Source organism: Camelus ferus, chromosome 7 (genome assembly GCF_009834535.1).
Source record: "Camelus ferus isolate YT-003-E chromosome 7, BCGSAC_Cfer_1.0, whole genome shotgun sequence".
Lineage (NCBI taxonomy): Eukaryota > Metazoa > Chordata > Mammalia > Artiodactyla > Camelidae > Camelus > Camelus ferus.
The window spans coordinates 16,658,217-16,802,395 of NC_045702.1; the positions used below are offsets into that span (position 1 = coordinate 16,658,217).

Below are 144,179 nucleotides of genomic sequence, written 5' to 3' on the forward strand. Positions count from 1 at the left end.
CAAGAGGCAGAGTATTTCATTCTGTGTGTGTCCACGATGACGTGAAAGCACCACACACACGATTTGGTGGTTACAAATAAATTTTGGTGTGTAGGCACATTTGCAGACACAGAATCTGTGCATAACAAGGATCAACTGTGAGTTTGCCTTCCTCTGGGCCATCACACTCCCGCAACCAGCATCCATCCCGCACTGGCTAAGGCCTGCAGGGGAGTGGGGGCGGGGTGGAAGTGGAGCCCCAGGCCCTTCTGACTCTCTGCATCTGCACATGGGCAAAGCTTGCAGATGGACACATAGATAGAGTCAAGGAACCAAGGCATCTGGGTGGAGCAGACAGTGTCCACGGTGCGCTCTACAGTTTGGATCACGAGAACATCACTGACAAGCAGAGAGATTCCCCACGGAGGAAGAGGAAATCTGCACCGCTGACCAGGCTTAACACCAGGCCCAGGACAGCATGTGACCCCTGACCAGGCGGCATTACTGTCCCCATGACTAGCACGTTGTTTGTTTCCTTGGCTATGACCCCTGTTCTGATAGAAGCAGCCCTGTCTTTTTCCCATTGAACAAGGGCCCCAGGGCTCAGCCAGTACCTAATATTCATTAAATATTAGAGGAAGGGATAAAGATAGCAAACATTCCCCATAATCACACCACCCAGATGGAACTGCATTCATCCCTGGGGATTTGCTCTGGATACCTGTGGTGCGAGAAGCCCTGCCCCCGCACTTCATCTGGCCCAGGTAAAGGGGCCATCTCAAGGATGATAAGCAGGCCAATGACCCTGTAAACAGCCCCATTTCTAATGCACTGGCCACCACTACTGTGGTCAGGGGACTCTCAGCAGACAATGTGGTAGGAAGAAAAATGTTTCTTCTTTTTTTAAACAGGGATTACAAGCTTTACTCTCTGAGGGTTATTGTTTATGTGTAACTGGATCCAGTACTGTTGTGGGTTGAGTCGTGTCCCCCCCAAATGTACATGTTGAAATCCTAACTCCCCCATACATCAGAATATAATCATATTTTGGAGATACGGTCTTTAAAGATAGGGTCTTTAAGTAAATTAAAATGAGTTCATAAGGCTAGACCTAAATCCAGTATGACTGGTGAGTTTATAAGAAGAGGAGATTTGGACAGACACATACAGAGGGAAGATGATGCGACGAGACGTGGGGACAAGACAGCCATCTACAAGTCAAGGAGAGCGGCCTGGAAGAGATCCTTCCTTCCTGGCCCTCAGAAGGAACCAATCCGCCAATACCTTAATCTCGGACTTCGAGCCTCAAGAACTCTGAGAAAATACAGCTCTTTTGTGTGAGCCAGTCTGCAGTACTTGGTTACAGCAGCCCTAGCAAACTCATACAAGTAGTTAGGCCCCAAACCAATGAGAATAGGCACTCCTTCACCTCCTATTGGCAAGAAAATCTCCGAGGCAGACAGTCTTTGGAGTGTTGCAGTCCTCCCCAGCCTCCCAAGTTCACCTTCATGCCCTCCGCCCCCTCCCTCGACATTATGATTCTTGACTGAATAAAACAGACTTTGGGGAAATCCCTGCTGGTGGTTATTGCAGACTGCTGAAGGCTGTATCCTGGGGTGAAATCAGTTTTTTTTTTTTTTTTTTTTTTAGGAAGAGTTGGTTTTCTTAAGAGGTGGTATGGAAATTTCTAAGAGTAGAGGATGTATGTTGGAGAGTTTCTGTTTATCCCTACAGGTCTCCTCCACCCTGCTGTGTGCTCCTGGATACTGACCTCTACAGACATGGTCAGGGGGCTTCCTGACTGTCCAGCTTCCGGCAGGCCCTACCCATGAGGGAGGCCCTGGCAGGAGGTGGGAGAGAGTCTAGGGTACTCGCCTACACCCCCAGCTCTCCTCCTGAGTGGTCAGCTGTATTCTTGTGCCAGAGGCCACCGCTCCCATGGGAGGCCCTCTCCACCGGGTTCTTCCTCTGTGTTCCAGTAACTCCCCCCCCCGCTCCATCCTTCAGGACTAGTGATGGCTCCTGCCTTCTGAAGTAGCCCCTGTAGACCTCACCGTCTGTCCATGCTTTCCCTCGTCCCTGCATGCTCATTTGTAAACGGTCCTCTTATTAAACTTCCCAGTGACACAGTTTGAGGGTACTATCAGCAACTTCCAGGGAACCCCAACAGAGAACTGATTAAAGAGATCTCCCTTTTAGGAAAAGTGGAAAAAGAGGGTCTTAAAATAGATACAAGGCCAGGGAGTGAGGTGTCCCAGAAAATGGTTCATTTTCCCTCAGGCTGTAAGGGATAACCATATTTAATGGACAAATGAGAAGTTTTCTCCCAGTTCCTTTCAACTACCCACATCCTTTGGTGTGTGTTAGTATGCTTGTCTCCACGGGGGGTCCTGTGGGAAGCCAAGGGAAGGACTGTAAAGGACAGAGCGGTCCCTCCCATCTCACTTCCCTGTCTGCTGAGCAGCACCAGCTGGTGGGACTATTTACAGAGCAGAGCAGATCCTGGAGATCCAGGTAGAGAGCGGATGTAAAGCATGCGGTGACCCACGGGAGAAACAGGAAGCAGCAGCCGAGGGGCAAACCAAGTAGCAGACAAGAGGCAGACGTTTTTACTTCAGCTCAAACACAGCCCAGGGAAGAAGATGGAATCTACAGTGACAAATATTAAAAGTAGCACAACCTTAGTCAGTGATTGGCACGGTGCACAGATGTGGAAGGTCCAAAAGTCATGTTTGGTTCCTGTCCTCAAGGTTATTCTGATATAATAAGAGATTAACAGACTTGGGGAACAAAAGAATAACAACCATTACTACTACCACCATTTACTCAGCACCTCTGTGCCAGGGACAATGCCCAGTGGTTTACATGGATTATCTCATCTACTGTTCATAATAAGCAAATGAAGTAGAAGCTACTATTAAACCCATTTCAGAGCTGAAAAAATTGAGACTCAATTGAGAGGGATTAAGTAACTTGTCACAAGGTCACCCAGACATTAGGTGGCTTAGTTCTTGCGGCCTCCAAAGCCCAGGCTTTAGACCACTCAAGAATAAAGAAATTATAGAATAAAGTGATTATAGGTTCACCCTTCCTCCCCTTTGCTGGCTGGAAGACCTAAGCAGCCACCTTGGATCGTGAAGTGGGAACCATACACTAAAAACGGCAGGAATAGAATGGATCTGAGCCCCTGACAACTTTGTGAAGTAGACCCCTGTCCCAAATGCCTCTCTCCAGCCTTCTATCTTGTGTAAGCCATTTGTGGTTTGGGTTTTCTCTCCCTTACAGCTGAATGTACATCTGACTGGTATACCACATTAAGGATTTTGGTCTTGACCCTAAGAGCTCCAGTGAGAGCTGAGGAGGTTGGTGGTGGCAATCGTGAGCAGGTGGACTAAAGGCCCATTAGGATGAATTGACAGTCCGTGGTGAACCATTGTTTGGGTGGGGACAGGGACAATTCGCAAAAAGCACCCAGGAATCTGAATTGGGTAACGGAAGATGATTGAGGCTGTTCACCAAAGAGCACATTTGGGACAGAATGTGGGGGTTTGGGTCTGGGATACAGAAGTGTAAGGTGTCTCCACCAGGTGGAGTTGATCTGGAGTTGAGGAACCAAGCCTGAAACTCGTGTTCTGCTCACCCTGCTTTTGGCCAGGCTCCGCTCCCTGACCTGGAATCTTCCAGGCCAGAGACTCTACCTGTTCAGCATACTTACATCCTCATCCACGACCGGCCAGCTAGGGGTTGTCTTCCATGGTGAGCCCGGCTGAAGCCCTGGGCAACTCCCTCCCTAAGCATCACCCTGCCAGGAATTAAAGCAGAGCAAGCAGTGCCCAAGGAGGATCCTGCCTCAAATCTCTGAAAATACTGCTCTGGGGACTCCAGTAACTCCTTCAGGAAGCACCTTTTCCTTTCCTTTCGGTAGGAAGAAAAAACCATTTCATATCCTAATTAGTCTATTTTGTAGTTCTGTAACCGAGCAGGATTATGGGGCCTTTGCAGGACAGACCCACCCGTATCCTTCGCCTGCCTCTTGTTTGTAGAAAAACTTTAGCCTCCTAGGCTTTCCCTCAGTTCCAAAGAATACATTTAATCAGAGAAGTGAGAAAATGCAAACGCAAAGGAAAACAGTCAAGCAAGACAAAATAATAACTGTTAAGCCATTAAACAAACTGAAGTACCTTTAGTTCCTCCCCAAGGGCTATAGATAATATTCTGAGCCATATCCTTTGAGCTATTTGCAGAAACTGAAACCCCTACCAGGTGGAAGAAGTTAACTGAACACTGCCCACAAGCAGGCAGATCCCAGACTGATTCCAACCAGAAGAAGGATGATGTTGACTCTTAATTACCTCACCACCAACCAATCAGAAGAATGTCCACGAGCTGATCATGCACCCCACAGCTCTCTCCCTCACCCTGTCTTTAAAAAACCTTACCCTGAAAGTCATCAAGGAGTTCAGGTCTTTTAAGCACCAGCTACCTGGACTCTGCTCAGCGCCCTGCAAGAGACACTGCACGTTCCTCCACCACAACTTGGTGTCAGCAGATTGGCTTTACTGTGCATGGGCAAGCAGACCCAAGTTTGATTCTGTAACAGTTTTACACATTAACAACGACTATATTCTGTATTTTCAAAGCAAGTCACATCTATGTATATATAGTAAAGTCAGCAAAGCATTAGAGTAAAATTTTAAGGTTTAGGTTCTAAGGGAGGGAGGGAAGCATGCTAATGAGGACTATCCATGTTTGTTCATGTGTTTACTCACTGTACTTTTAGTGAGATTTGTGCCAAATTCTGGAAGGTGCTGATGACAGGGGAATGCAGGCTAGTAGTTCAGACAGATAAGGGACAGGCACACAGCAGAGTGAGAGGTGTAGCAACGGGAAGCACAGATGAGCAGAGAGCAGGGGAGAAGAGAGGGTTTCACAGCAAGAACCCCGGGTGGCCTGCTCTGTGTCCCATTCAGGGTCCCTGACCCACCCCAGCCCTGCGAGGCTGCCAGCTCAGCACTGCGGGAGCAGAAGGGCCTGGTTTTGATGGGTGTGAATAGGAAGGACCATGTAATTAGTGTCCCTAGGGCAGCTAACCCATACCCCCTGGTAGAACACGTCCATCTTTGTAAATTACAAAATCGGCACGTTATTTGAGTTAGGGGAAAAAAAAGAAAAAAAATCATAAAACCAAAATGCGTGCAAGTTCCCAGCCTCAGTGATCTCCTGTCCCTACTCCCCTTCTCCAGAGGTCACCAGCCACTGCTAACTTGGTCTGCATTATTCCAGAAACTGAAATATATCAAGTTCCCTCAGTAGGGCAGCTTCTACAGTAAATGCTTAGGAGAAGGTCAAATACTATTTCTTTACTGCTGTTGAGAATCTTTTGTCCCAGGTTATAGTTGCCTTTAAAGAGAACTTAAGAAATATACACGTATTACTTTCTACTTTTAGGGCCTTCATCCCCCCCCCCCCCCACGACTCTAGCATAGAAGGAATGTGAATTTACAGAATTTCGAACTGGCACTTCAAAACGTTTAAAGGGTACTGCTGGGACGGAGGGTGGGAAGCGCCCAGGCAAGGAAGGGGGAGGGCGGGGCGCAGGATGAAGGCGCGGAGGGGCGCGGGTGGGAGAGGAACGCCCCCCGGCAGCCAGAGCCGGTGCAGCAGAGGCGGGTCTTCTGGGCCACCTCCCTCACCTGGAGGACCCACTCCCCGAGCTGAGGGCCAGGAAGGGCTGGTGGGAGGGGCGCGCGCGTGGGGCGGGCAGTGGCAGAAGCAGCCTGGTGGCCGCGGGGACCTTCCAGGCCAGTGGACAGTGCACAGGCGCCGCCCCGACTCAGACCCCAGGGTCTGCCGGTGTGGGAAGTCGTGCTGGGTTCACGTACTGTGACACTATCACTGACCCTTGTGTACAGCCTGTTCTTCATCAGAAGGTGGGGTCCTAGAAGATAATAGCGTTCTGTCATGTGCGCCCAGCCTCTGGGAAAGTAGACTTCACACTTCAGTTGCGTGACAGAAAGCTTCTGTAAGAAAATATATTTTTGATCCAAAATGTTCCTACAAAGAAATTTTTAGAACAAAACTATCCCTAAAGAGCATCTATTCCTTTTTAATAGTTGAAAGTAGATAACAATTAAAAATAATTCGAGAAATAACATGGCCGTTAGAGTTGGGCCTTGATTACAATCCCAGGTCGGCTCGTCAGCAGTGTGAACGGGGACACGTTATTTACCCTCTCTGGCCCAGGTTCCACTTGTAGGATGGGGAGTATAGACCCTTGCTTATTGGGTTATTCTGAGGAAGAAATGAAAATATGCTTTGTACACAGGAAGTACTCAAATGGAATGAAGATAATGAGGGTTTCTACTCAAAACCCTGGAGGGAGGGCATAGCTCAGTGGTAGAGCTCATGCTTAGCATGTACAATGTCCGGGGTTCAATCCCCAGTACCTCTATTAAAATAAAAATAAATTTAAAAATGTAATTACCCACCCCACCCCCCAAAACAAAGCCTAAAAAAAAAAAAAAAACCCACCTGCCATGTAGGACTTGTTTCCTGTTCCTCCCCACTCCACCACCAAGGGGCGGGTAACACCCCAGTGCCCACAGTGGTGTATCGCAGTCTCACTGCTTGATGGAAACACAGAAATCAGGCTCAGTCTCAGGTGAGTAGGTCCTCACAGTCAATTTTCTAACAGATGAGCTTGATGAAGGGTAAGCAGCCCACAGGCTTACAGAGGAGGTGGATTTTTACAATAGAACAGATTTGTTGAGCTCTAGGTTTCAATCTGTTGGATGAAAGCAGGCAGTAAGTAGAAAGAGGAAGTGTGAACGTGCCTTGGGTGACACTCCTGGAGCGGCTGCAGAGGTGCGCAGAGCTCTGTGCCCTCTGGACGACCTACTCTCTTGCAGATGTTGAGCAGGGGAAGAGCAGAGGCCTCTGGCCCGTCTGTTGCCTTAGTTTCATGAACCTGCACTTGGGTTCCTCCTCCACAGTGACTCTGCCCGCTTCCTGCCCCCTTCCCAGGCCCCTCTTCTACCCAGAGGCGCTCCTCCCTGAGTCTTCTCTCACTCGCCCACGCAAGGCCTCACCACACTCAGATCACCAAGAGCACGGTGTCCAGGACGGAACTCGTCTTCCTCAGTGAACTTGCACTTCCATGCTCACCTTAACTAGGCAACTGGCCAGGTGCCGTTCACTGCCCTGCACCTGGTACAGGAGGCACCCGTGTCCAGGGCCACAGCACGGCCTCTTCTTGCCCATCATCCCTTTGTGTTCCTCCCTCTCTTTAAGCAACTGCTTCCCCAGCAATACGTCCAATAAAGCGCTAAGACACGTTACTTTTCACATGGAAATCTTCAGAATAGTGAGAAGCATAGGTTTGACACAGTCTTTCACATTCTCAAACAATTCTCCCAAGCCTCAAAAAGCAGAAAAAGGGAGCAGAAAGTCAGAATTGGATATAGAATTCAGATTTTTTTCTTTCAAAGACACATTTTATACAACTTTCAACATTTATACTTTCAAACAAAATGAGCAAAAAATACACCGAGTGCTAAAAAAAAAATCAAAAACAGAAGTAATACAACTTTAATTTCAATATTTTAAAATACAGAACTTGGAAAGTAGGAATACCAAATACAACTTTAAACAAGTCACTTGTCCTCCCCTATAATAACCAATGTAAGCTACTTAAAAACTTACAAATTTAAAACAGAAACAAAATAAATACTGTACACTTTCCCTGCCTGCAGGCAAAAGATGGGAAATACTGTTATGAATCGAAAAAAAAAAAATGCTCTTAAAGCTTCAGCATCCCATTTCCCAGCCACACCCCACTCCGTTGTCACAGTGTGCTTCTGTATTCAAAGGACACACATGTGCACACACGGCGACTGCCTATACACACAGACAAGACACTACTCCGCAGACACCCTGAACAGGAAAGGCTAACAGTCACCTGGGACCACGGGCATGAAAATCAGCTCAGGAAAAGTCAGTCAGGCTAGCAAAACGTTACTACAAAACTAGTAAATACCATAGCCAACAACTGTCCCTTTTCAAATTTCACAGATTTAAAACCCCTAAAACCAGTACTATCCATCCCTGACACCACCCTCTACCCTCCCTCCCCCACAGGAAAAAAAAAAAAAAAACCCAAACAAACCTGCTGAAGCACTGGCAAAGTTAGACATTTCACAGTAAATGTGAAAATTCATATTATATAATCTCTTAAAATGAACCTTTTCACCCTCTTTCCACAGCATGAAACTGTTATGGCTTAATTTATATTAAAAGTAGAAAAGTCTTTTCGGAAGGAAATGCAGTCTGCCAAGATGCACACGCATTTCCTGATCAGTGCTATTTCATACCTAACAACTGCGTGACTTGCTTTGCAGTCAGAAGCTGTTTTTGGAAAAACTGAGGTTATAGCTTTTGATTCAGTCTAACCATAAATGTAAGGCCCTTAGTTTGGTTTAGGTTTATTTTGTAAGAGAAAATAACCTTGGGGTTCACTTAGCAAGTTACACCTCAGGTCCCTGACTATAATGTAGAAGTTATATGTAGGCTTTGTAAAAATAAACGATGAATCCTCTGAATCTTAGAGGGAAGAAATGATTCTAGGCAAGGAATCAACTCTTCATTATATATTACATTTAATGCTGGTAACTGTTACCAACCAAAATCCACCAAAGAAATATGAGTATTCCTGCAAAATATTATATATTCCAGCACTTATGATCATTGTTTTGGTGAAAAATCTTGGGGGAAGATTGCTGACATTATGAAAAGGAAATGGCCAAAATAAAACTGGGTGGAGGAAAGGTTTATCTTTATGATTAAGTTCCATTAAGGACTGCTTTGTGAAATAAAGAAAAGTGAGTTCAGACTGTCACAGGTCTTGCATAGGTAAACTACTTGGAGGTCACGGGCTACGTGGTAGCCAGGGTTTATTAGCGAAATAGTGCAGAGCAGATAAATGTGTTGGAAGAATCACTGAATACAGTTTCAAAAAGGCTTTAACAAAAAAATTTAATGTTGCACTTGTTAAGACAAAGCTTTAGGACACTAGAAAGGACACGAAGGGTGAGAGGGAGACTAGGGGTAGAATGCAGGTAAAAGTATTCTTTTCCCCTCCTCATTTAAGAGGAAAAAATGACTATAACAGAATAAAACCACAGTCAGTCACGATAAGCTAATTGCTTTGGAAATAGGCATTTAACTTCTTAATGTCCTGAACTGAAAAAGTTTTTATGTAAGGGATATCAAGTATTTGACTTACAGCATGACGTTCACTGAAAAACAAATCAAAAATTTTAAGGGACGGGTTTTTAGTAAGGCTACAGTATTAAAATTACATTATGTTCAACAGCAATGCAGTGAGTGTACTACCTCTTCCCTTTTCTTTCCACCTGGCTTCTAGCGAGCATGTCAACACCAGCCACCACAGGATGAGCGGAGGCTGCACAGTGTCACGGAGCGGGGACTGTTTACCAGAGGTCGAGGAGCCACCGTGACCCCCGGCAAGTCACTGCCCTTGCTGGATTTCATTGGTCTCTTTTCCTAAGCTAAAGACCTGATGCTCAACCTTCTCAAAACTGCTTTCGATGAAGGTCTAGGGCATCAGAAAATGACTGGTGATCTTGAGCTTCCCTTTTTTGGAGGGAGAAATTGGGCTAATATTTAATGAGGAAAATGAAGTTTTGGGGAAAATTTCAAATTTACACGAAAACCTTGTCTCTTCATATGAAATCATAAAATGCTTATATACTGCAACAGTTACTTCTGGCAGTAGTTTACTGGGCCATGTAAGCATTCATCAGCTCTTTGGAGAGTAGTCTTACCACTGCAGAGAGCATCTCTTGAAAACAGCAGTAAGTCTCTTTCTTAAAGTTGAAGCCATCGAGTCGAATCTCCCTTCCTCCACCACTACAGTGCTTTCTCTCTCTACCCAACAAGCTGCTGCTGACCAACTCAGAGCTGTCTTTGCTGAGCCCCAGCCTTTAATCACCTCATTTTTCTGCCCTAGTACCATGGGTAGTTGCTAAATCATTGTAATTCCATGATCTACTTTACCTTATTCTAGTGCCTGAAGAGTACGCAGAATCTGTAGAGCGGTACTCTTTGAGAAAAACCTATCTTTTAATTACCTTATATCATCTTAATGATTACTTGAGGATACATTCTCATTCTTACTCAAACTACCTCATTCCTTTTTCTTTCACTTCACGCACTGATTCTGAGTTTAATTCAGCACCTTGTTAGAGATTCTTCAGATTTTTTAGGTAGCATGCTCTGGGCATATATTTTGATATATGAAGCAAAATTTAGGAGTAATAGCAATTTTCATTTAAAAATGCATATAAATATGCATTCATTGTCAGTTGTAACTTAAATAATGACAAGTTCCCTGCAAGTATGAATCTATTTCTAATAGATTAAGAAATGCTTTTCTACATTTTTCTTAACTGCATTTTGATCCAAATTTACACATGAGAAAACTAAGGAAGAGTAAGTGACTGACTCAGGGTCACACAGCTGAAACAGAAAGGGCAGAACTGGGACAAACACCCAAGTCGCCTGCTCCCTTTCATGCTATACCATGCCCCTATGATTTCCGACATTAAATTATTAACTTTTGAAATCTTTTTAAAATTTTGAAAATTAAAAAAAAATTCAACTTCCACTTCTACAGTTATATAGTATATCTCCACTGCAACTGATAAAAGTTCTGCTTTGTTTTGGTTTTTTATGAATGGGCCCTCTTTTGCTTAAGCCTTCTTAGAAATGAAAATAATACTGCTTATTTCCTAGAGAAGATACCTTCAAGAGCAGAGACCACAACTTCAACGTTATATCCCCACAAAGTACTAAGTAGTGCTGGGCACATAGTAAATGTTTGATAAATACCTGTTGATCTCATATGAATAAATACAGTAGAGTTCACTAAAAAGGCAATAATTAGGATTATTAAAAAATAGAGCAGTATTCAATGCTAAGTATTTAAGTAGTGATAAAGATGGGCTTATCTTCTGAGTTTATAAGATGGTTTTGGTCAGAATTTTCAATTTTGTATGCAGTAAAAATTAACTGATGCTTATGAAGTTCAAAGTATTTCTAAGATACTGAGCTATTATAAACAGCTTTTTACAGTTTGCATCATCAATCAATACTAAAAAGCATAATATTATGTGACATTATGAATTACAGTACAGTGGATCTCAGGTTAACAGAAGTCTCTTATCTGAATCAATACAGGAAAATCATTACTTACTACTACAATGAAAACTGTATATGTTAAATCATAATTGTTTTACATATTTGTATTTGCTTATAACTAGCTAACTGCCACCACTGCCGCCTCCCTACCTCAGCTGCAGTGTCTGTATGGTAGTATTGTTTATAAAGGAGACTGAGGGAAAGGTGAAGGGTTGTCTATTACAGTTGAGTCCAGATACTGGCTGCAGTTACCTCAAAGCTCAGCCATTTCCATGAGATAAAGGGATACGTCACAGCCAGTGATTTTACCAGAGGTTAGACTGGGAAAGTCACTGAATCAGTGGCTGAATTTTTACCAATTCACAGAAAATTACGCGTATTTTGTTTTAGTGGTTATATAACCTTACTGAAAGTCTTTTGAACTTAGCCAGTTAATGGTCTAACATTTGCCAAAAATGAATCCACAGTACCTTCACTTAAAAATTCCACATACTGGCTGTTTACCAGCCTAAGTATACAGGGTGGATACTGGCCACAATTTTAATTCATAAAAGTAAATTATTTTATTTTCACTTTTATAGCTAAAGAAAAAAAAAAGTCAGGTAATTAAAAATATTTAGAGCTGTGAAAAATGTAAAGACAACAAAAGAACCCAGATCATAATAGAGCTGGAAAAAGAAATTATTAATTCTTATTTCTTAAAGCAAAGCAAAAACACGTGTACTGTAACACTAAAATGGTGACTACAGAAAACCAACATATCACAGTAGTATATCGTGTGGGGAAGGTGGGAGAATTGGGCAAACACACATCTTTGACATCTGGAGATCTGGTGACCAATCAAATGACTGACCGTACCTATCTCTTACCTAGTTTTGGCATGGTGTAGCTAGAATTTAAGTAGGTCTATTAAAGACATTTAGTACTTCCATAAAAATTCTTCCTGACACCCAGAAAAGATCCAGACAGTGGTCCAGTCACCTGGACCAAAAAAGGCTAATTCACCAGACATTTCATATATATTCAATGAAATATTAAAATGGAGACAGTAAGAAATATTTCTTTGAAAATAATGCATTTGAATGCAACCATGAAAGATAATGGTATATAGACTTTTTTTTCCCTTAACTCTTCAAGTGATATATAATACAGAAGGGAAAGTCCTGCTACTTTGCTGAGTGGAAAAAGACAAATCCATAATATGGTCATATTTCTTCTCCATAAAAATAAATTTTATCCACTTTGCCTTTATTTTCTTTGTAGGAACCTGTAAAATGCTCTACTGTCAGAATTGAGAGTATCTCCAATCCAAGAAATCACTTGTTTATATGCCTTGGGGTTGGAGGGGCAGGGAATACAAGCTATTATGAGCAACTGAAAACTGGCATTTAGTAAAAATTGTGCACAAAGGAAATAAATGATTCCTTAAAGCCCAATCAGATACTTAACCTCACTACGCACTGGTTAAGTTAGGACAGATGGAAGAAACTGCAAAAAGCACCCATTTTACTCCAAATCTGTATCTTAAATAATTCTTTAGAAGGTTAAGAAATAAAAAAACTACACACACACACACACATACACACACACACACAAATCATCTACTCCAACATGCTTGCTTCTGTACAACTTAATATAGCATAGTCCTATTATATTACGGCTTATTATGCAGATTTGAATATACTAAGTCAAACCACATTTCATATTTTCCAACAAATTAGGTATACAGAATAAAAGCGTCATAAAATATAACCTCTGTGGCAGGTGCTGGTCCTGCCCTCCAACATCAGCAGTATGAAGAAGGCCCTCTGTAGTTACAAATGTATTTGAAAAGCTACAAATATGACAATTTAACCAAACTAATACTACTTTTTCCACAAGTAGGAAAAAGATATTAAAGCTGTACTCTTTGGGACCCAGATATTATCAGCAAAAAATGAAAAATGCAAGAAGCCTATTTTTCTATTTAGAAGAAAATCGCAATGTCAAATGATAAGAGAAAATGTGGGATCTTTTATGTAGTTCTTACCCATTGGCTATGAAGGTGTTTCCCTGCAAAGAGAAGAGTCTTGTTTTGTCGACACAAAATGATGGGGAGTGCAGAGGGAAGGTGGGATATAGGTAATCGACCTGGATAACAGTATGCACCTTGGATGTTAGCAAAAGCGAAGCTAATAGCTTATAAAAAACACATGAAATATATAAAATAAAACGATTTTCATATACATCTTAATTTAAAATAATTAATGCATCAAATCCCTGTTTAAGACTTTAACCTGAATATCAAATTTAAGAGTCCAGACCAGTTACTGTTACCGTGGCTTTTCCCCACATGTAACACACACACTATCAAAAATAATTTAAAAACCTTCACATTCTTAAATCTAAATTAGTGAGATAGTTCTCCAGAAATCTTCCAAATAAATAGCTTTAAAAAAGAAAATTTAAAAGCTGTTAACTTTAAAAAAAAAAATCTATTAAATAAATTATTGATAATTCTTTACCCTACCACTGAAAATAAATCAAGACACTACCAACAACAAAATGAAATTCAAGCCCTGACAAGAGACCCTTTGCAGTTCAAGGTCTCTTTTTAAGGTTCTACCCTCTTTCTTCCTCTCCCCACCAGGTCCAAAATGGTTATTGCTGAGTGGGTGTGACACAGTGAAAATGCAGCATCTGGTTCATTTTGTTCTCCGGGCAGTGTTCTCTACTGTACATGCAAACTGCTTCAGCAGGGGCGCGGCGGAAGCGCCAGGCTCCCGCGCCCCGAGACTGGTCTCCAAAAGGAAGGGCGGCCACAACCACGGCTCCGTCACACAAAGAAACGTGCGTGGCCATTTCTGTTCAACTTAAGGATCTTCCCAAGGCGTTGTTTGGCTGTTGCCATTCCTTTTTTTGGACGTTTACCTACAAAACACAGAACACCAACAACAGTGTAAATGACAATGAAAATCACACTTGACAGCAACTGTAAGACATAAAAGAAAGCTGAACGGGAGGCCGAGGCTTTCAGGCGTTCCGAGTAGGCACAGTCACGCTGCTGGAATTGCGCTGTTTAAAGCTCTTCCATCTCAGCACTTGCAGTGGAGGCAGCCAACCTCCTTTACAAGACTTAAAGCCCCCCCCCCCCACAGTCTGACCCCGGCCTAGCTCTTCAGCACGAGCTCTTACCCTACCTGGCCTCAAACTGGTTTCACCAACAAACTGACTGCCAGTTCAGATATAACCCAGTGCTGTTTCTCACCTCTGTCCTGTGGGTCACACTGTCTCCTTTGCCGTCAGTGCTGTCTCCCAGTCCCTTCTACCAGCTCAGCTTGACTAACCTATTAGCACCATTTCCATCATCCACCCTTCCTCCAGAAAGCCCCTCCTGTCCTCAGGGTTGACTTAGGTGTCCTTCTTCTCTGTCCCCATAGTAACCTGTGCACAGTGCTGTCACCGTGTGTCCATAATGCAGCAGCTGTGAGCAACATGGGTGCGGAGATGATGTCTAGCTAAACTGCCACACTCACCAACATATACAGTGAGAAACATACTCAACCAGCACACGTGCAGAAGTTACCTTTTGTTGCCTGGTTGCTGATCGGTGGTGGATTTGATGCAGGTCTCTTGGTGGGGTGAAGGGGCACTGAAAAGGAAGTTTCACCAACAGGCCTTTCTGGGCTTACACTGCCATTACTGATCTGGCACGCCCCCGACATCAAGCTTGAACTCTGCACACACTTTCCATTCTGCGGGCCTGAGCCACTGCTGTCCACAGAATTCTTACTTTGTACCTTCTGACTGATTTCTGATGAAACTTCCTTTTTGGTGCATTTCTGACCTCTACCTAGATCCTAAAAAAGAAGAAAGGGAATAGGGTTGAATTTTAGGGTTCCTTTAAGGTAAGTAAGGTATTTTAAGCTCTCTATGCATTAACAAGTCAAGAGAGAGAAGAAACAGATGACTGCACACGTAGCAGCCACAGAAGACCAGCCCTTCCTGATGGTTATCTCATTCCAAACCTAACAGCTCTGAAGGACTCAAGTCTTGAAGATGCCGCATAACTTAGGTCGAGAAGAAAACATCATAGATGGATAGAGGGAATGACCCACTTCAGCCACCCGGAACTCAGCCTGTGCGGGGCGGTGAGGAACTCGTGGACTGTGGTGGGAGATGTATGCTCAGCACATCACAGTTCCCTTATCTCTCATGGGGGTACTGTACTATTTTTCTCAGAACCTAACTTCTGTAAAGTTCATCTCCACTGTATTTAAGTTGTTTGCTGAAAACCCCCAGATCCTGATCTCCAAGTCTGGTTTTTCTCTGAAAATTCTTCCTTCAGTCTCAAGACAATTGAGCAAACCGTCAGGAAACAAACAAACAATGCTAGGATTGTGGGTCTTGAAATTAAAACAGAGACAGTCATGACCAGAATTAAAAAGAGAAAAGAAGGGATAAACTTGAAAAGAGCATACACTGCAGCTGTGATGCTTCATAAAACTGGTTTTAAGTGTGTGTTTGGGTGTGTGTGTACTAAAGTGAATATCTGAATTACAAAAAAAACAACAGATTTCATAATAGCTGACTTTTAATACTAAATCCAATAATGCTAATGAGTTATAAATTTTATGATCAGTGAGGCACTATGGAATCATACAATGAATTAGTGAATTCTTCAGTCGAGGGATTCCTACCTGACCTTTGATTCTGGAGCAAATCCTTCCACTAGAAGAACTTGTATTCATAAAACTTTACCTTAAAAAATAACTTGGCTCTTTTTCTTATTGTAAAATTAATTGATGTTAAGTATTTAAATAAGACAAGTGAAGAAAATAAAAACCACCCATCACTCTGCTACTCAGAGTATGTTTGAGGTTGGGGAGGCTTCGAGACTCCATTCTGCCACGTGAGAATTTAGGTTCTTTCTTTGGCTGTCATTTTCCAAGGTTTGCAGCAAAACGTCATATTGCCTTCCCTGTGTGGTGAAACTGGTAAAAGTTTCGGTTTTATGAAAAGGTATTTTGGGTTCATTTTGTATGGTAGAAGCATTCATACAGTGGGCTCCCAAGACATCAAGTGTCTTATCTTAGAGCAGGGCTCTTAATCTGGAGTCAGTGAATGGTCTAGGGTGAGGGTGGGCACAAACCATGAGAAAACGCCAGCAAAAGTCATATTTATGATGAACATTTTTCTGGAAAGAGACTCCATAACTGTCATCAAATTCTCAAAGAAATTTAGTATCTAAAAATGTTCAACAAACAATGTCAGAGATTAAAAGGGATCTTCATGGTACTTTTTTCCCCCTTTCACATTTCAGTTTAGCTAGACATAACCTAAAGGTGTTAGCAGCCAGGGGTCTTTAACTGCTTACTTAAATAAATTGTTCTTTTCCAGATCATGTTCTATCCATAAACCTCATATAAGTCATTATATCAGAATCCCTAAAAACAGACAGCTGTTCAAATGTGCATTTAATTGTAATTTTTTAGCTTTCCAGATCTGGTGGTTGACTAGTAGTTGGAGTTTTTAAAAAGAAAGAAGAAAGAGTTAATGACACTCTTATTTTAATGTTTCAAACCTTGAATATACCTGAAGATTAAATCTGGAAGTTGTATCAAGTTGTTTACTCCAGAAAGAACTCCTCAAGTCTTGATCTTCAGTCTTGACATGATAGCCTAAAGAGAAGTTTTAATTAAATTATCTCTGCATAAGGAACAAAGGTAGCCAAATGCTTAAAATTCAAAGCAAATTTATGTTTACATTTTATTAAAAAATGAATATGTAACTGTTTAAATATTTATTCATATTACTTTCACCATCCTTTTCCCTCTCAAAAACAAAACAGTCACCAGCTCACAGTCGAACACGTTAATTCTTTCAATTCTCCCAAAGACTCTCCTTATACAACAGGTGTTTGCACCAGATGCTGGAAGACCTAGAGTCAAATTCTATGGCCATCTGCTGTAGATGTAAAAATCAAGTGCAACACACTTTCCCTAAAAATGGTATATTTTCCCACACAGAATGAAGGCATATATTTGCCTGAATTTTGCAGTATTTCCATAGAAAGCTTTCTTCTCATGGGACCAAAGAGATTAAAGGGAGACAGAACAGAGAGTGGAAAGACAAACTCAGATTTGAATTTAAGTTCTTCTATTACCAATGCATCTTCAGGCAAGCTACTTAACCTCTTTAAACCTCACTTTCTTGTTCTACAATAAGCAAAGATTTTGAGATCAGATGGTCTGGTCCTGGGTTCAAATTCCAACACCACTGAATAGCTATATAAGTATCAGCAAGTTAAAATAACTCCACTAAGTCTTTCTTCCTTTACTTGTTAAAGTTATATTATATACACCAAAACGTTTCAAGAATTAAGGGAAATGAAAGTCAAGCCCCTGGTACTTAGCTGACGCAGCCAGGTGGGAATGAACACAGCTTCCACAACAGGCTTCAGTTTTAATGGATTACCATCTTCTCACCAGTCCCGCTGACTTTTAGGGAAACAAAAATTTCCCCTAAAGGCAGTGAGAAGAAAACACTATGTGGCATCACTGATTTTGCCAGAGTCTTCTCTCTCTCCTAATACTTCCTTTCAAGAGAGAGAGAGAGAGAGAGAGAGAGAGAGAGAGAGAACATCCTCAGGCAGAAATAGTTCAAAACTTGGCTTCCTTCCCATAAGAGGAAGAAGAATATATTGTTCAAGCCTTAGTACACTCTGATCAACTTCTAAAAGGGAAATAATACTGCCCTGCAACAGCAATGGTAGAATTGTGCCAGTGCATACAACTCTCAATCTGTTCATTTGCACTTTAAGTTCTTATATTTGCATCTTATTTGTCAACATTACGTATTTTGTTTGCAAATACGCAAATCCCATTTCCAACTAAAGATGTGCAATAAACAGTTCTTATTAATAACCTCTAAAACCTCAACTATGATTACAGAGCTATTAACTTGGGGGTCATATATTATTTTTCAGAGACTGATAATTTACGTTTCTTACCACATTCCACTGGCTTGTCATAGCGATACAACTGCCTGACCTCATGGTTACTACTGTGGCAGCTGCTGGGATCCTGGAGAGAGTGTCTTTCACCATCGCAGTCTGTGCTTTGTATCTGCCTTTGTAAACATGTGGAATAGTGCAACCCTGCCATAGACAGCATGCCCTGAATAGCTTCTTCCTCTGTGCTCGTCGAGGTAGGACATTCCCTAAAGGGCAGGTCAGCAAAAAAGACAAGAGCCTTTTTATTCTAGTGAAAGTTTTGGTAAAATTTAAAACCAAAACCAAAACCCAAACGTTTTCCTACCATTTATATCACAACGTAATAAGACCCCTACCACCAGTGTGCCTACCTTTTAATTGGAATTTCACTTCTAGATGGCTTCTGGCTCTTTTGAAGGAAGTTCCTCATCACATTAGAGTCCTCCTTAAAGTTTGATGTTATTTCTTGTTTCTTTTCGTCACCTGAACTTTCAGATTCTTCAGTGGTAAAATTATTTTTCTGAGATAATTAAATGGAAGTAAATCTATATAAGAAATCTGCACAAGTCTGTAAAAACTAACCAAAAACACTTTATCCATCTAGGGAAAGTGAGAATCTTAATTATCATGGAACTATTTCTGTTTTTCATATGACAAAGTGAAAAACTCTAGTAACTACAGTAACATAATTCCTTAGTAAAAAACACACAGTACAGGTTTTCTTTAAGGCAAAATGAAATATAACCAACGAGAAACACAAGAAACATGAGACCAGTATCTCCCTCCACCCTTTCCAAAATCAGACAAAAGCTATGTTTATCAGATGCAAACAGTCACATGATGGGGTGTGTGTGTATAATTACCACCACAGAGAAGGCCCTGTGCCACGAAGGGCAGAGAGACAGGCTTTGGGAAAGCTGTCACTCATTTTAATAGTAGCGGGTGTTCACCTTTCACCACATCATCAAATAATCAAACTGTACATCATCAAATAATGTGTAAGTCACAGAGTTTCAGGCGTACCAGTGCAGTGCAATCAGGTCCAGAGTCTTCTGAATCAGAAATATCAGAATATTCTGATGATCGATTCCTGAGTTCTGATTTCACGCTTGTTAAAAACCCTGAGAAAGAAAATGATGAGAGGGAAAAAAAAATCATCAGAACTTTATGCATCCGAAGCCTGTCCAACATCGTGAGGCATCTCAATCACACCTGCTCTATCCTTTCTGCCTGCTTTCATCATCTTCACTCCTTTCTTCCCACAAGGAATTTCTCCCTAACTGATCAAGATACAGACTGAAGTGTATTCTTAAAACATCTGTAGTATTTACTGAATATGGTTATATATTCCTTATTTGAGTGGGTTGACTATTTTACATTTCCTTCCAGAAAAAAACCTCTAACACTAAAATTAGCTATAAGATGCTTTGTTCTTTCCCTAATGAATTATTCGTCAACAGAAAGTAAAACAAAATAAACTCTCCTAAACCTAAGACGCATTCAAGTGGACTGTGAATTCAACAAGCTTGTAAACCAGGCTTCAGCATGCCTCTCTCTTCCCCGCAGCCTGATCAGTCCCATTGATTTGCTGCCTCTCCTCTGGCATGTGAACAAATGCAGAATCACCAACCACAGCAATAATAAACTTATCTGGAATTTGCAGGAATTGAAGTAGTCAACATGCATTAAGCAAATGTTGCAGATAATGAACATTATTTATCAAGTACTAAAATATTTAACTACTTTTAAGACAGAAAGGTATATGGAGACCCTGCAAAATGCTGAGAAAATTAAGACTTCATTCAAAGAAGAAAAATCTCAAGAAGAGGGGGTGTTACTATTCATCACACTGATGAGAACCAGTTAATAACCAAGTAGAGGCCTTCTTGTCAGGCAATTAGGCAGTCAAATACTACAGTACTTGGATTACTAACAGCTTCAGATCTACCAGTTATATATGTCTCCTAATTCTGAAAACCATATGCATGTCAGCTAAAATTATCTTTGAAACTGCATTAAACTTGCAAATGCTTTATTATTTGGAGTAGAGGCCCATAAAATGCACGAGCTTTCATGTGACTCTTGTAAAAACTGTCACTGGACGAGGGTGTCACTGACTGGCGACATCCCTGTCATTAGTGACACCTGCCCCGGATGCCACACGTCACCTGGCAGTCACATTCAGCATTTCCCTGATGAAGATACTGCTCAGAAATACTTCAGACTTCTCAAAAGACTATTAGTGACACACAAATTTTAACCCTACTACAAGTTTAAGAACTTCAACATTAGCAAGCTACTTCACGTATTATTAGCGCACTAGTCATGAACAGACATTTAAAATGACCATTAAAACAAACATACTGTTCAGTGGTTTTTGAGACGCTTCACTCTCCACACCTTCTATTCCTGAACTCTCTTCTATCTTCACTTTTGCCTTTTTTGTCCTTCTTTTATCCTCTTCATTTTCACTGTCTACTGTATAAAGACTTTGATCTGCGAAGGGCTGTCTCTCATCTCTGTGTATAGAGGGAAAAGTAATCAAGTCAGAAAACAGCAACTATATAGCCAAACAGTATTAAGCCCCCTTAATTTACAGAGAGAACTGAGACCCTTTCCCCATATTTCAGGCAGGTGTGCAATGGTCTGGACTAGGGATTAAATGAACAGAGGGAATCCACTGAAACAAACGGGTGCGATACTCTCATCTAATTCACCTACTTAATTATCCTTCCATTTGTCAGCAGTAATCGTAAATCGTTATCTTTCGCTCTCCATTCAGGTACCGTGGAAGATGGCTGGAGATGTTTGTTGAATTTTCCATTCAGTTTAGAGCTCAAGATGTCCTTGAAGAATAAAAACAGAACTTAACCTCCACCCTCAAAATACACCTGCCTGACGAGTAAAGAACACAGTGTACCACCAGCTCCCCCCGCAACCCTGCACCCTGAAGAGCACCGGGCGGCACCCGGCGAGGGCATCCGCCGCGGCATGGCACTAAAACTGAACGGCTCCTAAAACCAAAGCACAAATATGGCTCATCTTCCTGTACAGCCAGTAACAATAAAACACATTCTATAAAGCCAAATATAACGTTTGTATAAAGTGACTTCAAAGACATTTATTTCACTCTTGCAGAAAGCTGAAAAGCTGCAAAGCTGGAGAAGGACTGCCTTCATGGATTTTAATTCCCTTTCCCTCATTTCCTCTGGCTGAAGTCCTAGCCACTGGGTCCTTTCCAGTCACCCTACCCTTGACCCAATCTCTAATCTCCGCACCAGGCACTGTCAGCAACTTACAGGTCACCACCCTGCTATTACCAGGAACAAAGGCCACTGTGTGACATAAAGGCCCAACAGTCGCTGGTTTTTAATACATAAAGAATCTTTCCTTTTGGTGGTAGTATTTTTCTTTAACAATAAACAGAGCCTTTCATAATTAGGTAAATCTTCTCCCAGATGGCTATGAGTTTAAGGAGGTTTAGAACAAGAGCTTGTTAAAACAGTAAAAAAATAATTACACAAAATTTCAAACATTTAAGGAAGTTTTAATTCTATGTAACTTCTTTATGTTAATTCAGAGAAACCAGTACCTTATTCATTTTAAATTATCTTCTACTTATGATGTGAAACTTCGGATGATACTGATCTCCCCACACGCTCATCAGCACGCTTCACAAAGGCCCCACATCCAGCTCATCACCGCCCCACCCTTCTCCCCTCTGCCCATCAGGCCAGCGTTTCTCACAACTTCAGTGGGTTTATTCTAATAGCCTCCCAGTCTAACAGCCATCCAAGCGGATGCTGCTGGGTCCGAGAAAGGCTTTCTGCACTTGCTCCTCCCTCCACCTGCAGTGCTTGTCCTCACATCTGTGGATCCATCTGACTAGTTAAGTGTAGTCCAAACGCCCCCACCTGAGAGGCTCTCCGACCGCCTTAGCTAAAGCAGCAGCCACCCCAGCCCCTTTCTTCTCTTGCTATATTGTTCTGGCTTCCTTCATAACATTTGTTATCAAACTATATTACTGCAATTTATGTCTCTGACTTCCATCCCTCCAACTTGAGCTAGGATGGAAGCTACACGAGGGTGGGGACTCAAGTTTTGCTCACTCTGGTATCTTCTCCAGAGCCTAGAAGAGCACATGGCACTTGGTAAACACTCAATAAACATGTCAGCAAATAGACACGACCTGTCCGCTTCTACATTGATGCCCAGCAGGCTGAAGCACATCCCCAGCAGAGGAGAAGCACTGCTGACCCCCACAACGCTAAGCAGATATGAGATGACAAGAATGGCCAGATGGTTCTCTTTTTATCGTCCTTCTAAAGATCTTTCAGAAACGACCAAGTCTATTGTGTAACCATGAGATGTAAGCTTGCCTCTTCCCACGGACACATCTCCAGTCTCCGGAGGACCTCCCTCGTGTGGAGTTCCAGGATGTCTAGGTTGGAAGGAGTTCGGACATGATGATCCCGAAGTTTCCTCATCCTTCGTCGGGAGTGGTATGGGGAAGTCGCTTCATTTGAGGATCGTGAAACTGGACATACAGTAGGAATTCCCTGAGATTTAACTGGTTTGCCTGTTTTCCTCCTTTAAGAATTAAATTCAGAGTTTTTTTATGACCAAGCCACATACATACCTGACTAACTAATCAGTCATAAAAATATTTTAGAAAACAGAAAACATTCAGTTTAATTGTATAAGCAAAAAAGACCAAATCTTAAAACTTGAGCTTTGCCAAGACCTTTTCCCCTCCTCTCCCCCACATAATATACTGTGAACATATTTCCTTGATTTTCATATCATTTTGAAGGCTGCTTAGTATTCCACTATACAGATATAGATACTTTATTGATCTAATACTCAGTGGTAGTTATTTAGGCTGCCTTCAGTTCTTACCTATGATGAACCTTCTTTCATATACAGATTTGCATAAATCAATAAGTACTTTTTAAACTAAAGTCACACAGCTGTGTAGTTTTAAAAGTTAAAATTCTATAAGCATATTATGAAAAGTGCAGTCTACTCTTCCCCATCTGATTCTCTTTCCTCAGAGATAACAACTTGCAAGTTTTTAGAAATTGTAGTAACATATACATAATTTTGTACCACATAATATGTGGTAACAATTATGTAATTTACCATTTTAAAGCATACAGTTCAGTGGCATTAAGTACATTTCACATTGTTGTCTAACCATCACCACAATCCATCTCCACTTCTGAATCTTCTCAAATGTAAACTGTTAAACAGTAACTCCCATCCCTTCTCAGCCCCAGCCCCAGGCAACCACCATTCTATCTTCTCTAGGGATCTGACCATTCCAGGAACTACATGTAAGTGGAATCATATAACATTTGTCCCCTTGTTTCTAGCATATTTCACTTAGCATAATATTTTCTAGGCTCACTCATTTTGTAGTGTGTATCAAAATTTTATTCCTTTTTATTGTTGAAATAATATTCTATTGATGTATGGACCACACTTTGTTTATCCATTCCTCTATGATGGACACTTGGGTTGCTTCTACCATTTGGCTGCTGTGAATATAGCTGCTGTGAAAGTGTGTGTGTATCTATCTGTTCAAGTTCTTGTCTTCAGTTCTTTTGTGTGTATACCACCCAGCACTGCCAACTCTAGTAGCTCGGGTTTTTTTGTTGTTGTTTCAGTTATTTGCCTCTAAATTTCTAAAGAACATGTTTAAACTGTTATTTCCTGGCTTTTCAGTTCAGGTATTACTGAATTCCTCCTCTGTGGGATGACGTCTTAATCCTTGCATATTTCACCTAAAAGCACACACACTCTCTCCCTTCAATATTCAATATTTATACTGGACTCAATGAAAATTATTTCTAACCCGCTGCCACATAACATACTATTATTACGCCTTTCTTTTCCATCCTTTGACTTTCCCTTGAGTTTTGAGTTGCCTCATCTCCATCTGCTTTGTTTTCTGTGTATTTAGCATTAATTGATCCCAAAATTCCCCACTAGAAGAATGCAAATATTCAAACACATTAAATAATCTATCAATTTTTGTATCTTTCTTTGGAGACAGACGTCCTAGACAGGAATGCCAGATAAAATACTAGATGTCTAGTTAAATCTGAATTTCAAATGAACAACCAGTGTGGAGCCTTTCACTCTCCTGATCCGACCTGGACTAGCTGCTCTCCGGGCCGTGCATGTCATCAAAGACCTTTCCCGACCTGTCCCCAGTCCACCACATGGAACTGCAACGCCCACCACCATCTCTGGCTGTCACTCCCTATCCTTTTCCCCTTCTTTATTTTTATTCATGGCACTTGTCGATTCCTGAGATAAGATTTTTATGGCCAGCCTCTTCTTACTAAGCCCGAAGGGCAGGGCCTTTGTTTTGTTCAGTGCTCTAAGCCCATTCCTGACGGCACACAGTAGTATTCAGTAACTGTTAGAAGAATGAATTGCAGGGCTCCTCACAGTTAGTTGATTCCCTCTCAGTACACCCTCTAATAAAAGTTTCCTGATAAAGACAACATGGGAGGTAAATTTTTTGAGATCTTGCCTCTCTGACCAATTTTTACTTTACTACATATTTGATTCAGAGCTTGGCTGAAACACAGACTTGTAGGCTGGCATCCTCCTGCCACTCAGAATGTTAAAGAGTTTGCTTCATCGCCTTCTAGTTCGCAATGTTATTGCTGAGAAATCTGGTATTATTCTGAGTCCCAATTCTTTGTTTTTGACCCATACTTCCTTCTTTAATGCTTTTTAAGGATAAACTTTGTTACATGGCTTCTAAATGTGACCAAATGTGCCTTGGAATAGGTCTTTTTTCACCCACTGTACTAGGCATTCTGTAGAGCTCTCAATTTGGGAAGATGTGTCCTTGAATTCTAAAACACTTTCTTTGATTATTCTTCTGATAACCTTGTTTCCTCTGTTATCTCTTTCTGGAGCTCTTATTATTTTGATAGTGACTGTGTAAAATCTAATTTTTCTGTTCTATTTCTGTCTTTTGTTTTTAACTTCAGGGAAGATATTTCCAACTTTATCTTCCAACCATTCCACTACATTTTTTTAATATTATATTTCTTACTTCCAAGAGCCCCTTTTCTTCTTTGAATGTTCCTCTGGCATAGCCTCCTGTTCTTTTTTCATGGAGGCATTATTTACTTTTTTTTCTCTGGAGGATCTTTTATGATCCGTACATTTCACTGCAGGTAAAGAGGAAAAAGCTAATTGGGGGCTCTGAGTGAGTGGGGCTTTGTCAGCTGATAGGCTTCACTACAGGACTCTGGGTTGTTGTAATTAAAAGTTTCAAATTGTCAGTATCAGTGGATCTTGCTCTTGGCCTGGGAAGTATAAGCCAGACTGCCTGTGTCTGGGGAGCTAAGTGGAAGAAGAATCATTCACTTAATCCTCTTGTTTTCAGTATAGTATCCATCTTTCTCAGCTGGGTTCAGTGTCCCAAAGTCCAGTTTCGAGTTCAAACTCTCAAAAAAATTAAACCTCTAGGTTTCGACATGGGTCAAGGCAGGGCTTTGGAAATCAATTTATTTCTTAAATAGACCTTTAACTAATTCTGTTTTCAACCCCACCTCCACTCTCATATCCAGAGGGTCCTAGTGTCCCTGACTGCTGACTTTTTGAAGGTTCTGCTATACTGGGACGATCTGCTTCTGGTCTTCTCCCATTGCCCACACAGGTTTCAGCTCCCTCTGGTCTGCAGAATCAGTTACCACCTGTATGTTTGTTTTCAGCTTCCAAAATTTTGTTGGCGTCTTCATCTCTGTTATTCTCTTTGTCTCTGGGGGTGTCATCTTTATTCTTTTACTCTCATTTTGGTTCCAAGAGGTGACAGTGGTAATAGGTATGGTCAATCTAAAGTTTAACTGGAATCCTCTTATTTACTTTATTAAAGTAATGCTAGATCATGGGATATGCCGGTTAGAAAGCATAAACTATTCTATACTTCCTATCAAAACAGCAAAAATATGGAATTTTATTTTCGCCAATTTGATAAATGATCATTTAAAATCATAAATTACTTAGCAAAATGTGGCTGAATATTTTTTCACATACTGAGAATATTTTTCATATTTTTACTGGATTGGCCATTTCTATCTCTTGTTTAGTGAAATACTTGTTTCTATTTTCTTTGTACATTTTTCTACTGCCATTTTTCCTGCCTTCTGTACTCTCTATCCCCCAGATATAAAAAAAAAAAGTTTATTGGCTATTTTTGTCCAATTACTTTTCCACATATATTTTACCATTTTCAATTTGTAATACTAATTTGGAATTGACACATTTCAGAAATGACACTCTCATTTATTCAATTATAGTTTTATTTCTCTTAGTAAAGACTTATAGTTTTTTTCATACAGACCTACACCGTTCTTGCTGAGTTTATTCTTTGCTTTGGTTGTTACTGTGTATTTATATATTCATACATTTACATATATATTTAAGATTAAACATGTGACTTTTGATTTTAAAAACCCATTTATACGCAATTCTTGAAAAACAGAAAATAACTTCCTACCATAACTGAACATACTGAAAATTATATGAAATATTCTATTCAAGGATATTAAGCTCAACAATTTACTATCTTTTAGATGTATACCTCTTTCTGTTCCCCAAACACAGCCATAATCTAGATTAGATTAAGCTGCTAAATTATCAGTTAGCCTCCATTCTTACACTTAATTTCTTTTCTGTTCAAGATAGATACTAACAGAACTACCTCCCTGAAGAACTCCTTTAAAAACCCCCTTTCGTTAGTACCTAGAACAGACCTAACACATACATTAAAACACCTAATCTCAGGCTTTTATCAAAGGGCATTTACGTAACCGAGTTGCTGTAATACTTTCAGCCAAGAGGACCTCCTTGCTGCACCTCACTTACGTCAGTCCCTCTTTTCAATCCAGCTTCCCCCAGCTCTTACTCACCTTCCATTTTCTCTTTCTCTAATTTCTAAAATGTATTCATCTCTGCATTGCAGAAATGAATGGGATCTGAAAGCTTTGTTTATTCTGTATTTATGACTGAGGTAACCTGAAGAATCTGAAGGAGCCTGGTAGCTGCTTCCTTTTTACCTCATAATGACACAATACTCTGGATATCTCTGTAGGACTTTGGAAGCCTGAAAACCTGAGACTCCTTCCAAGACACAGCTCATTCTATTTCTTCTAAGAGTATAAGGGCTTTTAAATGCTTGTAGTATGATGGGAAGTCCAACGGCTTCTCAAGCAGACAGTAACCAAGCACCTAGATGATAGTTTCTACTCTTACCTCTATTGCTCGAATTACTTTAGAAAGTTCTTTAATAAGATGTCCAGGTCTAACGTTGTCTGGAATTTCAAAGGCATGTTCAGATACAAGCTGTATTTGGATTAACAAAGAGAAGACAACAAAAGTTATTTACATTTTAATATGTAAAAACTAATTTACTAAATCAATTTTGGATTCTCTAGATTTCACAGACAAAGCTAAATACCAACAAGCCAGGTCTTAGCAGCTCATGTGGTTGGCTTAATATCTTCTAACGAGATCCTTATTAATTTATATAATCTTCTTACACAGAGTTAAAGATGAATTTGTCTGACTATGAATTTTGCTCTATACAGAGTAGTAACCTTGTACTCTACACCTCAAAGCTTACTGTAATTCTAAATACTACTGTAATTAGTAAGGTAACTAACTAAGCCTTACAATTAATTCCTAATATGTAAGGATTTGTAAGGGGGAATATAGGCACTAAAATAACACTAGTTTCTCAACAGAAGTCTAATTTGTGAAGGTTTTTTTTGTTTTGTTTTAATATCAAAAGCAAAATAGGGAAAAGATTCCATCAATAGGAAAGAGAAATTGGTGAGTTATCGTATTTATTGAACTGCCAATTGCTGTCATTATTTATTATGTCTATTTCCAAATATTAATCTCTATATCTAAGAACATTTTGATTTTTTAGACACAATATACTAGTTGTTCATTTTTGCTTTACATCCTCTCCTTGGTTCTAGCATAATTTTTTAAAACCAACTAAGAACAACAGTTACATTAAGTGGTAACTCTGTGCTAGGCAAGACACAGCTGAGTACTTTACCAGTGTTAACTCACAAATCCTTTCAACAGCACTATGACCGAGATATCACTATTATTCTCATGTTATAATCGAGGGAATATAAGCACAGATGTCAGCGGTTTATTGGGAGTGTAGCTAAGACTTGAATCGAAGCATCTGACTCCAGAGTCCATGCCCTTAACCACAATGCTGAGCTGCCTCTCATCTCAGAGCAAGGTTAAACGCAACAGTTAAAATGCAAACGTCATGCTTTTAAAAGCGCACTTCAAATGTAATGAATTAACAGCATCTATTGTTGGTGAAGTTTACTGTGCATCAAAATCACCAACAAAGTTAAAGACAGAAGTTCAGATCCTACCCCAACTCTATTAAATCAGAATCTCTCGGGAAAGATGCAAGAAGTTTATCTTTAAAAAGCTCTAAATACAATTCTGATAAACACACAAAGTTGAAAACGCCTTCAGTAGGAAAGGAATTACACAATTTTTGCAACAGTCTTTATTCTGTTTTCACCTTGTTACTTTCTATATATACTTTGGTAATCTGTTTCTGCCTTTACTCGTCATTTAGATGATGACATCTTCAACACTGAAAGACATGATTTTGCTTTTCCTGAATGCTTACACAGTGGTATGCAGCAATGATGAGTAAGTGAAAGGGAGCATAAAATTATTGGGTGCGTAACCTATTAATTACTGTCTTCCAATATCTCTTAAGAGAAGGATTTTTATTTCAAGTGGACATTCAAGAAATTAGTATGGAAATGTATTTTCATCAGCTCAAGTATTTATCCCTTATTAAAGCATTGTGTGTAAAGTTCCAGGAAGGAAATAAAGAAGAGAGAGTCCCTGTTCTTCAAGAGCGGATAAACCTAGGGAAGAGGACATGGACACTTTACTTTTTGTCCACTGGCATAAGAAACACGCTATAGAAGCACAAGCAAAGGACACACTAATTCCAAACGGAGATCTGGGATGACCTGTTAGAGGCAGTGGGATTCAAATACAGACCAGATCACATTTAGTGAAAATGGAAAGCTCCTTCTTGAACCGTGGCCTCTCTTTTCATTATTACCTAAGTCTAGCAGAGGGAAAAGGGCATAGGCTTTGCAAACAGAGACCTAGCTTTAAGGCCTAGCTCCACCAGTTATCTTGGGCAAGTACTTGAAACTCTTGAACCTCAGCTTCTTTGTAGGTTAAATGAGAATAACAACAGCACCCCCACCTTGTATAGTTGCTTTGAAGATTATGTGGTTTAAGGATTATGCACAGTGGTTAGCACGCTCTGAGAGCTCAAAGTTAGTTACTATTATTCTATACCTACATGTTCATTTCTTAGTCAGTATCCTAGATATACTCGAATTTACTTTCTTTCTGAGATGAAATGCCTAGGTACTTCATTCTCATCAACACACGCCAGCACATCTGTACACAGTGTCTAATCAAATGCAGGCTGTGCTTGAAGTATGATTTCCCTTCCTTCTACTACTCCCACTCACAAGTGCTGCCACAACAGCATATGGACTCTGTTTTCCTAACCTTGCCATGTAAAAATTAGCAATTATTTCACCAAAGAAAACTACTTACTTCTTTTTTCATCCATAACTTCAAAGCAGTATGCAGTGCTTTCACGCCCTGTACTAAGTAAGTTTGAGGCTGGAAACCGTCTTCTCTCAGTTCTGTGGGAGTGAAGTGGAAAGAAAGGGGTCAGCGTTCTGCAGTGAAGGGACTAACTTTAGGTACTGAGTAACCACCAAACATCAAATCGTGGAACTTCCAGGGTAACAGAAAGGAAAAAAAAAAAAAAAAAAAGGGGAAAAAAACCCCAATCAGTTGAAAAGGCCAGAAAGAAACAGAATTACATTAAATGTAGTGGTACCAAACGCTCCAGTTAAAGGAAAGCTCACAAACATAACTCTGAGTAAAAGATAGGTCATAAAAGTGTCAACAGGAACCTACCCATATGAAGTCTAAAAATGGACAAACTGAACTATTTTAGTTAGCGACATGGTGATAAAACTGAAGAAGAGGATTTTCACGGAAGTCAGGATAATGGTTCTCTCTCTAGCAGGGAAGCAGAAGGGTGCAATGGGGAAAATAACTGAGCCTCTCTGTCTCTAAGGGACCTTGCCAGTTTTGCTTTACCTTCGGTAGAGCTGACATGACTGACAGCCTTGTAATTCTTTAAACTGTATGAGAGTGTGTGTGTATGCAGTGTGTGATCCATACAACTGGCTACAGGCATGACATATTACATTATTATAAAGGCAAATACACATACACACACAAATGTCTTTTCTGGGTTTTAAAATCAGACTGATTGTCTAAAACTCACACAAAATATATTCGATGTGGTCTAAAATTCAGGTAAGCTGAAGCTAAAGCAAAAAAATTAACTTCTGCCGAGTGGTTAATTTACTTACATAAATCCAGAATTGATTCACTGTTTTAATAATACTGACACTTAACACAGTTAAGTTTTATATAATCCACACTCATTTAACCCATCATATAAGCCTTGCAACAGTCTGACATGGCAAATAACAGGCCACGGTAGAAAATTAAAAGGTCAGGGATAAAAGAATAATACAATATGGGGAAACAAGACCACCATTCCTGCTCCAGGATGAATCCGAGGATGATAGGAACTGGTATAATGGTCATGTGGCTCTAGCCAAACGGACTGGATTAACTTACTAGTACTGCCCGGTATCCTGTACTGACCTGGCTGATGAGAACATTTTAAAATCTGATCTACAAATATCCTTTTACAGCAATCTTTTTTTTTTTAGGTTTTTAATGTACGGGTCATGTTTTCAATCAGACCTCAATATTTCTGAACTCTCAATGGCCCAAAACAAAGGCTAAATCGTGAAGGTAAGACTAAACAATTTGCTGCTTGTGGCTGCAAAAGGAACACTAAGATTTCGTCTTTCAGATAAATTCTTAATTTGCTCTAAAAAGTTGACTGATGAGCCCCTCTTAGACATTAGGGAAAAAGCATTACCCTAGGTGTGTGTATGCGTGTGTGTGTATGTATGTGTGTGTGAGAAAGAGAAGAGAAAGATGGAAAAGGTGCTCTGAACTTTGAGTACTGAATTGCCAATCTCTTATCTGGTGGATTCAGTAATTGGGTTTTATTTCCAGAAAACAAGGACATTTATGTGTTTTTCTAAGTTTTCCTATTTTCCTAGGCTTTTATCTGAAGAGGAGATGATGAACTTTACTGTCCAGTATTCTACTGAAAACCATATATGGCGACTCTGTGGGTCCACTGAGACATTCCCGCGGCCAAGAAAAATACATGAAAACACTGAACAAGTCAGGGATTTAGGATAAGGATGCATTTCTGGAGCAGAGACTGGTCTTGCGCAGAAGACCTGCTCCTCTTCACCCATGGGATCTGACCTCCCTCTTGTACAGCCGTCACTGCCAAGACATCTACCTCTGCACAGTGCTCCCAGGTGTGGGATGGGGTTCTACTGCTTTTTCCTTCCAAAGAGAGTGATCTCCCCCTACCTTTTTAAGGAAAGAAACCACAAATGAGTTTTACCATTTAATTCTGTGCATGCTATCCTGGGAAATTAGTTATTGGTTGTTTCTTTTCATTTTACCTTTTCTTCTTATGTAACTTTTAAATGGGAAAAAACCCAAATGTTTTAGAACAGACTTTACTGTTTAATCTGTTTATATCTGTTCTTCTGGGAGTTAACTATAATAGCAGCACTACTAGCAAACTGACTAGAAAAGTCAGACAACACAAAAACCACACGGACTGCATTTTCATGGGCACAAGTACATGGAAAGCAAAAAACAGATAAAATAGAAGTGACAGTCTCCAACTTGACTGATCAAAGACTATTAAACCAAAAGACAAAACACTAAAATCTGAAAATTCCACATTAAAAAAGGTAGCTTTCATGTTTAAAGGGAAATAACCCCCCAAAAAACCATTTTTCTTCAACAGACACCGAGGCTGACATCAGTTGGTTTGTGCCCCTGCTGCCTCATACTGGCCGCATAATGATCGCAATGGTAACGGCACAGGCACTACCTGATTCTCTCAGGATGTGAAAATTACTCCCTCGACTTCTGAAAGCAAATGTTTAGGAACACATTTTAGGTAACAGTCCCTTGGCTTCAACTGCATTTTTGCCAGTGAGGCGCTTCGACGTGCCTGACAGTGCAGGCTACCAGAGGCCCGGGGGAAATGAACATTTTTCACTATTACCTGTGTTGTTCCGACACAGCTCCTCATATATCTGATTTTTAAGACTATGAACTAGAGATTTGCTAATTTGCTAAACAGGTTCTTGACAGGAGGGAAATTACACATTTAAAAAAATAAAATAGGGACAACAGCTGCACCATATTAAAAAAACAGCCTCTCTTTGTATCAGTGGCTTTGAGTGAATTTACAAATATGCACCGTATGAAACAATAAAATGTACGGATTATTAATTACCTTTCAGGGTTTCCAGCAAGTTTTTGGCTACAAACCAACATATGGCTTCAAAGAAAGGGAATTTGAAAAGATCTGGTGTTTTTAGCCTTTTTTCCATCTCGTAACACCTAAATAAATAAAATTTGAAGAAATGTAATATTAATATTAGCATTTCAAACTTAAATGGAGGCAACCAACTTAAGGCAAATAAAATCAGCCATGACAGATAAGACCCATCAAGTCTACATATTGCCTAACACCACCACATTTGGATAAGGCTGAACTATGAACTCATTCGGGTCTGATCTTAACAAACTGGACAGTAAACTGAAGAACTTACACTGGCCTTCAAAAAGATCACACCTTGGGATCTTATCCCAGAAGGAATTTTACAAGGGTTCCACTACAATCAACGTGACGACATGTCTGGAAACCAGCTCTTCATAGGCACGTGGCTTCCGGGGCTGCTCATGGGCATGCCAAGTGACAAGAGTCACATTCAGGAAAGCCCAAAGATATGGCTTCCTACTAGGTATTTCCAGTTCTCCCAGCCCTGAGGCAGTTTATCAATCAGGAAACACTCTACCATAAGCAATGTTGCCTCGTTACATTCTTCTCTCAATTAAGCTACCAGGGAAACAGTTATGACTCAAAAGTCAAATTCTCATGCAGAAGGGGAAAGAACTGTTAATCCTTTACCCACAGCAAAATTAAAGCAGGTGCTTTGACAACAGTCGCTTTGACAGCAGTCTTACTTAGGGGTACTCTTCCCCACCACCCGACACCCACTGTAAAAACGGCCATAGGGGAGCCTATTCACTTTTACAAAATGCTGAGCTGTGAGGTGGTATCGAATCTCAAATTGAGTAAATTATTCTTTTTCTTTTAGATCAGAAAAGCATCAAGGTGTTCTCCTGTCAAAATTTTAAGACAATACTTTCGTTAAAAGTTCCTAATAATTTCTCAGGGCCTGTCTCCATGAGATCTCAATTAAATATGTTGTTGATTTTTTTTTAACTTTTAGATAAAGTCCTATTTTAAAAAGGACAAAAGATCCTTTACATACTGATGACACAAACCTGAGCTGCATGCCAATGTTAAGGTTGTGCAGGAAGTTCCCCCCAAAAGCCATACAGTCCTGAGAAGTGAGCACAGCATGAATCCACCCTGAAATGGTCCAAAGTATATAAATCAGTGATTTTCCAATATTTAAACCACACAAATGTGATATCTACCTGTTTTAAGAAACACAAGATATCAAAATCAGTTTATGTCATACTTCAGTGCTGGAGAAGTTAATGTCTATTATGATCTTGAGATTCACTGACTGAAAAATTTATTAAATGAGTATTATATGCCAGGCTCTGTGCTGAGTTTAAGGAAACAAATGCACTGACCCAATCAGGCAAAATCACGGTACCAGATAGGTGAAGGTTTCTGCGGCTGTTGCTGCTTTAGTTTTTTAGTTTAAAAACACAATCTAACTTTTTATTAAAGATTTTACTCTGAGACAAGTCAAATCTGGTTAGAATGAGGTAAGGGTATTTTCATTCAATGAATATTGGGATTGGATGAGTGCTTGGCCTCCCTAGTGTCATCCTGAATCAAGTGCCCTTATGGACCAAGCAGAGGAGGATCAGTGGAACTCAAGTGGGGACTTGCCTCTAAAAAAGAAAAGGTAGGTCACTCAAATTTCATTATGCAAGGTTATGGCCCTATAAACATAAATGTTGGCAGTAAAAATCATATTCTCCCATAAAAATGTTTTCAAAATGAGGCTCATTTCTAAGAGAGGATGCCTAATTTTTGAAAGAAAGGTTTATAGACTGAGCAGAAAGACTTTATATTAATAAAAAGAAATATATACGTATACTTCTGCATGTAAAAATTAGCTTTAAAATAGATCCCATTTTCATATTTTATTTTTAATTTTTTTCATACTTTGATCCCTCATTGTGCTCTGACACAGTATCAGAAAACTCCCCACAAGACTGGCTTTCTAGTGGTGCCCATTTCTGTGCTCAAAGGCAGTCTTGAGCTTGACTCTGAAATCAAAAATTTGAAGTCTATGTCGGCTGCAAATTCTGTAGATCAGTGGTTCTCAAAAGAGGCAGTACTGCCTGTAGAGTGTGATTTGGCATGTTTGGGGGCCTTTTTTGTACAATGATCAGGAGGCATTTTGTGAGCAGGAGCCAGGGACACACCATGCAGGACAGTTCCTTATAGTAAAAAATTGCCCTGCATTAGTCAGGACTTTCAATTTCTGCATTCATTTAAGTACAAAATCTGTCATTTACTGTCTGAGCGTACAAGCTATAACTCCATTAATACATAAACAAATTACTTTCACATGATTTTGGCACAATTTTCGAGGAATACAACTGGGTAGCCTGTAAACTGAAGGAAATTTATCAGTTACCAACTACCTGGGGGGGGAAAATCACAGTATCTCTAGCAGTGGTTCCTCAAAAATAGTCTCCAGACCAGCAGCTACAGCCTCAGCTGGGAACTTGTCAGAAATGCCCATTCTCTCTTGCGGAGTGATGGAAATGTTAGCTATCTTTATTGTGGTGGTGGTTTCACAGGTGTGCACATCTATCAAAATTCATCAAATTGTACATCTGAAATACGTGTAGTTTATTGTACAGGAATTACATCACAATAAAGGTGTTTAAAAAAGGAAATGCAAATTCTCAGGCCCACCCCAGATCTACTAAATCAGAACCACTGGGGTGTTTTAATAAGCCCTCCACGTGATTCTGATTGTCAATGAAGTTTGAGAACCATTAATCTGCACCAATGCTATAGACTTCATTTTGTCTTCTAATGCTGCTATGCCCAAGCAGGCACACTTTAAAATAAAATTGTATTACAAATTACTTTTAATTGCTTCTTTATAATCTAATTAGGTCATTACATCAATTTGGGGGGGAATAATTGGTGTAAGAAATTATATTATCGATGAATGTGAAGCGGGCATAACAAAATATCTGTTATGAATGGGAGCATCGGGGAAAGGTTTTTAAGGGAGGAGGTTGGCCCATTCACAATGAAAATATTGATGTGTACCTAGATTTATAAATTTTGGTAGTTCTATGCATTTATTCATTCATTATTCAATGCATACTTATTATTGTATACTCCAGAGGCAAGGTAAGAAAGCAAGGCCTGTGACAGAACCCTGTGAACTCTGCAGCCACTAAGGTCACCCAAATCAGAAAAATGCAGTTCTCAAAACCACTGGCCAGGGGAGTCCATACCCTGCATTCAGTCACGTCTCAAAATGACACACCTGATACCTATACCTGAGGCTATAGCTAACGCTGGTAGGCAGTTCCTTCCTAGGGTCCCTCAAAACATACTGTTGCCTCCTAACTGTCCCAGGACAGCAGCCTAGATTCTTATAGCAGGCTTTGCCTTTGACATCAATGTAGAGCTGACCAGTTAAAACTGAAGAGAATTTCATTCAAAATTTAAACATTTTGTGCAAAGGATATTATCAAGAAAGTGAAAAGACAACCCATAGAATGTGAGAAAATATTTGCAAATCATATATCTGGATACAGGTCTAGTATACAGAATATATAGAGAATGTTTACAACTCAGCAATAAAAAGACAACCCAACTTAAAAATGGGCAAAGGATTTAAACAGACATTTCTCCAAAGAAGATATACCATATGACCCAGCAATTCCACTACTAGGTATATAACCAAGGGAAATTAAAACAAACCTCCACCCAAAAACTTTTACACAAATATTCAAAGCAGCACTATTTATAAAAACCCAAAATTGGAAACAACCCAAATGTCCATCAACCAATGAAGGGACAAATGAAATGTGGTATATCTGTAAAACAAATTATTTGGTCATGAAAAGTAATGAAGTACTGATAAGTGCTACACATGAATGAGCCTAGTAAACATGATGCAAACTAAAAGAAGCTAGGTATGAAAAGCCACATATTCCACGTGTTATATATGAAATGCCTGAAAGAGGCAAATCCACAGACACCGAAAGTACGCTAGTGGTTGCTTAGGGGCTCAGAGGAGGGGAAGTGGGGTGTGACTGCTAATTGGTATGGGGTTTCTCTTTGAGGTGATGAAATGTTCTGGAATTAGAGAGGGGTATGGTTGTACAGCCCTGTTAATCTACTAAAAAATCACTGAATTGTACACTTTGAAAGGGTAAGCATTATGGTATGTGAATTTTTGTGAATAAAAATTAAAATGAAGGCAAATGATATCAAACACAATACTGAAACAAGTCCTAACTACAAGAGAAGTTCCTCTAAGGAGCACAGAAATGGAAAGTCCAAGATCAGAATAATCTCTCAGGCTATATAAAGCTACTTTCCAAACATGTTAAAGTCAGGGTTCTAATTAAAAGTTGACTCCATGTGATGAGTATCCACTATGCGGAGCGGGGATGGGATTAAAACCTTACCTGTAGGAACAAATAAGGTATGTCCCTGCTTTACCACACATTTGTAGCATTTATCCACCTTATCTCCAAAGAACACCTCACTCTGGGTCACAGATGAACTCCAAGATTCATAGAGTGCCAAATTGTCATCTGTTGGCTTTATCAAATAAAAAATCTTCTCGCCCTAGAAGGAAGTAATCACGCTATTTTTGAAAAAAGAAATGCCATTCTTAGGATGGCCTATATTGGTGCAATTTCCCAATACAGTGATCTAAATTAAATTAGATAACGATCAGTTTTTTTAGGCTCAAAAAGACATATTTCACATACCTGATCAATAGCTATTGCCCTTAATAAGAATCTTTGCAGCAGCTAAAGCGCCCCCTCTGAAATACGGCAAGGAGTCAATAAAGTAGTGATGGAGAGATAGTTACAAGAGAGGAGGGTAAAGAATCACAAACATCCTATTGATCTCATTTTCAACGTATAGAAGTAAATACATGTTCATAGGCCCCAGGTTTCAGAGAGTCATCTCTGCAAACTTTGCCCTTTCTCCTAAGACTTATAAGATTATAATTATTTTTAAAGGCCTGTAAGTAAACTTCAATGAACTAACCCTTTGCTTTCTCAAGGAGAAAAAGAAGAGGAGCTCAAGGGCACAGCATCAAATACAGTCCAGAGCATCGCTGATGCACAGGCGTTTGATACAGACGAAGATATGATTCTAGATCAGCACTGTCCGAAAGAACTTTCTGTGATGATGGAAATGTTTTATGTCTGTGCTATCCAATATAGTAGTTATAAGCCCTATATGGTTACTGAGCACTTGAAATGTGAGTATTGCAAATGAATTTTAAATTACATTTAATTATTTAAATTTAGCCACAGGTGCTTAGTGGCTACTGTACAGAATTGCACAGTCCCAGATGAAGCAAGGTGACTATAAGCTGCCTAGGAGAATTAGTATTTTTATGGGCATTCCTGACTTATTCAACTAGCTGTCTTAGCCTGAACTTTAGGTCAGAAATAATTATTACTGTAATTTTGCTCCTTCTCAGGTATTTGAATCAGGGATTAATTAATGTGACTGGGGGGAAGACAAAACAAAAAGAGACAAAGAGCTAAAAGAGATTAATTTGTAACATGGGGGGCAAAAAAAGAGAATTTAAATATAAATTAAGAACTCATGGCTCTTCCATCACTCGGAATTTTTTAAAAAATCATAATGCTTCTTTAAGCATTTAAAATGATAGATCCTACTGGAAAAGTACTAAAGCTTTCCTCTTTGCAAATGAATGCACTCATGGAAAAATAAGACTCTATGTTTCTGTCAATAAGAGAACAAAGAAATACCCCAAGCTTACCCAGAGAACATGGTACCAAACTGAAGTTCCACCAAAGTCAATGTGGAAATCTGTGTAGCTGTCTTGCACTCCCATTAAGCAGTATTTCTGAACAAATGGCTTGGGAAAGACTGAATCATCTGGCCAATAATTTTCCACCCAGGAAAGTTTTCTGGCTATATCGGGAACCTCCACCAATTCAGACATCCTTCAAAAAAACAAACACACGTATACACACACACCCATATCATGCAAATTAAAACTTCTTAAAATTGCATCTCCTGTCTCAACCCAAACCACGAAATTAAGTGGAACTCAAGGCTAACAGCAATACTTAAAGTTTGAGTGTGCCAAAGCAAAATTTACAACGTAGCTATATCACTGGACCACTTTGAAAGTCACAATTGTGTTTCGTACTAACATAAATTCATCATTTAACTACATATAGCTAACTGAGAAGACTAAACCAAAACATCCAGAACTACTCACTTTGTATCTGAAAATTCAAGGCTGATCACATTTAGCACTTTTGGTCTGTTAGGGTTCATGAAGTAGTTAACATAATTGTGAAGTGTCATTTTGCTGTCTGCCTGCCTTGCCACATCAATGACATCTATCACTTTGTCACCACCTGCAGAGAAAAATTATAGTCTTATTATTGGGCTGAAGCGTTTCATCAATAGACGCCCTGAACAAAACTATTTTAAAGACCGTATTTACTTCATATGGTAATTAAGCCATCCATAAAACTACACAGCTCAGACAAAGATTCTTCCTATATCCTTACTTTTTAAGTCAAACTGTAACTTTTGAACAAAGGGACAATTTTTGAAGGAAAGAGTTAATGCAATTAAGACAGAGCTGAATAATTAGCACTAAGTGTAAAACCTTGTATGTTTACAAAGCTTTCTATATACTAATGATTTCTTGTGCAGAGCGTGACAAAAATGCATTATATTGGTAGGTGGAAACCGCACCATAAGCTCTGGGTCTTAGGTCCTCGTGCACAAAATAAGGAGACTGAATTCCCTTTCACTTCTTTAACACTTAAGCTTCTAAGCCCATCATTTTGAAGAACCAATCTGTCACTGGGGAATCAGTGAACAAATTAACCAGAGCAAACAATTTCTTCTTGCCTAGTAGTGTCTTCTCCTCTAACATTCTGCTTCAAGAAAAAACGAGTGGTTAGGAAGCAAACTTCAGTTCATATCAGTGTCTGTGAAAGGAGTTCTGAAATGGGATTGATCTACAACCTTCCCATAAAACCATGAGGTATTGCTTTCACTACAGTGCGTCACTCTAAAAAGCATAATCGGTTTTACAACGTCCTATAGGATAAGGTGAAATTCAAAATATGGCAATACTTAATCAATCTGCAACAGAAAACAAATACATGTCATTTTCTTACTTTAATGTAATTTTATGTAAGTTAAGAAAGAATTGCCAAATAGACTTTTATACTTTGGAGGCAAAATAATTGTTAACTGAAGTGCTTTGCAGTACTAAAAAGTTAGCTATCAAGTAGTTTGAACATTTTTCCTACACTTATATTAAACTAGCTATTTATTTTACAGTGCTATCTATGCAAACAGGTTTAGGGTAAACCTCATCCTCATCCTCTAATTTATCAAATAATTCAAAACCAGCTGAATGTGAAGTCACGACATTTAATTGGACTTCCTCAGTGAAAGGATTATCAATGTCAACCAAAGGATCAATAAAGGGACATGTTCTCAGACATTCCATGGTCAGGAGATAACGTATTGTAAAGGATATACAATTTGAGTCAAGATAGATTTGAGATCTAATCCTCAAATAGTCTCTACCTATTGCTAACAAGGAATGAGACCTACATAGAGTCAGCTTTATCTCTAAATACCCTGATGAGAATCAGAAGTGACTGAAAATGTCAACAATATTGCCACAAGCATTTTCCACCTTGTTTCTCATGCCTTTATGGACTTCGATATATCAAATTAAGTCCAGACATCATTAAATGGCAATATCTCCAACTCATTAATATAAAAACAGGTTTGAAAATGAACTTCTCTTTTTCCTGGCTTTTCTCTAGGAAGTAGGAGGTCACTAAAGCAGGATCTAGAAATCCTGCACCTGAACGCTGTTGCAGAGGCCTAGAACCAATCCAGTTTTCCAACATTTTCTTCCTCATATTTCTAGCTACCCCTCAGTAATAGTTTTTCCTAAGCAAGTGTCAGAAATTTTGATGACAACAAAAAAAGCAATAGGATGAGGCCAAGTAAATAAAAACACACAAAATGTTACTTTCCGGTTTTCTGAATGTCGGTCTGCTGAGAAAAAAATAGTTTTTGATGTAGGTGATATTGAATTTCACTTTTTCTGACCTAGAAACTGAACTAAATTAAAATCTCTTCATTCAACTTTTAATATTTTTTAGGATAATATCAATTTTACTTTTACCATGTTTTCCCAAGTACTTAAATGAATCAAGTTCGTACCTACATAACGTTCCACATCCATAACAGAAAAAGTAGGTGGAGGGAGCCTGAGTCCTAGATCATCTAATTTGGGGACCATAATAGGGACTTCAAATCCATGTTTCTCCAGGTATCTCTGTGTCAGCTGGCTGCCATGCATCTTTACAATGACTTCATCGGCACTAAGGAGAGCATAAGAGTAAAATGTCATCTTTGTCGATAAGTTCAGTCAAAAAAAATAACAAACACTCTGGTAATGGGTTAATTCACATACTATATTATATCTATATCAGTGGTTCTCAACCTATCATACCTAATTCTCCTTTTTATAACAAATGTCTTATAAAACCCCTTTAATCCGAAAGTAAAAATCATAGATAATTACTTCAATATATATACTTGGAAAAAATATATATGTATTACATAAAACGCCTTAACTATAACAAGAGGAAAAAAACAGATTAGTTTATAGCAAAATATGTATTTTAATACATAAATGTTCAGGTAAACTACACTTGAAAAGACAATAGAAAAACAAGGTGCTTACAATTAGTTGTAGAGAATGACTGGATTTAAAAGAAGTAACAAGATCAGAAGCCACTCAACACAAGCTGTGTAGGGTATAAAATTCTACACAAATGTTTGTTAGACATTACAAAGTCTCACGGAACACAGAACAATTCATGTTGTCCTGCACACTGGAGGATGACTAGCATTCGTGGTCCCTGAGAATAAGAACTCCTGATTTAAACAATCTGTTATAACCAGTATTTTTAATAAGTATTAGTAAGTTGACACCTTAAGCCACTAAAAAGGGTTGCTGAACCTCCAGCTGCCCTCTGATGATTAACACATTACAAGCATTACACTTATGTGTGGTTTGTCCCTTTTCGCTGTCCTGTATCTAACTGTAAATCAAAGATCTCTTTAAATGCGGATGTTCTAGATTTTATCCCCCAATTGCTCACAGAACGCAGCTCTGTACATTCAAAGTTTTTTTTTTACATTTTTTATTGAGTAATAGTCATTTTACAATGTTGTGTCAAATTCTAGTGTAGAGTACAATTTTACAGTTATACATGAACATATATATATTCATTGTCACATTTTTTTTCGTTATATCACAAGATCTTGTATATATTTCCCTGTGCTATACAGTATAATCTTGTTTATCTATTCTGCATTTTAAAATCCCAGTCTATCCCTTCCTACCACCCACCCCCTTGGCAACCACAAGTTTGTATTCTATGTCTATGAGTCTGTTTCTGTTTTATATTTGTTTTGGTTTTTTTTTTAGATTCCTCATAGGAGCGATCTCATATGGTATTTTTCTTTCTCTTTGTACATTCAAAGTTAAGTGCAACACTTGTGTCACAGGTTAAAACACAACCGTTTCCATTTATACAATCATGTTAACTGTCTCGATGCCATCTGTAGCCTAGGTATCAAGGAGAAGACAGGAGAAACTGGGCCTCTGAATTACTGAGCTCTGATCTTCCCATCTTCTAAATAAGGGAAGGTCAGTTTGAGGCCTAAAAAAATCAAGACAGACTTTTCTTGGATAGTCTTGTAAGTGGAGGGCTTAGAATCTCCTGTGTGTGACTGAGTTCTGTACTGCCTTTTAATTTCCTCATAAGCATCCACAAGCGTTCCTTCCCCAACCTCTGAACATTTAACAATTCCTTAAACTCCTTTCTAAGGGAGAATCCTAGATCATTTGTACTCTGTCATCTAAAATGTTTGGTGTTTTACTTCCCCTGTTGATCAAAAATATATACGTACAAGTGCTAAAAATACAGGTACATCATTACTTATAAGAAAAAAACTGGACACAAACTAAACATACACCATAGTGAGATGGTTATGGTGTATATATATATATACACAGTGCAAACTGCACAGCAGTTAAGGAGTGAGGTAAATTTGTGTAACATATGGAAGTATATCTATTAAATATAACTGTAAAAAAAAAGTACAACAAATACGTAACAAAACCCCATTTTATTTTTTAAAAATTTGATGCATATATACATCCATACACCTATATACATAAATGTTTTAAAAGTTATCATTTATGTAAAAAAGGGTCTCAAAAGACTTTGTTTTAAAATTCATTTTATTTTATACACTTCTATGTTAATCCCATTAAGCACATGTAATTTAGTTCATTATTGTCACTCTACCATGTTTTTAAATAATGTGGAGGTTTATGGAGTTAAAACCAAAGACCTGTAATTAACGGTACGCAGAGTGCGGACATTTGTGACCATCTCTGTAACCTGCTCTCGTTTGTGTTTTGTACTTTTGGCAGAGGATCCACAGGAATCACTGGGCCAGGATTTTTAATACTTCTCTTCTGGGTTACAAACTTATTTGAAAAAAATGAAAGCTATGACTCCTCTCACTGAAAAATTCACATTCCCACATCAACACTAAATTGTTTATACAGTTTTGGGAAACTCATAAGCCTCTCTGAGGCCAGCCCACAGACCCTGGCTGAGAACTCTGGCCCTAGGCTTCAAGTCAATCAATGAAAACAAATGGAGATGTATCTCCTATGACTTTGAAACTGATAAAGGAGACTATCTGAGAATAGGGCCTTTAGTATCACAAAACTCACACAGAAACCACTGTGTTTCATACACGTTTTTTCCCCTCAGTACATGAGGGAGCCAACAGAAGCTGCTTATAATTCATGCTTCTGTTTAAGGGAGGGGAACAGCCAGGAATCCTAGAGACTGAAGAAGTAGCAAGGATTTTACAGTTACAGGACCTGAAATAATTCCGTAACAGGCTGTGAGGTTGTTTTTAATTGGCTCCTCTTTATAGTTTCTGTCTCCTTCGTATAGTATCCTCTGTCTCTGTTCATAGTCTCTCTCATTTCCTTCAGTGCTTTTATCACCCCCTTTTTGAAGTCATGATCTAGTAGACTTCAAGGTCTCATTGATCGTTCTTGCAGGGGACTTCTCTTGTTCTCTTAGTTGGGAGTGGTTCCTCTGCTTCTTCATTTTACTTATATTTCTCTGGCTCTGTGGATTTGGGAGTAACCATTATCTACTGTGGTTGAAGGGCTGTTTTTTGTTTGTTTGTTGTTATTTAAAGGAGGAGCGTTCCTACGTAGAAGCGTGCGTCTAGCAGTTTCGTTGTGAGGGCTATTCTCACTGTGGATGGCTGCCACGTTTCTTCCGTGTGTGTTGGCTGTTGCCTCCTTGCAGGTGTGGTTGGTGTTGTGGTGATCAGAGCCTGCCCTGATTGTTGTTGTTGTTGTTCGGGGCCTCCTTTCTCATTCTGCAGTTGTCACAGTCTTGACAGGGTCCGGGTCTGTTCTCCTGTTGCGGGGATAGAGGCTTCTAGACCCATTTCTGAGCTGTGGTGTGTGGCAGGCATGGCTGGAGCACTTCAGTTGGGAAGAAGGGTCACAGGAGATGTCCACTGGGATGTGCCCTCCGTGGTGTTGTCTGTCATTTGTTATACAGGCTTACAAAGTACTGTTTGTTGAAGCTGCTTTGTCCCCACCTTAGCTGCGGGAATGTCAGCCACCCGCTCTGGTGTCTCCCAGGTTCTGGGCCCCCGGAACTACCAGCGCAGATCAGTCAATGTCAGGCACTAGGACCCGCCACAGCGAGCGTGCAGTCACACGGGTGAACCTGTGGTGCACCACAGGGTCACTGCAGACCCCGGCCCCGCCTTCGCAGGTGAATACTGGCCTGTTATAAATACCTGTACTCGCCCCTGCTGTGTGCCACAACTCCCAATCACCGCCTGCTTGTCCCAGAGGTACAGGTTCACAAAGGCACCAGCAGAGCAAATCCACTCTCTCTGCCTGGGGCTGTAAACAAATCTCAGTCCCGTCTATGAGGTTGCAGGGCCCCTGGGTATGGACTCAGCTTTCAGCCCTGCCTCTGGGAGGTGGCGATGGCTATGACCCAGCCCCACCTCTCTCCTCATGAGAATGCACCAGCAATGGAGCCAAATGGAGACAGCGGTTATGGCCTGGCTGCACTGCGCCCCTCCCCGCCAACACACACCAGCAGTGGTGCTCTTTTATGGGGGGATCCCAGGCTGTTCTGTTCTGCACACACCCCCGGCCAGGGCTTACATCCTCCTCCAGTCCCCTGAGGCTGCCTCTGTGCAATGGGCCCCAGTCCTCTCCCCGGGCTCATCAACAATTTCCAGCAGCCAGTCCCAGCTTGTCTCTGCTGGCTTGCGTCTAGGGCTGGGGATCACAGGGACCCTCCATGCCAGCTTCTCTTAGTTTTGTTTGCCAGGCTGCTGCCACTTTCTTCTCTGAGCCTCAGAAACTCTGCTTCCATCCCTGCTAACCTCCCAGCTAAGAGGGGGCATCCCAGCACGAGGGTGACTTTCTTCCTACGCTGCTCCCTCCCTTCGGGATAGGTCCTGCACTGATTTTTTTTTTCTTTTTTCTTTTTTCTTTTTTTCCTTACTGGATTTTGTGAGAATCCTGTATTTCGAAGCGAGAGACACTCTGCCAGTTCAGTAGGAGTTCTGTGCAATTCAGGGGCTTGTAGATGTCATTCTTGGTATTTGTGGGAGAGGGTTAGCTGTGAGTCTGTCTACGCCATCTTGGCACCTCCCCCTAGACTGTGATATTGTGATTGAAATTTAAATTGTGCTTCCTCTTTTTAATAAGCCTGGATATGATCGTGTGTAAGAAGCCTATTAAGCATTATCACTTTAAATGGATGTCAGGCAGTGAGTAGGAAATGATCTAAGTTAGCATGATTAAATGCTGTGTAATGCTTCTGACACTCTTTGAGCCACAGATAACTCAAATACTTTCCCTTATTTAAAAAAAAAAAATCAAAAAGCCCAGTCTTGCTGCCACCAGAGGGTGAGCAATGGTCGAGGGTACTTCTGGTAGACTGAGGGTGAAGACAGGAAAACAACATAAGGAAGAAATACAGCATGAAAGTAGAGTAGGTGAGGTGACAGAGAAAGAGAAGCAGCAGCTGCGTAACGTAAGGAACCAAGTGCTGGGAGACACTGCCTCAGATTAGTGTGTTTCAGACTTTTTGGACTGAGACCCACAGTTCAGAAATACATTTTTACACAGTGATCCAGTACACACACATATAACAAAAGTTCCATTAAACTATGCTTGCTTACCCCTATTACTTGCAATGTACCAATATTTTCTATTTCATTTTCAAAAAAGTAAACAGCTGGCTGAGACAACAATGGCTTGCATCCTGAAGACTGAAAACGCTGCTTTAGATACCGTCGCTTTATTAGGTAACATTCTTAAATTTTCTTTGGTCAGAACAGGTTTCCATACCTTGGGAAGACTCGAGAACGTAATTCCTTCACAAAAGTTCTAGTTCCAGCCTGCACTGGTTTGGAACCATCATCAATTTCTGTGTAGTCATGCCTGTGCCAGTTCCTCCTCTTTTTCACTAGATTTTTGGAAGATTAAAAAAAGAAAACATTTTTATAACTAGTGGTACTATGCACTTTCTAATCATTGTTGTCTATATAATCAGAAATAACAACTGTCAAGAACAATAATACATTTTTAAACGCACTTCTAAGGCTGAAGAAGTAAAATTTACCTTATGTAATGCTGCAATTAAAGGCAATTAACTGTGGGTTTCTTTAAATCTTTGTATTTCAAAAATGATTTTAAAATTAAATCAAGGAATTCAAATTAGCAGGCTGAACCTGATATAATATCCACATTTACACATACTATAAAATCTCACAATTATTTAAAACCATGGTTTTCCCTAGAATATTAGGTTATAATATGATTTTCATGGACCATCCAAATCATCCTCTCAGGATAAGGCCTTTGATCCCACATCGAAAATCTACTTTAACAACACAGTTCCCTTCTTGTTTATGTCAAGATTTATTCCCAAAATGAGCATGGTTAGACTGACACAAGGAATAGCAGGTGACTGCAGCATAATGAAAGGAAGGCAAGGGAGATGACAAAATAAATAACTTATGGCTGATTCTAAAGCAAGGGTCCTGTGATGCTGCAGCTCTAGGAGGCTACAATCTTGAACAGGCACAGCAGCCAAAGTCAGGAGACTCGGTTTTGACTCTTAGTTTAGCCGTAACTTACTCTGCAACCTTGGGCAAATCACTTAGCGTGTCAGGGTCCAGTTTCCTCAATGTGGAAGTGAAGGGGATGAGTGCTGTTTTTCAGACTGTGCTGAGGAACCTTCAATAAAAGGGAAGATGGAGAAAAGGCCGAAGTAGGGCCTCTGGGTCTCATTCCTCTTTCCACTAGAGTGGCACCACCTACATACCTTTTGTGTGGTATCAGCGAAAGATTTCAGTTTTAAATCTTTTTTAAGTTTGAAAAATCACTTTTAAGCCTAAAACCTCTATGATTCTGGGAAATGTATTGATGTCTATATGAATCTAAGTTATTTCAACCCTTCACCTTACAAAGATAATAAAAATAAAATAATGCTGGATCCTGTCAATGAAAATTATTGTCCGTCATATCAGTAAACAAAAGGGCACTGCAGCCATCAGCCACTGCCCCCATGGTGAGCGGAGTGAACTCAGGATGCAGATAAGCAGGAAGCCCGGCCGCTACCACCATCCCCAAAGCTGTACCCAAAGGAGACTCAGGATGAGAAAGAACAGGATACTGGCCCTAGATAGCAGATACATACCAAAGGATTGATTTCAATGAGCCCAGACTTTTGCACCTTCTCATACATAGAAAAGCACTAAATTCCTTAACTTGTGATAACTCATTTTCCTTAGTTAATAGTAATCTTTTGATGTTCGAACTACCTGGTCTTTGTTGTAAAGAAAACTTCTGTATATTCTGGCCACCCCCCTAAGTCTTTGGAGCTGTCTCTCAGAGCTACCTGAGAGGCTGCATCCCCAGCTTAGGTCCTCAGAAATGTCTGCCAATAAAACGTAAGTCTCAACTTTCAGGTTGTGCATTTTTTTTTCAGTCAACAATCCTCATAAGAATAAGAAGAAGTTACACTAAATAATCAATTGGAGTGGAAATCAGGCTTATTCATATCTAAGAGCCTACAACAAGATTCCCAAGTAAATTATGGCAGTCAGACCCTCAATATGGAAGAGAATAAATCTCATTTAAAAAAAAAAAAAAGAAACTCATGGAAAAAACTGACAATCATTAAGCAACCTTCCTAGAAAATACCACTAAGTTATCCTTCAGTGCATTATTTCTCACTTAAAAATCACTTTTAAAATTCAAAGGTTAGCAGGGAGGATATGGCTCAGTGGTAGAGCACGTGCTTAGCATGCATGAGGTCCTGGTCTAAATCCCTGGTACCTCCACTAAAAAAATTAGAAAAATAAAAATTCAAGGGTATGACCAGGCTTTTACTCTACATATATACAGATACATAACTCCATTTTATTTTCAACTGGAATCATAATGTTTATCTTACTTGCCTTTCTTATCATTGGCATTTTCTCCTTATTAAATATTAAAAAACAATTTAAAGGCAGCCTAGAATTTTAAGACATAAATGTAGATGCATTATGTTATAATCCTTTTTTGATTCTTAAGCACTTAGTTCATTCTGAACCTTTCATCAAACGAAGTTGAGATTAATATTTATATACTTAAATCTGCTTCCCCCGTTAATTCCTCAGGGTAATTTTTACAATACTTGCTACATATTGCAAAACCGTCTCCAGGAAAGTGGTAGGTAACTCATACTCTTATATATTAGTAGCCTATATGAAAGCCTGAGGCCTACAGTAAACATCATCATGGAAGGAAGGGGGGGGAAGGGGGGGAAGTGGGAGGGAGGGAAGCAGGGAGGAGATGGGGACAGAGAGAGAGAAAAAGACAAAGAGAAAAAACAAACTGCCCATTTGATAAGTAAACTATGTTACATTGTTTTAATTTCATTTTGGCAGAAAAGATTAGAATTAAAATAGATTTGGGATTGGACAGCTACGAGTTCAAATTCCAGCTTTGCCGAACAGCTGCATGAAAGGGCTAGTAAGATAATTTTTCTCACATCAAGGTGTTACAGATATCAAAGGAGATAACACAAGTCTAGTACCTCTTAGCACAGTGCCTGGGGCAACCAATAAGCTGTCAGTCACTTTTCTTTCCTTTTAAATGTGCTGACTTGCAGGATGTTAACAGAAAAATTGTCCTGTTGGGCCAACATGCTTAACACGTAAAATCAGCTACTGCAAGAGATGACCGAATTTCTTAAAGGAAGGAGGTCAGTGAAAGAATATGTCAATAGTGGTCAGAGGGAAAGGAGAGGAAACTGAGTTCGGACTGCTTGTGCCTGAGGGCCACTGAGAACACGTGTTTAAGTATTGGGCAAGTTCTGATACTGGCCCTCTATTAGAGTTCTTAATTCCCAATAAAACGCTAAAGTCTAAATTCACCATATTAATGGACATTATACTATCTCAATGTTATCTGTAGTAAAGGATTCCTGGGGAACTCAACAAAATGGGAAACCCTTGGTGGCAAGCAAGAGAGGCTTAAGAGCAGAGAGAAAGGGATCAAAAGGGATTACCCAATTAAGGGTGAGGGGTGGGGCAGCTGAGCCTTAAATAAACTGACTATACTTCAATAAAAATATATTAAAAGAAAAAAAAAGATGAAACGGATTACTGGATCCTGGGCATTTTCCTTATGGGTACTTAGAAAGTTGGACTTTTGCCCAGAAGACAGCCATGCCTGATTTGCTGTTATTTAAGGATGAGAAGCACATGAAGGGGCAGGTAATAGTCAAGCTTCTCTCTGAAGCATTGTTATTCAAAGTGCAGGTCAAGATCCATTATGGATTGTGATATCAATTTAGTGAGCACAACAAGCTTTTAAAAAAATTAAATCATATAGGAAAAAAGGAAATAGAGTGCATTACATGTAGTAGTGTTTTAAACACTACATTATTCTGCCTCATAGCAACCCATTTAACATTTCACAGAAATTATAGTCCAATTACTTCATTTTGGGGTTATTTACTTAAATTCTAAATTAAAACTTACATTTTAGTTCCATTTCCCTTCTTGACATAAAACCCAGTATTATTTATTTCCTCCAAGAATTACACTTGGTCAGTAATTACTTCAAGTTATATTTTATATACTTCAGTACCACACAAAATAAGAACTTTTAAGACATTTATGACAGTAAATAGTCTACTACACATGTAACAATTCTACCAATTTGCTAACCTCAAACTTTATACTGCAGAACTAACAAAAAGGATAATCTCTATTTTATAAGGAAATATTTTAATGTATTCATATAGCTTAAATTGTTAAATCTCTCACAAAGAAATGAGGTAAATTATTAATATTTCTAGTAAAACAGATAAGCAGTCAGTTGCTGCTGTCTCTTTTGAAAAATTACTTGCCCATAACCTCAGAACAAAATTTCCATTTTAAAAAACTACTAAGAAAAAAGCTGCATTCAAAATAAAGAGGTTGAATAGGTTACCCTCATCTGACCCAAGTGTGTATCAAGGTATATTCGTCAGAAAAAGGTTCCTTTCAACCTACTGTAAAGTACAAGGAACTATATTCAATTTCTTGTAATAAGCTACAATGAAAAAGAATCTGAAAAAATATATATGTATATGTATAACTGAATCACTTTGCTGTACACCTGAAACTAACACTATAAATCAACTATACTTCAATAAAAAATAAAATTAAAAAAAAGAAAAAGGTTCCTTTCAGTTCTAAAGTGACTAAGTCTACAGTCTTTCTCTAGTTTTATGAACACAAAAACAATAGCATACAGTCTAAATTTTTAAGAAAAGAAATACTTATAATCCAAAGCCCTTAAAATTTTTTCTATACTCTCATATTTATGCAACAACAATTAATATTCCAATCTATTCTTCTGAAGCCTTTGTAAAAGGCTAACAATAAAAATCATTCATATGTGTTGCTGGTGCAGAGGACGCAAGAGCTCCCCTGCTTGTGCCCTTGCCCCTCAAGAAGAGTGCGGACAGAGACTCGGTCTGGCCTCTGTCTTCTTGGGAAGAAGACTGTAGGGAGGTTGTTTCAATCACAGAGGATTGCTGGGCAGGACTCTGGACCATACTCAACATTATGACCAAATTCGGAGAACTGAAGTAGCACTTTAGCATATCAATGCCCTAATTTTCTACTAAAAATATAATGCATGTGGGTGCCGTAGCCTTAACCTATACAATGTCCTAAATGTTACTGAAAGATTTTTTTCTTCTTCTTCCAATTTTATCAATAAAATTAACATACAGCACTGTATACGTTTAAGTCGTAGAGCATAAATCTGACTTATTTATTACATCATGATGATTACCACAATAAGTTTAGAGAATATCCATCTTCTCATGTAGATACAAAATAAAATAGAAAAAAAAAAATTTTCCTGTGATTAGAACTCTTAGGATCCACTTTCTTAACAACTTTCATATATAACATACAGCAGTGTTAATTATATTTATCATGTTGTACATCCTTAGTACCTATTTATCTTATAACTGGAAGTCTGTACCTTTTGACTTCATCAAATTTCCTCTCACTCCACCCCCTGCCTCTGGTAACCACATATCTCTTCTCTTTTTCTATGAATTTGTCTGTCTTTGAAGCATAATTGACCAACAACACTATGTTAGTCCCTAGTACACAACACAGTAATGCGATACTTCTCTACATTTACTAACGATCACCATGATAAGTCTAGTTATCATTCTTTTCTTTAATGTATAAAGAGATAAAAACAGATGAAATCAGTTTTCAAAATCAGAAAAATTTTACTTTATTGCACTTAAATTGAAAGCTTTGAAAATACATATTTGAGTTTGCAGGCTTTGCACTGGCAATTAAGAATGATAGTATTTTTTTTTCACTTAAAGTTATTTAATAATTCAAACAATACTTGTCTTCTCAACATCTTCTGAAAAACTCTTCCTTATAGTTCTTGGTAGGTGTAATATAACTAGTCAGAATATCATTAAAGTATTGTCCATATACATACTAAGTTTGAAACATCAATTTTTATTTATGCTTCTAGTACTTACTCAAGGAGGAGCCATGTAGAACTGCACAGTTGGGACAGTGATACAGGTCAATGTCAACAGCATGATGTTCTTCTACCCCAACACAGCTAAAATAAAAAAAAAATTAAGCCAATATGTATATAAGGTGAAAATCTTTAATTAACTAACTGCTGAGAAATGTACAACCACCTCACCAACACATTTTGTAGAGTATAGAAGCATATGCAAGAACAAATTTTACTCTCTTCCCTACATACTTGCTGAATAACTGCAGGGGAGAATACACCCAAATACATGGAAAGTAATTCACTATTAGCAGCAGTAGAGACATTGGAAGTAACATAATTATAAACCGTAGGACCCTCAACCATTAAGTAAATGCCACCTGTTATGGGCTCAATGTTTGTGTCCCTCCAAAATTCATATGCTGAAACTGTAACCTCCAGTGTGAATGTATTTGGAAATAGGGCCTCTACGGAAATAATTAAGGTTAAATGAGGTTACAAGGGCGGGGGCCTTAATCCAATAGGATTAGTGTCCCTTTAAGAGAAGACACCAGAGAGCTAGCTCACAGACACTCTCTCTCTATCTCCTGTCTCTTCTCTCCTCCACTCTTTCTTCCCTCCCTGAGCAGAATAAAACACCACCTAACTGTAAAATATGGCTGCCATCAGCTAGAGGTGATTAGTAAGTTTGGGTAATGTCACAGACATGGTGAGAGCACTGAGTCCTAACAGTTCTGCTTTAGGTCTCATATCCCTAATTAACCACTTAAATTAGTTCGAGGCACTGTATCTGAAATAGTACTCCATTTCATGGAGTATGCAGCAATGGAACTTAAATAAAAATAAAGCTTAAGGGAACCAACTAAGGACTGAAAAAACTATATAGTGACATCTTGAAAGTACAAGACAACTACAAGAACAGAAACATAGAGCATAGCTCCCAAATTCCAGGCAGATTCCCCTGCCACTAGTGTGATTTTTTTAAAAAAGGGAGAAAACAGAGGAAAAGAGACAGAATGACCAAAATAAGATGGGAGTATAAATTCAAATATATCAGTAATTGCAATGCAATGCAAATGCACTAAATGTTCAAGTTAAGAGGCAGAGTATATGGCTGGACTGAAACAATACAATTTGCTGGTTATAGGAGACACATAAAACAAGGACACAGAAAGACTGAAAGTAACAGATGAGCAAACAAACACCACAACAATAGTAATCAAAAGAAAGGACAGCTATATTGAGCAACATAGAATCTAAAGCAAAAAATGTAACGAGAAAAACATGTTCACCTTATAATAATAAAAATTTAAATTCATTAGAAGGACATAAGAGTAGTGAGATTTTGACAATTCAGTATCTGATAGAATAAGCAGGCAAAACAAAGATCTGTGAAATACACGAGATTCGAATTGCAGGATTAAAAAACATGGCCTAATGAACACTTAAATCCAACACCCAGCATCCACAGAACACAAATTTCCTTTCAAGCACACACGAACCATTCACAGCAAGCGACCATACACTGGGCCACAGCCAAATCTGAAGATCTGAAATTAGAAATTCTCTGGCCACAGTTCAATTAAGATAGAAACCAATGACAAAAAGTTAAACAGAAAATCTTCACGTGTTTAGAAATTAAGAAATAAACTTCTAAATAACCCTAGTCAAAAGATAAATCATAATAAAACTCTAAAAATTATTTTGAGCTGGACACTAATGAAAATACTACATAACTCAACCTGCCAGATGTAGAACTTATAAACAGAAATGTATAGCTTGACATGTATGTACTGGGAAAAAAAAGAGGTTAAAATTAATAAGCCAATAAGCTCTACCTCAAGAAGTTACAAAAAGAATCTATCCCAAGAAGTTACAAAAAGAATAGCAAAATAAACCTTAAAAATACAGGCAGAAGGCAAACTAAAAGAGCAGAATTGATGACACAGAAAATGAAGATACAACAGAGAACTGAAGCCAAAAATTGATTCTTTGAAAAGACTTACAAAATTGGCACACCTCTAGGAAGCTTTAGTAAAATGAGATAAAACTTAAATAACCAATATTAGGAATGAAAAGAGGGAGAAAATTTTAAGTTCTATAGACATTAAATATAAAAGAGGGTATTATGAACAATTTTATGCTAAACAATTTGAAATCATAGATAAAACAGGCAAACCTGAATCAAAGACAATAGGATATTTGAATAATCCTGTAACTGTTACTTACAATTTTAAAAATTGTCCCCCTACAAAAAAATCCCAGGCCCAAATGACCTCACAGGAAACTTCTATAAAATATTCAAGAAAGAAATAATTCCAACATTATATAAAATTTGCACCAGAGAGTAGGAAAAAAAAGAAAACATTTACTTCCTAACTCACTTTATGATAGCATAAGCTTGCTATTCAAACTTGGAAAGGATGATACAAGGAAAGAAAATTACAAGACATTCATTTATGAGCAAAGATGCAAACACCAAGTTTGGTCTATCTCAGGAATCCAAGGTGGTTTTAACAGTAAAAAATTTAATTTGTGAAATTTGCCACATTAATAGATTAAAAGAAAAAAATGATCATTTAAAAAGAAGCAGGACAAGTATCTGATAAAATTCAAAATTTGCTTATGATTAAAAAAGCAAACAAAACCCCCTAGAAAATTAAAAGTGCACGGATACCTTCAAAATCTGATAACGAGTACTTCTAAAAACTTCTATGCAAATAACATGAAAGCGGTCTCTTTGAGATAAGAGCAAGACAAGAATGCCTGATGTTACCATTTCTAGAAAATGTTATCCTGGAAAGTCAAGCTGGTGCAGTAAAATAAGAAAAAGAATTAAAAGGTATACGGATTGGGAAAGAAAAAACAAAGATGTCATTGCAAATATTACGGTTATCAGGCAAAAAATGCAAAACAATCTATAGGTAAATTACAAGAATCAATCAAAAGAAAAGTTGCTAGATACAATATCAGCACATAAAAAGTAATATTTCCATATACCAACATAAACCTAAAAAGTGAAATAAAACACCATGCACAACTGCAGAAAAAAAAAATGTCAAGTATGCTGAAATTTAACAAAAACTACTCAAGACCACATTAAGGAAAAATATAACATTATTAAGAGACTTTAAAGACCTTATTATATAAATGGAGATATAAATCATTCATCGATTTGAAGTTCAATATGTAAAGATACTAATTTTCCTCAAAGTGATTTATAGATTAAATTTAACCAATATCTGTGGAACCTGACAAGCTGATTCTAAAAACTGATATGAAAATGTAAAGGGCCAAGAATATGCAAGGCATTCCTGGGGAAGGAAGCAAATGCTCTACCAGGTATCAAGACATATTTTAGGTACATCCATATGTCTCAGAGAAACTCATGCACATGAGCACAAGGACACTACAGGAAAGACTAGAATCGTTATTTCTAATAGCCTATCACAGTAAAATGCATAAACTGCAGTATCGCTCACAATGGAATTCTATACAATAAAAATGAAAGAACTATAGACTCATGCGATAACTGAATGAATTCTATGCATGTCAACATTATGTTAAAAAAAAAAAGACAAGAATATACACAGTGTGTTCAATTCATTCATAAAGTTCAAAACCAGGCAAAGCTGAAGTACAGTGTTTAGGGATTAAACTATAAAGAAAAGCAGGGAAGAGATGGCTCATAACAGTAGGAACGTGGTTTCCTCTAGGGAGTTGTGATCTGGAGAGGACTGAGGGGAGGCATCCTGGGTTGTTATTACAAGGGTGTACGTTTTATAATTACTCGTGAAATTATACGTTTATGTTTTAGACACTTTCCCATGTTATTTCACAATTAAAATACTTTAAAGGATAAAATTCTATCTACCATTATATAAAAAGATTAAGCAAACAAAAACCTTGTAATGTATTCATCTAGCAACTACAACAAAATACCGAAAGCAATGAATCTTAGAGATTGTGGATACCCCCAAAAAACCTACTCGCATCTGAGAACTCCAGTACAACTGCTTCCATAAGGGTCTTTGAGTCTGAATAGAGTTTGATGCAATAAAAGACCAAAAAAAGTCAAAACCAGTTGTCAAAAATAATATATTACCATTTGAATATTCAATCATGTATGTAACTGAATCAAGTATTTGCAATTTACTTTTAGTAGAACTGAAATTTCTTTGGTTTTATTTCTCCAACTTAGATATACTTCATTTATTTCCACAGAAAGCAAAGGTGAATATGCTAATTGTTTAAAAAGTATATTTTATCTGAAAAACTATCAATTTCCAATCCAACAAAATAAACCTTATGCAAAACTTTCTACATATTTATGTACAACATACTGGGTCCACAGTTTTCTATAAGATATCCAGCAGGGCTTCTGTAACCTAAAGAAAGTTAAGAATCAATGGATAGAGAAGTCAGACTTCCCAATTTCAAAACTTTCTTACAAAGTGACAATAATCAAGACAGTGTGGTACTGACATACAGACCAGTGGAACAGAATTGAGAGTCCAGAAATAAACCCTACCATTTAGGAACAACTGATTTTCCACAAGAAGGCCATGACCATCCAATGGGGAAAGAATAGTCTTTTCACCAAATGGTACTGAGACAAATACATGCAAAAGAATGCAGTTGGATATCCACCACACACAATATAGAAAAATTAACTCAAATGGGTCATATACCTAGTACATACACCATAGTAAGAACATATACCATATACCATAGTAAGAACTAAAATGATAAAACTCCTCGAATAAAGTATAGGAATAAATCTTCATAGCCTTGAATCAGAAAGTGATCTCTTAGACCCAGGACCAAAAGCACGAGGGACCCCCAAAAAATAGATAAACTGGACATCACACTATAGTCTGAAGGCTCAGCTTAGGTTGGTGTGAGATAATCAGTGAGTCTGGGAAGTAGCAGAGTAGTGTGAGGAAGGAAAGTACAAAACAGCTGATCTGAAAAATGAAAGACCAGAAAACAGTAACATAGCTAGGCAGTGCTGAGACTCCACTTGAGGTCTATGACAACGAATTCCGAGTGAAACCATCTCGGCACAGTTGTGTGACTGTTTCTTCAGCAATGCTCGTCCATGTGGTGCAGGCCCAGAGGAAGAAGCTGGGTCTATCCAGAGTTGGGGTTTTGTAAGCAAAGACTAGAAAGGGAGTGAGGATATTTTCAAGGGAGATAATATAATAATGAATCGTGAAATCTAAGCTGGACAAAAGGGATGTGAAGACGGAAGAAGGTAGTGAGAGACAGTGAGATGGTCTGAGGGGTCTGTGTGCTCTGAGCACTGACTCAGTGAAGGGCCTTGAACAAGTGACCTGTAACAGGAGAGATTATGCTCTAAGAGTGGAATGTTCAGGATCTGAGGTTTCTGAAGTAGGACCGTCCATTACAGTGACAAGGAAAAGAGTGTACTAACAGCAGGCGGCTGAAATGAAGCAAGGAAAACAGTCATGGCACCTATGTGAGAAGACGAGTGCGAGGTACCTCCACACTCAATGAAACAGAATTCAAAACCAGACTTCCCGGATGCTGAAAGTGAGGCTCATTCATCGTCAGTAACAGGTGCTGCACTGCGACCAGAAAAGAAACTCAGACCCCAGAAGCCGACTTGACACTTCCAGAAACTTAGTTTGTCTTGTTGTACCTTGACTGTGGCCATATTCTTTCTTCTTAAAAAAGTGATGCTTACACCAAAAGAAGTAAGTGAGAAAAAGCTGTTAGATATGTCCTGGAAAACCTAAACCAGCATGTATCATAAACGTGTCTATTTATATCTACAATACTTATGTAAGGGTGATTCCCATAAAGCTTAGGGAAGAAAAGAGATGGTAGGGACATTCCAAGTAATTAAGGACACTTTAGGCAAAACTTGACTAATGATCCTCAAAGATCCACGGTTCCTCTTTCCAGCGTCTACTCTTCACTGCCACACTCACCCTATATATTCTCTTTTACTAAAATGTCAGTGATATCTTCAGGCTGTGACCAATTCTAGCCAACTGGCAAAACATTTATAGCTTTTATTTATTTAAAAAATTTCAGAACTTAATAATAAATATGGTAAATTAGTAAAAACAGTAACTCTGATAAATCAGTGGATCTGAACAATAATCTTTTATATTAATCACATAAAATGTAATTTAAAAATCAAATTAAACATAAAAATTAAATGTCCCTAAACCTAGAAGGTTACTTCAGTTTCTCTCTCAGAGGGAGGGATAATTTCCTCCACCCCTCACCTCCATTAAAAGAATTCTAACACACTAGAGCGTTAACAGATACATTAAGAGCAAATGCAGTAGGACACATAAAACGCAGAACTCTGAAAGCAAATTTTCTAAGAATCACTTTCAACCCTCCTTTAGGCTCTCACTCTATTTCTCTTATAACACTTGCCTTCATATACAAATCGCTCCGTGTTTTCCTAATGGCAAAGTATTCAACGTTTATTAGACCACTGTGTGTGGGGGGGGTTGTTTTCTTATAGGGGTGACAATCTGCCCTTTGCTGAATAGCTTCCATCTATAGAACAGCCTCATTGCCATTTGGTGAGTGGGACAGTGACAACTTTAGCACTTTCTATTGTCTTAATCTTCTGAAATTGTTGCTTAGCTGGCATTTTTTTTTGACACTTGACGAGAACAGAATTGAATTAATGACTAACCAGAATTCCCTGGAATCTGCCAAACATTCTCTTTTTTCCTCTTGGATAATGCTCCCATTTATATTCTCTACTCTCGGTGTTAGAGGAGTGGGTGGCCACATTCTTTAAGACCTTCCTGCCAGTGGACTTCATTAGATATTCCTCTTGCTTCAAATGCTCTCTCCATTCCTCACCAAGCAATCTTATTACATTATCTAGTCTTCAAGAACCAACTCAAATTCCTCCTCCTTGGTGAAACTTCACCAGCTCACCTCACGGAAAGTCCTTCAACATTTTACTGACACACATTTTCCCTCATTTCTGTCTAATACTGGGCTTTTTTATACACCCTATTTCCTGAGTTGAGCTCAAGACTTCTCTCAGTACCAAATATAGTGCCCTCTCAACAGGATGATCCCAGTAAATTTCCCTTATTAACTGTGCTGAAAGCTTATTTGAAAACTGATACGTTATGGTAAAATTACAAGCAGCTTTTTTTTTTAAAAAAAGTCTGTTGTGCTTGAATTTTTTAAGAATTTGGTATAAGAACTAAAGACAAGAGAGTTGGTAAAAAGGGAAAGATCTTTGAATGTATGAATTAGTAGATTTTTTACCTTTCCTTAGATGGTAGAAAAATGTAGTAATGAAATTCTAAATTTTGCTTCAGTGCAAGTTTTCACCTGTGTTGCAAAAGTTCACCTTCTTATCCAAAGGTGATTTTTACGGCTTCTTTGTAGAGGACTGAGTTACCCATTGTGCAACCCTCAACGCCCCACACAAATATCAGCAAGGGGGAGGGGCAGTGGCCTTTGAGGTGAATTAACACCTGGAATATAGAGGATAATTTATAACCAGCTCTTCATATGTCCTTTCATATCATAACCCTCAGGTCAGCTGAGGCCTTGGGACAGCTATAAGCCAGCAAGGCCTATCCAGTCTAGTTCCATGCCACCAGAAAAAACAGATGTCTACTGGCTTCAGTGGTATGCATAGATTTTGGAATTAGAAAAGCCTGGTTTGATTTCTAGCTCCACTAGTTTTGACTTTGAGCAAATTTCTTAATCCCTCTGAGCAGGAATTCCCCTAGGATTAAATAGGACACTGTATGTAAGCATGCAAAGCACATGGCTTAGCATACAGTAAGCAACAGGACAGTGAACATACTCAGTACTAAATAGTAGCCATTAATACTACTATGTTTCTCTTAGGTACCAGTCACAGCTCATACGGCTCTGGGCTTATTACCTGTAAGGTCTGAGTCTAAGCAGGAAACTTGGCTTTACGATTAGGCTTACTATTTTTTTCTTCAGTGATGTCTCCTCAGACCACACATTAGACACTCACACGGCCATTCTTTAAGAGAAGAAGAGGATAATTCGTTTTCAATTTTTAATTACTTTTTGATGGTTGAGTTCTCTGGAGTCAGTCTGCCTATGTCAGTGGGCTACTCCACTTAGTAGCTGTGTGACTTTGCATAACTTTCATTGTCTGTCTGTATTTTTTTGTCTCATCTGTAAAAATGGAGATAAAGACAGTATTTCCCTCAAAAGAGTTAAGAAAATTACTTGTTAATAAACATACAATGCTTAAAATGAAACTGTAGAACAATGGTTTTGCTGGTCCAAAAATCTTACTCTCCTAACCAGTACTGGCTTAACAGGTTGACATTCATACTAAAAGTACTAGAATGTCAATAGGCATTTTCACTGTTAAATTACGTTGTATGCAGTTTTAACCCTAAGATACTTTATTATCAGATATTAGCTAAAGTAAAAATTTATAATTTGCACATGTGAAATATTATCAGTGGAACTCAAACTAGTAATTTATAATTAGATCTGTGGTTCAGAATAACCCAACTTCTGTTATTTTCTTGCTGACATACAACACTACTTTCATAAAATTAAGTGCTTTTCTTTACAAGTTGAGTATGGCATATTTCAAGATTGTATTTTTGACACATTAAAGCTATTTACTGGCATATTATGTGCTTAACTATATTTAACAAGAATTTTGAATGAAGGGTATACTGTGGACTAAATTCCTTCAGTTCATAATAATCTCAGAAAATTAGACAATTTTCCTACTTCTAAGAGCTAGCTTATGTTTCCAACTGTCCTAGGGCTTCCTGAGTTATTTCTAACCAGCTGCCTAAGAACATCTATGTTAATAAGGATGAGGGAGGTAGACAATATAAAAAGGAACTGAACGAAGAACATAAAAGGAAAAATAAGAGGGACTGAAGAACCAATAGGTGAGCTCACTGATACAAAATACATGCCTTAAAAAGCTGAAAATTGTTGACTAGCTTCTAATAAAATCTGTTCCAAGATTAATTGTGAAATATACACATCAAATATAATTTACATGCTGATACATTACTTCTAGAGCACAGAAAACATGCTTGTTCTGCTTGTCACTGTCTATGTGACACCTGCGTACAGAGTAAGCAATGTAAACGGTAAACGGATTAAAACTCTTTACACATAAGCATAAATAAACTGTTATCTCAGAAAGGCAGTAATTTCTATTAGAATGCCTTGAAGAAATAAAAGGCGTTTTAAACTTCTGAAATATTCAAAAAGCTAAATATATTTGCTTTCACCATCCTGTGGTCATTTCACTAGCCATTCAGTCTCTCAAGCTAATACTTTTTTACTTCTCTTTAGCAATTTACTTTCTGCCTGTCCGGCGTTGTATGGAGTATGCCTACAGAAACAAAGGAAAGCTATATTGCAAATAGTGCCCAATGGATCTGCCATTTCAGGGAGACAGACTATACTTACAAATTACTTACAACCAGTGAAAAAGCAAATACATTCTCAAGTAATATTCATTTGTGGATGGCATTTAATAAGAACTCTGTAAATCATCTTGGGGGAAAAAACTTGCCATGATGATAAAGGATAAACAGTAAGAATTACACAAAGGTTTGCTTGGCAATGTCCTTAAATTAATAAAGGAAGTAATTAAAAACTATGCCATGACTATGTACACCACTGCCTTCATATATTTCGACTGATGAATTCTACCTAATAACTATAGCAAAAGAAAAGCATGCAAAAATTTGTCCTAAAGCAACTTGAATCAAGAAGTACATGAAATATTTGCCGAGTCCAGTTCCTTGCTGAGAAACACAAGACAAGGAATTAACATTCCAAGAAAAGCTTTTCTAAACCCATTTAACAGTCTATCTGTGGCTCCAAACCTGGCCATGCACTAGAATCTCCTGTAGTGCTTTTACAAGCTGTGCAAGGCAGCCTTTCATAACAATGAGGCAGCTCTTCAAGAAGGGATATCAAAAGATATTCAAGAGATGCTGTAAAGCAACAAAAGCCAGGTGCAGAACAGCATGCCCCACCCCCCCATACATATGTGTTTGTAAATACAGAGTATATGTCCAGAACAATACACAAAAAACTTGTAAGAGTGATTGCCTCTGGAAAGGAAAACTGAATGGATGCAGAATGGAGGAGAGAGAATTTCTTTCACCATATAACTTTCTACATCTTTTTCCCATGCATTGTTTATTTTTTAAAAGAAAAAAATACATGTTCTTGAGCTTCATGTTAGATCTACAGGGAAAAGTTAATGGGTGGGGCTCAATAATCTTCATTTTTAACAGGTTCCCCAGGTAACTCTTTTGCAGACAGCCCAGCAGACAAGCAGCATTTGGGCAAGCGCCATACCTCATTCACCGCTGCCTCCTATGGAAACCCTGCTACTCCAATTAGACTTTAAAGACATGAGTAAAATTTAATAATTCAGAATTTCCTCTCCCCCACAGATCTACCTGATGCTGACTACAAAGCAGATGCTCACAAAACATCTACGGACTGACACAAAGCAGAAGTTCCAAGCACCCTGGGGAGGCATTAGTTTGGGCTTCCATCCTGGAACCAGTTTAAGTACGAATTTTGCAAATATAAGGGGCAGAAAATGGATGCGAGGGGGGAAAAATAAATAACTGATGAATTTTTCTTTCATGATCTTATCTTTGAAATGTCCATATTTTTTGTCAATGAAAAATATAATAATCTTATTGTACAGAAAGAATCTCTGCTCATTACAGATTTATATATAATGCCCATTTATTTTGTTCTCCTTTCTTATAGCTTCTAAGTGCCCCTATCTTAACTTGATTTTCCAAGTAGGGTATCTATTAAAAGAATACATAGATTAAATAGATTATAAATAGAAACAGATTTTTTAAAGATGAACCAAAAGCCATCATGTATTTTCATTTCAACCCAGCTGACAGTTTTATTTCTCATTGTGAGCATGGGAAGGAAAGCTGTATTTTCTAGGTCTAATGACACCTACAGAAGATTTAATATATGCAGAGCTAAGAGATCACACCCTGGGATAAAAAATAACAGCAAGTCATAAACTTCTACATTGAGGACACTTAGTGGTGAGTCAGCTATAAAGGACAGGAGTCAACTCAAGCAGATCTAGTTCCCTAATAACCCTTCTCCTCCTGTGAACACTCTTCAGTGCCCAAATCTAAGGAAGACACCACATTCCAAGCAAAGTCAAGAGAAAGAATTCATTTTAGAGACCTTTCTGTTGGGACAGAAACTAAGGTTTCTAAAGGGGACTACTTAACATTCTTAGCAGGCTTCCTCACTCTCCATGAAGGATGAGTTAGAGTAGAGGTTTAGATCATGAAACTCTTGACATAATAACAAATCTCTCTACATGAAAATTTCAAAGAACTTCAATAGAAATACAAACCAGAAGAACCCACAAAAGCAAAATGGGTAGTGCTGAGCTGTCCAGAAAGGGTCAACAGCAAACACTGTACCACCCCGTTTCAAAACATACAGTAAGGGCAATATGTAAAGTGTGTAATATGTAGGACTTTTTACCTATTTATATGTTAGAGTCATTCAAAAGATAATTTATCATTAAAAGTTCTTCAAAGTTTATTTTGTAATTCTTCTCTTTCCACTAGAGGTCAGATGATAGACTGTTGGCAAATACAAGAAAAATACAGGCAGTTCACACTTTCCGGGGTTAGTGTGGGACCATAAAAATAATCATCCAAGTTGAAATCATGCAAAACTATCTTGGAATCAAGGGGAAAAGTTACAATTGTTCCCTAACCTTCAGAAGTGTTTGTTAAAACATTAAAAAATCTCTTACTATTAATTATAATGTACGGAGAAACAAAAAATTAGTAAAACATTTATTTAGTGTGCTGTAATTTAAAACATTATGCTGTTAAATTTGCCTTCACTAAACCCTTCTGAGTGCTAACAAGAGTCTCTCAAATGGCAGCAGTGTCAACATTCCTACCATCAGTTATTAATTCTATTATTTCATTTATGCTCAATTTAAATTTCACTTCCGGAAACTCACTATTTGTTTCTTTGCTGGACTTTTATCTTTATTACCACTTCCCTCTTTCGATTACCAGCTTCATAATATGTCATGACTATGACTGGGAAACAGGGAAGCAGCACAACACCCTCTCCTGTCTGTGTGAACTGAAGAACTGATGTGCACCTGTCATTCACACACTGACTCGTGACCTGCATATTGAAGAGCTAGCAGCAAAATCTATACTTTATTTGCATATTTAATATATTATGGTGACTAAAATTTGAATCATGTTATTGGGGGACTAGTATTATTTAACTAAACCATGGTTATACTGTGATAGAGTCAGAAATACATATATTTGGTCTTCATCCCTGATTCCTGGTTCAAGAGCACCCTTCTAAGTTCCCGAGTAGTACAGGCAAAAAGAATGTCTTTTGTTATTCATAACAAGTTCCTTTCAACCACACCTGAGTTTATGCTAATGAGGTGACTCTGGGTGGGCCCCTGGATAAGCTTCAGGATGGGGTCAGGTTGCCAGAGGAACCAACCATGTGATTAGAGGATTACAACTTTCAGCTCCATCCCCCCAAGCTCCAAGGAGGGGAGAAAAGCTGGGAATCGAGTTAATCACCAATGGTCAATGATTTATCAATCATGACTGCATAGTGGGGCCTCCGTAAAACCCTAACCAAAGGGGTTTGGAAGGCTTTGGGGTTGGTGAATGCATTCACATGCCAGAGGGTGGCACATCCCAAACTCCAAAGGGATAGAAGCATGTGGGACCCTTCAGGACCTTGCCCTATGTATCTCTTCATTTGTAACCTTTATAACACCCTTTATAATAAAATGGTAATAGCAAGTAAAGTGCTTCCTTGGGTTCTGTGAGCCGTTAGAGCAAATGATCAAACCTAAAGAGGGGGTCATGGATACCCCCGATTTGTAGCCCAGTCGGACAGAAATTTATGTAACCCAGGCCACTATCTGCAATTGGTGTAACCCAGGAATCCACTATTTGCAAACAGTGGGGGAGATTTGTTGGAATGAGCCCTTGCTAGGATCAAATCACTTCAGTTACCAGCAAGACTTCCTGGAGAATTCAAGTCGATGTGCACTTTGCATTTCCCAGATGGGGATCTAGATGGGGCTACTATTTTCTACCTTAGGAATGTGTTTTAGAAGTTAATTATCAGACTCACCAGCTGTGAAGAATTTACGATAAATTTAATGTTTTTATAATTACAAGTGTTACAATTTTACGATTTAATCTACAATTTTTTTAATTTACAATTTTACAATTGGTACAAAGCACCAGTATATTAAGCATTTTGTGAAACCACTCCCTTAACAACAGAAGATACCAAATTAGTGATAGCATTACTAAGCATTTACAGCACACATTACTGGAGAGCAAATGAGCACACACATAAAACTGAGTAGGTGATAATACATTAAAACTTTTTAAAACTACCTTTTTAACCTTAAGAGAAATTTATCAAGATGTTTGTCTCAGATTTCCCTTATCACAATATAATTTCTTTTATCATAAATAAACTTTCTAGGCTGAAGCCTAAAGACTGAGTACCCTTTCCCTAAAGAGCTGACAATTTTGTCAAAATACAAAATCTCCAGAAGCAAGATACATCAGCAAGATACATCATATCTCTACGCCAGCCATCTCATTTTCTTCTGGGCAAAATTACCTATGAGCCAGGACTACCCTTACCTGCAGAGCTTCTGTCCTAGGGTGAGAATTCAAACGTATTATCTAGCATTATGAGCTGCCTTCAAAAATTATAACTTGCCTGTCAAACCCACTTAAACGATATTTGCCAAATCCCTTCTGCATAGCTCGACTCCACTCTTGCCTAGGCCCATCCTTCTGTCACCAATGTATCATAATGACAGAGTGGGCAATTTAAGAAGCCCTCTTATCTGATTACCCATCAAAATCTTGTTTTCCTCTAGTTAAGAAAACACAGAAAATTAGAAGCAGCAGTGGGGGCTGGTCAAAGTAAATAAGAGCCAGCAGGAGAAAGATACAGAAAGGAAGGAGATGAAACCCTATCAATAAATGCCCACTGGTCTGAGGCAATTTAGTGCACAAACGGTCCAACACATGCCAACAGCTCACACAGCATGGAGAATAATTAAGGTCCATGATGTTTCGTCATTAAAATTAAGTAGTGCAGTATTCTAATCAAGAAGAACATAGCATATTGTTAAAAATCCTTCTAAAAATAGTTGACATATAAAGAATTTCTTATCTCATGATTAACTTTTCTGAGGATATTCAGCCACATTTCACGTGTAGAAATTCACATTTCAGTTATAGGAAAATCTCATTCATATAGACTATATCATTCCCCAAAAACAGCAATGTGGTTGCTAGATTTTTACATGTTAATTAATCTGTAAAATGTTGACACTTCATTGCAATTATTCCCAGGCTAAAGGTTACTTACTACTATGGGTTGTTTCTAGCATTTTGAAAAGAAAAGATTCAAAAGGAATAAAGGGGTGGGGCGAGTGTAGCTCAGTGGTAGAGTACATGACTAGTACCCACGAGGTCCTGTGTTCGATTCCCCAGGACCCCTATTAAAAATAATAATAATAATAAAACTCTAGAAAAAAAAGAGAAAGGAATAAAGGAGGGGAGAAATAAAATAGCTTCAAAGTAAAATTATATCACACATAAATTCCAAGTCAAGGCATCTTTTCAAGGAAGCAGGACCAGAAAACTATTCAAAGAAATAAGTTAGCAGCTTTCATATTCAACTTTGATAGTCATGGTCCCAATGAACCTGCACACAAATATGAGTAAATGAAAACACATTTATCATACAGGCATTAATACATGAACACGACCATCATGTAAAATCCCTCTGCTATTTGATAAATGAAATCCAAATTCTACTTCCAAATCCAATTATCTCTCATGACCATTCACTTAGGACCAGTCTTCACATTAACAGCTTTCTACTGGTTTAGGCTGGAGTGTCCCAGAGACAGATCCTGACCATGAGTTGAGGGGAGTGTTTGTATGGCAAAAGACCCCTGGAAGCACTGGTAGGAGAGAGGAAAGGGGGGAAAGGGAAGGGGAGAAGGCATACAGGGTAACTTAATGAACATTTACCCCTTTGGGGATATCTGGAAGATGACAGAGGAGCCTCAGTGCGGTCCCACCCAATGGAAGAGGACGTAGGTGTTTATCCACAGTCTCCCAATCAGTAGTGGTCGAGGGCTACCCAGAGGTATTCACTCCCCAGTATTTCCTGCCAGTTTCAAGTGTAAGCTGCTGAGGGCCTGTAGCTGGAAAAAGCCCTCAGGCCGAGTCTCAAGTGCGTTCATTGTGAAGAACTGCAGAGACAGAGGCAGAAATGGAAACACAGAAAGCCAGGGGAGATGGTGGGGCTTCTCAGAGCCTGCTGCGTATGTAAAATTCAAGTCCAGCCAAACTAATATGCATACATACTCAACTAGTTCATTCTTTGTAAACATATGCTCATCTTAACACTCAGTGTGTTCTTCCTACTATTCCTCCATCCTCTCTGTGATGAATAATGAATACACATAAAATACATAAATAAATAAAGTTATTACAGGTAAATAGGTATAGGTTAAGTAAATACTAATAATATTCCTAACTAATAAGTAATATTTAATACTTTAATTCCTAAACAAAGATTAAAGACAAAATTGTCCAACCTGATGAGGAAGTCCGCAATTGATTTATGTATGTAAGAAATGATCACTGGAACTCAGCAACTCTTTGGTGGGAGAAATAATCATTCCTAGCAACTTACTATGTATCAGTTCAGGAGATAGACATAAAACTGATGGGTTTTAAAAATAAATTTTGCCCCACCTCTGAGAGCAGCCTCAGTTCTGGGCTCAGCTATCACGAATTTCTTGTGAGGCTGGACCACTGTGTAGAAGAATGAAACGTGGAGCAGATAGAGGGCAACAGTCTCTTAGACAAAAAAGATTAAAATATTCTAGCTGTTTTAAGAGAAGTTTCACTGTGAAAGTAGCACTTCAGGAACTTTTTTTTTCAGGAACTATTTTTAATGAAGAAAGAAATCATGGTGATGACCAGGGAATTTCCAGAGAAATTTTTTTTTCTGCTCAAGAGGAAAGTGTGACGCTAAATTATATTTATGTTTTTGTGGTGGGGAGGGGATCTTGGGGGGATTAGTGGGAGAGTAAACTTTGAGAACGGAGGGTGACCGAGAATGAGGGAGGAAAACAAGAGAGGCTAGGATTAGACAGAAGAGATTAGGTAACAAAGAGACAGCTAGAAGCCAACGTAAAACATGGGAGTTAAAAGCGGGGGAAAGGAATATTAGCAGGTGGAAGGTGCAGGCCATAAACTCCAGTTTTTTAGTTTAGTATGCCACAATACTGTACATGGGTAAAATACGTACTTGACATTACCTGCTTTCCTTCAACAAGAGATGAACATCACACTGTAAAATGAACCCAAAATGCCTTCCAAGGCTCAACCATTCACTCATTCAAAGCACTGTCAGGACACTGGAAGCACAGCGATGATAAAATCAACAAATCAAGTGTCTATACTTTTTTAAAAATTAACTTAAAGGTCTTTTATTTTATTTTTTTACTGAAGTATAGTCAGTTTACAATGTGTCAATTTCTGGTCCACAGCATAATGTTTCAGTCATACGTACACATACATTCCTTTTCATTATAGATTACTATAAGACGCTGAATATAGTTCCCTGTGCTTTATAAAAGAAACTCGTTGTTTAAGTGTCTACACTCTTGAAGCTTACATTTTATTTGAGGGAGACAGACAGAAAGGAGGCTAGTGCAGCCCAAAGGAGCAGTGGCAGGGGACGATGCCAGACAGTGTGGGGACCATCTGCAGGGTCTTAGAGGCCATAGGAAGGCTTCTGCTCCAAGTGAGATCTTTTACAGGGTTTCAAGCAGAAGGGTCACATGATGTGATCTGCATCTTAAAAGCACCACTCTGGTTTCTGTCCCAGCAGAAGGAGGAGGTCTAGTTGGGAAGTTAATAACCTCAGTTTATACAGGAGAGGGATGGTGAAAGTGATGAGAAGTGGTGAAATTCTGAAGATAAGCCAACAGGATTTGCTGAAGAATTTAATGCAGATTATGAGAGAAGCAGCAAGGAAGGATGACTCCAATGATTCTGGCCTGAAGGAGTAGCCATTGACCGAGATGGAGAGAGTACGGAGGAGTGGCTGCCCGGGGAAGGGACGAGATGGAGAGAGTACGGAGGAGTGGCTGCCCGGGGAAGGGACGAGATGGAGAGAGTACGGAGGAGTGGCTGCCCGGGGAAGGGACGGGATGCCTGCTCTTCCTCCAAGTGGAGACATTAAGTTGGCAATTACATACTTATGACTAGAACTCAAAGGAGATAAAAATTTAGGGGCCATCCACATACAGATGAAGGCTGAAGTAGTGAGACCAGATAAATGCTAGAAAACGAGAACTACTGAGGAACAAACCCCGGGGTACTCCAGTGATAAAAGACCAGGGAGATAAGAGGGAACTGCAAGAAGGACAGAGGAGGGGGAAGGAAGAATGAAGCAGGAGGAATATCAGCAACAGGCATTTCCTAGAAGCCAGGTAAAGTGAAACAGGGTAACTCTGATAAGAACTATTCCAATGGAGTGTAGAGACAAAAGCCCCCCTGGACTGGGTTTAGACAAAACGGAACCTCAATTTGATAGAAGGGAAGAAAAACAACAACTGAAGGCAGCAAATATGGACAATTCTTCTGATGAATTTTGCTAGAAAGGGAGAAAAAAAAAGGGGGTTGCAGCTGAAGGAGGAATGCCAGGTCAAGGAAGCTGTTTTGTTTTGTTTTGTTTTGTTTTTTTAAATGAAGGTTATACACTATCTTCACACTAATGAGAAAAAATGGTATTGTAGGGGAAGGGTTAAGTGTTGAAGTCATGTCCTTGGAGAGGGAAAAGGGGATGGGATCTGATACATCTAATACATTTAAAGATAATTTCCAGTGACTTAGCAGTTTCCTTTTCTTTCTGAAATTACATTTCCAGAAATTTCCTACTTCTGAAAATAGATCTCTCCATACTAAAGCAAACTTTGGCTCACAAACAAATGGTTGAATACAAGAGTGTAACACTGACATTTCAAAAACAATGACCAGAATAAATAATGTCTAAGGGGAAAAATGTCATTTATTTGAAGAATATATGCTATTTTGACAAAATAGGTAAGCTACACTTCATCATTCAAGGATCCCTTCTTCCTGTGGGGGTGTAGAAACCTTCTAGTTACTTTTTATTGATCTAGCTCAAGGTCTACCGAAGCAGAGAGTTATGCATACCTGGAGGAATAGACTTGCTAGGAAGATGGCACATCTGGAAGCTGATCTACAAGTCACTCAACCTTGCCATCAATATTGAGGAATGTGCTGAGGTTGAGAGTAGTTACTCACACCTGGTGGCCAGGCAAGGTCACCATTAAAAGAGGGAGGAACCCAGAGGACCCCAACACCATCAACACTGTGAGAATGGCTGAACCTGATGGGATCCAGTTCCCAGATGGCATCATCACTGGCAACGGGGCATCTATATGAGCACTGAAGGCGAGGGGAGCTTGTCCTGCCAATGGGACAAATTCTTTGGGGCCTCCTGTTTTATAGAGCCATTCTCGTTTGGTTAAGTTCTTCAATCCTTTCCCTCCTTTAAAGAAACCTGTATCCTTTCCCTGTATCTGTTTTTATCCTGTCATTAATTGCCATCACCCTTCTAACAGTCTTACACATATATGTTTCAGATGATAAAGAGTATTTATCTCAAAAAATATATCTTTCTTCACAAATATTAAAATATGTAGTGAGTATCACAAACATATGATTTAACAGATACCACTGTTTGGGACAAAATTAAATTTAAAATACCAAAATCCATTTAAAGTTGTTTTAAAGAAAAATATTAAATAAATACTACAAGTGTTAACACAGATACGGCAGAAACCATGATGGTGGTCCATGAAACCTCGAAATGTGAGTGGTAATGAAACTAGAAATCACAGACGTGGTGAAGAGGGAAGAGAAGTCACGCATATCTTAACATCTCTTGATCTTAAAGTCCTAAGAAGTCTGCACCACCATCTTCCTCTGTCCTGTCCAAAGAAATGAAAGAACCTCTCAAGAGTGTCAGAACTGGTCAATGAATCATGCAGCAGCCCTGGGGCCAGAACAAGGCTAAAAACAACCCTGCAATTGGCAGGGGGCAGGTGGACAGATTCCTGGGTAACACTCCTGTAGGGAGGGGCAGCCCCAACGAGGTGGTCTTAAGGGAAAGAGGTGTGTGAAAGCCCTTGGATCTTTCAGAGGATAATCATTTCCAGCAAGGGGTTCAAGGAAAGAGAAAAAAAGATCACATCAGTGTATGTGATCTCCCTTCCCATAAAGAGAGGGGCAAGAATAGGAAAATAAGGGAGGCTGAGTCCAGCGCTGACTAGTTGGCATTTAGATGGTTGGAAGAGCAGGCTTGAGGAAAGAAGTCTCTGAATTAAACAGAAGGGCCTCTGCTCTCCCAGTAACCATGGCATCTAAGGAAATGTTGATGCTCTAATATATGGAAAATAAAGACAAGCCAGCAAAAAAAGGAAAGTGACTTCAAGAACCAGGCACACAGAAAGACAGCCTTAAAATAGGAAGAATGTAAGAGAGGACTATGAGTCACACCTGTGACAAATTAAGTAAAAAGACTATAATTCCTCTAATCTGCAGTTTATATCCCAAGGTTCCTTCATAGAGTAGTGAAGTAAAAAAAAAAAAAAAAAAAAAAAAAGACTGACCACATGTCTGCAGTGTAGCGTGTGTGACAAGTGAGGCACTGCAGTAGGTCACAGAGAAGAGGAAACCCCCAGGAACCCACAAACCCAGGGCCTGGGAGAGAACGCCCCCACACTTGGGGTCACCACGGAAACTTTCTTTAGTCATTGATGGGAAGTGGCCAGAAAGCCTCTGCTTCGAGGGTGCCTTTTGCCCCATACTTTGTCACTTACTGGATCAGTCAGGATGCTATCCAGACTGCTTCACTGTTCTGACTCGTGTTCATGTGTTTTTTTTTTTTTTTTTTAATAGTCTGTGGGGTTCCTGGGCAGTGTGAATTTCTCCAGGACTTCCAGACAGATGTCCAGGACCATTTTATCTTCTTTTATATATATTAATATTAAAGTATCAATAGAACACTATATAAATCAAAAGGACTACAGTGGACCACATTCCAATATCTTTGTCAAATAGAACCACTCATCTGACAATAGCTTTTGTGCATAAGAAACACCAAATTATCTACAATGCTATAATTCCCTCCGCTTTTGCAGTTTCATAATTTACTACACATGATGTCAGACTGTTATGATTACTAACTGATAAATAGGAGTCAATATTATGTTTGAAATCCTGTGTTTTGTGCTCAAGGAAAACACTTTCAAATTACAAAGGATGTTTAGCACTTCTCCAGAAAGCATTCTGAAAGAGTTTTATCCCCACCTCCCCATAATAAAATACTAATTGGATATGTCATTGTATTTTCTCTAACATTGATCTCCTGATGTATTAGAATTATCAGATGAATGGAACTTACAGCCCTGGTAAAGAAGTATCTTAAATTCGCATAGTTAGTATGTTTAAGCTCATCAAATTTGTATTTCAGTATTAGTGTTCTGCACACTTCCTTTCTTTGATCAACAATCCCTTTAGAATATAAATGTTAAATAGGACTACGGCTAAAAAACAATTTCAAAATGTATTAACGCTAGAAACTTACCTGAAAAATACCTAAATGCTCATCAAGAAAAAAGATAAACACACAAATATATGTACAGTGCAGCGCTATTAAGTACTGAGAGAGAAAGAGAGAGAAACCAGCTGAAGAATTCAACTACAGAGAACCAGGTAAATTATGGTAAATCCACAGAGTGGAATTCTACACAGACATTAAAATGAATGAGATATCTGTATATGCTGATGTGAAAAGCTCTCCTCAACCTCCAGAATATTTTAATAAATGAAAAAGAGCAAGGTACAAAACCACGTACACTGTATGACCCCTTCCATCTGGATGGAAATTCAAAACTGTTAATGGTGTTTACCACTGGGGAAAGGGAAAAGTAGGAAGGAGAATGAGAGCCTTTCACTTTTCATTTTTTTAATCTTTCTATATTGCTTGAATTTCTCACCAGATTTTGGGGTTTTATTTTTGTTTTTCAGTTACAAATTATGTGGTCAAAGGAGACATGGATCTTTTTAAAAGTCATCATTTTACTTTTTATTGCTTAAAGCTAACAAATATTATACATTAAAATTTACCTTTAACTAATAACCAACAGAGGATGTTAATGAGCCAATTAACTTCAAAACTAGTGACTAAGAGAAAGAATCAAGCATTTAACTCTGCCTCTCCTATACAAACTGTACCATACATAACCAAAGGAGTAGATGAAGGGAACTTTTCTCCTTATAGAAGTATTCCAGCTAATAAATGAAGAAGAAAGTTTATAACTAAAATGCCATTTTGCAACTGCTAATGAATGGATACTGGCATTGAAAATGTCAGGAAACATGAAAAAAAGAAAAACCACTAGACATTTTATGCCTCCCTGTAGAAGACTATACCACCCACTTATAAAATATTCCTGGGGAAGGGGGAGGGTATAGCTCAGTGGTAAATTATGTGCTTAGCACACATAAGGTCCTAGGTTCAATCCTCAGTACCTCCATTAAAAATAGATAGACAGATAAACCGAATTACCTCTCTTTCCACTCACCCCCAAGTTTTTTTAATTAAAAAAAAATTCCTGGGAGGAAAATCCTGAATCTGACCAATCTTGTCTAGCTCTAACAACTAATATACAGGAAAGAGAAGAACATATTGAAAGATACTGGAGGGATGTAATAAGCAAAATCCAGGAAGTGGAAAACTTTATAGGATAAACCACCACTTTCTGCAACAAATAAATTGCAAAGTTAAAAAGAGAGACATAAGGAAAACCTGTGGATCTGGGTTTTCCAACAGCAGCACTACTGAAATTTAGGATTGGATAATTCTTTCTTGTAGGGGCTACTTGGTGCAGGATGTTGAGCAGCATCCCTGCCCTCTACCTTCTACATGCCAGGAGCAACACCACCCGCAGCTTCCTGCCAAAATAAAAAATGTCTCTAGACACTGCCAAGAGTTTCCTGGGGGACAAAACCTCATCCAGTTAAGAACCACTGCTACAGATTAAGACATACGTCAACTAATCACCATGTGTGGACCGTACTTGGACCTTGATTCAAACTACAGTACCAAAATTTACTGTATTTACCATTTACTATAGTACCAAAATAATAAACAATGTTAGGACATTTATGAGATAATTGAAAATTTGAAGACTGACTATTGATATTAAAGAATTTTTAATTATTTTCAGTTATTTAAGAGGTGTTGTAGTTTTCCTTAAAAGAGGCCTTATCTTAATAGACATACATGCTAAAATATTCATAGATATAATGACACATCACAAATTTGCTTCAGAGTAATACCAAGTGCAAGGGAAATGGGGGCAGGGTTAAATGAAGCAAAATTGGTCATGAAATGACTGATAATCACTGGAAGTGGAGTGATGGTTTTCTGGGAGCCTATTATACTATTCTGTTTACTTCTGTGTATGTTTGAAATTTTCTCAAAAAAAAAAAAAAAGACAAAAAATAAAATTAAAGTCAAGACCATCATGGTGGTTAGCAACACTCAGGTGAATGATAAGCAAATGCAGTAAGTGAATCCTAAGAACATTCACTGGTTCCCCATGTAACCAGCTTGCTCAAACACACTCACAGGCTCTCAAACTAATCCATTTTAAAAGGAAAATGATCACTTTAAAGGACAACTTAAAAGAAGTAAACTCCCAAGATACCTTAAACCTCTGGAGTTCACAAAACACAGGTTAGAAAATGCTGCTTTAGAGAAATTCCTGGGTCATTAATGCTTTAGAGATTCCTATTATATTTACTTACTTGCTCAGTGTTTACTTTCCCTCTATGTCACTTGTATTTGTCAACTTTGTTTTTACTAAAAACTACCAAAGGCAGTGGTATCTTTTAAATTCAGATACAGAATATTGTTTTAAAATTTAGGTACAAAGCATCACCAGAATGCAACTTTATCTAATAGTGAACCACATAGTGAAGAATATTCTTCCATGAGGCTGCTCTTCAGCAGCTAATGATTAGGTATACTTAAAAGTATGTTAGAGGCCTATTCATCTACAAAACAGAAACAGACTTGCAGGCATAGTAAACAATCTTATGGTTACCAGCAGAAAGTTGGTGGGAAAGGACAAATTTGGAAGTCTGAGATTTGCAAATGTTAGCTACTATATAAAAATTGATTTAAAAAAAAGTTTCTTCTGTATAGCACAGAGAACTATATTCAGTATCTTGTAATACCTTAATGAAAAAGAACATGAAAATGAATATATGTACGTATATGCATGACTAGGACATTATGCGCTACATTAGAAATTTACATACTGTAGCTGACTGTACTTCAATTTAAAATATATATATATATATGAAGGAAAAACAAACAAAAAAGGTTATATGCCTATTAACAGATCTAGGAGAAAGGTGTCTGGTTCTCCACAGATGCTGAAGAAGTCTAATAAAATTCAACATAGATTCATGATAAAAACACTAAAAAAAAAAAAAAAAGGAATTGAGGGATACTCTCTTAATATTATAAATTAGGCCAAAAGCTAGTATATTTAATGAGGAAACACTAGAAGCATTTCCACTAAAATCAGGAACAAAGCAAGGACATCCACTATCTCTATCACTATTCAACACTGTACTAGTGGTATAAGCCTGTGCAATTAGATAAAAGAAACCATTAAGAGAAATCATTTAGAGGCATATGAATAGGTAAAGAATTAGTAAAACTATCTCTATGCGCAAATGACATGAACTTCTAGTGAACTGATGACACAATTAACTCAAAATATTATTTCAGTAAGACATAAAGTAACATTCAAAAATCAAATCATATATAGAACCAATAAACAATTAGCAAGCAAATAGTATAGAAAATCTCATTTATAATAGTAACAAAGAAAATTATTTAGGAATAAACTTAACAAATAATATGCAAAATCAATATAAAGAAAAATTTTAATCATCTGAAACACAAAAGTAGGCTTAAATAGACACCCTTGTTGGAGAGAATGACTAAATATTATAAAAATATCAGTTCTAAGTTAATTTATAAATTTGATGTAACATCAACAAGCTTTTCAATGAAATTAGCCAAGCTGATGGTAAAGTTCATATGGTAAATTTAACCTACAAGAACAGCCAGAAAAACACTTAAAACAAGTAACTGCAAGGTTAAGACTAGCCTTACCAGATGTAAAAACGTACTATAAAAACCTCCGTTATTAACACAGTATGGTGCTGGTGGATGAAAGGACAAGCAGATGAGTGGAAGAGAAGAGAAAGCGCAGGAACAGACCCAAGTACATGAATAATTTCAGCATATTTATAAAGGTGGCATCTCAAATCACTGAGGCAAATATAGATTTTTTAATAAATAGTGCTAGGACAACTGGGTAGCCATTTAGGAAAAATAAATACAATTATATCCCTATTTCATACCATATACAAGAATAAACCCCAAATGGATTAGGGATCTAAATGGAAAAAATAAAACCATATAACTACTAAAAGAAAATATAGGTAAAATCCTCTTTAGCCTTGGGGTAGAGAAAGGCTTGCTAATTATGACTCAAAATCCAGAGCTAATAAAAGATTGATAAATATGATTACATGAATGTTTTTAAAATTTCTGTAAGGCAAAAAAAAAAAAAAAGTCACCATAGACAAAACCAAAAAACGAACTATAAACTGGAAAAGTGTATTTATATATGCCACAAAAGGCTAATCTCCCTAATATGAAAATAGCTCTTAAAAATTGAGGGACAAAAGCCCAAAAACCTGATAGATGATTCTTAAAAAAAAAAAAAAAAAAAAAAGAGAGAGCAAAAGAAAGAAAAAAGAAAGAAAATGGTCTTCAGCCCCATAAAAAATTGTTCCAACACACTTGAGAGATGTGTAGGTTAAAACACGGACACCATTTTTCACCTATCAGACTGGCAAAGATTAAAAATATGGCAACATCCTGATGGAAGAATGAGGAGAAAGAGGCACTCTCCTACACTGCTGGTGGGAATGACAACTAGTCCAACCATTCTGGAGGGATATCTGGTAATCCTGACAAAGCAATGCATTTATTTCCTGACCAAGTAATCCCACTTCTAGAAATCCAACCTGATTTCTAGATACAGAAGATACACCTCCATCAATATGAAAATATATAAGCACAATGTTATTCATTACAGTGTTATCTGTAATTATAAAATACTGTAAACAACCTAAATGCCCACACAAAAGAGGATGGATAAATAAAAAAGGGTACATGTACACAAAGGCATACCATACAGCTGTTAAAAAGAATAAAGAGCTCTATGAACTATTTCCAGTACACATCATTAAGTTTAAAAAAAAAAAAAGCAACGTGAAGAGATGCTACACTTCATATAAAAAAAGTAGATGTAAGAAAATACATATGTATCTGCTCACTGCGGGAAAACAAAAAACTCCACAGAGAAAGGATAAATCAGAAACTAAAGAGATTATTCATGGGGGGTGGGGGAGGGGAGGGGGAGGAGGAACCAAGAAGGCAGGACACTTCTGGGTATACCTTTTCAAGTAATTTCTGGCTTCTTAGAACCACAGTCATGTTTCACATACTCAAAATACAAACCAACAATTAAAACCAACAAGGACAGAAGAGGAATCCAAAATGCATTATAAACAGTAACAAATAAACCTACCTATATTACAAATAAATGACATAACATACTAAAGTGGAAAAGAAAAGAACTAAGTTAGCTTCAGAAAGTGTTCTGCCTAGATATTATAAGGTTAAAGGCAAAAAGAACTACACACAAATAGTGCAATCTACTTAACAAATTGAGTTTCTCAGAAGGGTATATATAGGTTAGCAATTTGAGAACAACTTTATGTATACATGAGGATTGAACAAATAAATATACACATTGTAGATAATGAGAGCTGGGTTTCTAACTGTTAGACAAAAAAGTTATAAATAAGGAAAGCGGGAAGGTTAAAAAGAACCCTGTGGTGTTAGAGGAGAATCAAAGGTACCATTATAAAAACTTACAGTTTTTAATACAGACAGACAGACACAAACACAAACACAGATATGTGAGCATATGTGATTAGTGTATTTCCTAGCTCTGTCCACTGAGAAGGCCTAGAAGCAAAGAGCCCACCTACTGCCAGACCTTGGTTTCTAACAACCATTCTCCAATAAAAGGAACAAGGACTCACACAAATACATAGAAAAATCATACAAGTTACCATTAATTCACACTAAAATTAATGGGAAAAGCATAATATTAATGTTTATAGAAAAGTAAGTAAATGACAATTACAATAATAAAATGTAACTTCCAAAAAGAATTAGAAAACTTGGAAGCAGCTGCAAGATCAGCACTGGCCAACTGTTCAAAAGTTGTCCAAATTATCGTGAAGTTTCAACTGCTCAAATCAACCAAAGCTTGCTTTATAATCAAATTCCCTTACACCTGTTCTACTAGTCTTCTTGAGCCCTCCACGTCAGATTATCAAATAGAAAGGCATTCTTCCCCTTGGGTGATCAGCAAACTCAATTTCATACCTAAGGACACAGGATATGAAAGCCTTCCAAGCAGAAATTTGCCCCAAACTGGATGGTTTAAAAATTTTAAAGTCTTGGTGAGAGAACTAGATGTAGCACTGCTGGGCAGTCTGAGATAAGACTCCATTTCACAACATATTTTGTTCAAATAGCAAAACTGAGTATATATGTATAATACTATTACAAGTGAAATATATGAAGAAAATACTCATATATTCTCCTATGACAAACTGTCACATCAAAAAAAGATATTGAGAAACTCAATAAATGGGCTTTTTGTTCTCTTACAGGGAGATACATGTTCACCTAGTAAGTTTATAATACTCTAGTAACACTTCAGTATAATACTTTAAAGACTTGATCGTTAAGTGGAAATGTATATAATATAAATTTTTTTTAAATTCCCATCCTTAAAATTAAAAAAGAATCAAACTATACTCCAATAAGAAATTTACTGGAATTTCTGCCTAAGGATGAGGCAGAGTTAATTATAAAACTTTTCAAATAACTATTTTATACTCTGTTCCTAAGGCAGTTATGATCATTTTAAACATGTTTACACTAGAGAAAATAATTTTAATAAAGGGGAAAAAAAAGTAAGATGTTTAAAGATGTATTTTTCTGGAACCCTGTCACATCTATGTCATCTATTCCCCTCTCTCCCCTCAAGAAAGAGACAAGAGTTCAGACTCTAGTTCTACGACCTTCCAGCTTTGTAACCGTGGGAAAGTTACTGACCTCTCAACTCTCAGATTCCTCATCTGTAAAATGGAGATAATAATAACACTTATCCAGCAAGGTTACTGTGAGAATTAGATGAGCTAATTAATACAGCTAACGCAATGAGAATAATGCATAGCACTTGGTAAAGCATTCAATAGGTGTTTGAGTCAGTTCCTGGGACAGTAGCAGAGAAACTCCTACCCAAAAGCATTATTCTAGATAAATACTTCTATCTCCCTAAACCAAGCTCTTCATTCATTCAAGCTTCACGAATAAAAATTAATACACAACATTTGTTAATTACCTAAACTGACTCAATCATTTAAAATCATCTCTCACCTAGATTGTTACAATAGACTTCTTGCTGGCCTGCCCGTCACCTTTGCCTCCCTCTCTAGTCTTTTCTCCGTGGAGCAGCCAGATGGAACCTTTTAAAGGTTAAGTCAAATCGTTTATTCCTCCACTCAAAATATTTGACTATTTGCTCTGAGTAAAATCCAAAACATTCTTGTGTTCAAATGTCTCCTTCTCAAAGCCTTCCATAATCACACTATACAAAAGTAGCCTTATACCACCCCCTCAATCCTCTCTTTTCTTCTAACTCAATTTTTCTTCACAGCCCTTAGCATTCTTTTGTCATGAATATTTGTCCGTCCGTCTCCCTGCCTCACCACCGTAGAGTATAAGTTATAAGAAAGCAAGGACCTTGCTTTGTTCATTGCTACATTCCTAGCACCAAGAACAGCGCCAGGCACACTGCAAACCGGCCAAAGCCAACATCATACTTAATAAAACACAAGAGGCAATTTCCCATGTCAGGAACAAGAAACAAAATATAATTACAAAATACTATGTGTCAGCTACCAAAGTGGCAAATTTTTAACTTTTAAACTTTTTATTTTAATGATTGAAGTACACTAAAGAGTTTAAAAAATCTTCAGTGTACACGCAGCTCAGTGAATTCTTACATCTGCATGCACTCATGTAACAACAACCCAAGACCAAGCTGCAGAACATTTCCTGCACCTCAGAAGCTCCCCTGGGCCTCCTCTCAGTAAATACCCCCACAGAGGTAAGCACTAGCCTGACTTCTATCACCCAGCTAGCCTATACTTGAACTTCGTATAAGGAGAATTAAACAGCTTTCAAGTCTGTCGTCTTTTGTTCAACTTTCTGTGAGAGTCACCCACGTCGTTGCATATATCAGTGATGTAGTCCTTCCTGATGACTAAGCAGCACTCCATTTTATGACTATACCACAATTTATACAATCTACTATTGATGACATTTAGGTTGTTTCAGTTTGGGAATAACATGAATAGTGCTGCCATGAATGGTCTTGGGTATGTCTTTTGGTGAAAATACTCATTTATCTGCAGAACATTGGCAACATTTTTGTTTGTTTGTTTGGGAGGGGGGGTGTGGTTAATAATACCTTCGTGAGAATCCAGGGAAAGAGAAGTGGGCAGTGGGTGAGAGTATAAAACTTGAAACAATCTTTTTGAAGGACAATCTGGCAATAGGCACAAGAAGTCTAAAAATATCTGTATTGTAGGACTAATAATTTAACTTCAAGGAAATTTCTTATTGAGTATTTACATGTGGCAGATCTTCAAAGTATTTTACATGTATTAACTCATTTGATTTATTCTAAGGAAATGATTAGAGATGTTCACAATGGTTTGTTTAGAAAGATGTCAACCATCCATCATTAGGAAATACAAGAAAAAGTAGTAAACAAAGTAAAAAACTAACAAGAGGGGAATGATTTTTGAAATATATTATACTTCCATGAAATTAAAGTCTATGCAGCCACTGAAAATGTTTTTCAAAGAACATGAAAGATACAGGAAAAAGTATACATTAATGAATAGGTAGATATGACAGGTAACAGCAGAATGCATAAAATGAATTCCAGTTTTGTTTTATTTTTAAAAACACATACATATACCTTAAATGTTATAAAATAGTGGTAATCTCTAGAAGACATGAGTACTTTCATATTCTTGATACTCTTCTGTACGTTCCAATTTTTCTACATTACTTCTGCCAATTAAAATGAGTATGTAACTAAAAAGACTAACGAATAAAAGTGTTTGCATTATAATGGGGAGATAAAAGACATTATAACACAGTTGAATTAGAGAAATGATGTAGTTTTGCACAGAATGCTGTAAGAGCTCTATGGAAAGATGTCTAGCCTAGAGATTATGGGGAAGGGCATCGTCAAGAAAGATCTCTATTGTCTTACTTCCACCAAGAACTCACAGAGGAGAAACACCATCTTTAGGTTGGAAGAAACCGTCCCAGGAAAATCCTGTTAATTCCTCAGCTCACTGCCCCTAGGGTATCAATTATACATTGTACCCTGGCAAGTGGTCTTTTCCCTTCTCACTTACAGAAAAGGCTTAGGCAGACAGAGGGACTGGAATTCCTGAACATCAAGGATGCAGTCAAAATCCAAAAGCTTCAAATCTGGAGAAAGCTGGTTCTATGTGTCCTCACGCCTGGCTGAAAAGCATCAAGGAAGAGTCTGCCTTCCCAGTCAGCATAAATTAGGGCAAAAACTTTTCAGATTTCCAGATGTCAGAAACTCCAGGCAGAGTAAACCCAAATTTATACCAAAATTCACTGACTCCTTGAGTTTAATTCTTCTACTTGAAAAAATAAAAGTACAAAGGAGTTATCCAGGTAAAGACAATTGTCTGTATCTGCCCTCCTACCATCTCTTTCACTACTGCAGATGGACCAGGCCTGGAAACCAAAGGAAAGCTGGGCACAGAGACCAAAAATATACCTTGGTACTTTAGGGGCCAATTCTCACAGAAGCCAATGATACTTCTTTAATAATTAATACATAGGGAACATTTTGCTGTGTTCAAAAAACCAATCACTCATTTCATGGTACAATAAACATGAGTAAATATTGATTACAAGGAAAACATACGGACCCTAAATTACCAATACTTCATTAAGAATTAAACTTGCTAATAAGACTATTGCTTTTGCATGGCAGGGCATTATCACTAAATTTTCTAACTAACTTTTGACATCTGAATTACATTGACTTCTCAAGGATTGATGGTCAAAAAAACCCTGGGTTCAAAAATTTTTTTCAGAATCATGCCCACAGATATAAAGTCACACAAATTTATGTGACACAACAGAGCATACTTGTTTTAGCCTTGCTCTCCCTCCTTCACACATGCCCTCTTATTTTCCCCTTAGATTTCTCCTGTTAACCAATTTATACTTAAATGTATTACAAAATGCTCCATAAACTACCTGTAGCTTTTCATGGTTACAGTGTTACTTTAAGATAAATAAAATTCTAATCTCAAATTTATTAACCTATCAAATCTCTACACTGGACAATGGGACAAATTTCTTAAGCAGCTAAAATAGTTCTTTGAAAACCTAAGTATTTACATAATCACAAGGGACTGGGTTTTATTCTATATTTAACCTAGATTTTTGGATAATCTCTATTCTGGTTGCCTATGACGGGAAAAGAGGGTGCAGAAATAGAATTGGCAAGATTTGGTATCTTCATATTTCAGTTTTGTATACAATCAAAATATAGGGAAAACATTGGTTTGGAGTAATAAGAAAGAACTTGGGTAAGTTATTCTTAGTTACAAGCGGCATGGTTTTAACAATATTACCAGCATATACAAGACTGTTAAAAGATTATCTGATATACAAAATAAGGACCCCTGTCCTTTTACAGTGACAGTTTGTTGGGGTTTTCCCCTCTGTTGTTTTGCTGTCGAAATTGCGCCACCTGAAAACTCATTAAGGAAACTAACTATACCTGAAAATTAAGTAAAACTAACTGTACACTGACAGGAACGGTCTAATTTAAATGGTTTTCTCTCCCAGGGCCAGTAGAGGGAGACTAAGACATCTGGCCTGGTCGTGTAGTGTTTCTGCAAAATTGGGGAGGGGGGGAGCGGAGGCTGTATTTAAATGTCCTGCTGTCAATCAAAGGACACTTCCTACAATCACAGTCACCATATCTGCTGTTACCCGGGAGCGTACTCTCGCCGAGATAAACACCAAACGGTGCTCGGGAAACCTGCTTCACCTAAAGGTGACCGCAGGCTTTGCCACAACGCCCAAATAAGGACTTTGGGAGCCCAACCTCAACTAGTTTCTTTGTTTAAATGCCTGCGAATCCCTCCCACGCCGGAGTCAAGAGGCTGTGGCGCCGCCCTTTATTAGCCTCACACTTTGATTACAAAACACACGAGTTGGCGGCTCGGCGGCGGAGACGGCCCGAGCTCTCACAAACGTCAAACCCGAAACACAGGCGGCGGCCGAGGCAGACGGCGACGCTCGCCGCCCCCCGCCACCCGACCCCAAGTCCCCACCGGCCGGCGAAAGTTCGCCCGCACCGGGCCCCCGGGCGCTGGCCCCGGGCCGCCCGGGTGTCGCCGGCCCCTCGGGCGATGGGAAATTTCACTCTTTATAAAGTTTGAGCCACGGCGCGGGGGCGACGCGGGGGGTTGGGGAAGACAGGCTGTCCCTTCGGGCCCCACTGCCCACACCATCCGCTCCACCCCCGCCAGGACGGCCTGTGCCGGGGTAGCGGATACAACCTGAGCCGACCTGCTACCCAGCCCGGGACCCCCGGCCCAAACTTCAGGCTGGCATCTTTCAAGTCCCCGAGAGTGCCTCATCTGTTGCTCTGTTTACTCCGCGGAGCCCCGCCGGGCTGGCGCTACAGACGCCCCCGTCCCAGCGCCCGGCGGCCGAGGAAGTTTGATAAAGACCAGGGAAGGGGGCGCGACCGAGACCCGCGGGCGGAGGCGGGGGTAAGGAGGGCAATTTCTAGAGACCCCGTGCCGGCTAGCCGATGGCAGCCCGGAAGGAAGGCGCGAGCGGCCGGCCGGGCAGGGCGACCGGCCGGCGGGGCGGCGACTCCGGGCCGGGAGCCCCGGGCGGGCGGGGCGGCGGCCGGGCTGCGGGCGCGGCGAGGGGCTGCGGGCCGGGCCGGCACTCCGCCCGCAGCCTCAGCCGGCGCCTGCCCCGGCCGCGTCCCCTAGCCCCGGTCTCCCCCTGCCAACTTCTCGGCCGGTCCCCTTTGTTCCCGTTTGTTGTGGTGACTCTTCGCCCGGCTGGGCGATCCCACCAGCCCACCTCAGCCCGCCCGGCGCCCGGCGAGCCCGGGGCCCCGCGCGCCCCGCTGCCCGGGCTAGGGACTCGGCGCCGTAGCTCCTCCGCGCTCGGCGCGGCGCGGCGCGGCGGCCGGGCGAAGGGCGGCGCGGGCGGCCGGCGCGGCGACGGTGGCGGTTGGCCGGTGGCCGGCGGCGGCGGGGCTGGAGGGGGTTTATTTACCTGCCGTGGAACCAGTCCTTGCAGATATCGCACTCGATCATGAAGCGGTTCACGTCGTACGGCTGCCGGCACACACAGTACACCGGCGGAGGCGGCGGGGGCGCCGAGGCCCGACCCGGAGCCGCCACCGACACGGCTGCCGCGGCGGCTCCAGCTGCTGCTCCCGCGGCCACCGCCGCCGCCGCTCCGGCCATCTTTAAAAAACACACACACGCTCGCTCGCTGCTCCGCTCGCCGACTGGAGCGAGCGCAGCCGCCAGCCAGCGCCGCCTCCTGCAGCAGCCGGAGCAGCAGCCGCGGCGGCGGCGGCGGCGGCGGCGGCGGCGGCGGCGGCGGCGCCTCAGTGCGCGCGCGCCAGGTCGCGGCCGGGCGGGGGAGGCGGGCGGCGGGCGGCGGCGCGCGCTCGACGAGCGAGGTCCTGGCCGGGCTCCTTCCGGCGCTCCGCGCGGGGCCGTGCGTCTCGCGCACGTCGTCCTGCCGCCCGCGCGCGCGCGCGCGCCTCGCTCCCCATCGCGTCGGCCGGGCGGAGGGACGGGCTGAAGGGCACGCGGGGCGGGGGAGGCGGAGGGAGGCAGAGGCCCCCTGAGGACACGCGCGGTGGCGCGGCGAGCGCGTGCGAAGAGCCGGCTCCGGCATTTCTGAGTGATCGCAGAGGCTGGGGAAGTTCCTGCGCAGTGAAAGGCGGTGCACGCTGCGTCTGTGCTCTGAGTCAGGGAACGAGGAAATTAGAGCCCCGTCAGGGCCACCTCTGGACCGGGGGACAATCTTAAATCGATTAGCAGCCTCCTCGCGACCTCCATGGGTCCGAGCCGAGGGTTTGCAGCACGGCGAAACAGTTGTGCCCTGCTGAGGGGCAAGAGTGTGCTAGCGAGTCATTCAAACTTCCAAAACGTCCCACCCGAATTCCCACCGACCAGCTAGGAAATGTATTGATGGAGCCACCGATAGGTGAAGGGAGGCTGTTCCCAAGAGGAATTCGTTTAATGTCTGTGAGCCAAGAGAAACTTGAAATGCGGTGCGTGGAGAAAGGACCGGAGAGGAACCCAGCGAGTTTATAAAAAACACTACTTAGATGCGAATGCTTTCGACTTCCGAGTTTGGAAGATAAGAGATAAAATTCTAAATGACTGTGACACCTCGGAAAGGGGATACTACAGATATCCAGATAAAGCCAGATAATACGGTACTTGGCACATAATAGGCCACTAATAAATATTTTTAAAGGAAGGATGAGATTGATAGGAATAAAAGCAGCTAATATATCCAATAGAGAAAGATTGCCTTGGAATCATAACGACGTTAATTGGAAGGGATATTAAGAATTACGGAATCAGATAGTTGTAGCTGAATTTCGCAGGCATTTCTATCGCTGGTAAACTCCCTAGAGTTCCCATCTCACCCAGCCCCAGGCAGAGAATCACTGATCTGTTCTAATCTTTTTATCTTTGAGAAAAGTAATTAACTTGCCTAAAGTCTCAGATCTGAGCTTGAGCTAGTTTCTCCACTCTGCATCCAATCCTTTCTCTACCACACCATGGCTTGTCACAAAAAGACTTGCAGGAAAAGAAACACCTGGAAATCAGAGTTGACCACAAAGTGAATGAGTTCTAAACATGTATCTTGAAGAAAAGAGAAGAGTTACTGTAACGTTAGCATATGTTTAGAGGCATCGCTCTTGAATTAACTCCTTAAAGATCTGTTCAAAGAAAAATTATGAATAATATCTTCCTTAACTACCTCACAGAGGTTTTGTAACAAGCAAAAGAGATCATGTATTTTTAAAAGTACATCGTAAAGGATGTGTGTTGTCAGGGACAGAAAGGCAGCCTAAGCTATCATGTTGGAGTCAGGGTGAGGAGGGCATCCACACGAGGAAGGGACCTGGTATGGGTGTTCCCGGTGCTGGAGGGGCCACCTGGCCTTGGGATGTCAGCGTAGGTGAAGAGAAGAGGGTAGCCAAGCAGAGGAGGGGACAGCAGCGGTGACGGGAAGTTGGTTATGTATAAGAGGATTGATCCAATAAGTGAATATATTAAGGAAAATGGGAGCCAATTTTTCACTGTTGAGGAAGAGAGTCACAAATATGGAAAGAAACTTTAATGAACCTTTTAGTAGTGAGCTGGTAATGGAGGTGTCAACCTCTTTCTATTTATAGAAATAGATATGGGTGTATAAGCCTGTGCATACTCTGTCCACTGAGAGGTTCTGCAACACAACAAAATAATTAGTACATCTAGCCCAGATCTTGGCTTCTCAATACCATTCTCCTCTTCATTTTACTTCTTGGTAAAATGGCAGATTCCAGACCTGGAGGAGAGAAATACAGTATGAGAATGAAGCTGCTAGTTGTGCCAGAAAAAAAAGGACATGTTCATATCAAAAGGACACAGGCCAACTTGTGTCCCTCTGGCCAAACCTGGGACAAAATAAAAAATGATAATAATGTATTAAAACCTGTAGAATACCATAGGAAACCACACAGATATAAATAAACGTAAACAAAGTTTGAAAAGGATTGGAAAATATACATAGTTTCAAAGTATATGCCCACAATTAAAGGAAATTAAAGTAGCATTACAGTGGAGAAGTCGCAGGCACCATCTCAATCAAGCGATCAAGTGCCATCAGTAATGGGACAAATCAAAATCCTACACCAGCTAATAGGATCAAATGAGAATATCAGCATCACTTCTGTGTATTTTTGCCTGGTCTACTTAGTTGAATCTCCAGTTTGGAAATGGAGCTAATTTCAAAGGTATGTCAAAAAAAATCAATAAGAGTAAAAACACTATAAGGCACACAAACCTGTGAGGAAAGGTTAAAGAAACTGTAAACACAAAGATTTGACCTTGAGAAGAAAGGGATGAAGGCTGGAACTCTAGGTAATGTCAAAATTTTAGTGACAAGCTCCATACATAGTAATTAAGAGCATGTGCTTGAATTCCACAACCTACTATCTGTGACAGCTTACTAACTAACTATTGGGTTTTAGTTTTCTCATTTTAAGGGATGATAAGAATATCTACCTCAAACAGTTAGTTGCATTAAATGAGAGAACAAAATACAGGCCACGATTCTCTGTATGTAATAACCTGTATAGCTGTTAGCTATAATTATGAAAAATTATTTTGCTTGTTAATAATAATAGGACAGAAGAGCACCTGGAAGGTTACAAGGGAAGACTAGGAGCGTATCATCCCAAAAACAAGGAGGGAAAGAGAATTTCAGAAAGAAAATATCTTGAGGAAAAGCGCCCAGCTCCACGCCAGCATTGGCTGGCAATGACCGTGAGGATCCCTGTGCCTTTCCGCTTTGCAGGTACTCTTGTACCCACTATGCTTACTTAATTTTCATATCAAATTTCAGTTACTCTGTGGATTGTTTTAAACACTCCACTTGTCCATAAACCTTCATTTCTCTAAAAAGAATTGTTTGCTCCAACCTAACGACTCTGCTTCCTGCTACCACCAACACTGGTCTGTCTCCATGACCATGTCTGCTGGTCCCTTCCTTAGTATCCCTTCTCCTTCCCTTTTCTTCAAAACGCTGTTCAAAACCTACCTTCCCAGTCCTCTGACTCTACTGTGTTCTTTATATACGTAAAATTTAATTTGCTTATTATTGTGTGCTCCTCAAGTTTTCAGTCAGTGCCCGTACATTCTTTCTTTAGAAGAGATTTATTTTTCTTCTTACAGATTCAGAAACCGAAGGAGCTTGTTTCCAAAAGACTATCCATACTTGAGGGAAAAACACAATGGTTAGAAAAAATTTTAACAAAAGAAGGGAAAATGGAGGAATATTTACCAGGAGCTCTGGACACTTTCTAGTGAAGAAGACCATAGACTATTTATCCTATGCAAAGTAATTTGGGGGTGCTGAAAAAAACCACCCATGCCAAGTGCTTCTCTTCATCGGCCTGCCAGGGTGCATAACATTCCCATTTATAAAGTCATCCCTTCAAGATTGGGTAGGTAGGGTCCTCTGTCCTCCGAAGGCTCCTGAGCAGATACGGATACACCAAGCATGAGAGGTAGCCCACTGGTGGTACACTTTTTTCTGTGGAACAAATTACACTAAGAAATATTCTGGGGACTGAAGGGTTTCCATAGTCAAGTAAGTTTAGGCAACGTTACATACTGTGCCTTCTGCTGTTCAAAAACAAAAACAAATCTGGAGTCCATGCAATTTTGACTCAGCATCTCCCAAAGTCATCTGACCTTGTGTTCTTTGTACTAGTCTTTCAACTTTTCTGTATTTTTGTCATTTTTCATAAGATTAAAAATAAATTTTTAAAAATTTTAAAAGGGGATGAGGGTATAGCTTAGTAGTAGAGCACACGCTTAGCGTGCACGAGGTCCTGGGTTCAATCCCCAGTACCTACAATAAATAAATAAATAAATAAATAAATAAATAAATAAATAAATAAATAAATAAATAAATAAATAAAAATTTAAAAATAGAGCCTTTCCTGAGTTTGTTCAGAAGTTAAGTAAATGATATTTATGTAGTGGACAACACCTCTCTTTCAGAGATCAAAGTGCTATGGGACTGTTATTTTGTTTAAGCTTCATAACCCAAAGGGTTATGGAAGAAGGAGGTAAAATTTGAGCCTTCTATAAACAGGAATAGGGAGGGGCACTTTTTCAGAAAAGAGAAAGTGTCCTAAATGCTCCTAGTGCTGTGCCGCCACCCCTCCATCCCTTATCTAATGAGAGATGGTACTTATGGGTGTGGGCCACACATGTGGAAAATGTGGAAGCAGAAAACAGTTGATAACCACTGTGTTAGTCTATGTCTCCTTACAAATAACTCCACATGTGCCCTAGTCTAACCATGAGAAAATCTTCAGACAAATTCCAGTAGAGGGGCATTCTACCAAGTACCAGTACTCCCCAAAACTGTCAAGGTCATGAAAAACAAGGAAAGCCTGAGAAACTATCAGAACCAAGAGGAGCCTAAGGAAACACGGCAATTAATTGTAATGTGGTGTTCTAGACAGGATCCTGGAAAAGAAAAAGGACCTTAGGTTAAAACTAAGGAAATATGAATAAACCATAAGCTTTAGTTAATTATAATGCATCAGTATCAGTTTATTAATTATAGCAAATGTATCAGACAAATGGAGGATATTAATAACAGGGGAAACTTGGTACCTGCATATGGGAACTCTATACTATCTTCTCAAATTTTCCATAAATTTAAAACTGTTCTTTCAGGGGCCTAGATCTTAGAGCTATCCCGTCATCACAAATGCTTTGGATTTGTATATTACTTTGGTCTATCAAAAACCTCTTGTGTACATTACCCACAAAGTCTCCATGTTTCAAATACCAACCCATTTATTAAAAAACCGCTATGCAGGACACTAGATCATAGCTTCCACTTCTGAGTTCTATGGTACTTTGGTACAATTGGAGAAGGTACAACTAGTGGGGTGACACAATGTTATTGATAAAGACTAAGTCTGGAAAAGTGTGCATATCTGTCTGTGTGCATGTGTCCCTGTTATTAGCCTGAGAGGACTGGCAAAATTGAAAAGTAAAGTACTTATTCATCCATCCATCTATTCATCCATTCATTCATTATTGAGTATCTGCTCCATATATCTAGTAGTTGCTAAGAACACAAGGGTGAGACGCATTCCCTTTCCTCACTGAGCTCTCACCATAAAAGAGATAAACAAGTAAATATAAAATTTTAACACAGTATGCTAAGTGTTGTGATGGGGAGAAACACAAAGAGCTTTGGCAGCACATGGGAAGGACATCTAATCCAGACTAGGGTGGATCAGGGAATGTGTAGTCCTAAAGGACAGACAACATTGAAAGAAATTCTATGTCCTTCACCATCCCTATTTGTGAAATACTAAAAATTCTACTTTTCAGGCAGTATAAGGAAGTTTTACTCCCACCTTAGGTAGAGGTGGGGATATATATATATTGGGTTTTTATTTTTCTGGTTATAAGAAGCAAACCAAATAACCAAGGTAGTACTTCCTAGTAATGGGGCTGAGGTGTGTATCTTTAAAGGGGACGAAATGAGAGGCTGTGCCAAATCTCTTGTGTATCAACAATACACATCTATCAAGCACTCAAGGTGTGTTTAGCAATACTGCGATGTAAAGAAAAAATTGATAAACTCTGTAATAGAAAATTATGGACAAGTTCTTAATAAATTTTGTTTCCATTTTTATATCAGGGGTGATACTTCCATGTTTCTGATTGATGGCCATCAGCAGTCACTCCTAATGATCAATAAACAAATGTTTTTAAAACTCAAAGAATCTCTTTCAAATTCAACGCAAATGACAAGGAATTCTTTTGTGACCTGAAAATTGCAGCATTTAATATGTATGTTATAAGTTTGGATATTGTTCATTGTCTTTAAATTCCTCATATATGACTTATAAGCCTTTTGCCTATGGATAACTAATTTACAACCTATTAAGTCTATAGATTTCATTCAATCGTAAGTCCTGCTTCTTAATTGTATTGCCTCACAGATTTATTCCTTTATAGGTCTTAAGTAAGAAATTAACATTAAAGCCAAAAGGGGTTTGAAGTTTTAGTTTTGTTTTCTGGTTGCACAAAAACTATAAAATACCGGTGAATATCTTTCTTCATAGTATTGGAAATAGGGTTTAGAATTCCCAGCTATCTTTTGCTTAAATACTTTAAAATAGGAATTAATGTATAGCCAACCTTAGTATTCAGGTCCAGTTATGGGAAAGAAGTTTGTATTCTAATATGTCTGAGAGAAAAATAGCTTTAAATGTGATTTTAACAAATACACCAAGAAGAATTACGTTAGCATGTAGTAACAAAAATAAGTTGGGTTAATAAGATTTTACTGAGGTCTGTTTCATGTAAGGCACTATGTTGGATGCCACGGGATAAATGAAAGAAATATATAACTGGTTCCTGCTTTTAAGAAGCTTATAATTTACAGGAGTGAAAAAATGGTGAGCAAAGAGTTAGTCATGTGGTACACAGGGAGCCCTGAAAATCCTGATTTTCAAAGGACTTGGAGCAGAGAACACTCAATTAAGAACAAATACAGAATTGCAGCGCAGATTTGTATAAAAGGTATAAGGAAGACCAAAGCCTAGGATGAGCTAGGCCTTGCCAAAATAAATTAAGGACAACTAAAAGGACTCTTTAATCTATATTTAGAGTGAGAAAAAGAACAAGGAAGGTGTAGGCATGATGGCTGGGGCAGATGTTGTAATACTGACAGATGATAAAGCAAAATTCTCAACTTCTATCTAATTTTCATCTCATATCAGAAGATATCTTTTGAACTAGAAAACACTCTCTGCCAAAAAAAAAAAAAATGGTACATGAGACTAAGTGTGGATTTGATCCGCTTACTTGTAGCAGCATTGGGAAGCCTGGAAAGGTTCTCTACTTGAAACTAGACTTAGCTTTCTGAGGGGGCCAAAGGGATGTTTCAAGGTATGGGAGAGGCAGAGGCAGGTGGTACTACAGAGACAGATCCAGGTGCAGATGCATGAAGGATCAGCTTATACAAAGGAAAAGTGAGACCAGGTGACAATGCTAAGGAAGCTATTGGTATTAGGGCCAGAGACAGAGGAGTAGCGAACAGAAAATAGAGATAGTATTTATGTGCAGGAACTACCCTAGATGCTCAGTATACTTTATCTTATTTAATCCCTGTAACAACCTTAATGAAAGTAGCATTTTGATCCTTGGACTTTTCCAATGTGGAAAATAAGATTTAACTTGCTAAAGTTATGCACCTAGCAAAAGGAGCAGGTAAGATGTGACCCCAGCTCCATATGACTTCACAGTCTCTTTCCTCTATATGCTGAAGATGGCCCAGTAATATGGAACCCAAAGGATAATAAACTCAAGAATCAGAGTCACCTATCGGCATCAAGGAAGTCTGTGAGGAACAGAGGGCTCCCGTCTTGAGACAGGAGTTTAGGGACTGGGTGACGTTCCCACGGCAAACAGACTGGCAAGAACAAAGTTAGGTACTAGGCCTAGCGTGTCGTGGATATAGCAAAAGAATGACTTGTCGGAGGGACTAGGACAGAGGCCAGGAATTAGAAGCACAATTCAAGGAAGGGTGACTTGATGCTGAGCTGTTTAAGTACTTCCTGCTAAGATTCATGCCAGGTGAGAATGGTGAAGGGAAATCCCAGGACTGTAACTGAAAAGAAGGCCTGGAGAGCAATCTGTCAGATGAGAGAGGAGGACAGGAGGGTGGGAGGACAGGAGGAAGGTCTCCAGGAGCTAAAAAATAAGGAAATGTATAGATTGCTTGAACTGATCTTTTTAACATTAGGAAGAAAACTGGTGACAGTTATCCTGAAGTATGAGGGGGGGCGGGAATTAATAAATAAGCAGTTTAAAGTAAGCAAAAAAATTAGTTGATGTACACTATGATTTTCTATAGTGAATCCCATTTAAACTCTGGCTACTGAGGTTTTTTTTTAATTGTAATATAACTGTATTTAGATGATGGAAAGAGTAGAAGAGGGGATGGATGGTGAGAAAGAGAAAAATCCTCAATAGCAATAACAGAAAGTCAGTAAGTAATGTCCATAATAGAGAAATAGCCATATAAGTATTTTCATTTGGAAATAGAGAGTTAAATAACAGAAAAGCAGCTGAAAGTGTGGAGAATGGGTCTGGGTGGCATGGGGTGAGGGAGCAAAGGCATAGTGATGACAGCAGAGGACTGCTTTTCTCATTGTAAGTAATTTGTACTGTTTGGCTTATGACTTACATCCTTGTATTATGATGATAAATTGCTAACGTTTTAAAAGCGGATGGGATTGGATTGATTGTAAAAGAAAAAGGGGAAACCACACCAAAAGTAATTGTGGGTCTTCCCAAGAAAGCTTCAGAGAAGCATCAAGCTCCTGTCAATACATTTAAAGAAAAGGAGTGAGCCATGGGACAATCACCAGGGTAACTCATTAAAGAACCTTTAAACCACCTGAAACAGGTGTACACTCCCCTCTTTGCCTCAGAAACAGAGTAGCTGGCAGCAGTGGCTTTGCCCTAGGCCAACAGTTGTCAGACTACTGGGCTTGTTAAAATTCAGATTGCATAGCCCCACCCTTGGAGTTTCAGTAGGTCTAGGGTGGGGCAGACAATTTGAGTATCTCACAAGGTCCCACTTGATGCTAAGGCTGCCACAGGCCTGGAACCACACGGAGAACCACTGATCTAGACAGAAGCTAGAACTGCCCTCCATAGAAAGTGGGTAGCATGCCAAAGGAGGGCTCCTGATAAGGGAACTGAGGGCAAGGAGTTAGAAAAGCAGCAGGGCAGAAGGTCACACGGTCTTACAACACAGGCCAGGAAGAATAAGGAAGAGAAGGAGGAGAAGTAAAAGATCAGGATAGAAATACACTCAGCTGCTATTTTCCCAGAATAAAGCCCTTCTTCCTTTGATAACTGAGAAGTTCCCCAGCCTGCCAGGCTGCTACTCACATACCTGACCAGGAGAATGCCTATAAACACTCCTCGCCCACCTACCTTAAACCTACAGTCAGGGCTCCCATTCAGGGAAGAACCATGTAGATAAACTGCAGAAAAAGCCCAAACTAGCTGCACACTAATAAACAGAAATGTATATTATAAATATGAAGGGACAAAAAGGCATATGAGGAAAATCAACAGCCTAAAAGAGAAGGCTGGAGGGTTATCTGTCAGATGAGAGAGGACAGGAGGGCAGAAGAAAGAGGCAGGTCTCCAGGGACTGAAAGATAAGGAACTGATCTTTGCTCAAAAGGATCTTTTTAACATTAGAGAAAAAAAACAAAACTGATGACAGTTGTATTGGCGTATTGGGGAAAAATTAATAAATAAGCAGTTGGAAAAATAAGCAAATAAAAAATAAGTTGACTTTAAACTTTAGGACAAACAAAAGTTGTAAGAGAAAGGAAACAATCAGAGTACAACTATGTCCCAGACCCTCTTCTAGGAGCCAGAGGTGCAGCAAGAACTTTAAAAAGTAAGATAAGACAAATAACTGTCCTCATGAACTTGCATCCTAGTGTAGGAAGTTGACATCCTAAGTGATAAGATCTAAAAAAATCTTCAGTTAAGGAATGGTCCAGGGGATAACGGCAGGAGAGATGATGTGCGGTAGTTTTAGATTGAGGCAAAGACTCATGAGAAGTGACTAAGATATGAAAGTGAGGAGGGACTGGTCATCTGGCTACCTAGGGAAAGTTTTCCAGCCAGAATAGCCAGTGCAAAGGCCCTGGGGCAGGAATGTACCCTGTAAGGTCCAAGAACACCTGGGGTGGAGAAAGCAAAAGGGAATGTTGTTGGGGAGAATATGAGAGAGGTAAGGGGATGGGGGGCTAACATACCACCAAAATTTCCTTTCAAGTATATGAAATGTCCTTTCAACTATAAGCATTTATAATTATGCATTATTGAGCATAACCTTGACGGTCAAGAACTTCCATTTCAAATAGGCATTGGTGAGAACCAAATCATCTGTGTACAAATCTATATACCTGATGATTGAAAGAATTTTCCAGACTAGCTTCTGGCTCCATACATTTAAAAACCTAGTTTCTCCTCCCTTTTTCACATGTTTCATATCAAATTACTAATTCTAGCCCTACACCTTCATGACATAAACCAGGGTGAATCAACACAGTGGGCAGAAGGAGTGTTCCTGGTGATGGCTGTGCGACGAGGCTGGCTCACTCTAGCTCATAGGAGTCCACTGTTAAGTTTTCAGGCATTTGAGGAGTCACTTGTTAAACATAGACATTATTAAAAATTAAATAAACTTATGATTACATAAATAATACTAAAAACAAAGATAATAAATACTCAAAACTCATCATTTCCCAATAATTTCACTACATTTTACCATTGCTATGCTCTTGAGGTTATTTACATCTACTGAGTCCTTATGATGATAACTATGTAACGGTGTATATGCTTCCCAACTCCGCTTACGGTGATGTCATACTGACAGCTTGAAATGGGCCACAGTGGGAGTATTTACACCATAGATATTGGCAAACACTACAAATCCAGTTGCTAAACATTTACTGGTATGCCACCACCCGGTAGCCATTTCTATCCCAGGACAGCTAGCCATAGCATGGCTGTACACAGATCTGACTACGGCCTACGTAAATATGTTCCACAAAAATGAACAAAATGAACCCCCAACTCACATTCCCCTTATCTGTGGCCACGCTCCCATCATTCAACAGGAGGCTAAGTGTGAAGGAGAGGAAGTCGGAGTAGAAAGAGGCAGGAGTTTTAACCAGTTGCAGTTAAAATATCTTTTGCAAATTTTCAAAAAACAAGATTATGTAAACACTTTGCTGGTGCACCTCCTCAGATGTTGGAAGAAGCTTCTGCAAATTAGGGGCCCTGAAACACAAGCTTCGTTAGCGTCGTGGTAAATCTGCCTCTGTTCCAGAACTTTCTAGGTGTTTCTACTGCCCCTTAGTGGCTCCTACCCAGGGTTGACTCCAGGGCTGGGGGCAAGTGGCGTGCAGGGACAGTGAGGACCCTGGCACCAGACACACTGTCCGTGCTCTTCTCCAGTGCTGCCTGATGGCTCTCATGCACACTCACTGGAAGGACTTGGCGTGTCTCCTTCAATCTTCCTACCTGATAGCAGCTGCCCTTGTGGCATATCTTTCTTAGCCTTTGTTGCCAAATCTATCCTAATTTGCTACAACAAAATGCCATAGACTGGGAATTTTAAACAAAAGAAACCCATTTGTCATGGTTCTGGAGTCTAGAAGTCCAAGATCAAGGTGTTGGCAGGATTGCTTTCTTCTGAGGACTCTTTCCTTGACTTGAATAGATAACTGTCCCCTTGCCGCCTCTGCGCATGCGGGTCCTCCCATGCTCTCACACTCCTGGCGTCTGTGTGTCCAAAACTTCCTCTTCTTAAAAGGACGCCAATAAGATTGGAGTACAGCCTACCCTAAAAAAAAAACCCACCTCCTTTTAACTTAATCATCTCTTTGAAGATCTTATTTTCAAATACAGTCCCATCTGAGGTACTGGGGTTAGGACTTCAACACCTAAATTTGAGGGGGACACAATTCATCCCATGACACGATCCTCCCTGGGGACATTAAGCGTCAGATTCTCACTCCAGCATTAATTGTAAAAAGTGCTGAGAAAGGACCTGGTTTATAAAAAGGAAAACATAGCAGTAAGTATTTCAAAAACTATCACTCTGTTATAGAATTATTCAGTAGAGATCTGCAGAGAATAGAGATTAGAAGTAAGGCCCACGTTTGGAAGCTACAGGGAGGCAGGTTTCAGTTTTGTGTGAAACTGTTGCTTGAAAGTGGTACTGCCTGGTATCCAAAGAGCCCTCCATCACCTGACGCATTCAAAGAGAACTCAGTTGTCAGAGAGACATGCCCAAGCAGATGCTGGAAAACAAGTCTGAGGGCGTTCACACACCAGATAAGGCTTCAAACTGGATGCCCTTCAGCCTTCTACTAACCCCACATTTCCCAATTTTTTCACAACCAAAAGGGCAAACACACTACTAGATTTAGAAACTCTTTTATTTTAAACTATGTAGAATGGGTTATAATTCAAAATATACCTCATGATTTAGAGCTATTTAGAGCTATTGCTAAGTAATTTAAAGTCATTTTCTGTTAACATTTTATCTGGAAAAGATCTGAAATGACTGAAAAGCAAAAAAAAAAAAAAAACAAAAACTTCCCAAGCTCCAAGATTCGAAATTCAAGAAAAACGTTCCAGATCTCAGCATGAAATGACCCAAAATAGGCAATATAATTTTCACATCTCTTGGAAAACTACTGAGTCATACTGCCCACCCACAGCTTATAAAAATAACAGAAATCCAATGATTCAAGCAAGATACACTCTGTCATTGTCTGAAGCAAACATTTGAGTCATTCAGGAAAATGAGGAGAAAAGTCCCATCAGGGACAAAAGTTTAAATTCCGTGTCCCAAGGAAAACTTGGCAGTGAGGAATTCTTTCCAACCCCAAACACACCTTTTCCTGGCACCCTGGGATACCTGAGGGCCATAGATTGCCCTCTGCCAAGAGAATAACAAAGAGGACCTGCTGATCCAGGCAGAGCATGGCAGAGAGTGCAGCGAGCGGTGATTAGGACTCAGAAACAGTCCCCAGGGAGAAGGTCACGCGTCCTAGATGAAGGGTGTGAAAGGCTTGCCAGAGACCCTCATGAGCCACACAGCAGATGGAGGCCACACCTCGTCCACCCTCTGAGCTCCCGTCACCTCCCAGACCCTCTTTATCTTTTTCTAGACTCAGAAGCAGCAGCCTAGCCCTCCACCCCTGCCCTCCCTCTTGCTGAGCCTTTTCTGTGCCTTATCCCCTTCCTTGCTTGTGCATCTTTCCTCTCCTGCTCCCATGAACCCTTTTCTCTTTCTTCCCACAAGTCCGGGTTTCCCTGCACACTGCCTAGCAGAGGGTCTGATGGCAGTAACTGCTCAAGAAGTGTCTGACCTGGAGAAAATAACAAAGCCAGAAGGAATTCTAAACAAGCTGCCCCCGAGCCTGTCACTACTCTAGGAACTGATCTATCTGTCTCCTTCTTCCACCAGGAACCTGGGTACCTCCATTTTCCTCATTATCCATCACTCTCCAATTGCTGGAATTTGGTTTGCACCACTAGGACTTTACTGAAATGCCTCCTTCACCCCCAGTCAGAATAAGAAAGAGTCTTTACCAAGCCCTATGAATTCTTTCTTTACAATTGTTTTTCTCATTGACCCCCTTCTCTCCCATCTCCTCCTTCCTTCCTACCACACACATGGATTCTTGCAGTCCCCAGCCCCAGAATTTCTCCAAAGCTTTAGCCTCTCACTCCTCCAGTTCAGCTTGAGGCATCTTCCTAAAGCATCTCACTGACCCACTGGCCAGCTCATGAAACTTTAATAGATCTCCATCACCCCCTGAATAAATATATATTTTTTGTTTTGATAAAGCCAAAAATCTGCAAGGTAGGCTGGCAGGCTGGTGACCCAGGGAAGAGTTGATGTTTCAGCTCGGGCCCAAAGGCAGTCTGCTGGCATAGTTCCCTCTTCCTTAGGAGATATTGGTCTTTTTCTTACGGCCTTCAGCTAATTGTGTCAGGCCCACCCACATTATGGAAGGCAATCTGCTTTCTCGAATTCCACCCAATTAAACATTCATACCACCCAAAAAATGCTCCATTGGTCAGCTTGTGCAGCTTTATCGAATACCATAAACTGGGGGAGGGGGGCAGCTTAAACTGCAGATATTCACTTCTCACAGTTCTGGAGACTAGAAAGTCCAAGATTGGGTTCTGGCCATTTCAGTTTCTGGTGAAAGTCCACTTTCTGGTTTGCAGATGGATGCCCTTATTGCTGTGTCCTCACACGGTCGAGAGAGAGAGAGGAATTCTCCCTCTCATGTCTCTTCTTATAAGGGCACTAATCCCATCATGAGGGCTCCACCTTCATGACTTAATTACCTCCCAAAGGCCCCACCTCCAGATACCATCACATTGGGGATTGGAGCTTCAACATATGAATTTAGGGGGACACAAACATTCAGTGCATAGGAAATGCTCCACAGAAACATCTAGAAATATCTGAGTATTGTGGCCTCGCCAAGTGGACACAGAAAATGAACCATCATAACTTCTCCAAACTCTGAGGTTGGCTTCCTCTCAACTCAAGACACACTGGGCTCCATTAGGGTCCGTCTCCCTCTACAACAGATGGAGACTCTCCAGATAGATCTGGGGGATTTTGTGGTGCTCTTCATTTGTTTCTATTATTTTGGATATCAGTGTCTTGCATTGCCTGTCGTATGATATCTGAAAACTATTCTTTCATATATGTCATCTGGTTTGTAAATTGCTTTAAGTGGGCGGGTAAATCTGGTCCCTGTTGCTCCATTATGTCTAGAAGCAGAAGTCTATCTCCACATCATACTGTGAAGAGTACTTTGTTCATCTAAATGATCAGTACTAATCTAAAATAGCATTTTTGTTTTCTGATTTCAAAATTAGTCTGTTTCTCACAGAAGAATTTTTAACTACAGAAAAATACAAAGAAAAACTACAGTTCACACATAACCTCCCACCTTTTGCTGTAGGATCCTCCTCTCTTTATGAATATTACTGTTCTCATTATTACTAACTTGGTAAACACTTGTGAATGAAACCAATGAATTGGTGCTAAAGGGTTAGGGACCACAAACACACACACGAATTCTTAGAGAATCCCCCTGACTCCTTGGTGGGAAACAAATCTCTGCAAGCAGGTGGATGGAGCTGCTGAATGAGGAAGTCCCTCCTTCCAGGGGTTACTTACAGAGTTTGGACGACAAACGTCTGAATATAGAGCCCAAACCCCACCAGCTTTTTGAGTTGCCCTAAGTCTGCAGGCCCCAAAACCTCTTTCCAGAACAACAACACTTTCCATTCAGGAAAGGAAAGTGCAGAGGGTGCCTTGTGGTGTGCCAGGGAGTCTAGTCTGAAACGGCAGAGGATGGTGGACAGAAGGAAGGCACAATAAATCTGAAAGATCTCAGGTGCTCAGCACTGCTGAGGCAACGTCTGCTACACACCGGTAGAGAGTCACCCCAAGTTCCCTGACTTCACGGATAAAATGCCCTCATTCCCTCCTCTTTGTGTCCTGCTCACGGCAGGCAGACCACAAATATTGGTTACAGTCCTGAATGGAATTTATGAATGAGATAAGAGAAGGTCTCTAAGAAGCCAAGCCTTTCCCTGGAAAGCTCAATCTCTCCATGATGGCTTTACCTTAGCAGAGTGTGACATTAACTCTGCCTACACCCGATCTGAGGTGTCCTGACCCATTCCACAGGGACAGGGGTCCAATTAATTGGCTCACAGACACAGAATTTTTTTTTTAATCACCCTTCAGTTTTCAACTGTCTGACCCTCAACCATTGTAAAGGGGATCAGGCTGGCATCCTTTGACTTGCCATTGACCTCTGACCTTTCAATTGCTTTTGGTGGCTCTCAGTCTGGGAGCAGTGGGGGAGGATGGGAGGAAGTTCAAGTGACTACCAAGCATAACTAGAAGAAATTCTCTTTTGATGAGAATCCAGTAGAAAGCCTTGAAATATATAGCAACAGAATACAGGGAAAGAGTGAGAGAATCAGATCCCTTTTTCTATGTTAAACACAGGTGACCCTGAGGCTGGAGACATCAAGCAGCCTCAAACCAAATAAGCTCAGTCACACCCAGAAAAACATCTTACATAGTAATCATATCCCAGCTCTCACAGGGTTTGACAAGAGCGCCCATTTCCCCTCTTTCTTATCTTGGTTACGGAGGGCAGGCAGGATGTTATGGTAACTGACATCACTGGCACCAGATTTTGCACCCCAACACCACCAACCTGCACCAGTGTGACCTTGGGCAAGACCCCCATGTGCATGGTGGGGCTGAGTGTAACAGCACCTGCCTCATGAGATACCATGAGGTAGGAGTCAAGTGTTTAGAATGTCCCTGGGACTTAGCAAATCTCAGTAAATCTGAACTATTATTATTTTCTGTTCCAGAACTTTCTCCTTCATGTTCCTTTAATTATTTGGTTTTATTTAAAGAAATTATGGGGGTAGAGTTAGAGAAATTAGAGGGTAGATTGTTACAAAAAGTCAAAGACATGATGAAACAAATATTCTGGTGGGGCAGGGGGAGGGAATAGGGAAACGTGGGGATAACGAATATATTAAATGGATAACATACACAAATGCCCTCTTAAAGATAGAAATCACTTTGCTATTCGGGAACATTAAAATATGTTATGTATAACTTTCTTATAGAATGCTTTATATAAAAAAACTGTAAGAGCATAACTTACCTAAGCAGTAACTGTACATTTATCAGTTGACTTTAAATGTTATAGGTTTTGAATTCTTGTTGTGAATGAAGCAGTAAGATGTCAAAGGAAACTGACTTGTCAGTTTTTACCTATTTATGAGAATCAGACAAAATCTAAGAATTCGGGGGCAGGGTCATCCTTACAGTAAAACAAAGAAAGTCATCATGTTCTCAGCACTCAGTGTCCTCCACTGTGTCAAAAAGATACAGAAAGCTCTGGTTTCTAGAAAAGGAGATGAGAATAAAAAGAACCGAGATTCGCAGAGAACATTTTTTCCCTCCCCGGTGTTCTCTAATCAGTCTTGTTTTGTGTGCTGCCACTAACATACATTTCTGCTTTTTCTTTGTTTCCTTTTTATCACTTTCAAGGATTTCAGAAGAATAAAGTCTCATCCAAAGTAAAATTAATTGCCCTATCTTTCCCACGCTAGATTATTTCTGAAACAAATGGATGAAATGTGTTTGTTCACTCCATAAATATAGATCTAGACACCCCCTCCCCAGTGTGCCAGGCACTGTGGTAATGGGTGTAAAGACGCACATGGCCCTGCCCCCAGGAGCTCACAGGCTGGGCAGGAGAGAGGCTTGTCCAGAAGTCAATGCCCTGCAGAGATACCGGAGCAGCCCCTGACGTTCAGAGGGGGCCCTGGGGGATGGTGCTCGTCCAGAGGGAGAGGGGCTGAGTCTGCCCGTTGCAGGGAGGGTTAGGAAAGCTTTGGGGGGATGCACTTGAGGACCCCTTTTCAGACACTCTTTCCAAATGGACTTCCTCTTTCATATTCTGTAGGACTGGGGGTCTCTGGTGTCGTCAGGGCCCACTATTCGCAAAGGCCTCCTGAAAGCGTGGTGGGAATGTTATTAAGAGTTCCAAAATTAGCTGACATCACCAGGGTTACTCGTTAGAGAGCTCGCCTAGCCTGTGGTTTCCTCCCTCAGTCAGTGTTTGTTAAAAGCCTACTGTGCACCCGGAGGCTCGCTCTCCCAATTCCCTCCGGGGAGCTCCCCCATTGAACCCAGACGCCGTTCTTATCAAGGACAGTGACCCTGATATCTAGAAGTCCTTTGGGCACCTCACATTTGGCTTAAAAGAGCTTCTTTGTTTTTATAAATGCTTACAGCATCTTAGCAGGGGACCCCTTCCAAGATTCCCTGCAGAGTTCGTGATGTTTTTCTTCCAGATATTCTTTTTATCTCTTCTTGAAGATGGTATCTACCCTAGCGGCTTTTACGAGGATGACAAACGGTTGTGGCTGAGAGATGACTATCTTCTCAGCAATAGTATCTTAGGAGTTAGTATCAGGAAGGGTGTGAAGGGAACATTAGTCCGGGTGGAAGTGGGGTGAGCAGACGGGGTGGGTCACAGTCCCAGGTGGCAGCAAGCTCCAAACCTCAGGGCGGGCTCCTAGAGTCTCAGGAGTGAGAAGCCAGTGCAGAGAGGGTGGGGAAAGGCCACCAGACCCCTTCACTAGCCATCTGCTTCCCACTCCATGTGAACACCAGGTCCTGATGATAGCACCTTCCTCTGACTTCCAGAAGCATTTATCCTCTGGACGACCTTCCCCAGATTTGGGGACAAGTAGATGTCTCAGGTTCCCAGGCATGTAAACTCTGGGACCAACCCTGGCACACAGGAGGTTTACCGGGAAGGCCCTCAGGTTCAGTGGTGGACGGGGAGTGAAGGAAGCCGGCTTGGGCAGAGGGAGGACCTGAGCAGTGATGGGGTCATGAGAAAGGCCTCAGCTCCCCCACAGGGAGCTCTGGAGCTGGGATGGCCCTTCAGAGTGTCCAGAACTGGGGCAAGAGGGCCGTCCCTCAGCACTGACCAGTCAGTGGATGTGGGCTGCCCCAGGGGAAGGAAGTGACCTTGAACAAAGAGGGCAATTCCTGGAAAGAGACTCAACTCAAGAGCCATCAGCCATCTGTTCCCATCAGCCCCCGCAGAATCCACTACTGAGGGGCAGAATTACAAAATAAGTGACCCATCTTCACCTATACTTCTTGTTTTGTGTCTATACTAGATGGTAAATAAACACATGATGGGGAAGACTTGTCCTTCCAGCTCTGTAGCCCTCACCACGCCGGGCCTCCTGAAGGTCTCCCCAGACAGGATTACCGAGCGGGCCTGCAATGACCATACCTCAATCCTCCATGCTACAGGGATGCCAGCCCGATACCCAGGCATGCAGAGAACTGTCACTCTGCTCAGAATCCCTTGTCTTCCTATCAGGAAGCTGGGGGATCAAGCGTGCCTCTCAGCAGCTCAGCCTCCTGCTCCTCAGTACAGCGGGTCGTGAGGTGTTCGGCACCACCTGCAAACTTGATAGAAATGCAAAATCTCGGGCCACCCAACTTTTAGATCTGAAATTCCAGGGGTGGGGCTGGCAACAAGTGTCCTGACAAGCCCTCCAGTGACTCGGGCCCATATCTGAAAGCATGGCTTGACTAACGTGGTCTGTGAATCAAGCCTCTACAAGGGCCCACAGCTGGCCGCGGAAGACAAGGACAAGCACAGGAAGCACAGAGAATCAAGGTCAGGGTGTCCATCCAAGGGCTCCCCCTGGCCCAGGGAACAGGGGAGGAAGCCAGGCAGCCCTGATGCCGCCTGAGTTGAGGTGACAAAGGTGGGCGAGCATCTTTGCGCGTGTCCCACCTCCTGCTGTGTGCTAGGGTCTCAGAGCCGGCTGCTGAAGGGAGGTCCCCTGGGTGCTTACTTCCTTGGCTGAGAAAAAACAAACCTCTGCTCAAGCCACTCCCCTCTGTGGGAAGGAGAAGTGAAAACAGGGCTGCAGCCCGGAGGAAGGAGGCTGGTGGGGGGGACTCTGGAGACACCGAGACTTTCTGGTTTACTCTGATAGCACCACCCCGGCCGTTCTAGGGAAACAGAAGTGGCTCCCTCAGGAAGCTGGTTCCATTTCTGTAGCTGCCCACCAAGCGAGAATTTGCTGAAACCTGTCCATGTTCTGGATGCAGAAGATAGAGCTCTGTCTGACAGGTTCATGGAACCCAGTTAAGAGACAGCAGCAGAGGGACTGGCCTGCATTAGTAGGAGGAATGCATGGGAGATGCCACAGAGGAGGCTGGAAGGAAGGAAGTCCTGGAAGCCAGGAGGAGAGGAGAGGAAAAGGTTGGGGGCATGAAGGTGCAGGACCACAGGGAGGCCAGGGAGGAAGCCAGCCCCACAAGAACAGAGAGTCCTGCAAAATGAGCTGGGCGAGAGGTCAAGCCAGCCCGGGGAGCCTCCTCCCCAGGGTTGCCAGATAAAGTACAGGATGTTCGGTTCTATCTGAATTTCAAATAAACAAAGAATAATTTTTAGCATAAGTATGTCCAAAATATTGCAAGACTTTTCATTTGAAAATATTGTTCCTTGTTTACATTTTATTTTATAGTTCTTTGCTTGCTCCTCAGGAGGACCTTATGAGGTGGTCCTATTTTCACCATCATTCCCATTTTACAGACGAGAAGACCAAGTCACAGAGCTGCCCTTGGCCACACAACTAGCAAGTCTGTTTCTACCATCTGTTTTCCTAACTTCTAGGCTACTTTACAGAGTTTGGAGTTCATCAGACCTTGATTCAAAGCCTGGCTCTGCCACTTACTGGGTAACAACTAGTAACGATGATCTCTAGCAAGTCATTTAACCTCTCTCAGCCTCAATTTCCTCAAACAGTTCCTGCCTCACAGCGTTTTGTGAGAATTAAGTGAGGTAATTAATTGAAGGAAAGAGAAGTGCTCAAAAAATGATGTTTCAATGAGGAGGAGGAGGATGAAGATGATGATGGCGGTGGTGGTGATGAGCCTTGAAACCCAAAAAGAGGAGTCATTGATGAAAAACCACAGGCAGGCTCTGCTGGGGGCAGGGGTTCACTGCCTACCCTTCTAGCTCACGTTCTCGATTGCAAGCAGGGCGGGCCTTTCCCCTTGTCTATTGGCCCCTCGATTCTCTGTCCAGATGTGCCTACATCCCAGTTCTTGCTGCCATCAGGGAAAAAATCCAATAGATGGAGCATTTTGGACCCATCACCAACTACACATGATAAATGGTTTCCCTCCTCTGTTACGTAACTCTGCCTAACTCAGCCGGCCAGTGCGCATGCTCTGCACTCCTTTAATCTACGTATCTACTGAGTAAGATCCAGATAGAAACTATCTGATGATTAGGTTCGGTTTTAGTCATTTCCTGCCTTCTCAGGACAAGTCAGGTCTAGAGCTTTGCTCCTGGCCCCTCAGCCTCCCACTGAAGCCGCCTCCCTCCTCCAGGTCTGCTTAGTAATCGGGCATCCCTGACGGGCAGTCTCACCTTTCCACACCTGGGCTATGTGTCTGGGGTGCTGGGGACACAGCCCTCAGCAAAGAGGACCTTCTGCCTTGGACTGTGACTGTTTACATTTTTACTCCTTATGATGTTTCATCATCAGTGCATCATGTAGTTATGAATTCTAGTAAATAAACTAAGGAAAGGTCCGGTCAGTTCTCTCACTGGAACACTCTGTCTCCCAGGACCGAAAGAGCCACAGTCAGCCCTGCCCTTCAGTAGTCCTGACTGGCTCTCAGTCTGATCTGTGTGACTCTTTTGTTCCTAGTCGTGTTTCAGGCAGTGTAAATTACAACAGAGAAAAAGAGAGACAAGATTCCCTCTTTCATGGGGTAAACAATATTTTTGACCCAGATTCCAACCATGTGGTCACTCCCAGTCTCTACTGAACTCACTCTCTTATTATCTTGACTTTCAGGACCAGTGGCCCCCTGTCTCCAGACTGCCCACCAGGCTCTGGTTCTGCCCACTCCTAACTGTCAACTGGGAAGGGCATCTCCAGATCTCACCTGTTCCCATGCTCTTCATCCGCATGGCCCTGGAGAGTTTCTAGCCTTTCTCAGACCCTCCCAGCCTAGTGCTGAGTTCTACTCCAAAGATCTGTGGCCACACACCTCAAAGCACTGACAACGCCCGGAGTCCAGCCATCTGGCCCTCAGAAACTGTCCCCAGCTCCATGCCAAGCTGCCCTGCAGACTGGCCCTGGGTTCCCTAGGAAACTGCAGGGTGAACTGGCTGCCAAGTCAATGGAGGGTTTCAGCCATGTGGTTGGCCACCTGGGCAGAGGCCTTGCTGATTGCTTTCTTACCTGGCACTTCCCCTTCCTGAGCTCTGGAGCCCAACCCTATCTGAGTCACTTGGGCCTGGGAAACCTGTTCCTTTGGAGTCATTTACAATTTGGAAACCTCGTCCTTCTGGATCACAGGCACCTTGGTTATCTGCTGAGTGCCTTGCCTTAATTAAGTCTTTTGGACTCTGAAATAGTTCATCCTGTTCCTGGTGTTCCTCCCCGGCATCCTAGGCCTGTGAGAACTGGACTCCAAGAACTGGCCACCCTGTCCCTAGAAACCAAGTCTCTAAGTTGCCAGAGTCTTAGTTTCTCTCCTACATCAACAGAACCCTGCAGTTGTGTCAGAGTCCTCTTCCTCTTGCCCTGCCACACATTCATCTACTTATCCAGTCAACCAGTGTTTACAGAGCATGTGCTTTGGAGCCAGGTTACGTGCTAGTTGCCCAACAAGGAGAGGCAAGACATGATTCCTGGACCAGAGGAGCTCACAGACCAGTAGAAGGCATCAAAATAGATCTAAACCATTTCAACAATGTGAACAATGTCACAGTAGGTTGAGGCAAGTTCAAGGTACCAGGGGAGCACCTGGGAAGGGTGTCTAACTCATATCCATGGGTGCAGGGACTGTCTTCCTCCATGAGTGACATGGAGTCTAAGCTGAATTGTGAATGGCAGTAAGAGCTAGTGAAGGGGCTCGAGTTGGGACAGCATTCCAGATCTCACGTGTAAAAACCCATGGAGAGAGCAACACAAAATGGGAAACTGAAAATGTCAGCATGACTGAGGCAGCTGGAGAGGGTTACCAGGCCTGACCATAAAGAAGGAGTTAGTTGGTATCCTTAAGGTAATTGGAAGCCACTGAGGGATTGTAAGTGGTACCTACCCCACCTGCTCTACTCCATGACCAGAGCTACACTTTGGGATGCTCGCTCTGCCATCTGATGGAGAATAAGTTAGTGGGAAGGCAAGGTACTGGGCAAAATAGGCGACTGCGGCAGAATTCCAACCATGTGATAACAGCCGGCACCAAGAGGGCAGCAAGAAGTATTGGGAATGTGAGATCAGTGGGACCGAGTGGTTGACTGTGCATCAGGTGTGAGGGGGAGGGAGAGCCTAAAACGATGCCCAGGAGGCCAGGATGATGGACTATGAGAGTGCGGCAGGGCCACGTGCTGTTACCAGAGGATAAAGGAGGAATCGGGGACCAAGTTCTGAACGGGAAGAGTAGTGCTGAGTTTAAAGCGGCCATAGGACATGCTGTGAGGGAGCTGTGTCTCCAAGAGCCATCTTGGCCAAGGACAGAGGTCTCAGAGATCAGCACGCTGCTTAATGGAAGACATGCACATGGCTGAGTGAGAAGAGCAGAAGGCTGACGATGGAGAATTAACATAGTTTCAAAATGTCTTCCAGACATGATACTTTTTATCATGACAGAAAAGTAACTTGACAAAGGAGAAACCTGCCAGACAGCACTTTGAACCAATGATCAAAATTAACATCACCAGGAATGAGGCAAACAGACATCATGTCCCTCCTGACAGGATGCACTGAGAAAGACACAACATCACTTCTGCAATATTCCTGCCCAAAATGCATAATCTGAGTCTAATCCTGAGGGCACATCAGCCAAATCCATACTGAAGGTCATTCTACAAAATAACTGGCCTGTGCTCTTCAAAAATGTCAAGGTCATAAAGGACAAAGAAAGGCTAAGGAACTTTCTGGGTTAAAGGAGACTAAAGAACGAACATAATGACTGAAAAATTCAATGTATGATCCTAGATTAGACCCTACAGCAGGAGAAAAAAGGTTTTTCTTTTCTTTTGCTACAGTTGCTTTGTGACAATTAGCAAAACTTGAAATAAAGCTTATAGTCAACATAGACATTACCATATGCTGTACTATATCAGTGTTTCTGTAATATTGATCTGACTTATCACTGAACTGTGTAAGAGAATGATCTTTTTAGGATATAACAAGAGAAGTATTTAGAGGTAAAGGAGAATTATGTCTACAACTTACTCTCTATGGTTCAGGAAAAAAATAATATAGATAGATAGATAGCCAGACAGGCAGATAAAGATAAAGTAAATGTGATAAAATGTTAATTGTTAACATTTGGGGAGTCTGGGCACAGGTATCCTGCAATTCTTTGTGGCATTGTTTTCAACTTTTCTGTAAGTCTAAAATTATTTTGAGATGTGTGTTAAATGCTAGAGTTAAAACTGACTTGTGAGTGTTCCTCTAAAAATTTCAGTTCCCATCTCTACCCCTTCCCTCTTTTGCAGTATAACTCTGCCTTCAAATAGCATTCCTTTTTTAAAAATTGTGGTAGAGAAATATATAACGTTAAATATACCGGCTTTGCCATTTTTAAAGTGCACAGTTCAGCAGTGTTAAGTATATTTACATTGTTATACAACAGCTTTCTGTAAGTCTGAAATTATTTTTAAATAAAAGTTTTTTAAAAAGAAAGAAAGGAAAGGAAAGAAAAGAAGAAGTCAGAAGAAGAGGAGCTCTAAGAGGAGGCAGGAAGACCAGGCACGGAGGTCGGAGGAAAACAGGAGACTGATGTGAGGATAGCCCGGGAGGAGATGGTCCAGCAGGAGTCTGTGGCCTGAGGGGTCAACTCTGCAGAAAGGTCACATAAATGTAAGGGGGAGACAAGGCAGACATACCACACCCCGTGAGTGTGCTCTAGAAAAGATCTCCACTCTCCTTCCACAGACGCTGCTGCTGAGGTGGGAAGCCTAGAATATTCTCTGAAACCAGTGGCTCCATGAAAGAAAAGATGGCTTTGGAATTTCTGCCAGTGTTTTGTGTGATTGATGGGGGAGGCCCAGGGGTAGACTGTGTTTGGGTCTGGAAGGTGTCTCGAGGGCCTGGTGGGTAAGTACAGAGGGGCTCACCCCCAGGCAGCCATCTCCCCATCACTGGAAAGGGAACATTGAGTCAAAATTGCCCGGTGTTGAGCAGAAGAGTTATTTTCATGGGCCTTTGGTGACTTCAGAGGCAGAACTTTGGGATGGGCCTTGCAACTAAAAGAAGCTAAACTATGGGAGGAAGTTCAGGCAGGGAGCAAGGAGGCTCCAGCAACAGAGCAGGAGAGAGTGGCCAAGGACAGAGGCTGCTGGAAAGAGATTCCATGGGGCCAGTGGGGAGGGTCTCAGGAGCATGGGGGCAGATGCCCATGTTCTCCTCTTCCCCTTCTGTGCTCCCCGGAAGCATCTGTAGACTTGAATAAATGTCTCTCACCCAGTGGCGCTGGCTGAGTGGTGTCCTTGGGTGTGAAGACAAGGGGATATGTTCATTTCTGGGGATGATACAAATCCAAGAGAGCTCAGGCTGCCCTCGGAATGGGATAGTTTAGAGATAAAATTGCAAGAGTTTAAAAACAGACATGTACCATAGCCCCTCGGAGGTGGGGTGATCCTCAGAAACACTGGGGATCACACTGCACTCATACGTGTTACTTTATACCTACATGCGGAACTTTCTTTATTAAAGGGTGATCTCAGGGAGCCAAAGGAATTAGGGACACTCAGGCCACAGAAGAACTGAAATTGGTTATTGGGGATATCTGTGACCTTGACAAGAGCAGATTCAGTCTGGAGATGTGGCACAAACCGGCTCACAGGGAGCCAGGAGAGCATAGGTGGGGAGAAGGGGGAGGCAGCCGATGTAGACAGTTTTTCAAGGTTCTTGGCTGAGAAAGGAGGAAAGACATAGGTAGTGGAAGTCGTCTGCACAGAGGTGGAAAGGATTTTGGTTTGTTTTTAGATGGGAATGACTTCAGAATGTTTAAGGTGAGGGGGAAAACCAGTAGAGAAGGAAAAATGGAAGATTTAGGGGAGAAAATAAACACCAGCAGTGGGAGTTGGTTGGATCTAGGACGCTGTGCTTTGGAAGGAACCCCATACCTGATGGGATGGGGGCTCAGCTCAGACACTGCTCAGGGTGATGGTCCAGGATTCCAACATAATCCTTGAGCCTTGGGAACTGATTGGCAGAATCTTTTTGCTGTACCATAACCCCTTAGGTGGTGGGGGGACCCTCTGATGAATGGGTGACATTGCAGCAGACAAACATCTCACAGCCTCCTAAGTGTTACATACTTGATTACGTTTAATTTTCACAACAGGCATTAGGAACCCCATTTTATAGATGAGCAAACTGAGGTATGTAGAGTTTGTTTTCTTTCTTTTCTTTTTTTTATTTTTTATTTTTTGAGAGAGAGAAGGTAATTAGGTTTCTTTCTTTCTTTTTTTACTGTAGGTACTGGGGATTGAACCCAGGACCTCACGCATGCTAAGCACACACATTACCACTGAGCTCTACCCTCCCCTGAGGTTTGGAGAGTTTGAGAACAAGCAGCAAGTGGCAGAGGAGAGAAACAAGCCTGGATCTTATTCTGAAGTTCACTTTCTTTTCACTCTAGCCCTTAGGAAATACACCCTAAGCCTCTAAATCAGAACCACAAAAGTATGACCAGGCTTTTTTTCTGAGGCCTCCCTGGATTTTCAGAGTTATGGAAATGCAACCCTCCATCTCCTGAGCCCCAGAAACCTGAGTCTACATAACCTTTCCAGTTTACTCCTCTTGAAACCCAGAAACCTTGCACCATTGCTCCTAAGTTTCTCCCCTGGCCATGGAGCTTTAGAGCTGCTGAGACCCGTGGAAACGTAACAAAGCAGATAAGAGAGCACTTCACTTGGCATGGGTGCCTCTCCTGCCTCAACTCTGGGAGCTGCCGTTCACAGTTGAGGCACCTCCAAGAAACCCCAGGAACACAGTTGAACAACCACAACCATTGGTCATGAGGTCTAACTTTTTTTTAATGAAGATACTGAAGCTCAGAGAAATACAGTGATCTGCCTAGGGTTACACAGAGAGTTAAGCAAATTATAAATCCTAATAAGCTGTTTATTTCACAGGTTCTAAATCCACCTTTCTCTGATAGAGACTGCTAGCTGCCTACCCAACCCAATAGCAATGTTCTTTCTCCTCCTTGGGGTAATGGAACCCCAAATTTATTCTGAGTAGCACTGTACCCTACTAAAGGACTAAATTTCCCAAGCTCCCTTCACCTTGGTTTGGCTATTCAGTTCTAGCCAATGAGTTGTATGCAAAATTATAGTATGGTTCTCCCAGGAAGTCTCTTTGTCCTGCTGCTTGGAAGTCAGATGTGATGGCTAGAGCTCCAGCAGTCAATTTGGATCACGAGGAAGAAGTACACAGTTTAGGGAGGGCAGACAGCGCCAGAAAGAACCTAAGTCCCTGAAGATGGTAAAGCTAACATAATAGAACTGGACTATGTACATGAAAAGGAAAGCAACTTAATATATCTTGGCTAAATTGCTGTTGTTGCAGCTGACTCTAAACTGATACAAATCAGGAACAGGTTCAACCGTTTTCCCTAAACCCTAAGGACGATTCCCAACTGCATGGCCCAAGCACATATCTGGGGCCTGGGAAGGTATGACCAGCAACTTTCCATCCACTCTCAAAGCCCCTGTGTGCTGTATTTCCTGAGGCAGGAGGCCAGCCTAGCTGCATTACTCAGTGCTTGGAGGACCAGGTCATCTGAGCCACCAATACATGCTCATCAAGAATTTGTTCTCAGTCTAAGTCTGGTCTCTGTTTCCAGAACTCCCAAAGCTCAACCACTTCCTGAGCCTTGGAGCTGACGTCTTCCCTTAGCCTCAGAAAACCCCTGAGGTTGTGGGATTAGGAAATCCAAACAGGGGTCAAGGAAAATCACAGGATGTCTGGAAAAGAAACTACTTAACCTTGTCCATAGACATGCAGTAAAAATATACTTAGTAGCCACAAGTGAGGCAAAATAAATCTGTAAATATAAAGAGATTAGAATCCAATAGTGATAGAAAGCTAGAATGGGATCCTCGAGACTTTAGTCAAGTTTCCCATTAAAGCAACAAATTCAGCCTTGCCGGGAGAGACCAGATTGCAGGAAATTTCCACCTACTTCCCACTGACAAGAAGCATCCTGGGAAACACAGCCCCCACGGGAGCTTAGCGGGCCCCCAATTGTTCGAGCACTACACCACCATTCACGCTCTAGCCCTAGTGCTGGGAGTGAAGTGGGGAAACTGCACTTCTCAGCAAGAAGACACACAGATGCTGGTTAGTGCCTTATCGCAGCTGTCAGGGAAGCTGATGGGGTGAGAGGGAGGACTGTATCAGTCCCCAGATTCACGAAACTGAGGCAAAAGGAAGATGACTTCCTGACCAAGGGTGAATTAATCATAACATTTGCAACCATCTCAGTTATAAAAGCTGCAACAGAAGGGAAGTTCCTGCCCGTGGGGAAGATGAGCCACACTGGAAGTGGTCCGGAAGCAGGTGAGAGGCTCCTACACCTATGATAATGAGCACTGTGGTGGGATCCTCTGGTGGAGGATCTAGAGAGAGCTCTGCCTCCTGGTACTGTTCGTGCTGATGGGGGAAGCCCCCCTAGTGATGTTGAATACGTGGATGGGACATCCATCCATCCATCTGTCACAACCTCTTTCTGCTCCAGCACCTGGTGCAGCAGCCAGCTGCACAGAGGTGTCATCCACACCTTGCCTCAGCTGCGCCCAGCATCTCTTGCTTTCTGGCCCAGGTTTTCTCTGCTATCGTGTGTGGAATTGGCAGCACGCAGGAACCCACTCGCTGTGGAACAAAGGCTGACCATCAGGAAACAAGACCAGTCAGTATTCTTCCCTTGGGCGAACAATTCTTAGGCGCAGTCTACACAGTCCCCAGCGGGATTGAGCCCCAGTTACCCAAAGCCAACTGGATGGTCCTGTCCCTTTCCTGTTTTGCTTTTCCCAGTCCTCTCTCCTGTTCCTTGGGATCTCCTTTCAGAACAAATGACAGGCATGCCTCGTTTTATTGTGCTTCGCTTTATTGCACTTCCCAGATACTGTGTTATTTACGGATTGAAGGTTTGTAGCAACCTGGCGTCCAGCAAGTCTATTCGTACCATTTTTCCAACAGCATTTGCTCACTTTGTGTCTCTGTGTAACATTTTGGTAATTCTTTCAATATTTCAAACTTTTTCATTATTATATTTGTTGTGGTGATCTGTGATCAGTGATCTCTGATGTTACTATTCCAAGAAGATTACAACTCACTGAAGGTTCAGATTATGGTTAGCAGTTTTTAGCAATGAAATATTTTAAAATTAAGGTATGCACATTGGTTTTTTTGACATAATTCTATTGCACACTTAACACAGTATAGTGTAACTTTTATATGCACTGGGAAACCAGCACATTCATGTGACTTATTGCAATATTTGCTTTATTGCAGTGGTCTGGAACTGAACTCGCAATATCTCCCAGGTTTGCCTGAAATCTGCATGCAAGTCCTCTTCTTAGGCTCTGTTTTCAGGGAGAATCAGGCCAGGATAACGTGAAATAGCACAGATGCAGCACCTTTGGAAATGACCAGCCTTGTGAGGTTGGAATGGAATAACTTGTGTGTGAGAAAATACTGAGAGGAAATTCAGTAACTGGGAATATGTCCTGAAGCTCAAAGCCAGGGACCCTGGGCTCTTAGTGTGGTTTTCGTGCATGTTCTTTGGGCTTCATCCTCTTTCTCCAACTCTTTCCCTTGGAGCTCTTCTGTCTACAAGACTTCACTGTCCCAATTTATACTGAGGAGTTCCCAAAACTGAACCGGCTCACAGCTCCACCCTCTCCCACGGATGGAGGGCTCATTTCAAGGCATCTCACCCTCAGTATCTCGCTGACAACTTGCCTGTACCAGAAATGTCTCTCCTTCCCAATTTCTTCTCTGAATGTACAATTACCAGGCTTGAATTTCACATTCAGAATTCTTTGCATCCTCCAGTCCTTCCCTCACAGTCAGCCAACAAGTCCTCTGGTTCCTGTAGAGACATCCTAAATGCCTTCACTCCTTCTCCCACTCCCTGGCCCCAGGCTGTGGCGACTTCCCCCTCAATTCCTGGCACAGCAGGTTCACTGGTCCGCAATCTTCAGCTAATCTGCCCTGAGTACTGTGATCGGGCACCACTTACACACTGATATTTCATCACTCATGCCTCTGCAGGAAGGACAGGGTCACGGGGGTCAAAGATCCTCCCCTCCGCCTAGGGGCGGACAGAAGGGCCTACAGCAACGTGGTCTCCCAGGAGCGAGTGGGGAGACTGGCCTGTGTTCTCCGGCACAAGGGGCTGCATTGATTTCTCCGTAGTTTTGGCCTAAGTGCCACAGCTCAAACTCCCTCCCACAGCAGAGCCTTTGCTTTCACAAAATGTCAGGGCCAATGACCACCCCAAAGCACTCCATTGTCATTTTTGCAAACTTTTTGTTCAAAGCACTCCATTTCATTGTTGCAAAGTTTTTTGTTATTTTGAGCCAAAATTGCTCTTAGTCTAACTTTCGTCCTCTGGCTCTTGCCCTGCCCCTGACTGTCTCTTCTTCGCTCTGGAGTTACACAAGTCAACCTGATCCCTATTTCATACTGTCACTTTGCATACTTGGAGGACATTTCTTCAGTGCTCTTCTGCCAAAACACTTTCAGCTCCTCCCGCTACGTCCTAAATGACTTCGTTTCCAGGTCTTTCATCACCTCCAAATTCAGTCATTTATCCAATAAAGAAGCCTCAGACCTACTATGTACCAGGTCTCATTGGGTGGTGGGAAATAACATGGAAAAGGACAGACTTGATCTGTCTGCATGATGTTTATTTCAGTCTAGGGAGTGCTTGAGTTTATTCTCATTTCTCTTAAAGTGTGATGTAATAAATACTCTGCACCTAGGACCAGTAACAAGTACAGGGCTGTTATGTCCCCCGTAAACTTCCTGTAACTTGAATTTCATATTTAATGGAAATAGGAAAGCACCGGACCTGGGGTATAATTCCAATTCTGTCACTTAAGGATATAAGCCTCTTTGAAACTTTGATTTTCCATCCATAAAATAGGGATTAAAAATACCCTGCCTACCTCCTTGCATCATTCACAAGAAAACACGCACACACACCCGGTTTTCAGTAGCCTAGAGTAGAAATCAGATCGCTTTGAAATTGCTACTCCAAATCACAGTGATTCTGAGGCCTCGGGTGAATGCAGGCCCTCAGCCCTATCTCTGCAAAATCTTCCCTGGGTCTTTCAGGGAGTTGTCAAAAGGGTTCTCCAATTAGCCCACGTCATTAGCATGTCCTTCTTCGACCCTGGTGTCTCCAGCTGAGGTCCACGGCCCCCAAACCACAGTGGGAGCCTTGGGGCCCCCACTGCTAATGGCACAGTGCCCATGGGGACGCTGCCAGGCTGCAGGCTGCGGGTGGGGGGTGTCATGCCCTGGAGCCTCACCCCCTAGTGACCCAAGAGTGTTGGTTCTACGCACAGGTGGAGAAAATGCACCCTCGGCTCATCCACGCTGCATCGCCTGCAAGCAGCTTTCTGCAAGTACCCTACCACCCTCCTCCAAAAAACCCAACCAACAAAAACACCAGTTTCCACAGGAGTGAGTTTAGGGATCCCCAGTCACCTGCACCCCCTGTATTCAGACCTGGCTTAGCCTGACAAATGACGAACTGGCTCAAACCAGAACTGGGAACCTCTGCACTCAGGTGACATGAACAGTGGCTTGCCAGCTTCCCCTAAGACAACGAAACACACCTGCCCATCCCAGTGGCTTTCGTGAAATAAAAAGAGACTTTGCCCCAAAGGTGAATTGAAACATCCACCTCAAAAAACCTGGAGACTGCCAATCACTTTTACAAGACAACACTTCTGCCCTCCCAGCACCTGGGCTGCCCTGCAGCCTAAGTCACCTGCTGGCACTGGAGCAGGAGGCTGGGGGCACCACCAGGGAAAACGTGAAGGGCTGAAGGGTGAGGGCCTGGGAAGTAATGCTGAGAGTCAGGTGGCAGAGACAGTAGAGTGCATGGGGCACATACAGGGTCAGAGAAAATCAGGCAATGAGAAAAGCAAACCCATTATTAACTCTGGAGGAAGACAAGAGTCGTAGAAGGGGCTGCCGTCCTAGAGCGCTACCTGGCTAGGAGGTGAACAGCATTTGTCCAGTCCTAATAACCTGAACACTAGTCATTCCATCAAATGTTGTGATTTAGGGACATGCTGGGGGTGGGTAACTCCACAGCTACCACGGTTGGAAGCTGACATGTCCAAAGCTGAAAAACCAAGGGACAGTAATATAAGCATGTTATTTAGTAGAGGTAAACACCAGAGAAAAGGCTACAAAGTTAAGAGTGGCTGCCTAGAGAGAGCCCCCCTGGGGCGGGTTGGGGGGGGGAGGATGAGGGTGAATTGCTATTTTTTGTCACCATTTCAATATATTTATTCCATTTCACCTTTTTTTTTCCTAATGGAGGTACTGAACCCAGGACCTCGTGCATGCTAAGTACACACTCTGCCACAGAGCTATACCCACCCCACCCCTATTTCACTTTTTAAATGAGGTACATGTAACATTCTGCTAGAGAAAGAGAGAGAGGAGTTAATTTTTTATAAAACGATCCTCTCAGCTCCTATAAGGCAAGGTTTCAAATATCTCGGGGCTCCACTGCAGCCAGGCAGCCACCAAATGGGTGGCCGTGTGTGTTCCTGACCAGGCTCCTGCAACAAAGTACTGTGACCTGAGCGACTTAACCTGCAGACGTTTGTCGTCTTATGATTCTGGAGGCCCGGGGCCGAGATCCAGGTGTTGGCAGGGTTGGTTCCTTCCGAGGCTTTGAAGGAGAATCCATCCCAGGCCTCTCCCCTCGCTCTGGGGCTTTGCCGGCCATCTGTGGCCTCCCTTGGCTTGTAGACACGTCACCACAATCTCTGCCTTCACGTCCACAAGGCACACGTGCACACGTTCACCCCCTGTGTGCACATCTGTGTCCAGCTCTACCCTTTCCATAAGGACACTGGTCATACTGGATTAGGGCCCACCTTACTCAAGTGTGACCTCATTCTAATTTAGCGAAGTACACTTGCTATGAACCTATTTCCAAATAAGGTCACATTCTGAGGTAGTGGAGGTTAGGATCTTGACATTTGAGGCGGGGGGGGGGGCACAATTTAGCCCATAACAGTGTGTTACAACTGGGAGGCGTAACTGCTGTCCTTTGACACAAGTTGGCCACTGGGCAGGCACACTACATCTTAGCGTGGACACCTTTCTCTGGAACCTCCATGTTCCCACCCACTGCTCCCGATTCAACCCAGCAAAGGCATCCTTCTTCATTTCTCCCTGAACACACGGCTCTAAAGGGTACTCTTGCTTCCTGCCAACAATGATACTAATCACCATGTTGTCCCACTCTGTCATTTGTCCCAATTTCCCTCCCCTATCCCTGCTCAGCCACCGGATCCTGCCCTAGTCCCCCCTCCCTCTTTTGTCCTCACGTGGACTCAGACCAGGAAGTCCCCAACTACCCCATGACAAGAACTCGTAAATTGAATCATCAGCACAAAAGAACAAAACGCTTCCATCCACGTGGCTGAGTTACCCTGCCATGAGCAGGAGTCCTGCCCGGCCACTCACTAATCGGGTAACACTGAGGGACTTGACCTTCCTGCAGCTGCGCCCCTGCCAGCAAAGTGGGAACAATAATAGTAACCTACTTCCTAGAGTTAAATGATATAAAGCATGTGGAACCCTTAGCAGAGGGTCTAAAACAGAGCACCTATTCAATAAATGCCATCTGTTATTATTTTTAATATTCCACGTGTTACTCCTTTATACATTCTTCCATCTTATCCAGTTAGGAGCGAAGCCCGGCTGTGCTCGACCTCCCACCAGCCTCTAGACTAATGCGAGGCCCTCACGGGGGCTCCGCTGTGTGCCTCACTTCGCAGTGCCTCTGTGACTCCTGCCTCCTCCCTGGCCTGCCCTGCTATCACCCACGGGCGCAGCTCAGCTCCTGGGTTGCCCGGGGCAAAGCTCTCTGTAGGACAGCTCCCAGCACTCTCTGCCTCAGCCTATTCCTAGGACCTCTCTTAACTTAGGGCCTTCAGGAGAACACTCCCCACCCCAAAAGCAGTACTTCAAAAACACTTCAAAAGTGAATGACTCAGTCAATAATGTTGATGTGCTCTGTGAAATTTTAGGACAAAGTCAAGTTACATTATCCACGTCATTAAACACACACACATTGCATTCCCCTCTAAACTCGGGCATCAAAGCATCCAGCTGAGGGCTGGACAGAGTGTTTGTGAGAAACTTTTCCAGCTAAGAAGGAAGGACAGAAAAGTCTGGGAGCAAATCTCTGTGGGAAGACAGATTGTATAGTTTGTCTTGGAGCATCTTGGTCAGGAATTCCACTCCCAATACTATCTGGAGATGGCACGAACCAGAAAACAGCAAAACCTTAAACATTTCTAAAAGAATGCATCAAGGTGCGTTATGTATGATTCTTGTGGAACCTTCCGCCACAATAGGAGGAAGGTTTACGTTTCTTATTTGTAATAACAACGGCGATGAGAAGAACGGCTAACCTTTCATCATGTGCCGACTGTGATCCAGGCACCGTTGTGTTTTGCCTGGTTTGATTCATGTGATTTGCCTAATTAACTTTTAGTGAAGGAGGTGCTCAGGTAGGAGGGCTCAGTCCCAAAGCTGAGTAACCCTAGGCCTCCGCGTTCTCTCTACAAAGTGAGGATAATACCCATCTAATAGTTCTGTTGTGAGGATTAAATGAAGTCTTGCAGGTAGAGCTCTTTAGCCCAAGATTTTCCACGGCAATTTCACAGATACAGAGGACTGAATGACACGCTTGAAAAATATGTGCTGTATTAATTAAAAAACAACAACAGGAAATGGAAAATTTTGAGATCCCTTTCTGGAGTATTTCCATCGGCCCTTCAACAAGCCTGTCCTGGTGGAGGTGAACTTGGAGGGCTGTTTGATCTCCTGATCCCGGGAGCCAGTCTCTGCTAAGCCTGGCGTCACCCCACATCAAAGGAGACAACGTGAAGTCAGAGGAGCCGAAATGCTGCCCACACTTCAAAGGGAGCTCCTCTTCCGGAAGTTGTTAGAGCCTTTCAAGGAGGGTAAACAGCAATACACCTCAGGGGACTCACAGCCGCATCCAACTGGCTTCCCCGCGGGGACGCGGACCTTTCCGGGACCCAAACAGTACACCCGAGAAGGAAGGCGCCGCTCGGTGTAGAGGCTGCTGGGCCCCACGCCTTCCTAACTTCCCCGCACATTAGCGAGCAGCCAGGAAGCCCCACCACAGAGCGGACCATCAGTAACGTTTGGCCACGCGCGGCGTTGCCCCGTTTTCCTTTCTGCCGCTGTCAAGTCCATACCCACGGCTCTGGTTCCTGGGCTTTCCGTCCTTTGGCTTACATATCGGATAGCTCTGTGTTTAAAAATCAGAAGTAAAACACTGTTTCACCGGGGATGGGGGGTGGGGGAGAGTGTAAGGGGTATGGTGGTGAAGGAGGCACCTAGAACAATCTGCTTTCTCCTAAACAGGTGCCCTGGGCCCAGCATTTGAAGCCCCTCCTCCCTGCCCTCGGGCAGTGGGCCCTTGGCTAAACCGGTGGTGGACACACGGGTCATCACGCCGGTCCCCACCTATCTGGGGGCCAGTTTTTAGCGAGAGGCAGGCTAAAGTTTCCCAGCGCTCCCTTTTATAGCCAGCGAGGCGGCGGACCCTCTTGTGGGCCCCGGGTACCCCTGGTGGACTCGCTTGGCGCGCTCGTACTCCCGCGATCCAACGCAAGACCCTGAAGCATCCCCTTTGACCCTGAAGCATCCCCTTTGACCCTCGCGTGTTCATATCCTCTTCACACCCTGTTCATCCCCCAGCCTGATGGCACCTTCCAGACCCCCGAAGAACCTTCCGTCCTCGCACACTCGCGTCCCTCAGACCCCTGCACAGCCCCTCAACCCCGCGCATTCACATCCTCCTGCCTCCTCCCCACCTCGCTAGTTCACATTCCCCGGGTCCTGGGCACCTCTCCAACCCCAACGCGTTCACACCCTCCTCACCCCCGGCCCACAGCCCCGACTCCCCGCGAGCTCGCATCCCAGAACCTGAACACATCCCAGATTCCCGTAGGGTCACACCTCCTACCCCCTCCCCGCGCACCCCAAGCCTCCTCGCACCTCCCGCCGTACCGGCGCCGGGCGGGGGCTGGATGCGGAGACGTGCCGCACGTGCGCCGCGCGGTGATTGGCAGCGCCGGCCCCGCCCGCGCCCCCGCGCCCCAGCTGAGCTCTCCCTCCGGATTGCAGACGGGCGTCCCGAGTTCCCGCGGCTGCAGCTGGTCTGGAGCGAGGGAGACTGCTAGGGCGCACAGGCCGGGCCGCAGGGTTCGCCGCCTGGGAGGCCGAGGGACAATGACAGCCTGAGGGAAGTGAGGAGTCGGGTAGGGGGGAAGAAGCTAGAAAGCGCTCCTAACTGCACCCGCATTCTTTAGCTTGGGGGTGCTAAAATAAGCTAGCTCTGAGGAGCTGTAGATGCTGTTCCTGCTGAAGGAAATACTTTATGTAAGAGTTAAAAAAAAAAAAAGTTCCACTTTATTCAGGTGTTGACGGAGGCCCAGTGCATTTAAATCCCAGCGGTCTTCAGGCCACTGAGGACGGGAAGTGTTAAGAAGGAGCTTGCGCATTTTAACGCAGCGAGTGCGGGCCTAAGAAAGTGACAGAGGCACAGCTCGCGTGGCCCTGAAAGTGATGCTCCGCCTCTGAGTGGAGGACCATAAAGACGTCCTTTAAGGGACCGGTGATGGCTGGGTTTAGCTGTGGAACGTTTCCCCAAAGAGGCGATTTGAGCGGAGGCTAGGGATTCCGAGCCTAGGACTAGAACTGCAGCCCAGACTGAGCGCGCGGAGAAGGGTGCGCCCAGCGACTGACAGGGGTCGGGGGCGGCAAAGACGCAAGCAGCTCTAAGTGGTTCTCCCAAGCGAAACGCAGCGGAGCTGTCTCCCTTCAGCTCAGCAGCAGCCAGCCAATGAGAGAGAGGCGCAGAGGGGTCCGGAACCAATGGAAACCTGCCTCCTGCGGAGGACTTGCCACTGGAAATATTTATGGAGACCTGGCCAAGCGCTTTCTCTTGGGGGCTGCTTTTCCAGAAGCCCAGGACAGGAGAATTTCAAGGACCAAAATACCAGAAGCGAGTTCATCTATTCATTCATTTAGATTAGAGCGCCTGCTGTTTGTAAGGCACACCCCGTGGCCCGTGACCGGGCAAAGGAAGAAAGGGAGGACGACAGAGGGGCGGGAACGCGCTTCCGGTCCTGAGCATCTGGAAAGCTGAAGAAGGGTTTCTTTGGCTGTTCTGTGTTCCGCGTTACTCTCCCACTATAAACGTTAGCATCTTGCATTTGTGTCGTGCTTTACAGTTTCCAAATTGCATTCACATGCGTGATTTTATTTGGTAATCATTACAACCTCAAAGAAGCGTATTATTACTCATACTTTGCCAATGAAGAAAGTGAGGCTCAGAAAAATGAAATCATGTACCCAAAGTGACAGTTAGTGATAGAATTGGGACTAGAACTCAGGTGTCCTGACTGCAAATCCAGGGCTCTTTAAATTGATTAAAGGAAGGAGAGCAGGCCTGCTTTATAGATCTGGTGCCAGGGGCACACCCAGCAATTAAAATGAAATCCAGAAGGACTGGATTAAAATTTTTTGTTTAACTTAGTCATTTTGTTTAACTTAAATTGCCCCTTGGAACACAGGTTAGCTGTGCGGTTATACACCAATGTGTGTAGAAGGGATTCCATTGACCTTCTGCTAGGAAAGCCAGTGCCATAGGTAAAAGCAGAATGAGTAGACTGAGAATGGGTTACCAACTGTGGATTTCCTCCTCACTCACATCCCTCAGGCCAGCTGGAGACCCGGGGCTCTATCTGTCTTCTTTCATATTGGTCCCTAGCCAGAGACACTGCTTCCTGACCCATGGGCTGGGCTCTGTCTGCCTAAAATAGGCTACACCCAAGGGGACCTCTGAGGCCTCCACCTCAGCCACAGCCATCACCCCAGCCCTGAGGAAACAAAAAGTCCCACCCTTCCCCTGGCCACAATGACATTGTTGAAAGGAATTTTGCTCCCAGAGGATTTGTCACTCTGGGACTGGCTGTGTCTCTGCCCTAGTGCCAGATGAAGCCTGTTCAGCAAAGTGGCTAACCCTTGATGGTGCATGTCCCACACAGTCATCTGCTGAGAGCTTTTAAAATGCACATCACTGAGCACATCTCTGGGCTGGGATTCCGGAGGTCCTGGATGTGTGTTATTTCTTTTGTTTTGTTTTAAATACCCCGAAGTGATTCAGATGTCCAGCCAGGTTGGGAACTCATAGATGTAGAAAGACTTCCATCTGAAAATATGAGATAACTCAAGGGTGAAATTGGCAGATTATTGGTCAAATGAGAAACCTGTCATTCAGATGTTCATACCGCCTAAGAATGTGCAGAAGGATAACTCCATTCAGAAGAGAACCCAAAGGGGAACTAAAAGCCTTCATAGTAAGAAAATTCTGTATTGAGTAATCTAAGACCTTAGAGGAACATAGGGCTAGGGAACCGAGAATGAGTGGTACCTTACTTTCACTAAAATAAAAATTTAAAGTCAGTACTTACTCTAAATAGAGATAAGGTCAATCTTACACCTTACACATCTTACACAACTTCTATCGTCATCAGTGGACACTGCTTGTTATTTCCATTCATCATACCTGACTGTCTAGACTGATGCTGTTCAATAGTCATGTGTGGCTGTGGGGCACGTGAAATGTGGCTAGTCCGAGTTGACATGTGCTGTCAGTCCAAAATGCACACTAGACTTCAAAGACTTAGTAAGGAAAAAAGTGCAATAGCTCATAACACCCTTAACATGGATTACCTAATAAAACAATTTTTTGGATCTGTTGAATTAAATCAAATATATTATTAAAATTAGTTTCACCTTTTTTTTTTTAACTTGTTTTAACGTGACTACTAGAAAGTTTTAAATTATATGTATGGATTACAGGGGCTGAAAACATTCTTGATCTGGGTGAAGGGTGTATGTGGGTGGGTGTTGAAATTCATCAGACTGTGCCCTAAACTTTGTGCACTGTTCTGCTGTATATAAATCAAAGTCAGTTTTAAAAGTTAAAAAAACAAACGAACAATGGTTTCCTATTGCATTTAGAGCAATATCTAAGCCCTCTCCTTGGCCATCAAGACCCAGCCCACTTCTCTACTCATCGGATATCACTCTCCCCAGGGCTCACTGGCCATGCTTCTCACCTGTACCTGGCTCGTGCCCACTTCTGGGCACTGGCAGTTGCCTTTTCCTCTACTTCAAAGGTTTTCCCTGCAGATCTTTATAATCATTCATATCTGAGCTCAAACACCACCTCCCCTTTTTCCTTGAGCATCTTTATCTGTTAGAATGTCTTTGGTCAGAAGAAACAAGAAACCCAAATTGGCTTAAACATTGAAGGGGATGTATTGACTCGTGGAACTAAAAAGTTCAGAAGCCAATCAGGCTCCAGTCAGGGCCCTGGATCCTTGTCTCTGTGACCCTCTGGGTGCTCCCCTCTTCCGTGGGTCTCCTGTGTCCTCTACAAAGCGGCTGCAGCAGTCCTCACCCAGAAAGAGTTGCTCTGCAAAACTCAAAGTACTACTGGACTTCACTTAACCCATCACTTAGCCGAGGAGAAGTCCACGTGCTGATTGGCGTATCCCTGAACCAATCACTGCTGACAGGAGTCTGATTAGGCTTAGGCCGTTAAGGCCCCATCCCAGCCAAATCTCAAGGCTGCCACGTATTTGGGAGATGCCGATGGGTGCTGGAGAGAAAGCCAGCAACATCCACTAAGCCACCCTACCACCCCAGGGCTTGGCAAACTTTGTAAAGGGCCAAATAGTAGGTAATTCGGCTTTGTGTGCCTCCTAAGTGGTTGTTTTGTTTTATAATCTTTGAAAAATATAAAAATCATTCTTAGCTCATGGGCCTTACAAAAATGGGCTAGGGGCTGGATTTTGCCCAAGGGTCATAGTTTGCCAACCCCTGAACTAGACGATTATGATGCTTGTGGTGTCTAAATTTATCTTGTTAATTTGTTTCCCTAACTATAATATAAGCTCTGTGAGAGCAGGAACTGTGTCTGTCTTACTCACCAGTCTTCTCAACACCTAAAATAGTGCTGGGCACACAGTGGATGCTCCGGAAGTGCTCACTGGATGAATGACAAAGGAAACTTCATAGCAGAGCACATCAGGACCCAGTGCCTGGCTCTGACATGGGTTTTTTTGCTCTCCTTGTCTATGGGACACAGCTGCCCCAATACTGATCGACTCAGGGATGGGCGGGGCTGCTACTGGCCCACAAATCAGGAAAAGGTAACCCCTTTTAGCTGCTGCAGCCCAGCACCCAGGACCATCATGAGTGGGTGAGGACTGGATTCCAGCCCCCACCTGCTGCCTAGGAGATCATCCTTGGATAAGACATATTTTGCATGGTTGTGAAAAGGGCTCTGGGGTGGAGTTCCGAGTTGGCATTCTAAGACCTCAGCTTTTATTGTTCCCAAACCTTGATGGAAAAATCCTGATTGTGTTCTGCCTACTTTTACTCTCTTGTCTTTCACCAGCTCCCAATTCCCTCTTCTCCCACTTTTCTTCAACAAAATGACTACAGTTTCCATGCACTGAACTGAAATTCTCATGTGGTACTTGGAAGTGCAACCAAGTGTAATAGGATGCAGCATAGGGGGAATTGAGGTTAGGAAGGGATTTCTGTCCTGTGTTTACTACACCTCATGAAAGACAGTGGGAAACGAGAAAAAGGACCAGCCAAAATTGCCAAGGAAATAGGAAAGTGGCCATAAAAACTCAGAGTCAGACGCTGAGTGTTCTTCCATTGGGAAAGATAAAGGCTAAGATGGAATACCATTTGTTTGATCATGAATGTTATGGTTGGGGTGGTCATGAACTCAGTTGCCCGATCCTGAGCTACAACCAAGAAGAGGGTTGGAGGGCTGGGGGCTCTGCTTAATGCTTAAGAGAATTATGTTTAGGAATAATAAAAGAGACTCCTACTTCACTTGGTGGGTGGTAAGCTCATGGAACTTATTAACCCAAGCAGGAGTCAGGCTGGAAATTAAAACGCCCAGTGTGCTGCGGAAGACTCTGCTGTTGACAGACTATAATGACTTAGGCAGGGGAATGAGGATGCCTTGGGATCCTGGGATGCACTCTTGGAGGTCGCAGACAGGGAGCACAGCTGGCTCTTCACAGTGCTTCCTGTCGTCCCCTGGGCAGAGGCAGAGTTCCGAGCAGGGCAAGACCAGGAGCTGAGGCTGCCCCTGGATGCCCTGGGCCGTCTGGAAGATTGCCTTGCTGAGGAGGGGTTCATAGATAAAAGAGTGACTTACCCCACTTGGGTTTCCTTAGGCCAGCTACAATCTATTGCTGGGAATTTGAGAGTCACTGAGACAATAAAATAATGTTTGTGGGAACTTCATTAGTGTCTACCCAATGGGAACTCACCTGTTGTCATTACAATACCTAACAAATATTATGTACTATGTGCCATTATAAGCACATAATCACCTAATCCTTATAAGAACCAGGTAAGATGGGTACCATTATGTCATCACCCCATTTGACAGATGGCAAAACTGAGGCACAGGGAAATAACTTTTCCAAGGTCTCACAGCTAATAAGTGATCCAGGATTCAAACAGGCTGACTGACTCTGGAGTACATAAACACTAATTGCTCACTAAACTGGGGTTAAGGCCACTCCTACACTTTTGCTGGGGAGACACCTCTCAGCTCGAGTCAGGTGCTGCCATGAAGGAATGCAGACCCACTGTGGCCATATCCACTTTTTCAAGAAAAGTCACAAGGGTCCACACTGGGTTCTAGATCAAACAAATCCAGCTAAATCCCCCTGAAGCCAGCCGGCTCCTGACTTCTGCTCAACCCATGCCACGTCTCCAGAAACATGTCTTACGAACAGGATGCTGTGGTCCATGTCCATGGACACAAGTCACTGAACATGGGCTCTGAACAGACCAGGGAAGACTGGCAGGACATGCATATAGAAGACACTCAGGGGGCAAAGGCTGCCAGGCTGGGTGCTTCTGTGTCCGTCCAGGGTCTGTCCCCAAGGAAGCAGGCTTGGTGACTCTGTCACTCAGCAGTGATCCAGGACTCAATGAATCTATGAATATCATCACAGAAAGCAACATCTAAGGCTCTAAGGTGGAGAAAGATGTTTGATATGTGGGGATGTAGGCTCTGTAGCATATAACCTAATTGTCCATCCTAAGCCCATTAACCACACAGAATGCGCAGAACCCAAGGCTACACCGTGTAGGCTGAGAAAACTGGCAGGGCAGAGGCAGGGCAAGGAGCCCGTGGCATCGAGTGGAGCCTTCCTACAGGGTCACCCCTGTACCTCAAGCTTGCAGGGAGGACTGGGCCTTTTTCTAGTTTGCACAAAGGCACTATTAGCTAAACTGAGCATTCGGGGGGCTGTGTCCCCCCGGAGGAGAGACCTTTTCTAACTCACATCAAGTCCTCAGATATAGGAAGAGGACCCTGAAAAGGTTTGGAGTGCTGCTGCACTTCTCCACACATCCCCAGTTTATTCTATTTCTTTCTCTCCATCTCTTCCTCTAGCGAGAGTGCAGATGGGAGTGGGGGGACCCAGGAATGCCGGAATTCTGCCCTGGTTCATCCACCCCTCCTTTCCTGTGTGGCTCCTGGGGGTTGGTACACACAAACACACACACACACACACACACACACACACACACACACACACACACACACGGGAGAACAGCAAAGAGCACAGAGACCACCTCAGGGCAGGGACACCAGGATCCCGAGCTCTCACTCCCCTGCCCTCCCTCTCTGCCCCCCACGCACACAAGTCCCAACCGCCAGTGCTCCTGGGAGGAAGACAGAGGAGCACCAGGAGGCCAGGCTGCCAGAGGACTGTGCTTCAGTTTCCTCATTTGCCCCCAAGCTGGGAAAGCCAGTGAGGAGGGCAAGGTCACCCAGCCCCTGGGAGCAGGAAGTGGGAGAAACAGGGCACACGACCCTTAATGGCACGGAAGCCCCACCCCCTCCTAAGTGTGGCTGAGCCAGTGCCCTGGATCCTGACCAAACAGATTACAGCAGATCCCTGGAGGGAAGCCAGCAGGGGCGGAGGCTCTCTCAGGCTCGGGAACAAGGTCTCTTTAGTCCTCACAATTTCCCCTTTCACAGATGAGGAAACTGAACTGCTTGCTAAATAAGGATGAGGAATTTGGTCAAGGTCACAGAAATAGTAAGTTGCAGAGACGGGCTTTGCACCTGAAGTAGACTCTGTGGCCTCTGCCCAGGTTCCCCTTTGGGACGGTTAACAGCTCTGGCCCTCCCTGAAGGGGCACCTTCCCCTGGGCAGCTTGGACCAAGTCACCGTGCGGGGTCTGCCCGGGTCTGTCTGGGATGCCTCTGAAGAGCCTTCCTGGGCTTCTGTTGCAGCTGCGTTGCATTTCGACATCTCCCTCCTCGTTCACAGCACACTCCCCAGGAAACGCTGTGCCTGCAAGTCTCCCTCTTAGAGCTGGCTTTGGGGGCATCCACCTAAGACACCTACACCCCCACCTCTGTGAGAGGCGACCTCCCCACCTCGAGCTTGCTAGGATGGAAAAACCAGGAATCCAAACAGGGGAGGGTGAGGCAACCGAGACAGGAACACTGGCCGGGCCGGAAGTCACCACTACCCCCTAGGCTGGAGGGACACGAAGGGGGGCTCACCTGAGCCCAGGATTGCCGGAGGGTCACAGCAGGTCTGTCTGGGAGAAATGGAAGCCCCAACAGGAGACACTCCAGAAGGTGGGAGTGGGTAGATAGGACCCTGGCTTCTCCCGTCCTGCTTGAATTTTGTGATTATAGACCACTTATGCGCACACAGAGTTAAATTTTGCACATATTTGGGTAACATTAAAATTTTAAAATATTCAGGGTCCATGGTAAAGTTTTCTTTTCAAAGGGAAACACAGCTGTAGAATACAGGGGGGGGGGGTTGGCTAGAGGATCCTCAGCCCCAGCCCCAGTGCCAGCCCTCCACACCCTTAAAGGGCTAGAGTTTCTATTGCTCTGATCCCTTTTAGACTGGCGGTGAGCAGCCATAAACAGCCCTGAGAACCAGAGGCTTTTAGAGGTAGAAAGATTCCCAGAGACTTTCTTCTTTATTCTCATTCCCAGGGCTGTTTTGTGAAGCTTGGATAATCCAGTCTATGGAGATGGCCTCCCTCATAGCTTTGGGGGACCATTCTGGGGATTGGAGACACTTTGGAGCTTTTCAGTCTCAGCCTAGATGGATGATGGGTGATGTGTGAGGTGCGTGTGCCCAGTCTCCACCTTTGTAGTTCACAGGAGAATGGTGGTCTGGGAATATCTTTTAAATCTAGAGGAGTCATTGGCATTGGTAATAGACTGTGAATCTATCTGATTTGTATTCCGATGGAAGGCAAGCTCCTCTGGCTTGTCCCCGGGGAAGGGAAACAAGATCCAGTGGAGAGATGAGGATGGAGGAGCCCAGCCCAGCTCCTGGCTCCAGGGAGGCCAGACCCAGCCCTGGAGACAAGCTCTTATCAGTCGGCTGGGGACCTGGGCTGAAGGCACATCTGCTTCTGTTTATTCTTCCTCTTTATCTTAATGGGCCCCCCACCTATCCCTCCCCGTCGGATACACCACCACTCAGATACACAGGTACCTCTCCCCACCCCGGGCAAAGACCAGAGACTGGGTGTCCAGGTTAAGGCTCCTCACTAAACACCACCCTAGACTTACCTGGACCCTAAGGTCAAGGTGGAGAAGAGTAAAAGGCCGAAGACCTTCCTTCTCAGAAGGAAACTGGCAAGTTGCTAGGGGCAACCCTAGCTCTAAGAGAAATGTAATTACATTTAAATTTCGGGTTACACCTAAGCTAATAACTACAACTGGAAATTCCTGTTGGCAGCAGAACGTTTTTTCTCCTTAAGAGATAATAGAGTCACTCACCCTTGAACCCAGAACAGTCAGTTTCATGCCAGGAGGACTTTACTCAGGAGGGGCCTCTACTAGCCCACAGGGCACCTTTGTGCCATTAGAAACAGAGGCCCCTTCCTCCAGGAGTCGCAGGTCCCCCCACCTTTCCCGGCACACTGGGACTAGAACCAGGACACAGTTAGATACTCATAGCATCTCCCTCCTGCGCCTGGCTCTCCCTTCCATTATCCCTCCCTGGACAGCTCAAGCTCTGTAGACACCCCCCCCCCAAAAAAAAAACCCAGAAAAATGCTGTAGCCGTGAGGAGGCTTTTACACTAACTTGGTCCAAAGTCCCACTCCAATTCATTCCATGATACGGCTTCTGGTTGAGTTGCTAAGCACATTCCAGGCCTGACTCAGGTTATCGTGAACGGTGATTATTGGCAATTTAGAATGAACTTGAAAGTTACCAGATTTCTCAACTATTTCTTTCTTTAAATTTTGCTTAATGCCTTATTGTCTTAAAGCATGAGGTTTTTGTTTTGTTTTGTTCTGTTTAATTGCAGATATTATGAAGGTCAGTTCTTTTAAAGTAGTTTCTCTTTTTGTAGCCAAATTGGCAATATAGTATGGTGGTTCAGCTTGATTTTGGAATCGGAATGATCTGAGCTCTGATTTTCTCTCCTCCATTTGCTAGCTGAATGGCCCTTCACAATTTGCTTAACTCTTTCACACCCTGATTTCCTCATCTGTAAAATGGGGACATGTAAGAGTATTTACCACAAAGAATTAGTATATGAATTAAATGAGGTAATGAATGGAAAACACTTGCAGAGTGCCTGACACAGTACCTGATGAACAGTAGCTGCCATTAAGCTTATTTTAAATGGTAAGGAAAGCAACACCTTACTAATGGGTAATTGAGAAGGATAGCCTTGTTTTCTTTTCCTTGAACATACAGCTGATCCCGAGTCTAGGGTAAGAGAAGTGAGCCTGGGACATGAAATTGTGCCAAAAGACAAGGAAGTATTCAAAGACACAGGAGCTAGCTGGAAAGGATTCCTACTGGTGAAATTTGAGACCATTTGAGCATCAAAATGAATAATGACTACAATTGGTAACACAATGAATAAAGCAAAATCCACATGTTCACAGTGCTATTCAAAACAAGAGAGGAAGGAAGGGAAACACCAACTAATAGAAATGGAAGGAATGATACAATTGGAAATCACTGTTTTGCAGCCCACAATAAAATAAGTGATATAGGCAAAGATTATCAATGGAGCCACTGGATGAAATGTTATTGGAGAGTAAGATATTCAAATTGGGTTAAAATACCACCCACAGAAGACTAACAAATTACCAAGGGGAAATTTTCTCTCTACAGTAGAGAGATCGGGCCACCATCTAAACGAAGCAATCAAATTGAGATTTAGTGATAGTGCAACAGTTATGCACCTTCTGATGTGATATAATCCAAAATACACAATACCACCTATGAATTATTCCTGCCAAAAGTGATTAACATGCATCTAACCAAGCTTCATGACAGTTTACAGGAAATATGGGGATAGAGGAATGGTTAAATTACACCAAGAGAAATCAAAAAGACAAATTCACAATGTGGAACATACTATAAGACAACTGTCCTGTGACAAAGGCTCTCTCCTTGACCAGGTTTCAGTAGGTTCTTTTGAACCCTCTTTCAACTAGGCCTTGATCTTGGTCCCCAGCCCCGACCCTGTCTTGGGCTTGCCCAGCACAATCTTTGCAAAGAGTCCTGCTAACTCATGTCTCCACCCTTGCTATCTGATCGCCCTTGATATCTGATCAAGTTCCTCATCTTCTAAACCCTTGACCCTTCTTTAGTGAGAATCCTGTTAGGCCGGGTTAGCAAGATTCTCCCTGCGCCTGACGTCTCCTGTTAGTACCTCTCCATCCACTGACTCCCTCACCTGCTCTTTGGCTGTAAATGCCCATTTGTCCTTGTTGTATTCAGAGCTGAGCTCCCTCTCTCCCTTGTTGCAATAATCTTGCATAAAGTCTTCCTTATGGTTTGGGAAACTGTTTAATACCTGGATACTTCAAAAAACTGGGTGGGGAGGGATAGACTGGGATTTCAAAATTTGTAGATACTGACAGGCATATATAGAATAGATAAACAAGATTATACTGTATAGCACAGGGAAATATATACAAGATCCTGTGGTAGCTCACAGTGAAAAAAAAATGTGACAATGAATATATGTATATTCATGTATAACTGAAAAATTGTGCTCTACACTGGAATTTGACACAACATTGTAAAATGACTATAACTCAATAAAAAAACGTTAAAAATAAAAAGCTAATGTCATTTCTTAAAAGGTGAATTACTTCAGAAGAAAAGAAATTACAGAGACATAACAATCGAATGAATATAAGTTACCTTGGTTGGATCCTGACCTGACCATAAAAGAAAAAAAAATCTGCAAAAGATATTTTAAGGCAATTGGATCCTTTTGATTATGCATTGGAAACTATGGAATTGTGCTTAATTTTCTTAAGTGTGATAATAATACTGATCATGAGGAGAATGTCCTTACTCCTGTGAGATGCCTGTATTTTGGTAACTCCTGTATTTAGTGGGTGTGTCAGTTTTCTAGAACTGCTGTAATAAATTATCCCAAACTGAGTGGTTTACAACAACAGAAATGTATCTCCTCTCAGTTCTGGAGGCGAGAAACCTCAAGTCAAGGTATCAGCAGGGTCGTGATCTGTCTTGAGCCTCTAGGAGAAGATCCTTCCATGTTGCTTCCTAGCTTCTGGTGGCAGCTGGCAGTCCCTGGTGTCCCTTGGCTTATGACAGCATTAACTCCATCTCTGCCTCCATGGTCACTTGTCCATCCCTGTGTGTCTCTTCGTGACTTCAAATCTCTCTCTCCTTGTAAGGACACCAGTTATTGGGTTTAGGGCCCATCCTAATCCAGTATTCTCTCTTCCTAAATTGAGCATATCTGCAAAGACCCTACTTATAATAGGGTAACATTCACTGGTACCAGGGGTTAGGACTTCAGCCTATATTTTGGGGCAACATAATTCAACACACAACAAGGATAAAATGTCAGGATGGCTGAAATTTACTTTCAGATGTCTCAGCAAAAAATTTATAGCTAGAGAGAGAGAGAAAAGGGAAAACAAATGGAGTGAAGTGTTAATAAATGTAGAATCGAGGTGGACGTTAAAGGGGTGAGCATTCTATTCTTTCAACTTTTCTGAATTTCAAACTATACAGTTGAAGGAAAAACAGACTCCTAGCAATTCCCCCATCCACAATCATGTTCTGTTTCATATATCTGGGGCAGGGTCCAGGAATATGTATTTTTAACAAGGATTCCCATTTTTAATAAGCACTTAAAGGAGATTTTAATACACTGCTCGGGTTGAAAAACACTCCTGGATGTTATAAACTCATGTGGACATATTTAAATCACCTGCCACCTTCTTTCTGCCAATATACTCTAAGATGTATTCTTTTTTTTATTGTAGTATAGCTGATTTACAATATTAGGCAATAATCTAAAAAAATAAATATATGTATATACAACTTAATCTTTTTGCTGTACACCTGAAACTAACACAAGGTTGTAAGGCATATTCTTTTGAGAACATAAATTTACATAAAATTAAATCAACTAACACAGCATGCACATATATTTACACAAAGATGGTGAGTGTTTCAGTGAACACTGATCAATGTAACAATGTCTAACAGTTTATTATTAGATTTATATTTCACAGTTGGGAAATATATCCAAAGTAAATTTATTTCTCTTGAACATCAGTGGGCTTCAGCTAGGGTTTTTGATGTCTCTCTGCTCTTATGTCTCTTATGGATGTACATTTTTCAAAGGTCTCTTTACTCATATTTGTTTGGGGAGGAGGCTGAAGCTTAGGCATGTGTTCAATCTGCGAGTTATAATCGGAGTCCTCAGAACCCACAGTTTTCAACTCCAGTTTTATTGAAGAAGGCTTCCTTGTCCTAATTTCACAATGGAAGTCAAGGAGAAATGTGACTTGATTCACACAGTTTGAAGAGCACTTTCCAGAAATGCTTTTGGCCTGTGTGGTCAAGTCTGAGTGATCAGTCTGAGGATAACTGTCTGACCATGATGTGTGGACTGTGTATACACAATTCAGACCCATTGCCCCAACTTTGTCCCTTCTGATGAAACACCAGTGCCCACAGACAGAGGCTTCCTCTTCTTTTACCCGGGAATAAACAGGAAGGTCTCTTGGGACTGTGGTCTTAGGACTATAGCTCTACCCCTAATTTCTTCAGACCCTTTATGAAGAACTGAGTCATTGCAACACCCTGCTCAGCCAGCTGTCTCAGCACAAGAAAAGCTTTGCTGTGGTATGAGGTTTTGTGGGCTGCAAACTACATCTAGGTCAGCAAATTAAACTCCACAGTGTGGTTAGCAAGTCCAGCTTCATCTAGCTAAAGGGCTGCCTGATTTCACCCTCTGGGCATTGGCTCTTAGGGTGCTTGGGATACAAGGCCCCTCTGCGGGCGTGTGAGGTACAGCGCTTTAGGCCTAAACCCCTGGATGACACATGCCTACACTCAGAATCTTCTCTTCCCCTCCAGGGCTCCAGGGTGCGCGAGAGAAACAACACTCCACCCCTGCAGATACTGACATGCATGTTCAAGCACTGGGACAAAGTGGGGAAGGAGAGATGTATTTCTTTCTCCCTCAGTTTCACCTATTGTGTTTCTTTCCTGCCATGTTGACCCAAACATGAGCCTTTTTTCTCAGTTTCCTTTCATGGAGTTTTTTAAGAATGATTTCACAACAGATGGCCAACTGGTCTACCTAGATAAGGCTTTACAAAGAGCAGTATCTCAATGGGGTGGGGGTGGTCACCTAGGTTCAGGAACTGGGTCTCAGATTTTTAGAGGATAAAGTCTTCAGAGACTAAATCATGTTAAAAACTCAAAACAACTCATCAAATATTTATACGAAAGCCTGATGTTCTCCGGGACTCAGGAATAAGGAAAAAAGAAACCAGAGTAGCTGTCTTCCAGGAACACTTTAACTATGAAGGAAGACCAACATTCTCATGGATGGCCACATCTTTTACTACCTAGCACCGGTTCATGCTTTTCCTGGTAATAGTACCCCAAGTTCACTCTGGGGAGAACCCCTCCTGCATCCTTAGTCTGGGTGCTTTCAATGCCTGGCTCTAGAGCTGAGGCACAGACTCAGGCCTGGCCACGGTTTAGAGATGAGCATGAAACCTAATCAAAGCCAGTGACATGCATGAGATGTTTGCTGACACTGTTCAAGGAGAGGCTAGATGCTTCTTTGCTAGGATCACTACCAGTAAGGATGATGTGAACCTGGAGTTGCCAAAAGCCACACGTGGAGGAGCCCAAGAATGAGGCCAACACAACAAAAGGCAGATCAGAATGAAAGAGGAAAACTGAGCTCCTTGGTCAGGCCATTCTTGATGTTCCATACATTCCTAGTCTTCTCTGCTAATTGCCTCAATAGTTACTTCTACTTATTTAAGCTAGTTAGATGCGATATTCTGTTTGCAGAACCAAAAAAGCTCTGTGTAGTAGGTGGAATAGTGTCCCTCCCAGAATTCACATCCACCCAGAACTTCAGGATGTGACCTTATTTGAAAACAGGGTCTTTGAAGAAGTAATTAATTCACGATGTTAAGATGAAATCATCCTGGTTATAGGTTACACCCCAGATCTAATGACCAGTGTTTTTATAAGATGAGAAGAGGACAAAGAAAGACAGAGACACACAAAGAAGAAATCCATGTGGAGAGAGAGGCAGAGATGGGAGTTGTGCTGCTAAAGACCTAGGAATGCCCGGGGCCACCAGACCTGAGAAGGGGCAAGGAAGTGTCCTCCAATACAGCCTTCAGAGGGAGTGCAGCCTTTCTGACACCGTGATTTCCAACTTCTAGCCTCTAGAACTGCAAAATTTCCACTGTTTTAAGCCAGTTTGTGTACTTTGCTATGACAGCCCCAGGAAACTAAAACACTCTAGATACGTGAAATAATTCAATAAATGTTTGCTGGTACCTAATATGCATCCCATGGGGTTTTAACATAAAATTCAGAGAAAAAGGACATGGAGAATGTGGAGAACTATTTGAGCTGGGACATTATGAAGCCTGAAGAACTGTCTGCCCCACCAACCTGCCCCACCATGGGCGCCTCTGAAAGACCCTGGAGAAACCGTAGAATCCATGTTCTCCGGACTCCCTTTTTCTGGACTTCTGGCAGGACATTCTCCTAACATATGGACTTCTTTCTTCAGCAAGGAAACGAGCTCTGTTTGATATAATTGAAAATATTTCTCCTAGTTTGTTCTTTGCCTTTTGACTTTGTTTAGAGTGATTTTGGCCCTGCAGAATTTTCATTTTTTACATAGTCAAATTTATTAATTTCTTTATGGCTGATTAGTTTTTCCAATTCCCCTGTGTTTTCAGCAAGTGTGCTGCAGTATGGAGTAATGTCCTTTTTTTCCAATTTTTTTCTCCTTGTGGTAAAATACACGGAACATACAATTTACTATCTTAATCATTTTTAAATGTATATTTCAGTGGTATTAAATACATTCATATTGTTATGCAACCATCACCCACCATCCATCACCAGAACTCTTTTCATCTTGCAAAGCTGAAATTAAACCCATTGAACAATAACTCCCCATTGCTCCCTTCCTCCAGCCCCTGGCAACCACCATTCTACTTTTTATCTCTATGATTTTGACCAAGCATAAGGTAGCTTTCTTTTGTTTGTTTGTTTGTTTGTTTGTTTTTGGTGTTTTGTTTTGTTTTTTTTTTTTTTTTGGTGGGAGGAGGTAATTAGGTTTGTTTGTCTGTTTGTTTGTTTTAGAGGAGGTACTGCAGATTGAACCCAGGACCCTGTGCATGCTAAGCATGTACTCTATCACTTGAACTATACCCTCCCCCTTAGCTTTCTTTTATCTTTACTGTGTTTCCCTGCTCTGCACTGTCATCACCTGTATTGGATTTCCTCCCCAAAATAGCAGCAGTAATAGTAGCTACCATTTGCTGTGTCCAGGGAAGTACCCAGGGCTTAAGTATAATACCTCTAATCTCCCCAGTACCTCTACAAGGCAGGTGATATTCTGCCCACATTGCAGATAAGGAAAATGTGGTCCAGAGAAGTTATACAGATTGCCCCAGTTAAAAGTCTCACAGTTCTTAATTGGGAGAGGGAGAAGCTGTGCTCATGTCTGTCCAAGCCAAAGCCAGGGCTCCTGCCACAAAACCATTTAGAAGCCTCATGTACATGCCCTCAGACTACAGACGGCTGATCTGGTCTCTCAAATGTTGATTATTCCTAGCTTGACCCTCACAGGGAAAACTTATTTTCAATGATTGAATATAACTTTTTTTACCTTGTACCTTAGTTACAAAATAGAGCTCTATTAATATCATCGGAGAACAAAAAGAAATAGTTATTAAAAAGCAAATTCTATCCTGATGGTCAAGATTCCAGAGTCTAAGACGACTGTGGCCCCCAGGGGCTCCCTGGGTCTGGTCCCTACTCCACTTCCTGCTCTCTCTCAGGCAGGTAGCCCCCACCTGCCACCTGGTCTTGTCCTAACTGCAGGAAAGCACAGAGGAGTTTGAATTTTGCCCCATTTCAACTCTTTTTCCCGTATGAGAGCTGTGCTTCATTCAAGGGGAGTGGAAACAATGGTGAATGATACTTGCATGTCTGCTAGAGACACCCTAATGATGTGGCTTAAATGTCAAGAGTGTTACACTTCTGGAGACTAGACATCTGAGGTCACGTTCTGGTGAGCGCCTTCCTCCAGGCTGCAGACTGCTGACTTCTTGCATCCTCATGCAGCAGAGAGCAGAGCAGAGCAGAGCAGAGGAAGCAGGCTCTCTGGTGACGTTTATCAGGGCACCGATCCCATTCATGAGGGCTCCACCCTGATGATCTCATCTAATGCTAATTACCTCACAGAAGCCCCACCTCCTAACACCATCTCACTGAGCATATGTAGTTTCAACATATGCATTTTGGAGCACACGAACATTCAGTCCCCAACAGGGCTCCACCCTCATAACCTCATCCAAACCTAATTATCTCCCAAATTCTCCAACTCCAAATACCACGACCTTGGAGAGTTAAGGCTTCAACATATGAATATGGGGGAAGTGGGACATTTAGCTCACAGCACATCACCTTTTCTCTCTACTAGTCTATGTCCAAATCTCCTGTCCTTATAAAGATACTGCTCTAATGACCTCATTTAACCTTGTTTACCTCTGTAAAGGCCCCATCTCCAAAGACAGTCACATTCTGATGTCCTGGGAGTTAGACTTTCAACATATGAATTTTGGGAGGGACAAAATTCAGCCCCAAAACACTACGATTTAAGCCTCACAGAAAGAAGAGATTTTTCCAAGTCTAGCATTACTAAGTCCTCCCGGGACTGTGATATCCTCAAGGGTTCCCAGATTCACCAGGTGTCTACTACCCCTACCCTCACTCCTAGCAACGCAGTATTACCAAAGTGTTCAAATATATAGAAAAGTTGAAAGAATAGCACAATGATCACTCATATACCCTCCACCTAGATTTTAAAACTGTTGACATTTTGCTGTTTTTGCTTTATCTCTGCCTCTGGTTTGGTGTTTCGTTTGTTTGTTTGTTTTTTGTTAAAATGTTTGAAAAAAAGTTTTGGAAATTATATCTCACTCCTAAATACTTCAGTATGCACCTCCTAAAAATCAATATAGTGCCATTATCACACCTCAGACCATTTACAGTAATTTTCTAGTGTCATCTAATATCTAGTTCAGATTTAGATTTCTCCAATTGTCTCCAAAATATATTTTATAGTGTTGTTTTTTTTTTTAAGAGAACCAGAATCCAAACAAGGTTCACCTATTTGGTTGTTATGTCTCTTTTATTCCAGAATAAAATGACTCTCCTTCACCTTTTTTTTTTTTAACATTGTTTTTTTTTTTTTTAAAGAAACCAGGTTAGTTGTTTTGTAGAATAACTCCTATCCTGGATTTTTCTGATTGTTTCCTTGTCGTGCCATTTAAATTGTTTCTCTAGCCCTTTATTTCTTCTAAACTGGGTTTTTCAACTGGGGTCCCTCAACTGAACCACAGAACCTGGAAACCCTGAATCACTACTTATACTAAAACCACTCTACATTCATAGGGGAGAAATTAATTCATTGCATACACAGGATGCTGTGATGGTTAATTTTATGTGTCAACTTGACCGGGTCACAGAGTGCCCGGATATTGGGCCAAACATTATTCTAGGTGTGTCTGTGAGAGTTTCTGGATGAGATTAACATTTGAGTCAGCAGACTGAGTAAAGCAGGTTGTCCTCCCTCCTGTGGGGGAGCCTCATCCAATCAACTGAAGGCCTGAATGGAACAAAAAGCCTGACCTTTCAGCAAGTCCGAGGGCACGCCTACCTGACTGTCTTGGAGCTGGGACATCATTTTTCTCCTGCCTTCAGACTGGAAACACCGGCTGTTCTTGGGTCTGGGGCCTCTCAGCTTTCCGACCGGAGCTTACACCACCGGCTCTCCTGTTCTTCAGTTGGCTAACTACAGATCTTGGGACATGCCATCTTCCATAACTGCATGAGTCCATTCTTGATAATAAATATCTCCCCTATTGTTTCAGTTTCCCTGGAGAATTCTAATACGGATGCCTTAGGTCATTGGGGCTTATTTCTTTCCAGAATCCCGGTTGAGAAACTAAGGTGAATAGATTAAGGTTAACCATTTGGGGCGGGAACATTTCATATCATGTGACATCAGGAACCCCATAATGTGCTGTAGTCCCTCTATTAATGGTGCTAAATTTGGTTGCTTGATCACAGATTTTTATAAAGTTATTTTCCCCTTATAATTAGCAAGTATTTCTATAAAGTGATATTTTAACACTGCAAATATCCTGCTTCTCAACTACTTTTACTTAATGCTTTTGGTGCTCAGTGATGATCCTTGATCAATCAGTTATTTCATGGATTGCTCTCCCAACAATTTAAACTTAAGAGAGTTTATCCGTCAGAAGCCACAGCTTAACATCCCATAATTAACGTATGTAGTAGGAAGCCTTCCTCTTTCCTGTGAATCCTCAGACTGTGGAGACCAGATCTGCTGGTTGGTTCCCTGGTCCCCGGAAATTAAACACCAGGAGAACATTTTGTTATCTTTAGTTATGTTCCCTGAGAACAAGAACCAGAACCATTTGTGGGGGTGGGAGGTAGCAGGAGAAGTGCCAAGGTGAAATAAGAAACCAAATAAATGTATCTGAAATTACAAGCAGGATAAGCTGAAGACGGTACCTGATGCCGAGCTGAAGATCCCAGCAGATATGAGGGATTCAGGGAAGGCGAGGTGCAGGAGCCTCCATCGGAGAACTCACGGAATGGTGAGCGCCTGCCTTCATTCCAGAGAAAATTTATTTCAAGGTGGGCTTCTGTGTTCTGCCAGCACGTCCTTGTTGGAGGAGAGTGGGCTGGGGGCGAAGGAGGTGTACGGTGAGCCAGGTCTGCTGAACGGAGTGGGCAGACCAAATAATGCGGGGTGGGGAACGGGGTGCAGCGTCAGGTGTGGGACGGGCTGAGCTCACACCACACTCTATCCAAGCAGAGAGCCGGGTTAAGGTCAGAAGCCAAGAAAGGTCAACACTTCATGCACCAGGTAGGAGGGGCTTGGCAGGAACAGGAGAGAACCGGAGGAGGTGATGGCAGAGCCAGGCAGTGAGTAAAGAGGGAAAGGCAGCAGCTCTGGAAGGAATCCGGTGAAGGCAGGTATCCGGTGCAGGATGGGAAGGAGTGGGCTGTCACAGGGGCTCCCAGGTGGCTCGGGGAGCCCAGCACGTCTGTCTGACCTCGCCCCCACCACTCACACCAACACTGCGAGCTGCAGGAGCCCCGGAAGTGCATTTGTGGAGCTTGTGAGAACCCAGGGCAGAGGGCCTGGCTCTGCTCTCTCCAGACTCCACTTCGCTCCTGCCTCAGGGTCCTGCCCCTCCCGGTGAGGGCCGCGGGAGCTTCCCGCTGCGTTTCCCCATTACCTTGCCTTGCGGCACCTGGAAGAGATTAACGTCCCTGGCAAACCTGGAGAGCTCATTGTGCACTTCCTCTTCAACAGGATTTGTTGGGGGGAAAAAAAAGTTGAATGAGATCAGTTCCAGCACTTTCCCTTGAGATCCATGTAAAATCTACAGAGAAGTGTCCATTTATCACTACCCTGGGGTTTCCTGTTTTGAACCTGACCTGTTCTTGGCAGACCCTCCGCCCTGGTTTCATCACATTGAAAGATGGGCAGACTTAACCCTCTCTTTCCCCCTCCTTCTCCTCTGCTCCCTCCTGGCTCCTTCTGATACAGGCACATGGGCAGGACTCAGGCCACGGGGACCCACAAGGCAGGAGAGGTGGCTAAGCCACTTTCTAATCCCACCCCCTTTGGCCTGCACATTATGCTGGCCCCTTTCTTTCCTGGGTAATGGTTCATGGAAGTTGGGAAACCACCCCCTTCATTTTCGGGGCACAGAGGAAATGCCTACCCATCTGGACAAAACTTCCCTTGATGTTCTCGGAGACAGCAATCTTCCATGTGGGGTGTGGCTTACAAAGAGGGAACAGGTCAAGTTCAAAAGCAAACACCTGGCTTGGCCTGAACTGTTGGGGAAAACAATGGGGGAGTGGTCATGAAATGGGAAAGGTGAACAATAGAGCTCAATCTCCCCACTTTAATATAGTTAAATCCTAATGGCAAATGGCAGAACGATTGTTGTATGTCTACCCAGTACCCGCCCCAGGTTCCCCTGGACACACACCCCAGCCCCAACCACAGAGCGAGCACGTGACCCAGGCTGTCCCATCACAGCTCCCTGTTCCCTTGCCCCTGGTGCCACACTGCCCGGAGAGACCTACTGTAATTGCAGTTAAAAAGCAGGTATGGTAAGCCTGCTGGGTGCCTACCCCGACATTCATTTTCATCTTAGTCTTTAGTCACAGAAGTCCAGTTTTTAGAAATCATGGTAAAATCAGTATAGCAAGATTCACACTTTTCAAGCTCAGTATTTAGTACATTCACAAGGCTGTGCAACCATCACCACCATCTAGTTCCAGAACATTTTCATCACCCAGAGACTGTTTATTCTATTCAGGTGCCAGTGCTGTCAGCTCCAAGACTTCCTTCCTCAACTTCCCTTTCAGCGAGGTGTGGCTTTCTGACTAGGACGTAGCCAAATGAACTTGAGCAGAAGTGTGAGGGACTCCCAGAAAAGCTCCTTAAATGGATGTGACACCCTTCTGTCCTTTCCTGTTTCTTCCTTTGCCCACCTTAAACATCGGCTGTTCATCTCTGGGTTAGGTGGAGGAGCTGGTCTAGTTGGGGAGGGTTCACCCTTGCCAGGGTCAGTAGAGGTCTTAAGAAGGAGTTCCTGCTGCCACACTGATGAAAGCAAGTCACAGGTGTAGCCCAGATCCACACAGGGGGATGAAGACCAGCACGTGTGGCTCCTTGGAGGGCCACCATTGGAGCAGGTGGCCAGCCCTGCCCATGGTCCTGTGTTGTCCTGGCTGCAGATCCATCTCTGATATTCTCCCGTTGGATCTGACTTCTCCGACATTACCTAATGTCTGTCTTCAAGCAGCTTGAACTTTGACCGCTAGAGCCCCTCTCCCACGCCTGATGAGCCCATCCCTCGAGGGGAAGTGCAAGCCCCCTCTGTTATACGTGGCCCCCACAACAAGCTTACGTAATGCTCACTCTGTGCCAGGCTCTGACCTAAGCATCTTACGTGGATGGGCTCACATAATCCTCATAGTAACCCTGGGAGGTTAGACTCACCATCTCCTTTTCAGAGATAAGGAAACTGAGGCACAGAGCACATTTATTGCACTGTATGACATCTTGTCCTAAATCAGAACACAGGACGAAATGCCATACAGTGTAATAAAGATAAATATTCCTTCCACTCCTGTCCTCCCCCACCCCTGCCGCACCATTAGCTCCGCAACACAGACCGTTGTGTTAAATAAATAGAAATTTTCTTAGCCAGTCCCCTATTGGTTGTTTCCCAACTTTCGCTATTATGTACAATGCTGCAACAAGCATCTTTTTGTGTGTGTGTGTGTGTGTGTGTGTGTGTGTGTGTGTGTCTGTGTGTGTATAATTTAGTCCATGCACTTATCTGTCAGATCAATGACTAGAGGTGGGATTTCTGTGTCAAAGAACATGTGCTTTTGTCATTCTGACGGCTACTGCTCTCTGTAGAAACGGAACCCATTTGCCTTCCCATCAGCGAGGTTTGAGACTATCTGTTTTGCCATAGCTTTAGCAAAACACCAACAAAATATGACCAGGCTTTGCCAAACTGAGAGGCACAACAAAACAAACAAACAAAATAGAACTTCACTGTACTTTACCTTGTCATTTGAGTCTTATAAGTTAGATTGAGCATCTTTTTACATGTTTAAAGGCTATGACTTTTGTTATGTTTCACCCCCCTTTTACTGGACACATAAAGCATTGTCGTCCATTTTCCTTACAAGCAGTGCTCCAGGAACGTCCATAGGCATGCTGCCTTGAGCACCTGTGCAAGTGTTTCTCTGAGGATAAAGGCCAAGAGGTATGGCTGTGAGACTGAAGGGTATGCACACATAAAATTTCATTAGATTCTTCCAAGTGGCCTTTCCAGAAGGCTTTGCCAGTTTATACTTCACTAGTAGTGCTTGAGTTTGCCCACACTTGACCAGCACGTGGTAATATATGCCTTTTTTAGGTATAATCATTTTTTCAACTTATTTTTAATAACTGTGAAGTTATATATGCGTGTGTATTTGTATGTATGTACATAAGTTTTTAATGAAAATCAGCAGTTCCCTGCCCTAAGCTCTCTCACCACCAGGACCTAGTTGAGGCAGGCCCTGGCAACTCTTCTGGCTGTTTCCTCTGGTCCTTATCTCCATATTTAAGAAAACTATGCTTCTACTGCTGTTTCTTAATTTATCACTTGTAGGCATTATCCACTGACTCTGGAAGGTGAGTACCTAACTCTCCCGCATGTACATCCATCACTTCCACTCCCCCATCCTCCCAACATTGCTTTATTACCCTCTTGGATAAATAAATAGTTGGTGTTTACATTTTAATGACTGTGCAAGCATCATTCGCTGCTGAGCCAAGAGAGCAATACTTAGCTCCGTCCTTGTGCAACCTTCCGGTACTCCTAAAGTTAATGACGGCCTCATTTTTTAATTCACTTTATTTTCTGTTACTTATCATTAGTGTTCTCTGAAAGCTTTAACATCTCTGCCAAAAGCCTTTCCATGATATTTTCCACATGTTCAAGCCATCGGTTCCATGTCTTCTTTCCGGGAGCCCCTCAGGAGGCCCCCTTCCTCCTCACTCCGGGCTGGCTGGGGTCCGGCGTCAGGCTCGGCTGTTAGTTTTAGGACTTCCGTCCTGCCTCCAGTGCTGG

The 144,179-nt window shown here is 41.7% G+C and overlaps 1 protein-coding gene across 1 annotated transcript; it reads right to left on the minus strand.

Annotated features, from left to right (window-relative positions):
* Window positions 1-7,533: 7,533 nt before the first annotated feature.
* Window positions 7,534-85,022, minus strand: KDM7A (lysine demethylase 7A). The gene is made up of 21 exons (XM_032483490.1): window positions 84,730-85,022; window positions 51,923-52,008; window positions 46,207-46,324; window positions 40,932-41,092; window positions 38,944-39,085; window positions 38,476-38,662; window positions 37,133-37,295; window positions 33,767-33,854; window positions 32,709-32,815; window positions 29,831-29,922; window positions 27,452-27,541; window positions 23,700-23,709; window positions 22,549-22,748; window positions 20,891-21,015; window positions 20,534-20,688; window positions 19,193-19,290; window positions 18,541-18,689; window positions 18,188-18,396; window positions 16,771-16,856; window positions 14,762-15,035; window positions 7,534-14,106 (listed from the first exon to the last, which is right to left on the minus strand). The coding sequence occupies exons 1-21, from the start codon at window positions 84,921-84,923 to the stop codon at window positions 14,012-14,014; spliced, it is 2,829 nt and encodes a 942-aa protein (XP_032339381.1). The 5' UTR covers window positions 84,924-85,022; the 3' UTR covers window positions 7,534-14,011.
* Window positions 85,023-144,179: the final 59,157 nt, after the last annotated feature.

Excerpts from the sequence above, each read along its gene's own strand:
- KDM7A (XM_032483490.1), bottom strand. The coding sequence starts at position 84,923 with ATGGCCGGAGCGGCGGCGGCGGTGGCCGCGGGAGCAGCAGCTGGAGCC. Across the intron at positions 37,296-38,475 it reads TTTGGTACCATGTTCTCTGG|GGCGAGAAGATTTTTTATTT; the intron begins GTAAGCTTGGGG and ends ACTTCCTTCTAG. Across the intron at positions 16,857-18,187 it reads TGACAAGCCAGTGGAATGTG|GCTATCATGTCAAGACTGAA; the intron begins GTAAGAAACGTA and ends ACTTCTCTTTAG.